At 45.8% G+C, this 144,179-nt stretch overlaps 1 protein-coding gene across 10 annotated transcripts; it reads left to right on the top strand.

Annotated features, from left to right (window-relative positions):
- The first annotated feature begins 70,814 nt into the window (after positions 1–70,814).
- LOC133339442 (uncharacterized) lies at positions 70,815–107,536 on the top strand. 10 transcript variants are annotated; one of them, XM_061547602.1, is made up of 3 exons: positions 70,815–71,194; positions 94,158–94,251; positions 101,434–107,536. In XM_061547602.1, exons 1-3 carry the CDS (start codon positions 71,168–71,170, stop codon positions 102,966–102,968), a joined length of 1,656 nt encoding a protein of 551 aa, XP_061403586.1. In that variant the 5' UTR covers positions 70,815–71,167; the 3' UTR covers positions 102,969–107,536. The 10 variants fall into 10 exon arrangements, 9 of the variants coding, with proteins under 9 accessions (XP_061403586.1, XP_061403587.1, XP_061403592.1 ...); XM_061547608.1 differs by lacking the exon at positions 70,815–71,194 and adding an exon at positions 72,929–73,052 and having other exon boundaries at positions 101,434–107,535; XM_061547607.1 differs by lacking the exon at positions 70,815–71,194 and adding an exon at positions 76,904–77,000 and having other exon boundaries at positions 101,434–107,535.
- Positions 107,537–144,179: the final 36,643 nt, after the last annotated feature.

Genomic DNA, 144,179 nt, shown 5'->3' with positions numbered 1-144,179 from the left:
TAAGTGACAGAGTTAATTTCGGGTAAAATCAATGAAAATGGGGTATGCCGATAGCATAAAAAATTTACCCATAAAAACAAAGTTTTTCACTATAAATCCTTTATATGCGTGCCAGCCCACATTGGTCTTTGAAACGGGCGGCTAGAGTCCTCTCGTCCTCTGGCTTGAGATGGCTGCCACCTATGGGTCAGATGATTGCCTGCCACCATTAAGCAATTGGTAATTAAATATTTTTTTTCCTAAAATGTTGAAAATTTTGGGGGAAAAATTTTTCACGAACATTAATTGTCACGCACAACGAGTCTGTGTGCAAAATGTCAGCTCGATTGGATCACGGGAAGTGGGTTAAAAAACGACCGAAAGATTTGCACGGTCCTAAGCAAGCAAGCAAGCAAGTGAACTTAATATAAAGGATTTATAAAATGAGATGTGATGGAGCAAATCTGAGATCAGATTTGGAATCGGCACCCTGAAATTAGTCTAGAACAGCTGCAAAAGTCCAGACCAGAAAAACAAGTTTTTTTGTTGACCAGTGTTTTCCGTGTGCGGTTTTTATCCAATTTGTGGATTAAGCACGCGCCTGAGATTTTGACACACGTTAATAACTCGTGGATTGTTTTTCCTTAAGCCCAATGTAATAATATAAAAACAAACTGTTGTACATTGTGAATCTTGGAAATGTTTATTGCAAGTGACGTGCTGAAACCGAACAAACATGTTATTGCCTCTACAGTATAACACAGTAATTGCATATCTTTAAAACAGTGGGGCGGAGTTTGATTGATTTTGATGAGTGTGGCTCTTCTGTCCACTATAGCGGGCCGAGTCTTCTGCGCGTGAGCAGGAAAGTGTTACTACTTGGCACGCGCATTGATCGGTCGATTGTGAGCAATCGTTCTAAATCCAAAGAGTAACAATCGAAATCTTCAGTTGTGCTTCATTTCAAATAAGATATTTTTCAAATAATTGACTGCAGTCCTCCCCGTCATTACCGCAGATAATCGACAGTCCACTGCAGTTTTGGGAGGTTGCATGTCTCGATCCACGTGATCGCGTGTATTTTTAAAATCCTTTATATTAAGTTCACTTGCTTGCTTGCGCGCTTACGACCGTGCAAATCTTTCGGTCGTTTTTTTAACCCACTTCCCGTGATCCAATCGAGCTGACATTTTGCACACAGACTCGTTGTGCGTGACAATTTATTTTCGTGAAAAATGATTTCCATAACTTTACACTTTTTAGGAAATTTGTTTTATATTTAATTACCAATTGCTTAATGGTGGCAGGCAATCATCTGACCCATAGGTGGCAGCCATCTCAAGCCAGAGGACGAGAGGACTCTAGCCGCCACGCATATAAAGGATTTATAGTGAAAAACTTTGTTTTTACGGGCTAATTTTTCTCTGGGTTCTCCAGTGTTTTCTCTCCACGTTTCGAATAGACATGCGTTTTTTAGACTGTTTTGGCTGTTGCTATACATCTCCACACGATGATAAGGTGCCACCACTTCATCGAACTATCATCTGTGATGGCCAGGTTGCTTCTGAACATATTCCTGCGGAGGGAGCTGGTAGGAACGTCGGGTTGCTCGGTCAATGGCCTGCAGGGTCAACGGCGGCGTGGTGTATTCCGCAAATATGCCCGACTGAGGGCGGGCACAAGCCGGCGTGAGTAGGTTAAATGTTGAGTTTTATAAGGGCACCACGGGGTGACCAGCCCCTCCCCACCCAGCCCCACCTCTCCCAGCCCCTCCCTCCCCACCCAGCCCTCCCTGCACGACGGACGGACACAATAATCCCCTGTGGGCTGGTGTAACCAGTGGGTTCCTACCAGTAAAATAGCTATACAGCAGCTCAGTGGGGCTTTGCCTGGTAAAATAAAATACAAGTACAGGCATTCATCGACTTACGAACGCCCTGTTATGAACACCTGTACATACGAACCAGCTTCCATAAAAAAACATTTTTGCAAAAAACATCCATTTAAAACGCAAACTCGCACTTGAAAACTGAACCGCGGAACTATTTTGTTCAGAGGAGCGATCCTCGGCGAGATGTTAATGAGTTTAACGATGCTTCCCTTTTTGTTGATCCATAACACGTTTCATAACACTGGCCATGTGGGCATTCGAATGCAGTGCATTGTTTTGTTCCGACTTACGAACCGTTCGACTTACGAACGGGTCTCAGGAACGAATTCGGTTTGTAAGCCAAGGACTGCCCCGTACTGCATTGTATTGAGTGAGTGACTATACGACCATTCCTAGGCCTGCCTGATCCCTATTTGCCTCGTGACTAGAACTAGTACTATCCCATCCATAATCACATCGTGATTAGTACTATCCACTCCATAATCACCTCGTGATTAGTACTAGTACTATCCAATCCATAATCGCCTCGTGACTATTACTAGTACTATCCAATCCATTGTCACTTAGTGACTTTCTAGATTTCAAGCTTTCGTGACTGCAAGGATTCATACTCTTAGGTTTTTTTTGGGTAAAGTCACGTAGGTAAAAAATAAAATTAAAAATTAATAATGGAAATAAAATAATAAATCACGACGTTTCGGAGGCAACACAAGTCTCTCATCAGGTGGGACCGTCACAGCTAAAATGACTGCATCTTGATGCAGTAATGCCTCCGAAACGTCGTAATTTATTATTTATTTCCATTATTAACTTTTAATTGTATTTTTTACCTACGTGACTTTACCGAAAAAACCTAAGAGTACCTAGTGACTATAACTATACCTACCCCATCCATATTAACTAGTGATTAGTACTTTGTCGGGGCACTGCTGAGCCCCCAGAATGCCTTAGCCCTGGGCTCAAATTGGGAGTGCTGCTGAGACCGGATTTTCTTGGTCTCCTCATCTCGGTCACCGTTGAATGTATACACACGGATCGTATTAAAATGCGTTGTGGCTCTGCGACTCTGCGTGTTTGGGTTGTGCCGCTGCCTCGTGGTGTTTCCGCGGCGATGTCCCACTTTCGCTGCGCCTGCTGTCGAAGCTTTGTCGGGTCTCTGGGCTGCTGCTGCTGCTGTTGTTGTTGTGAGCTGTGCGGACACGGACAGAGCAGTTGGAGAGTGGAGAGGGAAAGACAGTAGACAGACAACAGAGACACAGACGGACAGCAGACACGGTCATAGACACGAACAGAGACACGGATGCGGGCACTGACACGGATAGAGTAGACACACGGACAAGGACAAACAGAGAAAGGCAATGAACAGGACAGAGCAAACGGAGAGACAGAGAGACGTGTCCCCGTTGATGTGCCTAGCACCGCTAAGTGAAGGAGAGATTTCTGTGATCCACCCTATCGACCATGAACTCTATCTGTGTGTTGCTTGAGTAGCGAAAATGAGTGGTGAATTCTGACATTTAGCCCCGGGAAGTTTTCTCAACGTCTCTACGCAAGGAAAGAAAGGGGCGGTGGGTTGGCTGTGGGATTGGAACACCGGGCAGGGAAAATGAATGCATCGACTCGTGTAGGCTGATGGGTGCATCACTACCCAACACCTTACACTCCACCTACATGAAGTTAATGAGCAGAGGGACATCACTACGCTTTTGTGGTCCTGTGTACAGCCAGTGGTGCTTGCTTTATCTTTGTGTACAGAATCAAACCCTGGCTTATAATCAGCCTCATTTAGCCAGACGGGGTTGGCCGTTTTTAAAAGAGTCGATTACGGCATTTTTAAATGGCAAAAAAATTAACCCGTAAAAACAAAGTTTTTCACTATAAATCCTTTATATGCGTGGCGGCTAGAGTCCTCTCGTCCTTTGGCTTGAGATGGCTGCCACCATTAAGCAATTGGTAATTAAATATAATTTATTTTTTCCTAAAAAGTGTAAAATTTAGGGAAATTTTTTTCACGAAAATAACTTGTCACGCACAACGAGTCTGTGTGCAAAATGTCAGCTCGATTGGATCACGGGAAGTGGGTTAAAAAACGGCCGAAAGATTTGCACGGTCCTAAGCAAGCAAGTGAACTTAATATAAAGGATTTAAAAAAGGATAAATGTCGGGAGTAATTTACTTAAACTAAAAACTTTATTTTTATTTTACCAGTCAAGGCCCACTGAGCTACGTAGCTCTTTCAGAAGCGACCTGACCACAAACGATGGCTCAACGAAGTTGCTTATTGCATGGAAAGTTGTTAGCAGCAGCAGCAGCAGCTGCCAAATACTCTAAACGCCCACTGATTCTAAATGTGGAGGGAATAAGTAATATTAAAAAAAACACTTTTTTTAAAACACGCTTTAATGAAATGGACCCGACGTGGTGGTGGTGGTGGTGAGCGGTGTGACGTGGTGGTGGTGGTGAGCGGTGTGACGTGGTGGTGGTGAGTGGTGTGACGAGGTGATGGTGAGTGGTGTGACGTGGTGGTGGTGAGTGGTGTGACGAGGTGGTGGTGAGTGGTGTGACGAGGTGATGGTGAGTGGTGTGACGTGGTGGTGGTGAGTGGTGTGACGAGGTGGTGGTGAGCGGTGTGACGAGGTGGTGGTGAGCGGTGTGACGAGATGGTGGTGAGTGGTGTGACGAGGTGGTGGTGGTGAGCGGTGTGACGAGGTGGTGGTGAGTGGTGTGACGAGGTGGTGGTGGTGAGCGGTGTGACGAGGTGGTGGTGAGTGGTGTGACGTGGTGGTGAGTGGTGGTGAAGAGCGTGACAAGGCGGTGTCCCCTGCCCGCCCCCCAGGTGCTGGTGTGGAGCCCCGCGGTGCTGTTTGTCCGCCCGCACTGGCTGCTCGAAAGCCTCCGGCGCGGGTCCCTGGCCCCGCCGCAGCCGTTCGCCATCGCGCCCTAGCGGGGCGGGGGGGGCGGGGGGCCTGAGCCCCAGACAGAAATATCAACAGAGACACAGACTCTAACGGTGGCACCCACATCCCCGTGGACCCCGAGACCCACCGTGGACCCCGAGTGGACCACAAGTTCCTCCTTGAACCACAAGTTCCCCGTGTGAACCCCGAGACCCACCGTGGACCCCGGTGTGACGATGTGTTCCCCGTGGCACCACGAGTCTCCTGTAGACCCCGTCTCTGGACGCAACCTTCCAGGACCGTGCTCACCTCCCCTCGCCTTCCTCCCTCAAGCTTTCACCAAACCGGCATTCGCCGCCTTCACCAAGCTGTGCCGACCGGCACGGTGACGTATGGTCCGATAACACCCCCCTTTCACCACCACCACCACAGTCCAAATTGTGTTGTTGGGTGGGTGTGGGCCCTCATCCAGCAGTGGAGTGACATTGGGGGGAGGGGGGTTTGTGTGCGTTGTTACATTGGAGCCTCTTTGCACCGCACAGGTAATAGCAGCAGCCGCTACCATTGTAGGTGCCCGCAACCGAGATTTGTTTTGCTGGTTCAGTCGCATAAATATAAATGTGTCGTTAAACCCACCGCCACCACCACCCCGATACCACAGCCCGATCAGTTTGTCACGTAAACACAAAGTGCCAATTATTTACTTAGTTCAGCACTAACCAGTTTCATCTTCTTGGTTCTTTCGGTAAAGTCACGTAGAATGGAAATAATAAAATAATACAAATAAAACATAATAAAATAATTCTCACGACGTTTCGGCCACAACGCAATTTATTTTATTTTATACCTACGTGACTTTACCGAAAGAACCAAGAAGATTAATCCCTGCAGTCACGAAAGCTTTAAATCGAAAACTAACCAGTTTGTGTGTGTTGGAGAGTAAACCCACTGCAACATTTACAATTCGATTTCGATTTAAAGCTTTCGTGACTGCAGGGATTCATCTTCTTGGTTATTTCGGTAAAGTCACGTAGAAGGGAAGTAATAAAATAATAAAAATAAACATAATAAAATAAAAATATAAAAATAAAACATAATAAAATATTTTTATTTTATTATGTTTTATTTTATTATAAAATATTTTATTTTATTATGTTTTATTTTTAAATCCTTTATATTAAGTTCGCTTGCTTGCGTGCTTGCTTGCTTGCTTACGACCGTGCAATCTTTCAGTCGTTTTTTAACCCACTTCCCGTGATCCAATCGAGCGGACATTTTGCACACAGACTCGTTGTGCGAGACAATTAATGTTCGTGAAATTTTTTTCCAAAATGTTACACTGTTTAGGAAAAACTAATTAAATATTAATTACCAATTGCTTAATACTGCAGACAATCATCTGACCCATAGGTGGCAGCCATCTCAAGCCAGAGGACGAGAGGACTCTAACCGCCACGCATATAAAGGATTTATAGTGAAAAACTTTGTTTTTTACGGGTTATACTTATTATTATTTTATTACTTCCCTTCTACGTCACTTTACCGAAAGAACCAAGAAGATTTACAATTCGAGTTAACGAGACATTTTGCTGGTAATTACAACTGACCTGATCAGGTGACGGCCAGAATTGTTGATAAATCCTCCTCCTGGTTTGGTCTTAAATAGAGGCGGGATAAATGTGATGTCAGCCTGATGAGGCTGGTTGTAATGACATCACGGTACACGAATTGCAAACGCTGTGGGTTTACTCTCCAACACACACCAGTTAACAATAGCGGTTGTTTGGGTTAGATCGCGTTAATATATAAAAGTGTCGTTAAAACCCGCCCACCACACGACACAGCCAACTAGTAAGGGTTGTCACGTAAACAGAACGTGCCAATTCGTCACTAGTGCAGCACTCACCGGTGTGTTGGAGAGCCAAGCCACAACATTACAATCTGAGTACGACGTTTCGCCAGTAATTACAACCAGCTTCATCAGGTACTCGTCACTGGTGTTAGACACATTTACGCCTCTGTATAATTCTAGCTTTGAAGCTTTCGTGACTGCAAGGATTCATACCCTTAGGTGTTTTCGGTAAAGTCACGTAGGTTAAACATAAAAATTAATAAAAGTAAAATAAAATAAAATCACGACGTTTCGGAGGCAACACAAGTCTCCGTCATCAGGTGGGACCGTCACAGCCAGATTTGCTGCATCACTTGATGCACGTGGCTTATCACGTTGATACAGCTATCGTGGCTGTGACGGTCCACCTGATGACGGAGACTTGTGTTGCCTCCGAAACGTCCGTGATTTTTATTTTATTTTATTTTATTAATTTTAATGTTTTACCTACGTGACCTTTACCGAAAAAACCTAAGAGTATGCTTCTGTATAAGGAACGAAACAGACTTCTCCACACTTTATATATTTACGCGATCTTACTCAAATAACCTCTTATGGATGATATGATCGTGAAAGTCTACGTCTTAAACACAAGCAGTTAGTGCTGAACTGGTCACGAATTGGCCACGAGATTAAACCCAAAAAAAACCTCTCGATAATATTGTTCACGAAAGGCCCTGCTACTACTACTACTACGCGTTAAACTATAGGTTCCAGTCACCCTCACAGCGAGCCACTTCAACTGGCACGTGGCTGATCAAGTTGACGTGGAGCAGCAGCTGTAAATGTCACATTGAGGGTGGTCGAGAAGCCAGATGCATGGCCTGTCCCCCGATTCTCCGCGTACCTTTTAGGAACCGCTCAGCGCCAGAAGAATTGCATCAGGAGTTGAGCGGGGAGCTGGTGCATCTAATTCATCATCGCCGCTGCTGTGATGATGCTGATGCCTTCTTTTGCTTTGTGATAATCGGCGGCCTTCTAAGTTGACGTCACCCCACTCACACACGGTTCTGTTTCCCGGGGTGGTGACTCGTCATCGCCACACCCAGAGAGTGTTTACATTTTTCCCTGTGTCGTGTGTAGTTGTGTAGTGGTTAGCGCACTGCACTACGAAACCCACCGTCCAGAATTCGGTTCCCGCTCATGCCCAACACCAGTGACGAATATCTGAACGTGTCCTGGGCCTCCCCTAGGTCGCCTCAAATGAGTACCTGGTGCGGTGTGTAAACATCGCAACTGGGGAGACGGAGGCGGTCGGGCCGTGGTGCTGGCCACCTACCCCCTCGCGTGCCGTTCGGCCTTAATAGGTGCTCGCTAACAGCACTTGCCCCAACAGCCTGTTAAGGCTACACGGGGGGATGTTTTCCTTGGTTTTGTGTGTCCATCCCAAACATTTGGCGTAAGCTTCTCTCCCGTCACGTTCCTTTTTCGACGGACGCGGTTGGAGAGGAGTTGAGGCCCAACGAGATCGGAGGCAGGGGTCTCGCACTTGCGTCACGCCGCGTGTTCATGGGGCCACTCAAGGCACTGGTATTTTGCCACAATGTAGCTTATTGCTCACCCCAGATGGGCCCCGCCTGCCTCACAAAGGGGTTATAATGCAGGAGGTTGCTGGGTTCGATCCTGAAACCCTGACGCATGTATACCAGTAGACTCGATAACAATGGTTAGCACACTTTTTCTGGCATAAGGTATTCCAACGGTTTTAAGGTAATTTGGGGTGCTGTTTCCAAATCTGGCATCAGTTTTTGTCTATCACATCAGGTTTTTTCAGATATCAAATATTGCATTTTCAATAAAACTGCTAAATATTTTTTTTTATAAATGTGGATATCTACATAAAATGATATTATAAACACACTACCCTAAAAACACAGCACCATATTTTAACACTAAAGCAGTCACTGACTCGCAACAACTTGCAATCTAAGTGACAGAGTTAATTTCGGGTAAAATCAATGAAATGGGGCTATGCCGATAGCATAAAAAATTTACCATAAAAACAAAGTTTTTCACTATAAATCCTTTATATGCGTGCCAGCCCACATTGGTCTTTGAAACGGGCGGCTAGAGTCCTCTCGTCCTCTGGCTTGAGATGGCTGCAACCTATGGGTCAGATGATTGCCTGCCACCATAAGCAATTGGTAATTAAATATTTTTTATTTCCTAAAATGTTGAAATTTTGGGGGGAAAAATTTTTCACGAACATTAATTGTCACGCACAACGAGTCTGTGTGAAAATGTCAGCTCGATTGGATCACGGGAAGTGGGTTAAAAAACGACCGAAAGATTTGCACGGTCCTAAGCAAGCAAGTGAACTTAATATAAAGGATTTATAAAATGAGATGTGATGGAAGCAAATCTGAGATCAGATTTGGAATCGGCACCCTGAAATTAGTCTAGAACAGCTGCAAAAGTCCAGACCAGAAAAACAAGTTTTTTTTGTTGACCAGTGTTTTCCGTGTGCGGTTTTTATCCAATTTGTGGAATTAAGCACGCGCCTGAGATTTTGACACACGTTAATAACTCGTGGATTGTTTTCCTTAAGCCCAATGTAATAATATAAAAACAAACTGTTGTACATTGTGAATCTGGAATGTTTATTGCAAGTGACGTGCTGAAACCGAACAAACATGTTATTGCCTCTACAGTATAACACAGTAATTGCATATCTTTAAAACAGTGGGTGGCGGAGTTTGATTGATTTGATGAGGTGTGCTCTTCTGTCCACTATAGCGGGCCGAGTCTTCTGCGCGTGAGCAGGAAAGTGTTACTACTGGCACGCGCATTGATCGGTCGATTGTGAGCAATCGTTCTAAATCCAAAGAGTAACAATCGAAATCTTCCGGTTGTGCTTCATTCAAATAAGATATTTTTTCAAATAATTGACTGCAGTCCTCCCCGTTCATTACCGCAGATAATCGACAGTTCCACTGCAGTTTTGGGAGTTGCATGTCTCGATCACGTGATGGCGTGGGATTTTTAAAATCCTTTATATTAAGTCACTTGCTGCTGCTTGCGCGCTTACGACCGTGCAAATCTTTCGGTCGTTTTTTTAACCCCACTTCCGTGATCCAATCGAGCTGACATTTTGCACACAGGACTCGTTTGTGCGTGACAATTTATTTTCGTGAAAAATTATTTCCATAACTTTACACTTTTAAGGAAATTTTTATTATATTTAATTACCAATTGCTTAATGGTGGCAGGCAATCATCTGACCCATAGGTGGCAGCCATCTCAAGCCAGAGGACGAGAGGACTCTAGCCGCCACGCATATAAAGGATTTATAGTGAAAAACTTTGTTTTTACGGGCTAATTTTTCTCTGGGTTCTCCAGTGTTTTCTCTCCACGTTTCGAATAGACATGCGTTTTTTAGACTGTTTTGGCTGTTGCTATACATCTCCACACGATGATAAGGTGCCACCACTTCATCGAACTATCATCTGTGATGGCCAGGTTGCTTCTGAACATATTCCTGCGGAGGGAGCTGGTAGGAACGTCGGGTTGCTCGGTCAATGGCCTGCAGGGTCAACGGCGGCGTGGTGTATTCCGCAAATATGCCCGACTGAGGGCGGGCACAAGCCGGCGTGAGTAGGTTAAATGTTGAGTTTTATAAGGGCACCACGGGGTGACCAGCCCCTCCCCACCCAGCCCCACCTCTCCCAGCCCCTCCCTCCCCACCCAGCCCCTCCCTGCACGACGGACGGACACAATAATCCCCTGTGGGCTGGTGTAACCAGTGGGTTCCTACCAGTAAAATAGCTATACAGCAGCTCAGTGGGGCTTTGCCTGGTAAAATAAAATACAAGTACAGGCATTCATCGACTTACGAACGCCCTGTTATGAACACCTGTACATACGAACCAGCTTCCATAAAAAAATTTTGCAAAAAACATCCATTTAAAACGCAAACTCGCACTTGAAAACTGAACCGCGGAACTATTTTGTTCAGAGGAGCGATCCTCGGCGAGATGTTAATGAGTTTAACGATGCTTCCCTTTTTGTTGATCCATAACACGTTTCATAACACTGGCCATGTGGGCATTCGAATGCAGTGCATTGTTTTGTTCCGACTTACGAACCGTTCGACTTACGAACGGGTCTCAGGAACGAATTCGGTTTGTAAGCCAAGGACTGCCCCGTACTGCATTGTATTGAGTGAGTGACTATACGACCATTCCTAGGCCTGCCTGATCCCTATTTGCCTCGTGACTAGAACTAGTACTATCCCATCCATAATCACATCGTGATTAGTACTATCCACTCCATAATCACCTCGTGATTAGTACTAGTACTATCCAATCCATAATCGCCTCGTGACTATTACTAGTACTATCCAATCCATTGTCACTTAGTGACTTTCTAGATTTCAAGCTTTCGTGACTGCAAGGATTCATACTCTTAGGTTTTTTTGGGTAAAGTCACGTAGGTAAAAAATAAAATTAAAAATTAATAATGGAAATAAAATAATAAATCACGACGTTTCGGAGGCACAAGTCTCTCATCAGGTGGGACCGTCACAGCTAAAATGACTGCATCTTGATGCAGTAATGCCTCCGAAACGTCGTAATTTATTATTTTATTTCCATTATTAACTTTTAATTGTATTTTTTACCTACGTGACTTTACCGAAAAAACCTAAGAGTACCTAGTGACTATAACTATACCTACCCCATCCATATTAACTAGTGATTAGTACTTTGTCGGGGCACTGCTGAGCCCCCAGAATGCCTTAGCCCTGGGCTCAAATTGGGAGTGCTGCTGAGACCGGATTTTCTTGGTCTCCTCATCTCGGTCACCGTTGAATGTATACACACGGATCGTATTAAAATGCGTTGTGGCTCTGCGACTCTGCGTGTTTGGGTTGTGCCGCTGCCTCGTGGTGTTTCCGCGGCGATGTCCCACTTTCGCTGCGCCTGCTGTCGAAGCTTTGTCGGGTCTCTGGGCTGCTGCTGCTGCTGTTGTTGTTGTGAGCTGTGCGGACACGGACAGAGCAGTTGGAGAGTGGAGAGGGAAAGACAGTAGACAGACAACAGAGACACAGACGGACAGCAGACACGGTCATAGACACGAACAGAGACACGGATGCGGGCACTGACACGGATAGAGTAGACACACGGACAAGGAAACAGAGAAAGGCAATGAACAGGACAGAGCAAACGGAGAGACAGAGAGACGTGTCCCCGTTGATGTGCCTAGCACCGCTAAGTGAAGGAGAGATTTCTGTGATCCACCCTATCGACCATGAACTCTATCTGTGTGTTGCTTGAGTAGCGAAAATGAGTGGTGAATTCTGACATTTAGCCCCGGGAAGTTTTCTCAACGTCTCTACGCAAGGAAAGAAAGGGGCGGTGGGTTGGCTGTGGGATTGGAACACGGGCAGGGAAAATGAATGCATCGACTCGTGTAGGCTGATGGGTGCATCACTACCCAACACCTTACACTCCACCTACATGAAGTTAATGAGCAGAGGGACATCACTACGCTTTTGTGGTCCTGTGTACAGCCAGTGGTGCTTGCTTTATCTTTGTGTACAGAATCAAACCCTGGCTTATAATCAGCCTCATTTAGCCAGACGGGGTTGGCCGTTTTTAAAAGAGTCGATTACGGCATTTTTAAATGGCAAAAAAATTAACCCGTAAAAACAAAGTTTTTCACTATAAATCCTTTATATGCGTGGCGGCTAGAGTCCTCTCGTCCTTTGGCTTGAGATGGCTGCCACCATTAAGCAATTGGTAATTAAATATAATTTTTTTTTCCTAAAAGTGTAAAATTTAGGGAAATTTTTTTCACGAAAATAACTTGTCACGCACAACGAGTCTGTGTGCAAAATGTCAGCTCGATTGGATCACGGGAAGTGGGTTAAAAAACGGCCGAAAGATTTGCACGGTCCTAAGCAAGCAAGTGAACTTAATATAAAGGATTTAAAAAGGATAAATGTCGGGAGTAATTTACTTAAACTAAAAACTTTTATTTTTATTTTACCAGTCAAGGCCCACTGAGCTACGTAGCTCTTTCAGAAGCGACCTGACCACAAACGATGGCTCAACGAAGTTGCTTATTGCATGGAAAGTTGTTAGCAGCAGCAGCAGCAGCTGCCAAATACTCTAAACGCCCACTGATTCTAAATGTGGAGGGAATAAGTAATATTAAAAAAAACACTTTTTTAAAAACACGCTTTAATGAAATGGACCCGAACAGTGGTGGTGGTGGTGGTGAGAGAGGTGTGAAGTGACGTGGTGGTGGTGGGAGCGTGTGTGACGTGGTGGTGGTGAGTGGTGTGACGAGGTGATGGTGAGTGGTGATGGTGGTGGTGTGTGAAGTGGTGTGTGTGACGAGGGTGGTGGTGGTGAGTGGTCGTTGTTGTGACGAGGGGATGGTGAGTGGTGTGTGTGGAGTGGTGGTGGTGAGTGGTGTGACGAGGGGTGGGAGCGGTGTGGTGTGACGAGGTGGTGGTGAGTGGTTGTGACGAGGGGTGGTGAGTGGTGTGACGAGGTGGTGGTGAGTGGTGTGACGAGGTGGTGGTGAGTGGTGTGACGAGGTGGTGGTGGGGAGTGTGTGTGACGAGGTGGTGGTGAGTGGTGTGACGAGGTGGTGGTGAGTGGTGTGACGAGGTGGTGGTGAGTGGTGTGACGAGGTGGTGGTGAGTGGTGTGTGACGAGGTGGTGGTGAGTGGTGTGACGAGGTGGTGGTGAGCGGGTGACGAGGTGGTGGTGAGCGGTGTGACGAGGTGGTGGTGAGTGGTGTGACGAGTGGTGGTGGTGGAGAGGTCGGTGGTGTGGTGAGAGTGGTGTGACGAGGTGGTGGTGGTGAGCGGTGTGACTTGTGTGACGAGGTGGTGGTGAGTGGTGTGACGAGGTGGTGGTGGTGGGTGTGACGAGGTGGTGGTGGTGAGCGGTGTGTGTGACGAGGTGGTGGTGAGTGTGTGACGAGGTGGTGGTGGTGTGAGCGAGGTGGTTGTGATTGTGACGAGGTGGTGGTGAGCGGTGGTGTGACGAGGGTGGTGGTGAGCGGGTAGTGTGTGTGACGAGGTGGTGGTGGTGAGCGGTGTGAGGGTGGTGGTGCGGTGAGCGGTGTGTGTGTGAGCGGGTGGTGGTGGTGGTGAGCGGTGTGACGTGGTGGTGGTGGTGAGCGGGGGTGAGTGGTGGTGGTGGTGAGCGGTGTGACGAGGGGTGGGGTGGTGAGCGGTGTGACGTGGTGGTGGTGAGTGTGGTGAGTGACGTGGTGAAGAGTGTGACAAGGCGGTGTCCCCTGCCCGCCCCCAGGTGCTGGTGTGGAGCCCCGCGGTGCTGTTTGTCCGCCCGCGCTGGCTGCTCGAAAGCCTCCGGCGCGGGTCCCTGGCCCCGCCGCAGCCGTTCGCCATCGCGCCCTAGCGGGGCGGGGGGGGGGGGGCCTGAGCCCCAGACAGAAATATCAACAGAGACACAGACTCTAACGGTGGCACCCACATCCCCGTGGACCCCGAGACCCACCGTGGACCCCGAGTGGACCACAAGTTCCTCCTTGAACCACAAGTTCCCCGTGTGAACCCCGAGACCCACCGTGGACCCCGGGTGGACGATGTGTTCCCGTGGCACCACGAGTCTCCTGTAGACCCCGTCTCTGGACGCAACCTTCCAGGACCGTGCTCACCTCCCCTCGCCTTCCTCCCTCAAGCTTTCACCAAACCGGCATTCGCCGCCTTCACCAAGCTGTGCCGACCGGCACGGTGACGTATGGTCCGATAACACCCCCCTTTCACCACCACCACCACAGTCCAAATTGTGTTGTTGGGGTGGGTGTGGGCCCTCATCCAGCAGTGGAGTGACATTGGGGGGAGGGGGGTTTGTGTGCGTTGTTACATTGGAGCCTCTTTGCACCGCACAGGTAATAGCAGCAGCCGCTACCATTGTAGGTGCCCGCAACCGAGATTTTGTTTTGCTGGTTCAGTCGCATAAATATAAATGTGTCGTTAAACCCACCGCCACCACCACCCCGATACCACAGCCCGATCAGTTTGTCACGTAAACACAAAGTGCCAATTATTTACTTAGTTCAGCACTAACCAGTTTCATCTTCTTGGTTCTTTCGGTAAAGTCACGTAGAATGGAAATAATAAAATAATACAAATAAAACATAATAAAATAATTCTCACGACGTTTCGGCCACAACGCAATTTATTTTATTTTATACCTACGTGACTTTACCGAAAGAACCAAGAAGATTAATCCCTGCAGTCACGAAAGCTTTAAATCGAAAACTAACCAGTTTGTGTGTGTTGGAGAGTAAACCCACTGCAACATTTACAATTCGATTTCGATTTAAAGCTTTCGTGACTGCAGGGATTCATCTTCTTGGTTATTTCGGTAAAGTCACGTAGAAGGGAAGTAATAAAATAATAAAAATAAACATAATAAAATAAAAATATAAAAATAAAACATAATAAAATATTTTTATTTTATTATGTTTTATTTTATTATAAAATATTTTTATTTTATTATGTTTTATTTTTAAATCCTTTATATTAAGTTCGGCTTGCGTGCTTGCTTGCTTACGACCGTGCAAATCTTTCAGTCGTTTTTTAACCCACTTCCCGTGATCCAATCGAGCGGACATTTTGCACACAGACTCGTTGTGCGAGACAATTAATGTTCGTGAAAATTTTTTCCAAAATGTTACACTGTTTAGGAAAAACAAATTAAATATTTAATTACCAATTGCTTAATACTGCAGACAATCATCTGACCCATAGGTGGCAGCCATCTCAAGCCAGAGGACGAGAGGACTCTAACCGCCACGCATATAAAGGATTTATAGTGAAAAACTTTGTTTTTACGGGTTATACTTATTATTATTTTATTACTTCCCTTCTACGTCACTTTACCGAAAGAACCAAGAAGATTTACAATTCGAGTTAACGAGACATTTTGCTGGTAATTACAACTGACCTGATCAGGTGACGGCCAGAATTGTTGATAAATCCTCCTCCTGGTTTGGTCTTAAATAGAGGCGGGATAAATGTGATGTCAGCCTGATGAGGCTGGTTGTAATGACATCACGGTACACGAATTGCAAACGCTGTGGGTTTACTCTCCAACACACAACCAGTTAACAATAGCGGTTGTTTGGGTTAGATCGCGTTAATATATAAAAGTGTCGTTAAAACCCGCCACCACACGACACAGCCAACTAGTAAGGGTTGTCACGTAAACAGAACGTGCCAATTCGTCACTAGTGCAGCACTCACCGGTGTGTTGGAGAGCCAAGCCACAACATTTACAATCTGAGTACGACGTTTCGCCAGTAATTACAACCAGCTTCATCAGGTAATCGTCACTGGTGTTAGACACATTTACGCCTCTGTATAATTCTAGCTTTGAAGCTTTCGTGACTGCAAGGATTCATACCCTTAGGTGTTTTCGGTAAAGTCACGTAGGTTAAAATAAAAATTAATAAAAGTAAAATAAAATAAAAATCACGACGTTTCGGAGGCAACACAAGTCTCCGTCATCAGGTGGGACCGTCACAGCCAGATTTGCTGCATCACTTGATGCACGTGGCTTATCACGTTGATACAGCTATCGTGGCTGTGACGGTCCCACCTGATGACGGAGACTTGTGTTGCCTCCGAAACGTCGTGATTTTATTTATTTATTTTTATTAATTTTAATGTTTTACCTACGTGACTTTACCGAAAAAACCTAAGAGTATGCTTCTGTATAAGGAACGAAACAGACTTCTCCACACTTTTATATATTTACGCGATCTTACTCAAATAACCTCTTATGGATGATATTGATCGTGAAAGTCTACGTCTTAAACACAAGCAGTTAGTGCTGAACTGGTCACGAATTGGCCACGAGATTAAACCCAAAAAAACCTCTCGATAATATTGTTCACGAAAGCCCTGCTACTACTACTACTACGCGTTAAACTATAGGTTCCAGTCACCCTCACAGCGAGCCACTTCAACTGGCACGTGGCTGATCAAGTTGACGTGGAGCAGCAGCTGTAAATGTCACATTGAGGGTGGTCGAGAAGCCAGATGCATGGCCTGTCCCCCGATTCTCCGCGTACCTTTTAGGAACCGCTCAGCGCCAGAAGAATTGCATCAGGAGTTGAGCGGGGAGCTGGTGCATCATCATCATCATCGCCGCTGCTGTGATGATGATGATGCCTTCTTTTGCTTTTGTGAAATCGGGGCCTTCTAAGTTGACGTCACACCACTCACCACACGGTTCTGTTTCCCGGGGTGGTGACTCGTCATCGCCACACCCAGAGAGTGTTTACATTTTTCCCTGTGTCTGTGTGTAGTTGTGTAGTGGTTAGCGCACTGCACTACGAACCCACCGTCCAGAATTCGGTTCCCGCTCATGCCCAACACCAGTGACGAATATCTGAACGTGTCCTGGGCCTCCCCTAGGTCGCCTCAAATGAGTACCTGGTGCGGTGTGTAAACATCGCCACTGGGGAGACGGAGGCGGTCGGGCGTGGTGCTGGCCACCTACCCCCTCGCGTGCCGTTCCGGCCTTCATAGGTGCTCGCTAACAGCACTTGCCCCAACAGCCTGTTAAGGCTACACGGGGGGATGTTTTCCTTGGTTTTGTGTGTCCATCCCAAACATTTGGCGTAAGCTTCTCTCCCGTCACGTTCTTTTTCGACGGACGCGGTTGGAGAGGAGTTTGAGGCCCAACGAGATCGGAGGCAGGGGTCTCGCACTTGCGTCACGCCGCGTGTTCATGGGGCCACTCAAGGCACTGGTATTTTGCCACAATGTAGCTTATTGCTCACCCAGATGGGCCGCCTGCCTCACAAAGGGGTTATAATGCAGGAGGTTGCTGGGTTCGATCCTGAAACCCTGACGCTGTATACAGTAGACTCGATAACACTGGTTAGCACACTTTTTCTGGCATAAGGTATTCCAACGGTTTTAAGGTAATTTGGGGTGCTGTTTCCAAATCTGGCATCAGTTTTGTCTATCACATCAGGTTTTCAGATATCAAATATTGCATTTTCAATAAAAACTGCTAAATATTTTTTTTTATAAATGTGGATATCTACATAAAATGATATTATAAACACACTACCCTAAAAACACAGCACCATATTTTAACACTAAAGCAGTCACTGACTCGCAACAACTTGCAATCATAAGTGACAGAGTTAATTTCGGGTAAAATCAATGAAAATGGGGTATGCCGATAGCATAAAAATTTACCCATAAAAACAAGTTTTTCACTATAAATCCTTTATATGCGTGCCAGCCCACATGGTCTTTGAAACGGGCGGCTAGAGTCCTCTCGTCCTCTGGCTTGAGATGGCTGCCACCTATGGGTCAGATGATTGCCTGCCACCATTAAGCAATTGGTAATTAATATTTTTTATTTCCTAAAATGTTGAAAATTTTGGGGGAAAAATTTTTCACGAACATTAATTGTCACGCACAACGAGTCTGTGTGCAAAATGTCAGCTCGATTGGATCACGGGAAGTGGGTTAAAAACGACCGAAAGATTTGCACGGTCGTAAGCAGCAAGCAGCAAGTGAACTTAATATAAAGGATTTATAAAATGAGATGTGATGGAGCAAATCTGAGATCAGATTGGAATCGGCACCCTGAAATTAGTCTAGAACAGCTGCAAAAGTCCAGACCAGAAAAACAAGTTTTTTTTGTTGACCAGTGTTTTCCGTGTGCGTTTTTATCCAATTGTGGATTAAGCACGCGCCTGAGATTTTGACACACGTTAATAATCGTGGATTGTTTTTTTCCTTAAGCCCAATGTAATAATATAAAACAAACTGTTGTACATTGTGAATCTTGGAAATGTTTATTGCAAGTGACGTGCTGAAACCGAACAAACATGTTATTGCCTCTACAGTATAACACAGTAATTGCATATCTTTAAAACAGTGGGGCGGAGTTTGATTGATTTTGATGAGTGTGGCTCTTCTGTCCACTATAGCGGGCCGAGTCTTCTGCGCGTGAGCAGGAAAGTGTTACTACTTGGCACGCGCATTGATCGGTCGATTGTGAGCAATCGTTCTAAATCCAAAGAGTAACAATCGAAATCTTCAGTTGTGCTTCATTTCAAATAGATATTTTCAAATATTGACTGCAGTCCTCCCCGTCATTACCGCAGATAATCGACAGTCCACTGCAGTTTTGGAGGTTGCATGTCTCGATCCACGTGATCGCGTGTATTTTTAAAATCCTTATATTAAGTTCACTTGCTTGCTGCGCGCTTACGACCGTGCAAATCTTTCGGTCGTTTTTTAACCCACTTCCCGTGATCCAATCGAGCTGACATTTTGCACACAGACTCGTTGTGCGTGACAATTTATTTTCGTGAAAAATTATTTCCATAACTTTACACTTTTAAGGAAATTTTTTTATATTTAATTACCAATTGCTTAATGGTGGCAGGCAATCATCTGACCATAGGTGGCAGCCATCTCAAGCCAGAGGACAGAGGACTCTAGCCGCCACGCATATAAAGGATTTATAAGTGAACACTTTGCTTTTAACGGGCTAATTTTTCTCTGGTTCTCCGTTTTTTCTCTCCACGTTTCGAATAGACATGCGTTTTTTAGACTGTTTGGGCTGGTGCTATACATCTCCACACGATGATAAGGTGCCACCACTTCATCGAACTATCATCTGTGATGGCCAGGTTGCTTCTGAACATATTCCTGCGGAGGGAGCTGGTAGGAACGTCCGGGTGCTCGGTCAATGGCCTGCAGGGTCACGCGGCGTGGTGTATTCCGCAAATATGCCCGACTGAGGGCGGCACAGCCGGCGTGAGTAGGGAAACGTTGAGTTTTATAAGGGCACCACGGTGGTGACCAGCCCTCCCCACCCAGCCCCACCTCTCCCAGCCCCTCCCTCCCCACCCAGCCCCTCCCTGCACGACGGACGGACACAATAATCCCCTGTGGGCTGGTGTAACCAGTGGGTTCCTACCAGTAAAATAGCTATACAGCAGCTCAGTGGGGCTTTGCCTGGTAAAATAAAATACAAGTACAGGCATTCATCGACTTACGAACGCCCTGTTATGAACACCTGTACATACGAACCACTTCCATAAAAAAAACATTTTTGCAAAAAACATCCATTTAAAAAACGCAAACTCGCACTTGAAAACTGAACCGCGGAACTATTTGTTCAGAGGAGTCGATCCTCGCGAGATGTTAATGAGTTTAACGATGCTGCCCTTTTTGTTGATCCATAACACGTTTCATAACACTGCCATGTGGGCATTCGAATGCAGTGCATTGTTTTGTTCCGACTTACGAACCGTTCGACTTACGAACGGTCTCAGGAACGAATTCGGTTTGTAAGCCAAGGACTGCCCCGTACTGCATTGTATTGAGTGAGTGACTATAACGACCATTCCTAGGCCTGCCTGATCCCTATTTGCCTCGTGACTAGAACTAGTACTATCCCATCCATAATCACAATCGTGATTAGTACTATCCACTCCATAATCACCTCGTGATTAGTACTAGTACTATCCAATCCATAATCGCCTCGTGACTATTACTAGTACTATCCAATCCATTGTCACTTAGTGACTTCTAGATTTCAAGCTTTCGTGACTGCAAGGATTCATACTCTTAGGTTTTTTGGGTAAAGTCACGTAGGTAAAAAATAAAATTAAAAATTATAATGGAAATAAAATAATAAATCACGACGTTTCGGAGGCAACACAAATCTCTCATCAGGGTGGGGACGTCACAGCTAAAATGACTGCATCTTGATGCAGTAATGCCTCCGAAACGTCGTAATTAATTATTTTATTTCCATTATTAACTTTAAGTGTATTTTTTACCTACTGACTTTACCGAAAAACCTAAGAGTACCTAGTGACTATAACTATACTACCCCATCCATATTAACTAGTGATTAGTACTTTGTCGGGGCACTGCTGAGCCCCCAGAATGCCTTAGCCCTGGGCTCAAATTGGGAGTGCTGCTGAGACCGGATTTTCTTGGTCTCCTCATCTCGGTCACCGTGAATGTATACACACGGATCGTATAAAATGCGTTGTGGCTCTGCGACTCTGCGTGTTTGGGTTGTGCCGCTGCCATCGTGGTTGTTTCCGCGGCGATGTCCCACTTTCGCTGCGCCTGCTGTCGAAGCTTTGTCGGGTCTCTGGGCTGCTGCTGCTGCTGTTGTTGTTGTGAGCTGTGCGGACACGGACAGAAGCAGTGGAGAGTGGAGAGGGAAAGACAGTAGACAGACAACAGAGACACAGACGGACAGCAGACACGGTCATAGACACGAACAGAGACACGGATGCGGGCACTGACACGGATAGAGTAGACACACGGACAAGGACAAACAGAGAAAGGCAATGAACAGGACAGAGCAAACGGAGAGACAGAGAGACGTGTCCCCGTTGATGTGCCTAGCACCGCTAAGTGAAGGAGAGATTTCTGTGATCCACCCCTATCGACCATGAACTCTATCTGTGTGTTGCTTGAGTAGCGAAAATGAGTGGTGAATTCTGACATTTAGCCCGGGAAGTTTCTCAACGTCTCTACGCAAGGAAAGAAAGGGGCGGTGGGTTGGCTGTGGGATTGGAACACCGGGCAGGGAAAATGATGCATCGACTCGTGTAGGCTGATGGGTGCATCACTACCCAACACCTTACACTCCACCTACATGAAGTTAATGAGCAGAGGGGACATCACTACGCTTTTGTGGTCCTGTGTACAGCCAGTGGTGCTTGCTTTATCTTTGTGTACAGAATCAAACCCTGGCTTATAATCAGCCTCATTTAGCCAGACGGGTTTGGCCGTTTTTAAAAGAGTCGATTACGGCATTTTTAAATGGCAAAAAAAATTAACCCGTAAAAACAAAGTTTTCACTATAAATCCTTTATATGCGTGGCGGCTAGAGTCCTCTCGTCCTTTGGCTTGAGATGGCTGCCACCATTAAGCAATTGGTAATTAAATATAATTTATTTTTTCCTAAAAAGTGGTAAAATTTAGGGAAATTTTTTTCACGAAAATAACTTGTCACGCACAACGAGTCTGTGTGCAAAATGTCAGCTCGATTGGATCACGGGAAGTGGGTTAAAAAACGACCGAAAGATTTGCACGGTCCTAAGCAAGCAAGTGAAACTTAATATAAAGGATTTAAAAAAGGATAAATGTCGGGAGTAATTTACTTAAACTAAAAAACTTTTATTTTTATTTTACCAGTCAAGGCCCACTGAGCTACGTAGCTCTTTCAGAAGCGACCTGACCACAAACGATGGCTCAACGAAGTTGCTTATTGCATGGAAGTTGTTAGCAGCAGCAGCAGCAGCTGCCAAATACTCTAAACGCCCACTGATTCTAAATGTGGAGGGAATAAGTAATATTAAAAAAAACACTTTTTTTAAAACACGCTTTAATGAAATGGACCCGACTCGTAAGGGCAGAACTCCACGACTCCAGGAAGTGACCCGCAAAACTTGCCATAACGTCAGTGACCGTGGTGGTTTACAGCCAACGTCAGTTAGACCCAAGCCGAAACATAACATATAAAAAATGAATGGTTTTTTTAATAGAATAGAGCAGGGGTCGGGAACCTTTTTGACTGGGAGAGCCATAAAACCCAAATATTTCTAAATATATTGCATTGAGAGCCATATAGTATTTTTAACCTATAATAAATTAAATATGTCTTACTTTTAATGCGACTTCTGGTGCTGCATGGTGTTGCTGATGGCCTTGTAGTCTGGTTCATACAACGTGGTGAGGTTGAGCTTCATGCAGGCGTGACCCGTGACATTTATCTTCAAAACAAATTTCTGTTTACTTTAAAATGACACAGTATTATTAAGCATTTCACAGATTTTAAAATCAGTTCCAAACTGATTTTTTTTCAACTCAAATTGTCTGGGAGCCATATGCGTCACTAGAAAGAGCCATATATGGCTCGCGAGCCATAGGTTCCTGACCGCTGGAATATAGTATTGTCATCAGTATGACATACGTATACCAAGTTTGCAGTCGATATCACATTGGGAAGTGGGTAAAATTTAGTTACAAGATTTTAGGATATGACAATAACAACAGTGAGTTCATAGAAAGCGTGTAAAAAGATAGTTTAAAAATTTTATTTTTTTGATAGAATATGGTATTGTCATCACGAGAACTTCAAATCTAGATTCATACATTTGTAGAGGTGTTACGGAGGGCAAATAAACACACTGGGAGTGGTTATGCCCGTACGCCAAGAGGTGCTTACATCCACGTCCGCACCGTTCAGCCTGGGGGGGGCTAACAACGGCGCTGGGATCCCCCACGGCCCCACCCCTCAGTGGGGGAGTTGCTATATAAGGCGGTGAGCCGGAGGGCTCGGGTTCAGTGTTCAGCTTTAACCAGTGAAGCAAGAAGACCGGCGAGATAGGCCCTGGGACTCCCCTGGATCGCTGTCCTTCTCAGGGCCGACCAGGGCGAGCCAGCGGCATGGCCCGAGAGCCCAGAGCCGATGCTCTTGTAAGAGCCAGGTCTGGGGACTCAGGGTGCCGTAATCCTAGCTTACCAGAGCTGGGTAAGCTAGCCTCCCCTACCCGGTAGTGGAGGACCTAGGAGTAGGCTAGCCGTGACATAGATTGTGGGATCTCCCTGTTAGACGGGTGAAGGGCCGGTCTGGGGACTCAGGGTGCTGTAATCCCAGCTTAACCAGGGCTGGGTTAGCTAGCCTCCCCTAGCCCTGTAGTGGAGGACCTAGGAGTAGGCTAGCTGTGACCTAGAGAGTTGATCTCCCTGTTAGACGGGTGAAGGGGCCGATACCCTTTCGAGTGTTGTACATCTCGGCCTGTTATGTACATTGTGCTTAATAAATAAGTGTGCCTCCAACTACGTCGTCCAAGTCTCCTGGAACCTACTACACATTTATTTCCTCACAACCATATTGGGTCAGACAAGGGGGGGGGGGGTGTTACTCGTTTGAAACGGAATGCAGCAAGGGGAGGGGGTATACAGCCGAAGCCAAAAATAAATGCCGAGAACAACTCGCTGTCGTAGACTCTTCTCCACCCAACAGCCGATAAAACGCCACCGTGAATCAACGGCGCCAAATCTAATCCCGCTTCAGCAGCACCTCTCCCCTCTTAGGGGCCGTCCATAAATGACGTCACGCGATTTTGGACGATTTTTGACCCCCCCCCTTCGTCACTCGGCGTCACAAAAAGTCAGACCCCCCCCCTTCAAATAGACGTCACAAAGCTCTGCCCCCCACTCAAGAAGAATAAAACATGATTCAAATTGCTTTCAACTATTGGTCATTGTAGTGTATATTTAATGTGGAGTGCACTCTGATGTTGTAGGAGAAAACATTTAGTAAAAAGTCTATTTAATTAAGTAGAACGTATTCTTGGTTCTTTCGGTAAAGTCACGTAGAGTGGAATAATAAAATAATACAAATAAAACATAATAAATAATTCTCACGACGTTTCGGCCACAACGCAATTTATTTTATTTTATACCTACGTGACTTTACCGAAAGAACCAAGAAGATTAATCCCTGCAGTCACGAAAGCTTTAAATCGAAAACTAACCAGTTTGTGTGTGTTGGAGAGTAAACCCACTGCAACATTTACAATTCGATTTCGATTTAAAGCTTTCGTGACTGCAGGGATTCATCTTCTTGGTTATTTCGGTAAAGTCACGTAGAAGGGAAGTAATAAAATAATAAAAATAAACATAATAAAATAAAATATAAAAATAAAACATAATAAAATATTTTTATTTTATTATGTTTTATTTTTATTATAAAATATTTTTATTTTATTATGTTTTTATTTTTAAATCCTTTATATTAAGTTCGCTTGCTTGCGTGCTTGCTTGCTTGCTTACGACCGTGCAAATCTTTCAGTCGTTTTTTAACCCACTTCCCGTGATCCAATCGAGCGGACATTTTGCACACAGACTCGTTGTGCGAGACAATTAATGTTCGTGAAAATTTTTTCCAAAATGTTACACTGTTTAGGAAAAACAAATTAAATATTTAATTACCAATTGCTTAATACTGCAGACAATCATCTGACCCATAGGTGGCAGCCATCTCAAGCCAGAGGACGAGAGGACTCTAACCGCCACGCATATAAAGGATTTATAGTGAAAAACTTTGTTTTTACGGGTTATACTTATTATTATTTTATTACTTCCCTTCTACGTCACTTTACCGAAAGAACCAAGAAGATTTACAATTCGAGTTAACGAGACATTTTGCTGGTAATTACAACTGACCTGATCAGGTGACGGCCAGAATTGTTGATAAATCCTCCTCCTGGTTTGGTCTTAAATAGAGGCGGGATAAATGTGATGTCAGCCTGATGAGGCTGGTTGTAATGACATCACGGTACACGAATTGCAAACGCTGTGGGTTTACTCTCCAACACACAACCAGTTAACAATAGCGGTTGTTTGGGTTAGATCGCGTTAATATATAAAAGTGTCGTTAAAACCCGCCACCACACGACACAGCCAACTAGTAAGGGTTGTCACGTAAACAGAACGTGCCAATTCGTCACTAGTGCAGCACTCACCGGTGTGTTGGAGAGCCAAGCCACAACATTTACAATCTGAGTACGACGTTTCGCCAGTAATTACAACCAGCTTCATCAGGTAATCGTCACTGGTGTTAGACACATTTACGCCTCTGTATAATTCTAGCTTTGAAGCTTTCGTGACTGCAAGGATTCATACCCTTAGGTGTTTTCGGTAAAGTCACGTAGGTTAAACATAAAAATTAATAAAAGTAAAATAAAATAAAAATCACGACGTTTCGGAGGCAACACAAGTCTCCGTCATCAGGTGGGACCGTCACAGCCAGATTTGCTGCATCACTTGATGCACGTGGCTTATCACGTTGATACAGCTATCGTGGCTGTGACGGTCCCACCTGATGACGGAGACTTGTGTTGCCTCCGAAACGTCGTGATTTTTATTTTATTTTTATTAATTTTAATGTTTTACCTACGTGACTTTACCGAAAAAACCTAAGAGTATGCTTCTGTATAAGGAACGAAACAGACTTCTCCACACTTTTATATATTTACGCGATCTTACTCAAATAACCTCTTATGGATGATATTGATCGTGAAAGTCTACGTCTTAAACACAAGCAGTTAGTGCTGAACTGGTCACGAATTGGCCACGAGATTAAACCCAAAAAAACCTCTCGATAATATTGTTCACGAAAGCCCTGCTACTACTACTACTACGCGTTAAACTATAGGTTCCAGTCACCCTCACAGCGAGCCACTTCAACTGGCACGTGGCTGATCAAGTTGACGTGGAGCAGCAGCTGTAAATGTCACATTGAGGGTGGTCGAGAAGCCAGATGCATGGCCTGTCCCCCGATTCTCCGCGTACCTTTTAGGAACCGCTCAGCGCCAGAAGAATTGCATCAGGAGTTGAGCGGGGAGCTGGTGCATCATCATCATCATCGCCGCTGCTGTGATGATGATGATGCCTTCTTTTGCTTTTGTGAAATCGGGGCCTTCTAAGTTGACGTCACACCACTCACCACACGGTTCTGTTCCCGGGGTGGTGACTCGTCATCGCCACACCCAGAGAGTGTTTACATTTTTCCCTGTGTCTGTGTGTAGTTGTGTAGTGGTTAGCGCACTGCACTACGAACCCACCGTCCAGAATTCGGTTCCCGCTCATGCCCAACACCAGTGACGAATATCTGAACGTGTCCTGGGCCTCCCCTAGGTCGCCTCAAATGAGTACCTGGTGCGGTGTGTAAACATCGCCACTGGGGAGACGGAGGCGGTCGGGCGTGGTGCTGGCCACCTACCCCCTCGCGTGCCGTTCCGGCCTTCATAGGTGCTCGCTAACAGCACTTGCCCCAACAGCCTGTTAAGGCTACACGGGGGGATGTTTTCCTTGGTTTTGTGTGTCCATCCCAAACATTTGGCGTAAGCTTCTCTCCCGTCACGTTCTTTTCGACGGACGCGGTTGGAGAGGAGTTTGAGGCCCAACGAGATCGGAGGCAGGGGTCTCGCACTTGCGTCACGCCGCGTGTTCATGGGGCCACTCAAGGCACTGGTATTTTGCCACAATGTAGCTTATTGCTCACCCCAGATGGGCCGCCTGCCTCACAAAGGGGTTATAATGCAGGAGGTTGCTGGGTTCGATCCTGAAACCCTGACGCCTGTATACAGTAGACTCGATAACACTGGTTAGCACACTTTTTCTGGCATAAGGTATTCCAACGGTTTTAAGGTAATTTTGGGGTGCTGTTTCCAAATCTGGCATCAGTTTTTGTCTATCACATCAGGTTTTTCAGATATCAAATATTGCATTTTCAATAAAAACTGCTAAATATTTTTTTTTTATAAATGTGGATATCTACATAAAATGATATTATAAACACACTACCCTAAAAACACAGCACCATATTTTAACACTAAAGCAGTCACTGACTCGCAACAACTTGCAATCATAAGTGACAGAGTTAATTTCGGGTAAAATCAATGAAAATGGGGTATGCCGATAGCATAAAAAATTTACCCATAAAAACAAAGTTTTTCACTATAAATCCTTTATATGCGTGCCAGCCCACATTGGTCTTTGAAACGGGCGGCTAGAGTCCTCTCGTCCTCTGGCTTGAGATGGCTGCCACCTATGGGTCAGATGATTGCCTGCCACCATTAAGCAATTGGTAATTAAATATTTTTTTTCCTAAAATGTTGAAAATTTTGGGGGGAAAAATTTTTCACGAACATTAATTGTCACGCACAACGAGTCTGTGTGCAAAATGTCAGCTCGATTGGATCACGGGAAGTGGGTTAAAAAACGACCGAAAGATTTGCACGGTCCTAAGCAAGCAAGCAAGCAAGTGAACTTAATATAAAGGATTTATAAAATGAGATGTGATGGAGCAAATCTGAGATCAGATTTGGAATCGGCACCCTGAAATTAGTCTAGAACAGCTGCAAAAGTCCAGACCAGAAAAACAAGTTTTTTTGTTGACCAGTGTTTTCCGTGTGCGGTTTTTATCCAATTTGTGGATTAAGCACGCGCCTGAGATTTTGACACACGTTAATAACTCGTGGATTGTTTTTCCTTAAGCCCAATGTAATAATATAAAAACAAACTGTTGTACATTGTGAATCTTGGAAATGTTTATTGCAAGTGACGTGCTGAAACCGAACAAACATGTTATTGCCTCTACAGTATAACACAGTAATTGCATATCTTTAAAACAGTGGGGCGGAGTTTGATTGATTTTGATGAGTGTGGCTCTTCTGTCCACTATAGCGGGCCGAGTCTTCTGCGCGTGAGCAGGAAAGTGTTACTACTTGGCACGCGCATTGATCGGTCGATTGTGAGCAATCGTTCTAAATCCAAAGAGTAACAATCGAAATCTTCAGTTGTGCTTCATTTCAAATAAGATATTTTTCAAATAATTGACTGCAGTCCTCCCCGTCATTACCGCAGATAATCGACAGTCCACTGCAGTTTTGGGAGGTTGCATGTCTCGATCCACGTGATCGCGTGTATTTTTAAAATCCTTTATATTAAGTTCACTTGCTTGCTTGCGCGCTTACGACCGTGCAAATCTTTCGGTCGTTTTTTTAACCCACTTCCCGTGATCCAATCGAGCTGACATTTTGCACACAGACTCGTTGTGCGTGACAATTTATTTTCGTGAAAAATGATTTCCATAACTTTACACTTTTTAGGAAATTTGTTTTTATATTTAATTACCAATTGCTTAATGGTGGCAGGCAATCATCTGACCCATAGGTGGCAGCCATCTCAAGCCAGAGGACGAGAGGACTCTAGCCGCCACGCATATAAAGGATTTATAGTGAAAAACTTTGTTTTTACGGGCTAATTTTTCTCTGGGTTCTCCAGTGTTTTCTCTCCACGTTTCGAATAGACATGCGTTTTTTAGACTGTTTTGGCTGTTGCTATACATCTCCACACGATGATAAGGTGCCACCACTTCATCGAACTATCATCTGTGATGGCCAGGTTGCTTCTGAACATATTCCTGCGGAGGGAGCTGGTAGGAACGTCGGGTTGCTCGGTCAATGGCCTGCAGGGTCAACGGCGGCGTGGTGTATTCCGCAAATATGCCCGACTGAGGGCGGGCACAAGCCGGCGTGAGTAGGTTAAATGTTGAGTTTTATAAGGGCACCACGGGGTGACCAGCCCCTCCCCACCCAGCCCCACCTCTCCCAGCCCCTCCCTCCCCACCCAGCCCCTCCCTGCACGACGGACGGACACAATAATCCCCTGTGGGCTGGTGTAACCAGTGGGTTCCTACCAGTAAAATAGCTATACAGCAGCTCAGTGGGGCTTTGCCTGGTAAAATAAAATACAAGTACAGGCATTCATCGACTTACGAACGCCCTGTTATGAACACCTGTACATACGAACCAGCTTCCATAAAAAAACATTTTTGCAAAAAACATCCATTTAAAACGCAAACTCGCACTTGAAAACTGAACCGCGGAACTATTTTGTTCAGAGGAGCGATCCTCGGCGAGATGTTAATGAGTTTAACGATGCTTCCCTTTTTGTTGATCCATAACACGTTTCATAACACTGGCCATGTGGGCATTCGAATGCAGTGCATTGTTTTGTTCCGACTTACGAACCGTTCGACTTACGAACGGGTCTCAGGAACGAATTCGGTTTGTAAGCCAAGGACTGCCCCGTACTGCATTGTATTGAGTGAGTGACTATACGACCATTCCTAGGCCTGCCTGATCCCTATTTGCCTCGTGACTAGAACTAGTACTATCCCATCCATAATCACATCGTGATTAGTACTATCCACTCCATAATCACCTCGTGATTAGTACTAGTACTATCCAATCCATAATCGCCTCGTGACTATTACTAGTACTATCCAATCCATTGTCACTTAGTGACTTTCTAGATTTCAAGCTTTCGTGACTGCAAGGATTCATACTCTTAGGTTTTTTTTGGGTAAAGTCACGTAGGTAAAAAATAAAATTAAAAATTAATAATGGAAATAAAATAATAAATCACGACGTTTCGGAGGCAACACAAGTCTCTCATCAGGTGGGACCGTCACAGCTAAAATGACTGCATCTTGATGCAGTAATGCCTCCGAAACGTCGTAATTTATTATTTTATTTCCATTATTAACTTTTAATTGTATTTTTTACCTACGTGACTTTACCGAAAAAACCTAAGAGTACCTAGTGACTATAACTATACCTACCCCATCCATATTAACTAGTGATTAGTACTTTGTCGGGGCACTGCTGAGCCCCCAGAATGCCTTAGCCCTGGGCTCAAATTGGGAGTGCTGCTGAGACCGGATTTTCTTGGTCTCCTCATCTCGGTCACCGTTGAATGTATACACACGGATCGTATTAAAATGCGTTGTGGCTCTGCGACTCTGCGTGTTTGGGTTGTGCCGCTGCCTCGTGGTGTTTCCGCGGCGATGTCCCACTTTCGCTGCGCCTGCTGTCGAAGCTTTGTCGGGTCTCTGGGCTGCTGCTGCTGCTGTTGTTGTTGTGAGCTGTGCGGACACGGACAGAGCAGTTGGAGAGTGGAGAGGGAAAGACAGTAGACAGACAACAGAGACACAGACGGACAGCAGACACGGTCATAGACACGAACAGAGACACGGATGCGGGCACTGACACGGATAGAGTAGACACACGGACAAGGACAAACAGAGAAAGGCAATGAACAGGACAGAGCAAACGGAGAGACAGAGAGACGTGTCCCCGTTGATGTGCCTAGCACCGCTAAGTGAAGGAGAGATTTCTGTGATCCACCCTATCGACCATGAACTCTATCTGTGTGTTGCTTGAGTAGCGAAAATGAGTGGTGAATTCTGACATTTAGCCCCGGGAAGTTTTCTCAACGTCTCTACGCAAGGAAAGAAAGGGGCGGTGGGTTGGCTGTGGGATTGGAACACCGGGCAGGGAAAATGAATGCATCGACTCGTGTAGGCTGATGGGTGCATCACTACCCAACACCTTACACTCCACCTACATGAAGTTAATGAGCAGAGGGACATCACTACGCTTTTGTGGTCCTGTGTACAGCCAGTGGTGCTTGCTTTATCTTTGTGTACAGAATCAAACCCTGGCTTATAATCAGCCTCATTTAGCCAGACGGGGTTGGCCGTTTTTAAAAGAGTCGATTACGGCATTTTTAAATGGCAAAAAAATTAACCCGTAAAAACAAAGTTTTTCACTATAAATCCTTTATATGCGTGGCGGCTAGAGTCCTCTCGTCCTTTGGCTTGAGATGGCTGCCACCATTAAGCAATTGGTAATTAAATATAATTTATTTTTTCCTAAAAAGTGTAAAATTTAGGGAAATTTTTTTCACGAAAATAACTTGTCACGCACAACGAGTCTGTGTGCAAAATGTCAGCTCGATTGGATCACGGGAAGTGGGTTAAAAAACGGCCGAAAGATTTGCACGGTCCTAAGCAAGCAAGTGAACTTAATATAAAGGATTTAAAAAAGGATAAATGTCGGGAGTAATTTACTTAAACTAAAAACTTTTATTTTTATTTTACCAGTCAAGGCCCACTGAGCTACGTAGCTCTTTCAGAAGCGACCTGACCACAAACGATGGCTCAACGAAGTTGCTTATTGCATGGAAAGTTGTTAGCAGCAGCAGCAGCAGCTGCCAAATACTCTAAACGCCCACTGATTCTAAATGTGGAGGGAATAAGTAATATTAAAAAAAACACTTTTTTTAAAACACGCTTTAATGAAATGGACCCGACGTGGTGGTGGTGGTGGTGAGCGGTGTGACGTGGTGGTGGTGGTGAGCGGTGTGACGTGGTGGTGGTGAGTGGTGTGACGAGGTGATGGTGAGTGGTGTGACGTGGTGGTGGTGAGTGGTGTGACGAGGTGGTGGTGAGTGGTGTGACGAGGTGATGGTGAGTGGTGTGACTGGTGGTGGTGAGTGGTGTGACGAGGTGGTGGTGAGCGGTGTGACGAGGTGGTGGTGAGCGGTGTGACGAGATGGTGGTGAGTGGTGTGACGAGGTGGTGGTGGTGAGCGGTGTGACGAGGTGGTGGTGAGTGGTGTGACGAGGTGGTGGTGGTGAGCGGTGTGACGAGGTGGTGGTGAGTGGTGTGACGTGGTGGTGAGTGGTGGTGAAGAGCGTGACAAGGCGGTGTCCCCTGCCCGCCCCCCAGGTGCTGGTGTGGAGCCCCGCGGTGCTGTTTGTCCGCCCGCACTGGCTGCTCGAAAGCCTCCGGCGCGGGTCCCTGGCCCCGCCGCAGCCGTTCGCCATCGCGCCCTAGCGGGGCGGGGGGGGCGGGGGGCCTGAGCCCCAGACAGAAATATCAACAGAGACACAGACTCTAACGGTGGCACCCACATCCCCGTGGACCCCGAGACCCACCGTGGACCCCGAGTGGACCACAAGTTCCTCCTTGAACCACAAGTTCCCCGTGTGAACCCCGAGACCCACCGTGGACCCCGGGTGGACGATGTGTTCCCCGTGGCACCACGAGTCTCCTGTAGACCCCGTCTCTGGACGCAACCTTCCAGGACCGTGCTCACCTCCCCTCGCCTTCCTCCCTCAAGCTTTCACCAAACCGGCATTCGCCGCCTTCACCAAGCTGTGCCGACCGGCACGGTGACGTATGGTCCGATAACACCCCCCTTTCACCACCACCACCACAGTCCAAATTGTGTTGTTGGGGTGGGTGTGGGCCCTCATCCAGCAGTGGAGTGACATTGGGGGGAGGGGGGTTTGTGTGCGTTGTTACATTGGAGCCTCTTTGCACCGCACAGGTAATAGCAGCAGCCGCTACCATTGTAGGTGCCCGCAACCGAGATTTTGTTTTGCTGGTTCAGTCGCATAAATATAAATGTGTCGTTAAACCCACCGCCACCACCACCCCGATACCACAGCCCGATCAGTTTGTCACGTAAACACAAAGTGCCAATTATTTACTTAGTTCAGCACTAACCAGTTTCATCTTCTTGGTTCTTTCGGTAAAGTCACGTAGAATGGAAATAATAAAATAATACAAATAAAACATAATAAAATAATTCTCACGACGTTTCGGCCACAACGCAATTTATTTTATTTTATACCTACGTGACTTTACCGAAAGAACCAAGAAGATTAATCCCTGCAGTCACGAAAGCTTTAAATCGAAAACTAACCAGTTTGTGTGTGTTGGAGAGTAAACCCACTGCAACATTTACAATTCGATTTCGATTTAAAGCTTTCGTGACTGCAGGGATTCATCTTCTTGGTTATTTCGGTAAAGTCACGTAGAAGGGAAGTAATAAAATAATAAAAATAAACATAATAAAATAAAAATATAAAAATAAAACATAATAAAATATTTTTATTTATTATGTTTTATTTTTATTATAAAATATTTTTATTTTATTATGTTTTATTTTTAAATCCTTTATATTAAGTTCGCTTGCTTGCGTGCTTGCTTGCTTGCTTACGACCGTGCAAATCTTTCAGTCGTTTTTTAACCCACTTCCCGTGATCCAATCGAGCGGACATTTTGCACACAGACTCGTTGTGCGAGACAATTAATGTTCGTGAAATTTTTTTCCAAAATGTTACACTGTTTAGGAAAAACTAATTAAATATTTAATTACCAATTGCTTAATACTGCAGACAATCATCTGACCCATAGGTGGCAGCCATCTCAAGCCAGAGGACGAGAGGACTCTAACCGCCACGCATATAAAGGATTTATAGTGAAAAACTTTGTTTTTACGGGTTATACTTATTATTATTTTATTACTTCCCTTCTACGTCACTTTACCGAAAGAACCAAGAAGATTTACAATTCGAGTTAACGAGACATTTTGCTGGTAATTACAACTGACCTGATCAGGTGACGGCCAGAATTGTTGATAAATCCTCCTCCTGGTTTGGTCTTAAATAGAGGCGGGATAAATGTGATGTCAGCCTGATGAGGCTGGTTGTAATGACATCACGGTACACGAATTGCAAACGCTGTGGGTTTACTCTCCAACACACAACCAGTTAACAATAGCGGTTGTTTGGGTTAGATCGCGTTAATATATAAAAGTGTCGTTAAAACCCGCCACCACACGACACAGCCAACTAGTAAGGGTTGTCACGTAAACAGAACGTGCCAATTCGTCACTAGTGCAGCACTCACCGGTGTGTTGGAGAGCCAAGCCACAACATTTACAATCTGAGTACGACGTTTCGCCAGTAATTACAACCAGCTTCATCAGGTAATCGTCACTGGTGTTAGACACATTTACGCCTCTGTATAATTCTAGCTTTGAAGCTTTCGTGACTGCAAGGATTCATACCCTTAGGTGTTTTCGGTAAAGTCACGTAGGTTAAACATAAAAATTAATAAAAGTAAAATAAAATAAAAATCACGACGTTTCGGAGGCAACACAAGTCTCCGTCATCAGGTGGGACCGTCACAGCCAGATTTGCTGCATCACTTGATGCACGTGGCTTATCACGTTGATACAGCTATCGTGGCTGTGACGGTCCCACCTGATGACGGAGACTTGTGTTGCCTCCGAAACGTCGTGATTTTTATTTTATTTTATTTTTATTAATTTTAATGTTTTACCTACGTGACTTTACCGAAAAAACCTAAGAGTATGCTTCTGTATAAGGAACGAAACAGACTTCTCCACACTTTTATATATTTACGCGATCTTACTCAAATAACCTCTTATGGATGATATTGATCGTGAAAGTCTACGTCTTAAACACAAGCAGTTAGTGCTGAACTGGTCACGAATTGGCCACGAGATTAAACCCAAAAAAACCTCTCGATAATATTGTTCACGAAAGCCCTGCTACTACTACTACTACGCGTTAAACTATAGGTTCCAGTCACCCTCACAGCGAGCCACTTCAACTGGCACGTGGCTGATCAAGTTGACGTGGAGCAGCAGCTGTAAATGTCACATTGAGGGTGGTCGAGAAGCCAGATGCATGGCCTGTCCCCCGATTCTCCGCGTACCTTTTAGGAACCGCTCAGCGCCAGAAGAATTGCATCAGGAGTTGAGCGGGGAGCTGGTGCATCATCATCATCATCGCCGCTGCTGTGATGATGATGATGCCTTCTTTTGCTTTTGTGAAATCGGGGCCTTCTAAGTTGACGTCACACCACTCACCACACGGTTCTGTTTCCCGGGGTGGTGACTCGTCATCGCCACACCCAGAGAGTGTTTACATTTTTCCCTGTGTCTGTGTGTAGTTGTGTAGTGGTTAGCGCACTGCACTACGAACCCACCGTCCAGAATTCGGTTCCCGCTCATGCCCAACACCAGTGACGAATATCTGAACGTGTCCTGGGCCTCCCCTAGGTCGCCTCAAATGAGTACCTGGTGCGGTGTGTAAACATCGCCACTGGGGAGACGGAGGCGGTCGGGCGTGGTGCTGGCCACCTACCCCCTCGCGTGCCGTTCCGGCCTTCATAGGTGCTCGCTAACAGCACTTGCCCCAACAGCCTGTTAAGGCTACACGGGGGGATGTTTTCCTTGGTTTTGTGTGTCCATCCCAAACATTTGGCGTAAGCTTCTCTCCCGTCACGTTCTTTTTCGACGGACGCGGTTGGAGAGGAGTTTGAGGCCCAACGAGATCGGAGGCAGGGGTCTCGCACTTGCGTCACGCCGCGTGTTCATGGGGCCACTCAAGGCACTGGTATTTTGCCACAATGTAGCTTATTGCTCACCCCAGATGGGCCGCCTGCCTCACAAAGGGGTTATAATGCAGGAGGTTGCTGGGTTCGATCCTGAAACCCTGACGCATGTATACAGTAGACTCGATAACACTGGTTAGCACACTTTTTCTGGCATAAGGTATTCCAACGGTTTTAAGGTAATTTTGGGGTGCTGTTTCCAAATCTGGCATCAGTTTTTGTCTATCACATCAGGTTTTTCAGATATCAAATATTGCATTTTCAATAAAAACTGCTAAATATTTTTTTTTATAAATGTGGATATCTACATAAAATGATATTATAAACACACTACCCTAAAAACACAGCACCATATTTTAACACTAAAGCAGTCACTGACTCGCAACAACTTGCAATCATAAGTGACAGAGTTAATTTCGGGTAAAATCAATGAAAATGGGGTATGCCGATAGCATAAAAAATTTACCCATAAAAACAAAGTTTTTCACTATAAATCCTTTATATGCGTGCCAGCCCACATTGGTCTTTGAAACGGGCGGCTAGAGTCCTCTCGTCCTCTGGCTTGAGATGGCTGCCACCTATGGGTCAGATGATTGCCTGCCACCATTAAGCAATTGGTAATTAAATATTTTTTATTTCCTAAAATGTTGAAAATTTTGGGGGAAAAATTTTTCACGAACATTAATTGTCACGCACAACGAGTCTGTGTGCAAAATGTCAGCTCGATTGGATCACGGGAAGTGGGTTAAAAAACGACCGAAAGATTTGCACGGTCCTAAGCAAGCAAGTGAACTTAATATAAAGGATTTATAAAATGAGATGTGATGGAGCAAATCTGAGATCAGATTTGGAATCGGCACCCTGAAATTAGTCTAGAACAGCTGCAAAAGTCCAGACCAGAAAAACAAGTTTTTTTGTTGACCAGTGTTTTCCGTGTGCGGTTTTTATCCAATTTGTGGATTAAGCACGCGCCTGAGATTTTGACACACGTTAATAACTCGTGGATTGTTTTTCCTTAAGCCCAATGTAATAATATAAAAACAAACTGTTGTACATTGTGAATCTTGGAAATGTTTATTGCAAGTGACGTGCTGAAACCGAACAAACATGTTATTGCCTCTACAGTATAACACAGTAATTGCATATCTTTAAAACAGTGGGGCGGAGTTTGATTGATTTTGATGAGTGTGGCTCTTCTGTCCACTATAGCGGGCCGAGTCTTCTGCGCGTGAGCAGGAAAGTGTTACTACTTGGCACGCGCATTGATCGGTCGATTGTGAGCAATCGTTCTAAATCCAAAGAGTAACAATCGAAATCTTCAGTTGTGCTTCATTTCAAATAAGATATTTTTCAAATAATTGACTGCAGTCCTCCCCGTCATTACCGCAGATAATCGACAGTCCACTGCAGTTTTGGGAGGTTGCATGTCTCGATCCACGTGATGGCGTGGATTTTTAAAATCCTTTATATTAAGTTCACTTGCTTGCTTGCTTGCGCGCTTACGACCGTGCAAATCTTTCGGTCGTTTTTTAACCCACTTCCCGTGATCCAATCGAGCTGACATTTTGCACACAGACTCGTTGTGCGTGACAATTTATTTTCGTGAAAAATTATTTCCATAACTTTACACTTTTAAGGAAATTTTTTATTATATTTAATTACCAATTGCTTAATGGTGGCAGGCAATCATCTGACCCATAGGTGGCAGCCATCTCAAGCCAGAGGACGAGAGGACTCTAGCCGCCACGCATATAAAGGATTTATAGTGAAAAACTTTGTTTTTACGGGCTAATTTTTCTCTGGGTTCTCCAGTGTTTTCTCTCCACGTTTCGAATAGACATGCGTTTTTTAGACTGTTTTGGCTGTTGCTATACATCTCCACACGATGATAAGGTGCCACCACTTCATCGAACTATCATCTGTGATGGCCAGGTTGCTTCTGAACATATTCCTGCGGAGGGAGCTGGTAGGAACGTCGGGTTGCTCGGTCAATGGCCTGCAGGGTCAACGGCGGCGTGGTGTATTCCGCAAATATGCCCGACTGAGGGCGGGCACAAGCCGGCGTGAGTAGGTTAAATGTTGAGTTTTATAAGGGCACCACGGGGTGACCAGCCCCTCCCCACCCAGCCCCACCTCTCCCAGCCCCTCCCTCCCCACCCAGCCCCTCCCTGCACGACGGACGGACACAATAATCCCCTGTGGGCTGGTGTAACCAGTGGGTTCCTACCAGTAAAATAGCTATACAGCAGCTCAGTGGGGCTTTGCCTGGTAAAATAAAATACAAGTACAGGCATTCATCGACTTACGAACGCCCTGTTATGAACACCTGTACATACGAACCAGCTTCCATAAAAAAACATTTTTGCAAAAAACATCCATTTAAAACGCAAACTCGCACTTGAAAACTGAACCGCGGAACTATTTTGTTCAGAGGAGCGATCCTCGGCGAGATGTTAATGAGTTTAACGATGCTTCCCTTTTTGTTGATCCATAACACGTTTCATAACACTGGCCATGTGGGCATTCGAATGCAGTGCATTGTTTTGTTCCGACTTACGAACCGTTCGACTTACGAACGGGTCTCAGGAACGAATTCGGTTTGTAAGCCAAGGACTGCCCCGTACTGCATTGTATTGAGTGAGTGACTATACGACCATTCCTAGGCCTGCCTGATCCCTATTTGCCTCGTGACTAGAACTAGTACTATCCCATCCATAATCACATCGTGATTAGTACTATCCACTCCATAATCACCTCGTGATTAGTACTAGTACTATCCAATCCATAATCGCCTCGTGACTATTACTAGTACTATCCAATCCATTGTCACTTAGTGACTTTCTAGATTTCAAGCTTTCGTGACTGCAAGGATTCATACTCTTAGGTTTTTTTTGGGTAAAGTCACGTAGGTAAAAAATAAAATTAAAAATTAATAATGGAAATAAAATAATAAATCACGACGTTTCGGAGGCAACACAAGTCTCTCATCAGGTGGGACCGTCACAGCTAAAATGACTGCATCTTGATGCAGTAATGCCTCCGAAACGTCGTAATTTATTATTTTATTTCCATTATTAACTTTTAATTGTATTTTTTACCTACGTGACTTTACCGAAAAAACCTAAGAGTACCTAGTGACTATAACTATACCTACCCCATCCATATTAACTAGTGATTAGTACTTTGTCGGGGCACTGCTGAGCCCCAGAATGCCTTAGCCCTGGGCTCAAATTGGGAGTGCTGCTGAGACCGGATTTTCTTGGTCTCCTCATCTCGGTCACCGTTGAATGTATACACACGGATCGTATTAAAATGCGTTGTGGCTCTGCGACTCTGCGTGTTTGGGTTGTGCCGCTGCCTCGTGGTGTTTCCGCGGCGATGTCCCACTTTCGCTGCGCCTGCTGTCGAAGCTTTGTCGGGTCTCTGGGCTGCTGCTGCTGCTGTTGTTGTTGTGAGCTGTGCGGACACGGACAGAGCAGTTGGAGAGTGGAGAGGGAAAGACAGTAGACAGACAACAGAGACACAGACGGACAGCAGACACGGTCATAGACACGAACAGAGACACGGATGCGGGCACTGACACGGATAGAGTAGACACACGGACAAGGACAAACAGAGAAAGGCAATGAACAGGACAGAGCAAACGGAGAGACAGAGAGACGTGTCCCCGTTGATGTGCCTAGCACCGCTAAGTGAAGGAGAGATTTCTGTGATCCACCCTATCGACCATGAACTCTATCTGTGTGTTGCTTGAGTAGCGAAAATGAGTGGTGAATTCTGACATTTAGCCCCGGGAAGTTTTCTCAACGTCTCTACGCAAGGAAAGAAAGGGGCGGTGGGTTGGCTGTGGGATTGGAACACCGGGCAGGGAAAATGAATGCATCGACTCGTGTAGGCTGATGGGTGCATCACTACCCAACACCTTACACTCCACCTACATGAAGTTAATGAGCAGAGGGACATCACTACGCTTTTGTGGTCCTGTGTACAGCCAGTGGTGCTTGCTTTATCTTTGTGTACAGAATCAAACCCTGGCTTATAATCAGCCTCATTTAGCCAGACGGGGTTGGCCGTTTTTAAAAGAGTCGATTACGGCATTTTTAAATGGCAAAAAAATTAACCCGTAAAAACAAAGTTTTTCACTATAAATCCTTTATATGCGTGGCGGCTAGAGTCCTCTCGTCCTTTGGCTTGAGATGGCTGCCACCATTAAGCAATTGGTAATTAAATATAATTTATTTTTTCCTAAAAAGTGTAAAATTTAGGGAAATTTTTTTCACGAAAATAACTTGTCACGCACAACGAGTCTGTGTGCAAAATGTCAGTTCGATTGGATCACGGGAAGTGGGTTAAAAAACGGCCGAAAGATTTGCACGGTCCTAAGCAAGCAAGTGAACTTAATATAAAGGATTTAAAAAAGGATAAATGTCGGGAGTAATTTACTTAAACTAAAAACTTTTATTTTTATTTTACCAGTCAAGGCCCACTGAGCTACGTAGCTCTTTCAGAAGCGACCTGACCACAAACGATGGCTCAACGAAGTTGCTTATTGCATGGAAAGTTGTTAGCAGCAGCAGCAGCAGCTGCCAAATACTCTAAACGCCCACTGATTCTAAATGTGGAGGGAATAAGTAATATTAAAAAAAACACTTTTTTTAAAACACGCTTTAATGAAATGGACCCGACGTGGTGGTGGTGGTGGTGAGCGGTGTGACGTGGTGGTGGTGGTGAGCGGTGTGACGTGGTGGTGGTGAGTGGTGTGACGAGGTGATGGTGAGTGGTGTGACGTGGTGGTGGTGAGTGGTGTGACGAGGTGGTGGTGAGTGGTGTGACGAGGTGATGGTGAGTGGTGTGACGTGGTGGTGGTGAGTGGTGTGACGAGGTGGTGGTGAGCGGTGTGACGAGGTGGTGGTGAGCGGTGTGACGAGGTGGTGGTGAGTGGTGTGACGAGGTGGTGGTGAGTGGTGTGACGAGGTGGTGGTGAGTGGTGTGACGAGGTGGTGGTGAATGGTGTGACGAGGTGGTGGTGAGTGGTGTGACGAGGTGGTGGTGAGTGGTGTGACGAGGTGGTGGTGAGTGGTGTGACGAGGTGGTGGTGAGTGGTGTGACGAGGTGGTGGTGAGTGGTGTGACGAGGTGGTGGTGAGCGGTGTGACGAGGTGGTGGTGAGCGGTGTGACGAGGTGGTGGTGAGTGGTGTGACGAGGTGGTGGTGAGTGGTGTGACGAGGTGGTGGTGAGCGGTGTGACGAGGTGGTGGTGGTGAGCGGTGTGACGAGGTGGTGGTGAGTGGTGTGACGAGGTGGTGGTGGTGAGCGGTGTGACGAGGTGGTGGTGAGTGGTGTGACGAGGTGGTGGTGGTGAGCGGTGTGACGAGGTGGTGGTGAGCGGTGTGACGAGGTGGTGGTGAGCGGTGTGACGAGGTGGTGGTGGTGAGCGGTGTGACGAGGTGGTGGTGGTGAGCGGTGTGACGTGGTGGTGGTGGTGAGCGGTGTGACGTGGTGGTGGTGGTGAGCGGTGTGACGTGGTGGTGGTGGTGAGCGGTGTGACGAGGTGGTGGTGAGCGGTGTGACGTGGTGGTGGTGAGTGTTGGTGACGACGTGGTGAAGAGTGTGACAAGGCGGTGTCCCCTGCCCGCCCCCCAGGTGCTGGTGTGGAGCCCCGCGGTGCTGTTTGTCCGCCCGCGCTGGCTGCTCGAAAGCCTCCGGCGCGGGTCCCTGGCCCCGCCGCAGCCGTTCGCCATCGCGCCCTAGCGGGGCGGAGGGGGCGGGGGGCCTGAGCCCCAGACAGAAATATCAACAGAGACACAGACTCTAACGGTGGCACCCACATCCCCGTGGACCCCGAGACCCACCGTGGACCCCGAGTGGACCACAAGTTCCTCCTTGAACCACAAGTTCCCCGTGTGAACCCCGAGACCCACCGTGGACCCCGGGTGGACGATGTGTTCCCCGTGGCACCACGAGTCTCCTGTAGACCCCGTCTCTGGACGCAACCTTCCAGGACCGTGCTCACCTCCCCTCGCCTTCCTCCCTCAAGCTTTCACCAAACCGGCATTCGCCGCCTTCACCAAGCTGTGCCGACCGGCACGGTGACGTATGGTCCGATAACACCCCCCTTTCACCACCACCACCACAGTCCAAATTGTGTTGTTGGGGTGGGTGTGGGCCCTCATCCAGCAGTGGAGTGACATTGGGGGGAGGGGGGTTTGTGTGCGTTGTTACATTGGAGCCTCTTTGCACCGCACAGGTAATAGCAGCAGCCGCTACCATTGTAGGTGCCCGCAACCGAGATTTTGTTTTGCTGGTTCAGTCGCATAAATATAAATGTGTCGTTAAACCCACCGCCACCACCACCCCGATACCACAGCCCGATCAGTTTGTCACGTAAACACAAAGTGCCAATTATTTACTTAGTTCAGCACTAACCAGTTTCATCTTCTTGGTTCTTTCGGTAAAGTCACGTAGAATGGAAATAATAAAATAATACAAATAAAACATAATAAAATAATTCTCACGACGTTTCGGCCACAACGCAATTTATTTTATTTTATACCTACGTGACTTTACCGAAAGAACCAAGAAGATTAATCCCTGCAGTCACGAAAGCTTTAAATCGAAAACTAACCAGTTTGTGTGTGTTGGAGAGTAAACCCACTGCAACATTTACAATTCGATTTCGATTTAAAGCTTTCGTGACTGCAGGGATTCATCTTCTTGGTTATTTCGGTAAAGTCACGTAGAAGGGAAGTAATAAAATAATAAAAATAAACATAATAAAATAAAAATATAAAAATAAAACATAATAAAATATTTTTATTTTATTATGTTTTATTTTTATTATAAAATATTTTTATTTTATTATGTTTTATTTTTAAATCCTTTATATTAAGTTCGCTTGCTTGCGTGCTTGCTTGCTTACGACCGTGCAAATCTTTCAGTCGTTTTTTAACCCACTTCCCGTGATCCAATCGAGCGGACATTTTGCACACAGACTCGTTGTGCGAGACAATTAATGTTCGTGAAAATTTTTTCCAAAATGTTACACTGTTTAGGAAAAACAAATTAAATATTTAATTACCAATTGCTTAATACTGCAGACAATCATCTGACCCATAGGTGGCAGCCATCTCAAGCCAGAGGACGAGAGGACTCTAACCGCCACGCATATAAAGGATTTATAGTGAAAAACTTTGTTTTTACGGGTTATACTTATTATTATTTTATTACTTCCCTTCTACGTCACTTTACCGAAAGAACCAAGAAGATTTACAATTCGAGTTAACGAGACATTTTGCTGGTAATTACAACTGACCTGATCAGGTGACGGCCAGAATTGTTGATAAATCCTCCTCCTGGTTTGGTCTTAAATAGAGGCGGGATAAATGTGATGTCAGCCTGATGAGGCTGGTTGTAATGACATCACGGTACACGAATTGCAAACGCTGTGGGTTTACTCTCCAACACACAACCAGTTAACAATAGCGGTTGTTTGGGTTAGATCGCGTTAATATATAAAAGTGTCGTTAAAACCCGCCACCACACGACACAGCCAACTAGTAAGGGTTGTCACGTAAACAGAACGTGCCAATTCGTCACTAGTGCAGCACTCACCGGTGTGTTGGAGAGCCAAGCCACAACATTTACAATCTGAGTACGACGTTTCGCCAGTAATTACAACCAGCTTCATCAGGTAATCGTCACTGGTGTTAGACACATTTACGCCTCTGTATAATTCTAGCTTTGAAGCTTTCGTGACTGCAAGGATTCATACCCTTAGGTGTTTTCGGTAAAGTCACGTAGGTTAAACATAAAAATTAATAAAAGTAAAATAAAATAAAAATCACGACGTTTCGGAGGCAACACAAGTCTCCGTCATCAGGTGGGACCGTCACAGCCAGATTTGCTGCATCACTTGATGCACGTGGCTTATCACGTTGATACAGCTATCGTGGCTGTGACGGTCCCACCTGATGACGGAGACTTGTGTTGCCTCCGAAACGTCGTGATTTTTATTTTATTTTATTTTTATTAATTTTAATGTTTTACCTACGTGACTTTACCGAAAAAACCTAAGAGTATGCTTCTGTATAAGGAACGAAACAGACTTCTCCACACTTTTATATATTTACGCGATCTTACTCAAATAACCTCTTATGGATGATATTGATCGTGAAAGTCTACGTCTTAAACACAAGCAGTTAGTGCTGAACTGGTCACGAATTGGCCACGAGATTAAACCCAAAAAAACCTCTCGATAATATTGTTCACGAAAGCCCTGCTACTACTACTACTACGCGTTAAACTATAGGTTCCAGTCACCCTCACAGCGAGCCACTTCAACTGGCACGTGGCTGATCAAGTTGACGTGGAGCAGCAGCTGTAAATGTCACATTGAGGGTGGTCGAGAAGCCAGATGCATGGCCTGTCCCCCGATTCTCCGCGTACCTTTTAGGAACCGCTCAGCGCCAGAAGAATTGCATCAGGAGTTGAGCGGGGAGCTGGTGCATCATCATCATCATCGCCGCTGCTGTGATGATGATGATGCCTTCTTTTGCTTTTGTGAAATCGGGGCCTTCTAAGTTGACGTCACACCACTCACCACACGGTTCTGTTTCCCGGGGTGGTGACTCGTCATCGCCACACCCAGAGAGTGTTTACATTTTTCCCTGTGTCTGTGTGTAGTTGTGTAGTGGTTAGCGCACTGCACTACGAACCCACCGTCCAGAATTCGGTTCCCGCTCATGCCCAACACCAGTGACGAATATCTGAACGTGTCCTGGGCCTCCCCTAGGTCGCCTCAAATGAGTACCTGGTGCGGTGTGTAAACATCGCCACTGGGGAGACGGAGGCGGTCGGGCGTGGTGCTGGCCACCTACCCCCTCGCGTGCCGTTCCGGCCTTCATAGGTGCTCGCTAACAGCACTTGCCCCAACAGCCTGTTAAGGCTACACGGGGGGATGTTTTCCTTGGTTTTGTGTGTCCATCCCAAACATTTGGCGTAAGCTTCTCTCCCGTCACGTTCTTTTTCGACGGACGCGGTTGGAGAGGAGTTTGAGGCCCAACGAGATCGGAGGCAGGGGTCTCGCACTTGCGTCACGCCGCGTGTTCATGGGGCCACTCAAGGCACTGGTATTTTGCCACAATGTAGCTTATTGCTCACCCCAGATGGGCCGCCTGCCTCACAAAGGGGTTATAATGCAGGAGGTTGCTGGGTTCGATCCTGAAACCCTGACGCCTGTATACAGTAGACTCGATAACACTGGTTAGCACACTTTTTCTGGCATAAGGTATTCCAACGGTTTTAAGGTAATTTTGGGGTGCTGTTTCCAAATCTGGCATCAGTTTTTGTCTATCACATCAGGTTTTTCAGATATCAAATATTGCATTTTCAATAAAAACTGCTAAATATTTTTTTTTTATAAATGTGGATATCTACATAAAATGATATTATAAACACACTACCCTAAAAACACAGCACCATATTTTAACACTAAAGCAGTCACTGACTCGCAACAACTTGCAATCATAAGTGACAGAGTTAATTTCGGGTAAAATCAATGAAAATGGGGTATGCCGATAGCATAAAAAATTTACCCATAAAAACAAAGTTTTTCACTATAAATCCTTTATATGCGTGCCAGCCCACATTGGTCTTTGAAACGGGCGGCTAGAGTCCTCTCGTCCTCTGGCTTGAGATGGCTGCCACCTATGGGTCAGATGATTGCCTGCCACCATTAAGCAATTGGTAATTAAATATTTTTTATTTCCTAAAATGTTGAAAATTTTGGGGGAAAAATTTTTCACGAACATTAATTGTCACGCACAACGAGTCTGTGTGCAAAATGTCAGCTCGATTGGATCACGGGAAGTGGGTTAAAACACGACCGAAAGATTTGCACGGTCCTAAGCAAGCAAGCAAGCAAGTGAACTTAATATAAAGGATTTATAAAATGAGATGTGATGGAGCAAATCTGAGATCAGATTTGGAATCGGCACCCTGAAATTAGTCTAGAACAGCTGCAAAAGTCCAGACCAGAAAAACAAGTTTTTTTGTTGACCAGTGTTTTCCGTGTGCGGTTTTTATCCAATTTGTGGATTAAGCACGCGCCTGAGATTTTGACACACGTTAATAACTCGTGGATTGTTTTTCCTTAAGCCCAATGTAATAATATAAAAACAAACTGTTGTACATTGTGAATCTTGGAAATGTTTATTGCAAGTGACGTGCTGAAACCGAACAAACATGTTATTGCCTCTACAGTATAACACAGTAATTGCATATCTTTAAAACAGTGGGGCGGAGTTTGATTGATTTTGATGAGTGTGGCTCTTCTGTCCACTATAGCGGGCCGAGTCTTCTGCGCGTGAGCAGGAAAGTGTTACTACTTGGCACGCGCATTGATCGGTCGATTGTGAGCAATCGTTCTAAATCCAAAGAGTAACAATCGAAATCTTCAGTTGTGCTTCATTTCAAATAAGATATTTTTCAAATAATTGACTGCAGTCCTCCCCGTCATTACCGCAGATAATCGACAGTCCACTGCAGTTTTGGGAGGTTGCATGTCTCGATCCACGTGATGGCGTGGATTTTTAAAATCCTTTATATTAAGTTCACTTGCTTGCTTGCTTGCGCGCTTACGACCGTGCAAATCTTTCGGTCGTTTTTTAACCCACTTCCCGTGATCCAATCGAGCTGACATTTTGCACACAGACTCGTTGTGCGTGACAATTTATTTTCGTGAAAAATTATTTCCATAACTTTACACTTTTAAGGAAATTTTTTATTATATTTAATTACCAATTGCTTAATGGTGGCAGGCAATCATCTGACCCATAGGTGGCAGCCATCTCAAGCCAGAGGACGAGAGGACTCTAGCCGCCACGCATATAAAGGATTTATAGTGAAAAACTTTGTTTTTACGGGCTAATTTTTCTCTGGGTTCTCCAGTGTTTTCTCTCCACGTTTCGAATAGACATGCGTTTTTTAGACTGTTTTGGCTGTTGCTATACATCTCCACACGATGATAAGGTGCCACCACTTCATCGAACTATCATCTGTGATGGCCAGGTTGCTTCTGAACATATTCCTGCGGAGGGAGCTGGTAGGAACGTCGGGTTGCTCGGTCAATGGCCTGCAGGGTCAACGGCGGCGTGGTGTATTCCGCAAATATGCCCGACTGAGGGCGGGCACAAGCCGGCGTGAGTAGGTTAAATGTTGAGTTTTATAAGGGCACCACGGGGTGACCAGCCCCTCCCCACCCAGCCCCACCTCTCCCAGCCCCTCCCTCCCCACCCAGCCCCTCCCTGCACGACGGACGGACACAATAATCCCCTGTGGGCTGGTGTAACCAGTGGGTTCCTACCAGTAAAATAGCTATACAGCAGCTCAGTGGGGCTTTGCCTGGTAAAATAAAATACAAGTACAGGCATTCATCGACTTACGAACGCCCTGTTATGAACACCTGTACATACGAACCAGCTTCCATAAAAAAACATTTTTGCAAAAAACATCCATTTAAAACGCAAACTCGCACTTGAAAACTGAACCGCGGAACTATTTTGTTCAGAGGAGCGATCCTCGGCGAGATGTTAATGAGTTTAACGATGCTTCCCTTTTTGTTGATCCATAACACGTTTCATAACACTGGCCATGTGGGCATTCGAATGCAGTGCATTGTTTTGTTCCGACTTACGAACCGTTCGACTTACGAACGGGTCTCAGGAACGAATTCGGTTTGTAAGCCAAGGACTGCCCCGTACTGCATTGTATTGAGTGAGTGACTATACGACCATTCCTAGGCCTGCCTGATCCCTATTTGCCTCGTGACTAGAACTAGTACTATCCCATCCATAATCACATCGTGATTAGTACTATCCACTCCATAATCACCTCGTGATTAGTACTAGTACTATCCAATCCATAATCGCCTCGTGACTATTACTAGTACTATCCAATCCATTGTCACTTAGTGACTTTCTAGATTTCAAGCTTTCGTGACTGCAAGGATTCATACTCTTAGGTTTTTTTTGGGTAAAGTCACGTAGGTAAAAAATAAAATTAAAAATTAATAATGGAAATAAAATAATAAATCACGACGTTTCGGAGGCAACACAAGTCTCTCATCAGGTGGGACCGTCACAGCTAAAATGACTGCATCTTGATGCAGTAATGCCTCCGAAACGTCGTAATTTATTATTTTATTTCCATTATTAACTTTTAATTGTATTTTTTACCTACGTGACTTTACCGAAAAAACCTAAGAGTACCTAGTGACTATAACTATACCTACCCCATCCATATTAACTAGTGATTAGTACTTTGTCGGGGCACTGCTGAGCCCCCAGAATGCCTTAGCCCTGGGCTCAAATTGGGAGTGCTGCTGAGACCGGATTTTCTTGGTCTCCTCATCTCGGTCACCGTTGAATGTATACACACGGATCGTATTAAAATGCGTTGTGGCTCTGCGACTCTGCGTGTTTGGGTTGTGCCGCTGCCTCGTGGTGTTTCCGCGGCGATGTCCCACTTTCGCTGCGCCTGCTGTCGAAGCTTTGTCGGGTCTCTGGGCTGCTGCTGCTGCTGCTGTTGTTGTTGTGAGCTGTGCGGACACGGACAGAGCAGTTGGAGAGTGGAGAGGGAAAGACAGTAGACAGACAACAGAGACACAGACGGACAGCAGACACGGTCATAGACACGAACAGAGACACGGATGCGGGCACTGACACGGATAGAGTAGACACACGGACAAGGACAAACAGAGAAAGGCAATGAACAGGACAGAGCAAACGGAGAGACAGAGAGACGTGTCCCCGTTGATGTGCCTAGCACCGCTAAGTGAAGGAGAGATTTCTGTGATCCACCCTATCGACCATGAACTCTATCTGTGTGTTGCTTGAGTAGCGAAAATGAGTGGTGAATTCTGACATTTAGCCCCGGGAAGTTTTCTCAACGTCTCTACGCAAGGAAAGAAAGGGGCGGTGGGTTGGCTGTGGGATTGGAACACCGGGCAGGGAAAATGAATGCATCGACTCGTGTAGGCTGATGGGTGCATCACTACCCAACACCTTACACTCCACCTACATGAAGTTAATGAGCAGAGGGACATCACTACGCTTTTGTGGTCCTGTGTACAGCCAGTGGTGCTTGCTTTATCTTTGTGTACAGAATCAAACCCTGGCTTATAATCAGCCTCATTTAGCCAGACGGGGTTGGCCGTTTTTAAAAGAGTCGATTACGGCATTTTTAAATGGCAAAAAAATTAACCCGTAAAAACAAAGTTTTTCACTATAAATCCTTTATATGCGTGGCGGCTAGAGTCCTCTCGTCCTTTGGCTTGAGATGGCTGCCACCATTAAGCAATTGGTAATTAAATATAATTTATTTTTTCCTAAAAAGTGTAAAATTTAGGGAAATTTTTTTCACGAAAATAACTTGTCACGCACAACGAGTCTGTGTGCAAAATGTCAGCTCGATTGGATCACGGGAAGTGGGTTAAAAAACGGCCGAAAGATTTGCACGGTCCTAAGCAAGCAAGTGAACTTAATATAAAGGATTTAAAAAAGGATAAATGTCGGGAGTAATTTACTTAAACTAAAAACTTTTATTTTTATTTTACCAGTCAAGGCCCACTGAGCTACGTAGCTCTTTCAGAAGCGACCTGACCACAAACGATGGCTCAACGAAGTTGCTTATTGCATGGAAAGTTGTTAGCAGCAGCAGCAGCAGCTGCCAAATACTCTAAACGCCCACTGATTCTAAATGTGGAGGGAATAAGTAATATTAAAAAAAACACTTTTTTTAAAACACGCTTTAATGAAATGGACCCGACGTGGTGGTGGTGGTGGTGAGCGGTGTGACGTGGTGGTGGTGGTGAGCGGTGTGACGTGGTGGTGGTGAGTGGTGTGACGAGGTGATGGTGAGTGGTGTGACGTGGTGGTGGTGAGTGGTGTGACGAGGTGGTGGTGAGTGGTGTGACGAGGTGATGGTGAGTGGTGTGACGTGGTGGTGGTGAGTGGTGTGACGAGGTGGTGGTGAGCGGTGTGACGAGGTGGTGGTGAGCGGTGTGACGAGGTGGTGGTGAGTGGTGTGACGAGGTGGTGGTGAGTGGTGTGACGAGGTGGTGGTGAGTGGTGTGACGAGGTGGTGGTGAATGGTGTGACGAGGTGGTGGTGAGTGGTGTGACGAGGTGGTGGTGAGTGGTGTGACGAGGTGGTGGTGAGTGGTGTGACGAGGTGGTGGTGAGTGGTGTGACGAGGTGGTGGTGAGTGGTGTGACGAGGTGGTGGTGAGCGGTGTGACGAGGTGGTGGTGAGCGGTGTGACGAGGTGGTGGGTGAGTGGTGGTGTGACGAGGGTGGTGGAGTGGTGTGACAGGTGGGTGGTGAGCGGTGTGACGAGGTGGTGGTGGTGGAGGCGTGTGACGAGGTGGTGGTGAGTGGTGTGACGAGGTGGTGGTGGTGAGCGGTGTGACGAGGTGGTGGTGAGTGGTGTGACGAGGTGGTGGTGGTGAGTGGTGTGACGAGGTGGTGGTGAGTGGTGTGACGAGGTGGTGGTGAGTGGTGTGAACGAGGTGGTGGTGAGGTGGTGTGACGAGGTGGTGGTGAGCGGTGTGACGAGGTGGTGGTGAGCGGTGTGACGAGGTGGTGGTGAGTGGTGTGACGAGGTGGTGGTGAGTGGTGTGACGAGGTGGTGGTGAGCGGTGTGACGAGGTGGTGGTGGTGAGCGGTGTGACGAGGTGGTGGTGAGTGGTGTGACGAGTGGTGGTGGTGAGGCGGTGTGACGAGGTGGGGTGAGGGGTGTGACGAGGTGGTGGTGGTGAGGCGGTGTGACGAGGTGTTGGTGAGCGGTGTGACGAGGTGGTGGTGAGCGGTGTGACGAGGTGGTGGTGGTGAGCGGTGTGACGAGGTGGTGGTGAGTGGTGTGACGAGGTGGTGGTGGTGAGCGGTGTGACGAGGTGGTGGTGAGTGGTGTGACGTGGTGGTGAGTGGTGGTGAAGAGCGTGACAAGGCGGTGTCCCCTGCCCGCCCCCCAGGTGCTGGTGTGGAGCCCCGCGGTGCTGTTTGTCCGCCCGCGCTGGCTGCTCGAAAGCCTCCGGCGCGGGTCCCTGGCCCCGCCGCAGCCGTTCGCCATCGCGCCCTAGCGGGGCGGGGGGGGCGGGGGGCCTGAGCCCCAGACAGAAATATCAACAGAGACACAGACTCTAACGGTGGCACCCACATCCCCGTGGACCCCGAGACCCACCGTGGACCCCGAGTGGACCACAAGTTCCTCCTTGAACCACAAGTTCCCCCTGTGAACCCCGAGACCCACCGTGGACCCCGGGTGGACGATGTGTTCCCCGTGGCACCACGAGTCTCCTGTAGACCCCGTCTCTGGACGCAACCTTCCAGGACCGTGCTCACCTCCCCTCGCCTTCCTCCCTCAAGCTTTCACCAAACCGGCATTCGCCGCCTTCACCAAGCTGTGCCGACCGGCACGGTGACGTATGGTCCGATAACACCCCCCTTTCACCACCACCACCACAGTCCAAATTGTGTTGTTGGGGTGGGTGTGGGCCCTCATCCAGCAGTGGAGTGACATTGGGGGGAGGGGGGTTTGTGTGCGTTGTTACATTGGAGCCTCTTTGCACCGCACAGGTAATAGCAGCAGCCGCTACCATTGTAGGTGCCCGCAACCGAGATTTTGTTTTGCTGGTTCAGTCGCATAAATATAAATGTGTCGTTAAACCCACCGCCACCACCACCCCGATACCACAGCCCGATCAGTTTGTCACGTAAACACAAAGTGCCAATTATTTAGTTAGTTCAGCACTAACCAGTTTCATCTTCTTGGTTCTTTCGGTAAAGTCACGTAGAATGGAAATAATAAAATAATACAAATAAAACATAATAAAATAATTCTCACGACGTTTCGGCCACAACGCAATTTATTTTATTTTATACCTACGTGACTTTACCGAAAGAACCAAGAAGATTAATCCCTGCAGTCACGAAAGCTTTAAATCGAAAACTAACCAGTTTGTGTGTGTTGGAGAGTAAACCCACTGCAACATTTACAATTCGATTTCGATTTAAAGCTTTCGTGACTGCAGGGATTCATCTTCTTGGTTATTTCGGTAAAGTCACGTAGAAGGGAAGTAATAAAATAATAAAAATAAACATAATAAAATAAAAATATAAAAATAAAACATAATAAAATATTTTTATTTTATTATGTTTTATTTTTATTATAAAATATTTTTATTTTATTATGTTTTATTTTTAATCCTTTATATTAAGTTCGCTTGCTTGCGTGCTTGCTTGCTTACGACCGTGCAAATCTTTCAGTCGTTTTTTAACCCACTTCCCGTGATCCAATCGAGCGGACATTTTGCACACAGACTCGTTGTGCGAGACAATTAATGTTCGTGAAAATTTTTTCCAAAATGTTACACTGTTTAGGAAAAACAAATTAAATATTTAATTACCAATTGCTTAATACTGCAGACAATCATCTGACCCATAGGTGGCAGCCATCTCAAGCCAGAGGACGAGAGGACTCTAACCGCCACGCATATAAAGGATTTATAGTGAAAAACTTTGTTTTTACGGGTTATACTTATTATTATTTTATTACTTCCCTTCTACGTCACTTTACCGAAAGAACCAAGAAGATTTACAATTCGAGTTAACGAGACATTTTGCTGGTAATTACAACTGACCTGATCAGGTGACGGCCAGAATTGTTGATAAATCCTCCTCCTGGTTTGGTCTTAAATAGAGGCGGGATAAATGTGATGTCAGCCTGATGAGGCTGGTTGTAATGACATCACGGTACACGAATTGCAAACGCTGTGGGTTTACTCTCCAACACACAACCAGTTAACAATAGCGGTTGTTTGGGTTAGATCGCGTTAATATATAAAAGTGTCGTTAAAACCCGCCACCACACGACACAGCCAACTAGTAAGGGTTGTCACGTAAACAGAACGTGCCAATTCGTCACTAGTGCAGCACTCACCGGTGTGTTGGAGAGCCAAGCCACAACATTTACAATCTGAGTACGACGTTTCGCCAGTAATTACAACCAGCTTCATCAGGTAATCGTCACTGGTGTTAGACACATTTACGCCTCTGTATAATTCTAGCTTTGAAGCTTTCGTGACTGCAAGGATTCATACCCTTAGGTGTTTTCGGTAAAGTCACGTAGGTTAAACATAAAAATTAATAAAAGTAAAATAAAATAAAAATCACGACGTTTCGGAGGCAACACAAGTCTCCGTCATCAGGTGGGACCGTCACAGCCAGATTTGCTGCATCACTTGATGCACGTGGCTTATCACGTTGATACAGCTATCGTGGCTGTGACGGTCCCACCTGATGACGGAGACTTGTGTTGCCTCCGAAACGTCGTGATTTTTATTTTATTTTATTAATTTTAATGTTTTACCTACGTGACTTTACCGAAAAAACCTAAGAGTATGCTTCTGTATAAGGAACGAAACAGACTTCTCCACACTTTTATATATTTACGCGATCTTACTCAAATAACCTCTTATGGATGATATTGATCGTGAAAGTCTACGTCTTAAACACAAGCAGTTAGTGCTGAACTGGTCACGAATTGGCCACGAGATTAAACCCAAAAAAACCTCTCGATAATATTGTTCACGAAAGCCCTGCTACTACTACTACTACGCGTTAAACTATAGGTTCCAGTCACCCTCACAGCGAGCCACTTCAACTGGCACGTGGCTGATCAAGTTGACGTGGAGCAGCAGCTGTAAATGTCACATTGAGGGTGGTCGAGAAGCCAGATGCATGGCCTGTCCCCCGATTCTCCGCGTACCTTTTAGGAACCGCTCAGCGCCAGAAGAATTGCATCAGGAGTTGAGCGGGGAGCTGGTGCATCATCATCATCGCCGCTGCTGTGATGATGATGATGCCTTCTTTTGCTTTTGTGAAATCGGGGCCTTCTAAGTTGACGTCACACCACTCACCACACGGTTCTGTTTCCCGGGGTGGTGACTCGTCATCGCCACACCCAGAGAGTGTTTACATTTTTCCCTGTGTCTGTGTGTAGTTGTGTAGTGGTTAGCGCACTGCACTACGAACCCACCGTCCAGAATTCGGTTCCCGCTCATGCCCAACACCAGTGACGAATATCTGAACGTGTCCTGGGCCTCCCCTAGGTCGCCTCAAATGAGTACCTGGTGCGGTGTGTAAACATCGCCACTGGGGAGACGGAGGCGGTCGGGCGTGGTGCTGGCCACCTACCCCCTCGCGTGCCGTTCCGGCCTTCATAGGTGCTCGCTAACAGCACTTGCCCCAACAGCCTGTTAAGGCTACACGGGGGGATGTTTTCCTTGGTTTTGTGTGTCCATCCCAAACATTTGGCGTAAGCTTCTCTCCCGTCACGTTCTTTTTCGACGGACGCGGTTGGAGAGGAGTTTGAGGCCCAACGAGATCGGAGGCAGGGGTCTCGCACTTGCGTCACGCCGCGTGTTCATGGGGCCACTCAAGGCACTGGTATTTTGCCACAATGTAGCTTATTGCTCACCCCAGATGGGCCGCCTGCCTCACAAAGGGGTTATAATGCAGGAGGTTGCTGGGTTCGATCCTGAAACCCTGACGCCTGTATACAGTAGACTCGATAACACTGGTTAGCACACTTTTTCTGGCATAAGGTATTCCAACGGTTTTAAGGTAATTTTGGGGTGCTGTTTCCAAATCTGGCATCAGTTTTTGTCTATCACATCAGGTTTTTCAGATATCAAATATTGCATTTTCAATAAAAACTGCTAAATATTTTTTTTTTATAAATGTGGATATCTACATAAAATGATATTATAAACACACTACCCTAAAAACACAGCACCATATTTTAACACTAAAGCAGTCACTGACTCGCAACAACTTGCAATCATAAGTGACAGAGTTAATTTCGGGTAAAATCAATGAAAATGGGGTATGCCGATAGCATAAAAAATTTACCCATAAAAACAAAGTTTTTCACTATAAATCCTTTATATGCGTGCCAGCCCACATTGGTCTTTGAAACGGGCGGCTAGAGTCCTCTCGTCCTCTGGCTTGAGATGGCTGCCACCTATGGGTCAGATGATTGCCTGCCACCATTAAGCAATTGGTAATTAAATATTTTTTATTTCCTAAAATGTTGAAAATTTTGGGGGAAAAATTTTTCACGAACATTAATTGTCACGCACAACGAGTCTGTGTGCAAAATGTCAGCTTGATTGGATCAAGGGAAGTGGCTTAAAAAACGACCGAAAGATTTGCACGGTCCTAAGCAAGCAAGCAAGCAAGTGAACTTAATATAAAGGATTTATAAAATGAGATGTGATGGAGCAAATCTGAGATCAGATTTGGAATCGGCACCCTGAAATTAGTCTAGAACAGCTGCAAAAGTCCAGACCAGAAAAACAAGTTTTTTTGTTGACCAGTGTTTTCCGTGTGCGGTTTTTATCCAATTTGTGGATTAAGCACGCGCCTGAGATTTTGACACACGTTAATAACTCGTGGATTGTTTTTCCTTAAGCCCAATGTAATAATATAAAAACAAACTGTTGTACATTGTGAATCTTGGAAATGTTTATTGCAAGTGACGTGCTGAAACCGAACAAACATGTTATTGCCTCTACAGTATAACACAGTAATTGCATATCTTTAAAACAGTGGGGCGGAGTTTGATTGATTTTGATGAGTGTGGCTCTTCTGTCCACTATAGCGGGCCGAGTCTTCTGCGCGTGAGCAGGAAAGTGTTACTACTTGGCACGCGCATTGATCGGTCGATTGTGAGCAATCGTTCTAAATCCAAAGAGTAACAATCGAAATCTTCAGTTGTGCTTCATTTCAAATAAGATATTTTTCAAATAATTGACTGCAGTCCTCCCCGTCATTACCGCAGATAATCGACAGTCCACTGCAGTTTTGGGAGGTTGCATGTCTCGATCCACGTGATCGCGTGTATTTTTAAAATCCTTTATATTAAGTTCACTTGCTTGCTTGCGCGCTTACGACCGTGCAAATCTTTCGGTCGTTTTTTAACCCACTTCCCGTGATCCAATCGAGCTGACATTTTGCACACAGACTCGTTGTGCGTGACAATTTATTTTCGTGAAAAATTATTTCCATAACTTTACACTTTTAAGGAAAATTTTTATTATATTTAATTACCAATTGCTTAATGGTGGCAGGCAATCATCTGACCCATAGGTGGCAGCCATCTCAAGCCAGAGGACGAGAGGACTCTAGCCGCCACGCATATAAAGGATTTATAGTGAACAACTTTGTTTTTACGGGCTAATTTTTCTCTGGGTTCTCCAGTGTTTTCTCTCCACGTTTCGAATAGACATGCGTTTTTTAGACTGTTTTGGCTGTTGCTATACATCTCCACACGATGATAAGGTGCCACCACTTCATCGAACTATCATCTGTGATGGCCAGGTTGCTTCTGAACATATTCCTGCGGAGGGAGCTGGTAGGAACGTCGGGTTGCTCGGTCAATGGCCTGCAGGGTCAACGGCGGCGTGGTGTATTCCGCAAATATGCCCGACTGAGGGCGGGCACAAGCCGGCGTGAGTAGGTGAAACGTTGAGTTTTATAAGGGCACCACGGGGTGACCAGCCCCTCCCCACCCAGCCCCACCTCTCCCAGCCCCTCCCTCCCCACCCAGCCCCTCCCTGCACGACGGACGGACACAATAATCCCCTGTGGGCTGGTGTAACCAGTGGGTTCCTACCAGTAAAATAGCTATACAGCAGCTCAGTGGGGCTTTGCCTGGTAAAATAAAATACAAGTACAGGCATTCATCGACTTACGAACGCCCTGTTATGAACACCTGTACATACGAACCAGCTTCCATAAAAAAACATTTTTGCAAAAAACATCCATTTAAAACGCAAACTCGCACTTGAAAACTGAACCGCGGAACTATTTTGTTCAGAGGAGCGATCCTCGGCGAGATGTTAATGAGTTTAACGATGCTTCCCTTTTTGTTGATCCATAACACGTTTCATAACACTGGCCATGTGGGCATTCGAATGCAGTGCATTGTTTTGTTCCGACTTACGAACCGTTCGACTTACGAACGGGTCTCAGGAACGAATTCGGTTTGTAAGCCAAGGACTGCCCCGTACTGCATTGTATTGAGTGAGTGACTATACGACCATTCCTAGGCCTGCCTGATCCCTATTTGCCTCGTGACTAGAACTAGTACTATCCCATCCATAATCACATCGTGATTAGTACTATCCACTCCATAATCACCTCGTGATTAGTACTAGTACTATCCAATCCATAATCGCCTCGTGACTATTACTAGTACTATCCAATCCATTGTCACTTAGTGACTTTCTAGATTTCAAGCTTTCGTGACTGCAAGGATTCATACTCTTAGGTTTTTTTTGGGTAAAGTCACGTAGGTAAAAAATAAAATTAAAAATTAATAATGGAAATAAAATAATAAATCACGACGTTTCGGAGGCAACACAAATCTCTCATCAGGTGGGACCGTCACAGCTAAAATGACTGCATCTTGATGCAGTAATGCCTCCGAAACGTCGTAATTTATTATTTTATTTCCATTATTAACTTTTAATTGTATTTTTTACCTACGTGACTTTACCGAAAAAACCTAAGAGTACCTAGTGACTATAACTATACCTACCCCATCCATATTAACTAGTGATTAGTACTTTGTCGGGGCACTGCTGAGCCCCCAGAATGCCTTAGCCCTGGGCTCAAATTGGGAGTGCTGCTGAGACCGGATTTTCTTGGTCTCCTCATCTCGGTCACCGTTGAATGTATACACACGGATCGTATTAAAATGCGTTGTGGCTCTGCGACTCTGCGTGTTTGGGTTGTGCCGCTGCCTCGTGGTGTTTCCGCGGCGATGTCCCACTTTCGCTGCGCCTGCTGTCGAAGCTTTGTCGGGTCTCTGGGCTGCTGCTGCTGCTGTTGTTGTTGTGAGCTGTGCGGACACGGACAGAGCAGTTGGAGAGTGGAGAGGGAAAGACAGTAGACAGACAACAGAGACACAGACGGACAGCAGACACGGTCATAGACACGAACAGAGACACGGATGCGGGCACTGACACGGATAGAGTAGACACACGGACAAGGACAAACAGAGAAAGGCAATGAACAGGACAGAGCAAACGGAGAGACAGAGAGACGTGTCCCCGTTGATGTGCCTAGCACCGCTAAGTGAAGGAGAGATTTCTGTGATCCACCCTATCGACCATGAACTCTATCTGTGTGTTGCTTGAGTAGCGAAAATGAGTGGTGAATTCTGACATTTAGCCCCGGGAAGTTTTCTCAACGTCTCTACGCAAGGAAAGAAAGGGGCGGTGGGTTGGCTGTGGGATTGGAACACCGGGCAGGGAAAATGAATGCATCGACTCGTGTAGGCTGATGGGTGCATCACTACCCAACACCTTACACTCCACCTACATGAAGTTAATGAGCAGAGGGACATCACTACGCTTTTGTGGTCCTGTGTACAGCCAGTGGTGCTTGCTTTATCTTTGTGTACAGAATCAAACCCTGGCTTATAATCAGCCTCATTTAGCCAGACGGGGTTGGCCGTTTTTAAAAGAGTCGATTACGGCATTTTTAAATGGCAAAAAAATTAACCCGTAAAAACAAAGTTTTTCACTATAAATCCTTTATATGCGTGGCGGCTAGAGTCCTCTCGTCCTTTGGCTTGAGATGGCTGCCACCATTAAGCAATTGGTAATTAAATATAATTTATTTTTTCCTAAAAAGTGTAAAATTTAGGGAAATTTTTTTCACGAAAATAACTTGTCACGCACAACGAGTCTGTGTGCAAAATGTCAGCTCGATTGGATCACGGGAAGTGGGTTAAAAAACGACCGAAAGATTTGCACGGTCCTAAGCAAGCAAGTGAACTTAATATAAAGGATTTAAAAAAGGATAAATGTCGGGAGTAATTTACTTAAACTAAAAACTTTTATTTTTATTTTACCAGTCAAGGCCCACTGAGCTACGTAGCTCTTTCAGAAGCGACCTGACCACAAACGATGGCTCAACGAAGTTGCTTATTGCATGGAAAGTTGTTAGCAGCAGCAGCAGCAGCTGCCAAATACTCTAAACGCCCACTGATTCTAAATGTGGAGGGAATAAGTAATATTAAAAAAAACACTTTTTTTAAAACACGCTTTAATGAAATGGACCCGACTCGTAAGGGCAGAACTCCACGACTCCAGGAAGTGACCGCAAAACTTGCCATAACGTCAGTGACCGTGGTGGTTTACAGCCAACGTCAGTTAGACCCAAGCCGAAACATAACATATAAAAATGAATGGTTTTTTTAATAGAATAGAGCAGGGGTCGGGAACCTTTTTGACTGGGAGAGCCATAAAACCCAAATATTTCTAAATATATTGCATTGAGAGCCATATAGTATTTTTAACGTATAATAAATTAAATATGTCTTACTTTTAATGCGACTTCTGGTGCTGCATGGTGTTGCTGATGGCCTTGTAGTCTGGTTCATACAACGTGGTGAGGTTGAGCTTCATGCAGGCGTGACCCGTGACATTTATCTTCAAAACAAATTTCTGTTTACTTTAAAATGACACAGTATTATTAAGCAATTTCACAAGTATTTTAAAATCAGTTCCAAACTGATTTTTTTTCAACTCAAAATTGTCTGGGAGCCATATGCCGTCACTAGAAGAGCCATATATGGCTCGCGAGCCATAGGTTCCTGACCGCTGGAATATAGTATTGTCATCAGTATGACATACGTATACCAAGTTTGCAGTCGATATCACATTGGGAAGTGGGTAAAATTTAGTTACAAGATTTTAGGATATGACAATAACAACAGTGAGTTCATAGAAAGCGTGTAAAAAGATAGTTTTAAAATTTTATTTTTTGATAGAATATGGTATTGTCATCACGAGAACTTCAAATCTAGATTCATACATTTGTAGAGGTGTTACGGAGGGCAAATAAACACACTGGGAGTGGTTATGCCCGTACGCCAAGAGGTGCTTACATCCACGTCCGCACCGTTCAGCCTGGGGGGGGCTAACAACGGCGCTGGGATCCCCCACGGCCCCACCCCTCAGTGGGGGAGTTGCTATATAAGGCGGTGAGCCGGAGGGCTCGGGGTTCAGTGTTCAGCTTTAACCAGTGAAGCAAGAAGACCGGCGAGATAGGCCCTGGGACTCCCCTGGATCGCTGTCCTTCTCAGGGCCGACCAGGGCGAGCCAGCGGCATGGCCCCGAGAGCCCAGAGCCGATGCTCTTGTAAGAGCCGGTCTGGGGACTCAGGGTGCCGTAATCCTAGCTTAACCAGAGCTGGGTCAGCTAGCCTCCCCTACCCGGTAGTGGAGGACCTAGGAGTAGGCTAGCCGTGACATAGATTGTGGGATCTCCCTGTTAGACGGGTGAAGGGGCCGGTCTGGGGACTCAGGGTGCTGTAATCCCAGCTTAACCAGGGCTGGGTTAGCTAGCCTCCCCTAGCCCTGTAGTGGAGGACCTAGGAGTAGGCTAGCTGTGACCTAGAGAGTTGATCTCCCTGTTAGACGGGTGAAGGGGCCGATACCCTTTCGAGTGTTGTACATCTCGGCCTGTTATGTACATTGTGCTTAATAAATAAGTGTGCCTCCAACTACGTCGTCCAAGTCTCCTGGAACCTACTACACATTTATTTCCTCACAACCATATTGGGTCAGACAAGGGGGGGGGGGGTGTTACTCGTTTGAAACGGAATGCAGCAAGGGGAGGGGGTATACAGCCGAAGCCAAAAATAAATGCCGAGAACAACTCGCTGTCGTAGACTCTTCTCCACCCAACAGCCGATAAAACGCCACCGTGAATCAACGGCGCCAAATCTAATCCCGCTTCAGCAGCACCTCTCCCCTCTTAGGGGCCGTCCATAAATGACGTCACGCGATTTTGGACGATTTTTGACCCCCCCCCCCCCCCCCTTCGTCACTCGGCGTCACAAAAAGTCAGACCCCCCCCCTTCAAATAGACGTCACAAAGCTCTGCCCCCCACTCAAGAAGAATAAAACATGATTCAAATTGCTTTCAACTATTGTCATTGTAGTGTATATTTAATGTGGAGTGCACTCTGATGTTGTAGGAGAAAACATTTAGTAAAAAGTCTATTTAATTAAGTAGAACGTATTCTTGGTTCTTTCGGTAAAGTCACGTAGAAGGGAAATAATAAAATAATATTTATATAAAACTATATTTTTTACATTAATATTGTTTTATATTAATATTATTTTATTATTTCCATTCTACGTGACTTTGCCGAAAGAAACAAGAATATGAATCCCTGCAGTTAGTATAACGTGTTGTCTATATTTATTTAAGTTTGCGCATTTTGATGTGACGTCACATTTCTCACCCCCCCTCCCATCGTCACAAATATCTGACCCCTCCCCCCCCCCAGGTGTGTAAATATTGGTCCCGGTGGATTGTGGACCAATCGAGCAGATATCCATTTTAGTTCGACCAACTCACACTGCACGGATAGCTTTCTCTACACTTGATCGACCTCCTAAATATGCAACCCATCATGTTACAAATGTAGAAACCCTTTAAGCTTCAAACAACCTTCCATAAGCAGCATAGCCGAATTATCAGCTTAATGGAGGACCTACATTTCAATACCCTCCCCAAAATACTTATCCCTGCCCACACGGTAAGTCGCATTACATATGTAGTGACATAAGAAGGGAGGGGCTGCTGGGGGCTCTGGGATCCCAGGCGAGTCCAGACGCTTAAGCCTCTGGGCGCCAGGCGTTGAGTTCCCAGGCGCTTAATCCCCTGGGCGCCGCCAACGGGGGGGGGGGGGGGGGGGCTGTGTGTGCTCTGTGGGATGTCTGGTGGCGCACACGGCCCCACGCCTCGTTGGACCAGACATAAAAGGAGAGCTCCCTGGACGATCGGGGCCCAGTTGTAACTCAAGACCCAAGACCCACGACCAGCCATCTGAAGACCCTGGGATGCTGTGAGAGCCAGCGCTGGGACTCTGGAACTCCCGACTCTACGACCTTGTGAGGATGAGCATAGCCAGAGTAGAGTATCTAGAGTATCTAGGCTGTGTAGCTAGGCTGTGTACCTAGGCTGTAACAGAGTATCAGGACTGTTGGAGTGTTGTATTGTAATAAAGAAGTTACATCTACAAGTGTCTCCGGAACCCGTTACATTTGGCGTCAGAAGTGGCTATGGAGACAAGAAGTAAGCCACGTACCTTCAGTCCTGACGGCGATGAAGACGAGCAGGCAGCGACGGGGCGGCCAACGCCGGCCGACAGCGACGCTGCACCGCCGGCCGACAACAACGCCGCACCGCCGGCTGAGCAGCTGTCTGCTCCGCCGACCGTCCCCTTTCCAGCGTCGGGAGCAGAGATGGAGGAGGCGCTGCTTCGCCTCGCAGAGCTGCTCTGCGCCACCGCCTCCCTCCTGGGCGAGCTGCGGTGCTCGTGGCTGATGGCGGGAGGAAGAGAGGAGGTGCGGCGCTCGCCCGAGCCCGCCGCCGCCATTCCCCCCACGGATGTGAGGGATACTTCCAGAAATGACATCACTTCCACCAGAGGAGCAGTGACCGCTGGGAGCGACGTCACTTCCGGGCCCAGCGTGGGCCAACCCGACGACACCGCGTCATCAGCGCTGCGTCCCTCACCGCCGGGTGACAGCTGTTGGCAACCTAGCATAGCGCGTCATCAGCGCTGCGACCGGACAGTGAGGGCGCCATTCTTACTGTAACCAGCGCCGGGGCCGGCACATGGACCGACACGCAGGTCGCCGCCTTTGCTGCTCTGGCCAAAGGTTGGAGGTCGGGAGACCAGGCCCCTCACACTTCGTACATTTACGCGCTCCAGATTAATGATTTTTTTGTTGACATTTTCTTCGTTGTCGTCGGGGAGTCGTGACTGTTGTTGGGTAAACTGTGTGGAGCTTCGCTCGTGAGTGTTGTCAATGTGTGTGCGAAACTTTGCTTGTGATTGTTAACAATGTATGGTTTGTATTGAGCTTTGTTCGTGATTGTTAATGTATAGCTTGTGCTGTCATTGTTAACGATGTATATACTGTATGGGGCATTTATCTTCAGATGGTGACAATGGCCCAGCGGGTGTTGCGTGTCTAACACGAGAGTTGTGGTCCCGTCATGCTATGGCTGACGGCTTGACCTGACAGCCCGGAGATAGAGACACTCCGTGGCATGTCTAGCCTAGTGGGCTGTGTGCTCACATGGCTCGGAGAGTGTGGTCCCGTCATGCTATGGCTGACGGCTTGACCTGACAGCCCGGAGATTGAAACACTCCGTGGCATGTCTAGCCTAGTGGGCTGTACGCTCACAGGGCTCGGAGAGTGTGGTCCCGTCATGGAATAGCTGACGGCTTGACCTGACGGCCCGGAGGTTGAGACCCTCCGTGGTACGTCTGGAGCAGTAGGCTTGCCCTGACGGCTCGGAGATTGAAACACTCCGAGGCGCGTTGAAACAGTGGGCTGGAGATTCGTGGTGTTCAGGTGTAGTTGTCCCGTTACGTTGGGACTGTATCCCTCCGTTGTTAGGGTGCATGTTGTGCAGGGAGTGAACAATGGGTCGTCTCGGATCGGTCTGTACAGCTATATGCTGCGATGCGAGTCTTGGAGAGAGGTTGGGTCTCAGATCGGTCGGTACAGCTATATGCTGCGATACGAGTCTTGGAGAGAGATTGGGTCTCAGATCGGTCGGTACAGCTATATGCTGCGATGCGAGTCTTGGAGAGAGACTGGGTTGAAGTCCCCCCCGATATGGCCGACGTGCGCGGTTTTAGGATGGAGACGCCACGTTGGAAAGGCGGGGGGTGCAAACGGTTGACATGTAATGTCGGTGGTGGTCCTCATTGAGGGCTGCTGGGACGCAAGCACGGGATGCCTTGGAGATGCGGTTCGCGCGTGCGGCCACCATTTATGGACAGGAGCAGGCAGATTTATTTTGGTTGTGTCATGTAAATTTTATATATATATTTAAAAATGTAGATACTGGAGCAGCCCTGAAGTGCGACTTCTTTGCCCAGTACATGGGTCGGCCCTGAAGTACGACTTCTCGACCCGGGACGTAGACAGACGTCTGGATAAGTGTGTGTAGAGGGATGCTCGACATGTTGGTCTTCGCCTTCTCTCCACCTGACTGATGGGAGGCTGGCAGAGTGGTGTGGATCCCTGCCATCTATGCGGTGGTTGTGTGATTTCGGTTCGATTACCGATGTTGGTTGTGCATCCAACGCGTCGGAATCTGTATATTTGTTGTTGTCAATTCCCCGTTTTCTATGCGGATCCCGAGGAGGGCTAGGTGTGCCGCGGGTCGTTTGTTCACGTGTCATTGCTTCACCTTTTTGTTGATTGATGCTTGTATATAGTGTAGAGTTGTACAGGTTGGTTATGGTTATTATGGTTGCTTTCTTGTTCTCTTTTCTTTTCCTGTTGAGGCTCGCATATTTTTTTTCTCTCTCTCCCTTTCGTTAATTTAAACTTTCTAATTATTGACAGCCGGGATGGCTGGAGGCTACATAGAGGGGGGTAATGTAGTGACATAAGAAGGGAGGGGCTGCTGGGGGCTCTGGGATCCCAGGCGAGTCCAGACGCTTAAGCCTCTGGGCGCCAGGCGCTGGGTTCCCAGGGGGTCCAGACGCTTAAGCCTCTGGGCGCCAGGCGTTGAGTTCCCAGGCGCTTAATCCCCTGGGCGCCGCCAACGGGGGGGGGGGGCTGTGTGTGCTCTGTGGGATGTCTGGTGGCGCACACGGCCCCACCCCTCGTTGGACCAGGCATAAAAGGAGAGCTCCCTGGACGATCGGGGCCCAGTTGTAACTCAAGACCCAAGACCCACGACCAGCCATCTGAAGACCCTGGGATGCTGTGAGAGCCAGTGGTGGGACTCTGGAACTCCCGACTCTACGACCTTGTGAGGATGAGCGTAGCCAGAGTAGAGTATCTAGAGTATCTAGGCTGTGTAGCTAGGCTGTGTACCTAGGCTGTAACAGAGTATCAGGACTGTTGGAGTGTTGTATTGTAATAAAGAAGTTACAAGTGTCTCCGGAACCCGTTACACATACCAAAATAAAATAAATTAAAGCACTATACCTAGCCATCTCAGCCACTCCTGACTGAACAGTGGGTATTAGAGTAGGCGATTCTGGTATGAGTGAGCACAGTCATGAATTACGCACTAGAACGTGCCACCTCTGTAACACCCACACACACTCGTGACCTTTTCACAGAAACTATGTCTGTGAAGATGTTCAATGATGGACCGCCAGAGGCCACAAACGGGTTTTGATTCCTTACCCGTACCCGGCCGCACCAGGGTCGCAAACGGGTACCCGTACCCGTCCGTACCCGTACCCTACCCGTACCCGGCTGGGTACGGGTAGGGTACGGGTATCGGGTACCCGATTGCGACCTCTGGGATGAAGCCACGTTGCAGGCGCGGGTGGGTTAATTCTGGGAACTTGAATTGTGAGAAGAGACAAGACGTTGGGAAATGAGTGACAAACAGTGACACACCAGTGACTCACGGCCTACCCGTACCCGTACCCGGCCGCACCAGAGTCGCAAACAGGTACCCGTACCCGGCCGGGTACGGGTAGCCGGGTATCGGGTAGGATACGGGTATCGGGTACCCGGTTGCGATCTCTGTGGTCCGCGCCCTTGGAGTAGTGAGTTTTCCCACTCCACAGATTTCACTTGTCGACGGCAAACACATACGGCGAGTTATTTCTGAAGCAGTGTCGAGGCCGTCCAAAGTTCGGTCATCAAGCGGTACTGAGTGGCACTATCAATAGCTCGTGAGAGTTTGGCATTCCTCCAACGGTGCGGTCGGGCAAAAGAGCAAGCCCCCCCACCCCCCCCCCCCCCCCCCGCAAATTACCAGCTGTGTCAGCAAGGGTTGGCAAGCGCTGTGAGCTTGCCGAAACTCGTGTACCAACGTTTTTGTCATTGTGTGCAATTGTGAACAGTAGCCATATAAGACATGCATTAATACTGGTAGGAACGAAGTGAACCAGCCTACAATAGATTATATCGTCCGTCCGTCCGATGTCTGATGTCCGATTAGGTGTAGCAACATCGCCCCCTACTGCAAACACTTGGCAGGACCCTACAAAAACCTTTACACTCAGTGAGGCTTTCCTGGCTAAACAAGTGTAATAATACATGATGTTTATATTCCTTGGTTATTAGTTCCTACCAGCCCACCCCGCAGGGACCTGTTATTGGTTCACTGCAGCTCAAAGACTCATTCCCTACAAGGTGTGTGGTGAAGTTAGGAAGATGTCCATGCGTGCTCGATATTTGAAGGCTTGAAGACCAGAATCGGTGATTTCGCCGACAGGGAGGTAGTTCCATATCCGGTCAGCAGTGTGAAGAATGGAGCTTCTGGCGACTTTGAGGGGGGGGGGGGGGGGGGCAAGGGATGAACACAGAGAGGTGTTCATACTTACTCTTTGGTTAATTGTTTTTATATCCTTTATATTAAGTTTGCTTGCTTGCTTGCGTGCTTGCGTGCTTGCTTGCTTGCTTACGACCGTGCAAATCTTTCGGTCGTTTTTTAACCCACTTCCCGTGATCTAATCGAGCTGACATTTTGCACACAGACTCGTTGTGCGTGACAATGCATTTTCGTGAAAAAACTTTTTCCGAAATTTTACACTGTTTAGGGAATTTTTTAAATATTTAATTACCAATGGTTTAATGCTGCCAGACAATCATCTGACCCATAGGTGGCAGTCATCTCAAGCCAGAGGATGAGAGGACTCTAGCCGCCCCGATGCCACGCATATAAAGGATTTATAGTGAAAAACTTAGTTTTTACGGGTTAATTTTTTTACCCTTTTATCTGGCAACAAAACTGACACCTTTTTCATAAGGAGTCATCTTTGCATTGACCAGAATACCTGCAGTGGGAATGCAAACAAAAAACATAACTCCGAGAATTATTTTATTATGTTTTATTTTTATTATTTTATTATTTCCATTCTACGTGACTTTACCGAAAGAACCAAGAAGATGAATCCCTGCAGTCACGAAAGCTTTACATCGAAATATAACTCCGATAATATATGCATTGTCCTTGAAATTGATGTAAATGCTTACCCCGAGCTCTCATACTCTGATGGTGCATTGTCTTTGAGTTGTGCGCCTTTTGGCGTCATCTGGTCCAACACCATGTGAGACGAGGCTCTAAGGAAAGCTGTCTCGGGTGTGGACCAATCAATTTCAAGGACAATGCACATACATTATCAGAGTTATGTTTTTTGTTTACATTCCGACTGCAGGTATTGTGGTCAATGCAAACATGACTCCTTGTAAAAAAAGGTGTCAGTTTGGTTGCCAGATAAAAGGGTAAAAAACAAGTATCATATTTTGCTACTGGCAAATGAGGTTCCAATGGTGTACTCTTTGGTTCTTTCGGTAAAGTGACGTAGGTATAAAATCAATTAAATTAAATCACTATACCTACGTGACTTTACTGAAAGAACCAAAGAGTATGGATCCCTGCGGTCACGAAAACTTCTAATCTAGAGTGTTCATACCTGTCAACCCCTTATTAGTACTTACCCTATTACAGACCAATTCCGACCTTATTACATTGGTCAACAAAAAAAAACATGTTTTTCTGGCCTGGACTTTTGCAGCTGTTTTAGACTAATTTCAGGGTGCTAATTCCAAATCTGATCCCAGATTTGCTCTATCACATCTCATTTTATGCTATCGGCATTCCCCATTTTCATTGATTTTACCCGAAATTAATGCTGTCACTTATGATTGCAAGTTGTTGCGAGTCAGTGACTGCTTTAGTGTTAAAATACGGTGCTGTATTTTTAGGATAGTGTGTTTATAATATCATTTTATGTAGATATCCACATTTATTTAATATTTTTCTTCTGCAGTTTTTATTGAAAATTCAATATTTGATATCTCAAAAACCTGATGTGATAGACAAAAACTGATGCCAGATTTGGAATCAGCACCCCAAAATTACATTACTGCCGTTGGAATACCTTATGCCAGAAAAAGTGTGTTGACCAGTGTTATTCTTGGGTCGTTCGGTAAAGTCACGAAAGTTTTAAGTCAATTCCGACCTTATTGATCACCCCGTACCCTTATAAATATCAAAGTTCATCCTGCAAAGTCCCATCACAAGGGGCACACACACAAGAAATGGAAAGCGACTCAAAATACTTTAGTACAATAACAAGGGCGGTGATCTTATATAATTAGTTAAACAAAGAGTAGAGGGGGTGATCAATACGGACGAAAAAACGCTACCCTATTCTACTAGTAAGGTATATTATTTGTCAAACGCAGTTTTTGTCCAACGTAGCATTTTCCAGGAATAACAAGTATAACCCGTAAAAACAAAGTTTTTCACTATAAATCCTTTATATGCGTGGCGGCTAGAGTCCTCTCGTCCTCTGGCTTGAGATGGCTGCCACCTATGGGTCAGATGATTGCATTGCACCATTAAGCAATTGGTAATTAAATATAATATTTTGTCCTAAAAAGTGTAAAATTTTGGAAAAAAAATTCACGAACATTAATTGCCACGCACAACGAGTCTGTGTGGAAAATGTCAGATCGATTGGATCACGGGAAGTGGGTTAAAAAACGACCGAAAGATTTGCACAGTCGTAAGCAAGCAAGCATGCAAGTGAACTTAATATAAAGGATTTAAAAACTCTCGTAGTCCGGCGAGATCTGCCTGTACAAATACAAATATCCCCCATATAGCCTTAAGACTGTTGGGACAGGTGTTGTTAGCGAGCACCTATGAAGGCCGGCATGGCACATGAAGGGGTGGGTGGCAAGCACCACGCTCTGCTACCTTTATCTCCCCAGTTGCAATGTTTACACACTGCATCAGGTACTAATTTGAGGCTAAGTCGACCTAGAGAAGGCCCAGGGCCAGTTCAGATTATCATCACTAGTGTTGGCCGTGAGTGGGAATCAAACTTGGGTTCGTAGCGCAGCGTGCTAACCACTACACTACCTCTGCCTGTACACGACGTACACACACACACAAGAAAAGGAACGCTCCACGAATTTGCGTGTCATCCTTGCACAGGGGCCATGGAGAGTGACTATGCATCCTTCGTTAGAGGAAGTTGCAGAATTGTTGTGAAAGCGAGCGTGACCAGATACTTCCATCCCGGTTTCACAAGTTCAGGAAGTGGTCAGTGTTCCCCTTGGCTAAGCCTCGTAATGACTCTGACCAAAGATCTGCGGAGAACGAGTTGGAGTGGAGAGGACGGGGCTATTGCCAGAGTTGGTGGGGTAATCAGTTAGAGCGACGCATGGATCTGAGACAGAGCCAACCCAGACCCCCCCCCCCCGCGATTCGATTATCAAGTTTTGTGGTCGCAATTACATTTTGAAACAAAGCGTATATATTCCTTCTATAATTGAAGCTTTCGTGACTGCAAGGATTCATATTCTTGGGTTTTTTCAGTAAAGTCACGTAGGTAAAAAAATAAAATTAATAAAAGTAAAATAAAAGAAAATAATATAATAATAAAAATGTTTTTACTTTTATTATTTTAATTTTTTTACCTACGTGACTTTACCGAAAAAACCCAAGAATTTAAAACGTATAAAGGTGTACAAGGAAGTCATCGACTTATGAACACCCAGCGTACGGACACCTGGACTTACGAACGAGCTTCCATGAAATAAAAAACAAAACATTGACACATAAAACGCGAAACTATTTTGTTCAGAAGAGCTATCCTTCGCGAGATGTCATCAGTCGGCATCGCGCTGGGAGTGAGGGTTCATGTGTGTGAGCGCGTGCCTGGGTATTTCGTGCTATAAAACACTCCACACCCACAATTCCCAATTGATGATGGGGCAGTTGTGCAGAGAGTGGAAAGTTTTACATACCTGAGCAGTGTGCTCATGACTGTCTGCGGTTTGACAGCATCGGTCTCACTCCGAATCAGTCGAGCGGCATCGGTTGCGTAACGCTGTGGAAGTTACCTGGTCTGTCGCTTCACACAAAGCTTCGGGTCTTCTCGGCCACAGTCATGCACTTTCTTTTCTATGCTTGCAAAACATGGACCCCCCCCCTAATGGAACATCTTGGCTGTTTAGAAACATTCAGGTCTGGGCCTGCCTACGATGCATTCTCTGGGATTAACCAGGCTGGATTGTGTCAGGAGCTCACAAATCCTTGAAATAGCTGAACAAAGTCCCATCGGTGAGCTCCTCCGGCAGGCAAGGCTGCATTGTCTGGATGAGGGGGTAGGGGGTAGAGGCGAGGAATGGGGGGGGGGTCAAAAAGTACTCAACGGTGGAGGATGGGTATTCTTAGGTTTTTTTCGGTAAAGTCACGTAGGTAAACAATTTAATAAAAGTAAAATAAAAAATAAAATAAAATTCACGACACTTGATACAGCTTTCGTGCTGCGACGGTTCCACCTGAAGACGGAAGCTTGTGTTGCCTCCGAAACGTCGTGATTTTTATTTTATTTTACTTTTATTAATTTTAATTGTTTACCTACGTGACTTTACCGAAAAAACCTAAGAATATGAATCCTTGCAGTCACGAAAGCTTCAAATCTAGAAGGAAGGAGGATGGGGTCCACTCACTATATCTGGACTCTGTTCCAGGAAAAACCGACAGCCGTCATCGGTGCTGGATTTGTTTTACTGGTAGGAACGAAGTGAACCAGCCTACAATAGATTATATCGTCCGTCCGTCCGTCCGTGTAGCAACATCGCCCCCTACTGCAAACACTTGGCAGGACCCTACAAAAACCTTTACACTCAGTGAGGCTTTCCTAGATTTGAAGCTTTCGTGACTGCAAGGATTCATATTCTTAGGTTTTTTCGGTAAAGTCACGTAGGTAAAACATTAAAATTAATAAAAGTAAAATAAAAATAAAATAAAAATCACGACGTTTCGGAAGCTTGTGTTGCTTCCGAAACGTCGTGATTTTTATTTTATTTTACTTTTATTAATTTTAATGTTTTACCTACGTGACTTTACCGAAAAAACCTAAGAATATGAGGCTTTCCTGGCTAAACAAGTGTAATAATACATTATGTTTATATTCTTTGGTTATTCGTTCCTACCAGCCCATTAATTCTAGATTTTAAGCTTTCGTGACTGCAAGGATTCATATTCTTAGGTTTTTTCGGTAAAGTCACGTAGGTAAAACATCAAAATTAATGAAAATAAAATAAAATAAAAATCACGACGTTGCCTCCGAAACGTCGTGATTTTTATTTTATTTTATTTTCATTCATTTTGATGTTTTACCTACACGGTGACTTTACCGAAAAAACCTAAGAATAATAATCTCCCAGTTTCGTTCCGTCAGTCAGCCAGCCCCTCCCGCTCCGCCTGCTGGTCCGTGGCCAAATCAATCCGTGGTGGGGCGCTGCTCGCAGTTTCATCTAAAATCGAGCGTCAAAAGCTCCCAATCCTCTTCATCCTCCTCTTCTCATTCTGCTTCTTCCGTACGGCGGCTGACGATGTAGACGCAGAGACAACGCGACTACGAGTGTCACGCATTCTATCGTTGAGGGGGTCTCGGCACAGAAGCAACCGCGTCAGGCGCAAGCGGAGTTTCTATATTCGCCGCGGGTGTTCTTCTCCTCCTGCTGCTGCTGCTTTCGTATTTGTGGATCCCTTGAGCATCATTGCTTCGTGATAGACATACAGTAGGTTGTGCTCTCTCTCTCTCTCTTCTGGATGAGCGCAGTCAGTACACTGCTGCTGCTGCTGAGTTTAATAAGATCCCACTTGTGCTCTGGGTATGCGCATAATGAGTTAAGCTCCAGCAATGAATTAAGACAAAAACAACAACTGCAGCTACAACTACAACTATTACAACAGCAGCAGCAGCAGCGCGGATGAATGGCGAGCCTCGCCACGAGAACTCCGGTAAGAGTCCCGCATCACTCCGGGAGTGGACACTGCGCCGGATTTGGTGGTGGTCGATTTGGACAGAGTTTTAAAAAAATCTAAACTTTTTTTCTTGGTTCTTTCGGTAAAGTCAAGGAGATAGAAAACTAAAAATAGATAATGAAATTTAAATTAAACAATGAAAAAATAATAAATTGAAAATAATAGAAGCAAAAAACCACGATAAAAAAATAGTAAAATAAAATGTTACATAAATTGAAAATAATAAAAGCAAAAAAAACCCCACGACGTTTCGATCGCAACACAAGCGGTTTTCATAAGGATTTTATTATTTTCAATTATTTATTTTACTATTTTTATCGTGTTTTTTCGCTTTTATTATTTTCAATGTATAATTTTTATTTTTTAAATGATAATAAAAAATTGTAATTTCATTATTTATATATATTTTTCTTTTTTTTCTTTTCTATCTACGTGACTTTACCGAAAGAACCAAGAATATGAATTCCTGCAGTTACGAAAGTTTTAAGTCAAATTTTTTTTATCTAAACCAGTCGTAAGGGCCCGATTCATCTGTATAGCTCTTTTGTTCAGCAACGACCTGGCTATCAGAAATGAAAACTCAAATTGAAGTGGCTGAACCAGCATCATGCTGACATGTCAAGCAACAGTACTATCCTGGTAAACGCGTGACGTTGATTCTAAATGTGGAGGGGAAAAAACCGCAGGGCCCCCCAGAGAAATCTCCACGTGACCACGGGGAGCGAGCGAGAGAGAGAAACACCACTAACTCCAACCCATACAGTCGGCGTCAGGGTTTCGGATAGATTATTCTTTGTTTTTTTTCGGTAAAGTCACGTATAAAGAAAAAATAATAAATTAAATACTAGCATACGACGTTTCGATTGTAACACAAGCAATCATCATCAGCTATAATGAAATAGCGACATAGAATCTAACCAAAAAACTATAGACAGACATATAAGCAGACAGATATCACCAAGATACACAGAGAGAGCAACACAGGTACAGAGAGAGTTGATCGTCTCTGTGGGGTGGCCTTAAATAGACAGAGGGGGGCAGAGGCAGAGAGAGGGAGGGAGTTAGAGAAAACATGTACATGTCAATGAGTACGAAGGGACGCGTAGTGAAGTACGCAGGCTTAGAGGGAGACAGAACACACGAAATTAAATAACCTCGCAAAGATTCGAAATGTTAGAACCCACGACCTCCTGTATAGCAGGCGAGGTAGTTAACATCTCCTAGCGGAGCCGCAGCTATAAGGGGCCGTCCATAAATGACGTCACGCATCTAGGGTGGGGGGGGGGGGTCAGACATTTGTGACGATGTGTGACGAGGGGGGGAGGGTTGAGAAATGTGAGATCACATCAAAATGCGCAACTTTAAATGAATATAGACAACACGTTCTACTTGATTAAAATAGACTTCTTAATAAATGTTTATCCTACAACATCAGAGTGCAGCGCCACATTCAATACGCACTACAAGCGATTTGAAGCATGTTTTATATTTTTGGGGGGGTGGGGGCAGAGCTTTGTGACGTCATATTTGAGAGGGGGGGGTCTGACGTTTTGTGACGCCGTGTGACGATGGGGGGGGGGGGGGGGTAAGAAATGGTCCAAAATCACGTGACGTCATTTATGGACGGCCCCTAAGAGCTTAGCACAGCCTGGGCGAACCACAGCTTATATCTCGTGCGCTCAAGAGGCACTCAAAAGAGTTCTCATAATTGACGCACTCAAACTCAGCACAAGAGTAGAATGCGACTATTAAAGGTCCACCAGACTTCACCACACGGGTCAGCGTGCAGCGATTGGTAGTCGGATATCCAGCAACTGCAGCCAGCAGCGTCCTGGTACGTGCAGTTTGTGTGTTTTATATATTTACGCGATCTAACCCAAAACACCTCGATTATGGGTGTGTGTGTGTTGATGTTCTTTCGCACCATACGTGGATAGCCACGATAATCGGAGGTGCAGGAGGGAGAACAACAAACTGTGGGTCTTTGTGTGAGTCTATGGGTATCTGTGTGAGTCTATGGGTATCTGTGTGAGTCTATGGGTATCTGTGTGAGTCTATGGGTATCTGTGTGAGTCTATGGGTATCTGTGTGAGTCTGTGGGTCTCTGTGTGAGTCTATGGGTATCTGTGTGAGTCTATGGGTATATGTGTGAGTCTATGGGTGTCTGTGTGAGTCTATGGGTATCTGTGTGAGTCTGTGGGTCTCTGTGTGAGTCTATGGGTATCTGTGTGAGTCTATGGGTATATGTGTGAGTCTATGGGTGTCTGTGTGAGTCTATGGGTATCTGTGTGAGTCTATGGGTCTCTGTGTGAGTCTATGGGTATCTGTGTGAGTCTATGGGTCTCTGTGTGAGTCTATGGGTCTCTGTGTAAGTATATCGGTGTCTGTGTGAGTCTATGGATATATGTGTGAGTCTATGGGTATCTGTGTGAGTCTATGGGTCTCTGTGTGAGTCTATGGGTCTCTGTGTAAGTATATCGGTGTCTGTGTGAGTCTATGGGTATCTGTGTGAGTCTATGGGTATCTGTGTGAGTCTATGGGTATCTGTGTGAGTCTATGAGTCTCTGTGTGAGTCTATGGGTATATGTGTGAGTCTATGGGTATCTGTGTGAGTCTATGGGTCTCTGTGTGAGTCTATGGGTCTCTGTGTAAGTATATCGGTGTCTGTGTGAGTCTATGGGTATCTGTGTGAGTCTATGGGTCTCTGTGTGAGTCTATGGGTATCTGTGTGAGTCTATGGGTATCTGTGTGAGTTTGTGGGTCTCTGTGTGAGTCTGTGGGTCTCTGTGAGTCTATGGGTATCTGTGTGAGTCTATGGGTCTCTGTGTGAGTCTATGGGTATCTGTGTGAGTCTATGGGTATCTGTGTGAATCTATGAGTCTCTGTGAGTCTATGGGTATCTGTGTGTGAGTCTATGAGTCACTGTGAGTCTATGATCCACTGTGTGAGTCTATGGGTCTTTGTGTGAGTTTATGGATCTCTGTGTGAGTCTATGGATCTCTGTGTGAGTCTATGAGTCACTGTGTGAATCTATCGGTCTCTGTGTGAGTCTATGGGTCTTTGTGTGAGTTTATGGATCTCTGTGTGAGTCTATGGATCTCTGTGTGAGTCTATGAGTCACTGTGTGAGTCTATGGGTCTCTGTGTGAGTCTATGGGTCTCTGTGAGTCTATGAGTCACTGTGCGAGTATATGGGTCTGTGTGAGTATATGGACTCTGTGTGAGTCTATGGGTCACTGTGTGAATCTATCGGTCTCTGTGTGAGTCTATGGGTATCTGTGTGAGTCTATGGGTCTCTGTGTGAGTCTATGGGTCTGTGTGAGTCTATGATTCACTGTGTGAGTCTGTGGGTCTCTGTGCGAGTCTATGGGTCTCTGTGAGTCTATGAGTCACTGTGCGAGTATATGGATCTCTGTGTGAGTATATTGACTGTGTGAGTCTATGGGTCTCTGTGCGAGTCTATGGGTCTCTGTGTGAGTCTATGGGTCTCTGTGCGAGTCTATGGGTCTCTGTGTGAGTCTATGATTCACTGTGTGAATCTATCGGTCTCTGTGTGAGTCTATGGGTATCTGTGTGAGTCTTTGGTTCTCTATGTGAGTCTATGATTCACTGTGTGAGTCTGTGGGTCTCTGTGCGAGTCTATGGGTCTCTGTGTAAGTGTATGGTTCTCTGTGTGAATATATCGGTCTCTGTGTGAGTCTATGGGTATCTGTGGGAGTCTATGATTCATTGTATGAGTCTGTGGGTCTCTGTGTGAGTCTATGGGTATCTGTGCGAGTCTATGGATATCTGTGTGAGTCTATGGGTCTCTGTGAGTCTATGAGTCACTGTATGAGTCTGTGTGTCTCTGTGTGAATTTATCGGTCTCTGTATGAGTCTACGTATGTATGCTGAAATTATTTCGCACCGTACGTAGCCAACCGTGCTAATCTTTGATGCGTGGGAAGGATTATCGGGTTTGACTGTTTCCAAGTCACAAATACAGTAACAGAGTGGTCGTGATGTCCTCTGCACAATCAATACACGAGAAAGAGACATGCGCGCGCACACACGGCACGCCGCTCGCCAACAGCACTGTGTAGGGCCTTATCAGAAAGACAAATCCCCGTCAACCCCTTAACAATGCCTACCTTATTACAGACAAATTCAGTCCCTATTGGTCACCCCGTGCTCTTATAAATATCAACGTTCATCCGTGAAAATCCCATCACAAGGCAGAAACACAAATAGACAAAAACGTGTTTTTTTCTGCCCGTACTGAAACGGCTGTACACCGTACGGACCTGAAAACTCAATTTCCATGAACAAGAATACGGGGTAAACCGTATGCGCTGACAGGTAAGATAATAGCACCCGTGTGGGGGGTGGGGGGGGACTATCGGATAGAGATGGGGTTGTGTACCGCAGGCTTATTCACACCGGGAATGGCACTGCCCTCATCCATAATAAATACATAGACGCAGAGATGATGTATCATCCATTATGCGGCACCGGATTTTGAAAAACGCCGGATAATCACTCATCATCATTATTTCGAATAGCTTATTTTTGCACGTTCTTGCAACATGTGTTTTTTTTAAATGTGTGTATGTGCTTTTTTAGGTGTTGTGAATGTGTTTTGTTGCCGTATTTTTACATTGGTTTACTATGTTAAATTGTCATAAATAGCCACACAAAGACAAACAAAATATCCTCGTGTAAAAATACTAAGTTACTGTATTTTTAAATCCTTTATATTAAGTTCACTTGCTTGCTTGCTTACGACCGTGCAAATCTTTCGGTCGTTTTTTAACCCACTTCCCGTGATCCAATCGAGCTCACATTTTGCACACAGACTCGTTGTGCGTGACAATTAATGTTCGTGAATTTTTTTCCCGTAACTTTACACTTTTTAGGGAAAATAAATAAATATTTAATTACCAATTGTTTAACGGTGGCAGGCAATCATCTGACCCATAGGTGGCAGCCATCTCAAGCCAGAGGACGAGAGGACTCTAGCCGCCACGCATATAAAGAATTTATAGTGAAAAACTTTGTTTTTACGGGTTAATTTTTCTGTACAGTACTGATCACCCCAATCTCGAAGACTGCATCATGGGGCGACGTTTCACGTGCCGACTACTCAGCTCTTGTTTTAACACAACATCTGCATGTGTTTGACGATCGCTAGCGCCGATAATATACACACAACGCTAACTATCGCCTAATCGCACGGTGCATATTTTCCCCTTATCATGGCGGGATTGTTTTTTTTATACATAAAATACGTGCAATATTTTCCATTAAGTTGCGCGTAGTGTATAAAGTACCGCAATATCATTTTTTTAATATTTTAAAAATATCATATTTTAAATATTTTAAATATGATATTGCGGTAATTTGAAATCGAGAATTTCTTACGTTTTTTTTTTTGTGTCACGGATATGGTGCCGATCGCCAAACTGGTTTAAAGCCTTGGGAGCGGTCTTGCCGGTTTCGCCGGATCTCGCCCGGAACCGACGGATGATATTGTTGAAAGCCGGATAGTCGATGATCGACTGACTGTACTCTCAAGCCGTCAATCTCGTGTTGGAATATATTTTAAAAAATTTGACCAAGTAAGACCACACTGAGAGATGTAGCTCTTTTGTTCACAAATGATGGCTCAACGAAGTTACGTGTCGTCACGTGGACATTGATCGCTGCATCCACATCCTCCCGAAGCGCCTTTTCTAAATGTGGAGGGAAAGAAACGGGAGGACGCTGCCGAAAAACGCACGCCTACCACGGGAAAGTAAGCGAAGGTGAGAGAGACACGCAGACTCCAGATTATACAGCGGGCGTCAGGGTCGGGATCGAAGCCACGTGCTCAGTGTACCGGGCGAAGGAGTTAACATCTCCTGGCCACAACGGAGCCCCAGCCTAACTGGTGCATTTTAATGCCCGTAAAAGACGGAAGCTTGTGTTGCCTCCGAAACGTCGTGATTTTAATTTTATTTTACTTTTATTAATTTTAATGTTTTACCTACGTGACTTTACCGAAAAAACCTAAGAATATGAATCATTACAGTCACGAAAGCTTCAAATCTAGAATTACACAGGAGAGATGGAGCAATTACAAAAAAACATTTTACGCAGGGGAGATGGAGCAATTACAAAAGAAAATTGCCGGTCTGATTGCCGCAACAATTAGTGAGCGCTGTATACCATGAAGAAGGCCGCATGCGAATGGGGTGGGTTGGTTGGCCAGCAGACACACCCGGCCGCCTTTGTCTTCCAAGTGTTAATGTTTTGGCGTCATCTGGTCCAACACCAATGGAGACTATGCTCTAAGAAAAGCTGTCTCGGGTGTGGACCAATCAACTTCAAGGACAGTGCATATCATTATCATCATCAGAGTTGTTTCTTTTAGTTTGCATTTTGACTGCTTGTGTTGTGGTTATTGCAAACATGATGCCTTGTATAAAGGTGTCAGTTTTTGTACCAGTTGAAAGGGTAAAAACCTATTACTACAGTGCTAATGTTGTTTACACAGACCGATCCCCATACCCGCTATTGGCTACGAAGTGACGGTGCCAGGCCAGGTGCACTTCGAGGCCCACGTGAAGCGTCGAAGGCTCCGCTGGAAGGAAGGTCACGGGACAGACCCAGCAGATGCCATGGGTTGGGCAGACTGAGATGACTGGCACATTGACCACCTGTACCGCCTACTGTTTACACACCAACACCACCAGCCACGCATTATTTAAGGCTGAGTTTAACCTAGGTTGGGATGCGGGAAGGAGGGGAGCCTGGCGCCAGGACCGGTTCAAATATTCGCTGCCACTATGATTAATTTGGTCGCAAGCTGTAAATTTAACTTGGGCGTTCTGCCGTGGGGTTCGTGGCTAACCGCAGCGCCACCACTCCCCATCAGACCCCCCCCCCCCCCCCCATATGGCGCAAAGAGACCTTTGAGGCAAGAGCTGTTCGCGAAACCGGAACGGCACAAAAGGAAGTGGGGGTGGGTGGGTGGGTGACCGACAAAGCCCCAGACCTGCGGCGACATTTACACATTTGAGGCCGAATCAACCTAGGGGAGGGGGCCCATCAGCACCGTTTCAGATAATCGTCACCACCGATGTTTGGCGGTGGTGGCGGTGGCCGTGAACGGGGCTAGAACTCGTGTCGCCAGGGGTTTGCTGTGGGGCAGATGCGTGACCACTTAAAGACCCCGGGGCGGGGGTGGGGTGCAAGCGAGCAGCGTCAGAAGGTCTCCGATGCACGCGAGCGGATTGTGACCTGGAGTGGGTTTTAACGTTGTGTGTACATTTTGTACTTCCGAAGAACAGGATGGAAAAAAAGAGCCAAAGCGTGCCAGCAAACAGCTCCTGTTACCGCGACCAGCTGCGCTAATCAACGTCTGCAGTGTAAACACGACAACAATAGCAGCCGCCGTTGGCGATTCACATCACCACGGCGCCAGTGCCAGGCTAGGTGCACCTTGAGGCCGCCCGAAGTGTCGAAGGCTCGCTGCTGGCAGGGCAGGCCCGGGTGCAATATGGTTTGACTGCTGTGCCAGGCTAGGTGCAGGAGGAGATGACGGGACATACCCAGGTGCTATATGGGTTGGCTGTTGTGCCAGGCGAGGTGCAGGAGGAGATTACAGGACATACCAGGTGCAATATGGTTTGACTGCTGTGCCAGGCTAGGTGCAGGAGGAGATCACAGGACATACCCAGGCGCTATATGGGTTGGCTGTTGTGCCAGGCGAGGTGCAGGAGGAGATTACAGGACATACCCAGGTGCAATATGGTTTGACTGCTGTGCCAGGCTAGGTGCAGGAGGAGATCACAGGACATACCCAGGTGCTATATGGGTTGACTTGTGCCAGGCTAGGTGCAGGAGGAGCTCAGTGACAGACTCAAGTGGTATCGATTGACTGAGATGACCGGCAGATGCACCACCTGTGTCCCCTACTGTGCCAACTCACTGCGTTGTATCGGCCCAGCGCCCCGCTTGTTGTTGTGAGCGTCGCTGTTGCCACGTTGGAGGTCGACTGCCTTACAACTTGCCCAGTAGCCTCCTCAACGTGCACTTAGCCTGGCACTATCCAACAGCGGCCTTTACGAGCTTCCCCCATAGACACACAGAACGCCATCACCCCCCCCATCTCCCATCATCATCATCATCGGTTGACTCCTCTCCGAGAGTGTGTGTCGGGGGAGTGTGAGCGGGAATCGAACTCGGGTAGATTCCTACTCACGGCCACCAAAAACAACGACAAAAACAACCACTCATCTTCTTGGTTCTTTCGGTAAAGTCATCACGTAGAAGGGAAATAATAAAATAATAAAAATAAAACATAATAAAATAAAATTCTCACGACGTTTCGGCCACAACGCAAGCAGCCGTCCTCAGGTTAAGAACAGGGCTGTCGGAAAGACAGCGTCCGAATGAATACCACCAAGCTTGGCAGCGTATATTTAAGCTGTGTTAGAGGAGAAGGGAGCCTTGACAAAGGAAGTTACATACCAACAGAGGAATTGAGCATGTTTATGGAAAATGCAGATATGGGATTAGTCACTACTTGTGGAATGTGTAGGTGGTGGGGGGGGTCTCAAAGTCATATTATGCTCGTGTATTATGTAGGATTAGCAGTAATAAAGGGAGGAAGTAGGATTAGCAGTAATAAAGGGAGGGAAATTTTAATAGTAAGGAGCTGCAGCAGCCAAACCACCACGTAAAAAACGAAAATATAAACCACATCAATATCATCAATATACTCAATATACTCTCCAATAAGCTGAGCTACTAACAATAAGTCATACATTACACTTCTATGTCGCAAAAAATATAATATGCCTCCAGCTAAACTTTTTTATTACATCACACTATACACTGCCATAGACAAACCCAACATTAATTATACACTGCGTTACTATACACCACCCCTATACCTTAGACCAGGGGTCGGCAACCTACGGCTCCGGAGCCGCATGCGGCTCTTTACAGGCTGCTTCTTGACGATGAGTACGTATGTACTCAGATGCATTGCGGCTCTTGAAATACTGAATTTTGTACCGAATTGGAAAGAAATGGCTCTTCTTGTTATTTTGGTTGCCGACCCCTGCCTTAGACTATACATTGTAATATTACACTATGTATTATTCTACACACCCTACTGTATACCACACTGCTGTATATTCACTATACAATTACGATACTATATATTACCTTATACATTATATTAAACATTACACTTTTATACTATTTATTATTATACAATCTGCTATACACTATATCATTGACCATCGCGTGAAAGGCACTAAGAGGAAGCAACGAAATATGTCAATGGGAGAGTGGTGAAAGTAGACTTGCAGTGGAGCAAAACCAGTCCCAGGCCACACCAAGACAACGCACAGCTCAAAATTGTGCACTAAAAAAATGTCGCCCTCTACATAACCTTCCCAATTCCTCGTGGAACCTTCCAGAAGGTCCCTCGAATCTCCCTCCTCTCTTTTCCAACTCTGTCCTTGGGTCTCTTTTGCCGCCTCCCACGCTCCCCATCCCCTCTCCTCTTTCCTGTCAAATCTCTCCAAGCCCTCAGCCGATCCCAATGCTTCCTACCCGCTTGGATGTACCTCAGCTGTCGTTCATTAATGATTTACTTACTTACTCTTTGGTTCTTTCAGTGTACTTACATGGCTTTTCTATTACTCTAACATGACCCTTGCCTGCATAATTAACACATATACTAAATTAACAAACTGTATTGCAATCCTTACACATGCGATGACCAAAGGCGCCTTCTTGATTTCCGATGGTTCGACTTCGTTAGAAATGTCACCTTACGAATATGCGACCGGTCACCTAGCAACCCAGCTGCTCCATTTGAAATGGAGATGGCTGCGGTGTCAATCTGTGAACGCATCTCACCCCTGTCTCGATACGTAAGTTCCTGCAGCAAGTGGCGTTTGCTTCAGTTTGTGGTCGACGTTCGAAGTGCGGACTGTGACCCTCAGAGGAATTGCAACTCCCCCCCCCCACCCCATGTTGCTTACATTGCTTTGAAAGTGGCTTTTACATCGATCGGCTATGGTCTGCCTTGAGAGGTATAGGGGTCCCTGGCATCCTGCTGATCCTTGTGAAAGATCTGCATGCAGGCACAAGCCCAAGGGTTCGTATCGGGTCTGGACTTTCGCCACGATTTGGGTCCGCATTTTGAGTACGTCAAGGATGCATTCTCACACCGGCGCTCTTCTGTCGGGCGATCGACTGGATCTTTGAGTCAGGATTGGCCGGCACTACTTCCCTGACTTGGACTATGCTGATGATGCAGCCTTGTTTGTTGAGAAGCCTGAAAAATTCACACCAGTCCAACATTTCTCTAACAATGTGAGAAAAAAAATGGGACGAAATGTTTCATGGCAGAAAACAAAAGTCTAGAACTTGGGCTCCGGACCTCCAGACGCACCCTGCGTAAAATCAACGGCAATGCTGTCAAAGCAGTGGTGTCATTTCTCTCCCTGGGATCTGTATCAACCACTGATGGATGATGTAAGCCTGATGTCATGCACTGGATCAGGCTGGCCTCAGGAATAATTAATGGTCTCAACCACATTTGGGCCCAGAAACGTTTAATTCTGGGCACAAAATTGAGAGTCTACCAGTGCTGTGTTTTGTCAGTTTTGTTGTCACTGTTGCATCTGCGGCCGGTCTCCGAGTGATCAAGCTGCTCAATTCGAGGAGACATGACTGTGGTGTCACTCTGTGGACGAGTTGCCCCCGTCTCGATGCGGCAAGTCGCCCTCGCTTTGTTTGGCGGTCGACGTTCGAAGTGAGGACCGCGACCATCAAAGGAATATCACCACCCTCTCTGTGGTCGCAACCCCCACTGCCCCACCGTGATCTGTGGATTAAACAAATCACTAGAGACACCGGGGATTGGCAGCAAGAGCTGTCCATGCGAATGCTGTCGCAAAAGGTCACACGTAATGAAAAATAATAATGATCGGTCTAGATTTGAAGTTTTCGTGACTGCAGCTATCCATACTCTTTGGTTCTTTTGGTAAAGTCACGTAGGTATAAAACAAATTAAATCACGACGTTTCGGGCGCAACACAAGCGTCCGTCATCAGGTGGGACAACCACAGCAAGAAACAATTGCTGAAGTGGCCAAAAGGGGCTGCTGCAACAAGAGGCCATGTAGGCAAGGGAAGGGGGGAGCCAGAGAGGAGAGACAGGGAGGGTGGGGGTGTGGGGTAGGGGGAGTGGAGGTTGCAAGTAAGCAACAAGCACGGCAAAAAAAATTTAAACACGAGTTGTATTAAGATATTCAAACACCAAATAGATACCCTTTTTCAATGCATCAAATATGCATTAACCACGTACTTGTCGCAATACATGCAAACAAACACACTCTGATAATAATCTATGCATTGCCTTTTAAACTGATTGGCCTACACCAGAGGCAGCCTTCTTTATGGACTTGTCTCACCAGTGTCAGAGCACAGAACGGCCAAAGGCGAACAACACAACAACAATGCAAGTGTAGTGTCAGCGCAGCGGGAGACAAGGTATTTCAGGAGCACCTTCTGTATTAGCACCTTCAGGTTCACAGGTTAGCCCTCGCACATCTCCTTAGTCGTCTAGCCTCGCCTCAACACAACCCTGACCGTGTAACACCGACGGCACCGACCGAGACAGCCAACAATTATCCGGCCGCGCAATATCTCGCGAAGACATCGGCGATGAAGGCGGCGAAGACGGCAGTGACGACGAGATGAGTCCATTTCCCACAACCGGCAGCCACGAGCTCTCGCTTTCAGCTGCTTTTATGCTACCCGGCGCGGCCTGGCCCCGCCTTGGCCGTGCCTCCCTTCCAGAACCCACTAGCGGGTTCCAGGGGCTTCCAGATGGGGTCTTCCATGACCCTTGCCCCAGTTCCGTCGCCCTGCCGACACACACAGCCGTGTATACGCTCACCGGCGTGTGTTCTGCTCGTCCACCACAGTTGCCGTTGCTGGACAATAGTCGGCACTATTACACTACGCAAATGTCGTGCCTCAACTCGGAGACAGTAATACTTGGAGGCACTTTTTTTAATTAACAAACACCATCGGGGTAACACACACCCTACATGGGTGCACACTTATTATTAAGACCATCTATTGTCGGCAGCACTACTTAGAACAGTTGGTAGGCTGTCTGACGAACAGCGCCCCAGGATGGTGAAGACGGAGACGAGGAGATGGTGATGATGACGAGATGGTGATGTCATCTTCTTGGTTCTTTCGGTAAAGTCACGTAGAATGGAAATAATAAAATAATAAAAATAAAACATAATAAAATAATTCTCACGACGTTTCGGCCACAACGCAAGCAGCCGTCCTCAGGTGGAGAACAGGTCTGTCGATAAGACAGAGTCTGAATGACACGTCCTGGGCTCGGAGCGTCTATATAAGCTGGGAGGGAGGAGGAAGAGCGCCTTGACAAAAGAATTTGCATATCAAGAGGATTTTTTGCATATTTATGATGGTGATGATGATGCACTTGAGCAGAATGTGGGGATCCCACCTCCAGCAACATCCCAGAGCTCCTGCTCAGGGCTCCCTCTTATACGCCCAGCGTAGCCTTGCTCCGTCTCGGCCACGCCCCCTTTCTAGAACCGACTAGCGGGTTCCCGGGGCTCCCCGATGGGCCCCTTCTGTGACCTTTCCCCTAGATGTCCCTGCCTCATATATATCGTGGCCTGCTGATGCGAGTACTGCCGTACCCTGCAGTTTCCCGTTTCTGCCAGCAGCCAACACTATACCACTACACAAGCATCAGAGCATTTATACGTCGGGTCGAGCACTTATTTCTATTAGTTCGAAAAATCCAGTGGATGGCTTCATGAGACAGTTAATGTTTAATCCACGTGGTATTCGTAAATGATTAACACAGTGGCATGAGTTCACTAAGCGATTGACGGGTTGTTTTGATAATCTGCAGCCACATGTTCAGAGATTCTTCAAACTTCCATTTAAGGAATACTTGCCCCCTATTGTATGTGAGCGGTCAGCACTCTTTTCACTGCAGAGATTTGATTTGTGTGGTAGGGAGGTCCCTGGTGGACATCTGTTAAAAAAGCGTTATAGCTCATCAGATTCCTCCAGTATAAATACATATTCTGCTTATGATATGTTAGAAGTGTGGTGACCTCAACGGTGGAGGTTTGAATGCAAAATACTTAAAACTGCAAGGCAGCCAGAGAGACTGTCGTGGGTTCCATATTCACATGCAGCTGTGATCCGCATTGCATAATTAAGCTGGATGTCAACGATGTCTGGTGTGACGCTGGGTGTATGTTCGCACGTTGAACCTTCTTTCACACCATACATAGCCAAACGTGCTAATCGGAGGTGCGGGGGGAAGGACAACAAACTAAACACTCCAAAAACTGTTATAAAGAAATTATTTAAAAGTGCACAGCTTCCAACGGCTTCCTAATACACCCATCCCAGACAAAGCAACGCCGTGGAGTGTATAAGTCGATACAAGTGGCTACACACAGTGTCTCGGTATCCACCGCCACCTTCCCACAATGAGGTCCCAGAGTGTGTGGACCCTTGTTTCCGGTTGATCCGTTTTTTGGATATTGTCCTGAAGGCCTCGAAGGTTTTAAGGTTTTGGCAACAGACCACAGTGTTGTCTGGCGTATATGCATATACTGTATGTTGAACTTCTTTCGCACCTTACGTAACCAACCGTGCTAATCGGAGGTACAGGGAAGGAGAACAAACTATGGTTCTTTGTGTGAGTCTATACTGGATTTCTGTGTGAGTCTATGTCGAGTGTTATTCATGGAGGTACACACTTGACTTGGAGGTAACACGTTTATTACACAGCCCCAACAGGGCTAGCCACATAATGTACACACGCTACTAGACCCTAACAGGGTAACTACATAACCGGGTCAGCCAGTAACATCCTGACTCCCGCACGATGCCGAGCAGAGACCAAAGCTTGGAGAGATGTAGCACAGAGGGTTGATTCCAGAGAACAGCCCCAGAATGCTTCCAGGACTGCCCCTTCATGCTTCTGAGCGTGGCCTCGCTCCGCCTTCCGCAACGCCCCCTTCGAGACCTTTCCCGAAGGATCTCGACTGAGCATCACGTGTCCCTCAAGCCCTTTCACTACCCGGTCCCGGTCACGTGCCCTTTCGGGTTCACCCAGACTACCATATCCTGACTTGCCCTCTCTCAGGCCTTCACCAGGACTATGCCCCCTAGGGCCTATTCGCATGCCATACTCACTCTGGCCCCAGGGAGAGATTCTAGACTAGAGGCCGACCGAAACTGAATTTCTGGTTTCGGCTGAAACTGAAATCAGACCGAAAGGAAAAAAAATACTTTCGGCCAAAACAGAAAATTCAACTACACTTTTGGCCGATACCGAAGCCTAAACCGAAAGTTTAACTACACTTTCGACCGAGACCGAAACAGAAAGGTATATAACCGAAGTTACCGAACACAAGATTTATGAAATATGTCATGATGCAATGCTACTTTAATTTAATCTTATATATAAAAGTCTCCGTGTGAGGTTTATGTGGAAACATAGTTGCCAGGCAGCACGCCCTAAGCCCCGCGGTGGGCATAGGCTATTCCGTTTCCCCATCTGTAAACTTTAAAGTAGTTAAATGTACAATTTAGTGCTATTTTGCGTTATTTAGTTATTTCCCTGCCCCGTCCAAGTTGCATTCGTTCAAAATGCAACAAAAAATACACATAACCCTGACGGTAAATTAATCAGTGTCATGTCCTCTTCTCTCCCCCCCACCCCAATGTGTGCACTTACTACTAATATTATACCGCTTAGATAGTATTATTGCAGCATGGGTGGGGGGATGGTGGGGGGGGGGGTAGCGGCCCAGCCCCCAGCCTGGCAATCTAGGCGAGGACGCGGTCTCTACACAGAACTAGGCCTCACCACGACAATGTAAAGTACAATTTTATTTAATCTTTCGCTAAGAACTCTGCTTCATTGTTTACTATTATGAAACAAATAAGTTGGCAAATATTACAATAATAATGTTTGTGTGCAGAAAACTCAGGTTCATTGTTTACTATTATGAAACAAATAAGTTGGTAAAGATTACAATAATAATGTTTGTGTGCAGAAAACTTCTTTTTCATTATTATATTGCTAAATATTCCGTTTTTGCTTTCTTATTTAACGCTGCTACGGTCTACTGCCAGTCTGCCATGTGGCCTGCTGCCTGCTCATTAATTAACGTCAGTGCACTGGCACTCTATTATCTACACTGATAATTTGGCTTTTGGCCATTGAGTGTCTGCCAGTCTATAATCTGTTGCCTGCTTCTTTACCTCACTCAGTGTACTGCCAGCCTTTCATGTCGACTGTATCCTGCTTTTTCAGCTGCTGACGTATTGCCAGCTTTTAATGTCGATTGTACCAATGCTTATGTCATTGAGTCGACGTACTGCCAGTCTATCATCTAGACTGCAGCCTGCTTCTCAACTTACCTGTGCGTACTGCTGCTCTTTAATTTACACTTATTTCAGATTCTATGCATTTCCATTGTTTCGATTTCTCACGTCACGCTATTTACTGATACGTACTACTGCGATGCTGATAGCTGTGCCATCATCGGGGATTGCCGTGCACGTCGATGTGTGTGTGTCCGAGTCCACGTGTGTGCGTGTAGGTCCATGCGTGTGTTTAAGTCCTTGTGTGTGTCTGTATTTTTCGAACGGAAAACGCCCCAAGTGTGTGTGTACGTCGATGTGTATGTGTGTGTCAGTCTATATGTGTGTGTGTGTGTTAGTCCACATGTGTGTGTAAGTACATACATGTGTGCGTGTCACTCTGTGTGTGTGTAAGTCAATGCGTGTGTGTGAGTCGATATGTGTGTGTTAATCCATGTTTGTGTATCTAAAGTACATGTCTGTGTGTGAGAGTCCATATGTGTATGTGTGTGTTGGGCAATGTGTGTGTCAGTCTATGTATGTGTGAGTCTATGTGTGTGTGTAATCCATGTGTGTGTGTCTTAGTCGATATGTGTGCAAGTACATATGTGTGTAGGGCAATGTGTGTGTGTGAGTCCACGTATGTCTGTGTGTGAGTCGGTGTGTGTGTGAGTCAAAGTGTCTGTGTAACTCCATGTGTGTGTGTGTGTTTAAAGTCGATGTCTGTCTGTGTGAGTCCATATGTGTGTGTGTGCGTCTAAGTCGATGTGTTTCTATGTGTGTGGGTCGATGTCTGTGTCTAAGTCAATGTGTGTGTCTGTCTCCGTCGCCCGGGCAACGCCGGGTACTCACCGCTGGTCTTACCTAAACAAATGATTTGTCTGTCTGTCTGTGTACGCGCGCTTGCAAGGGATTTGACTCTAGGACCGTCGGGTTTAAGTCGAAAAGAATTTGCCAGGCAGTACGCCCTAAGCCCCACGGTGGGAATAGGCTATTCCGTTTTCCCATCCGTCACCTTTAAAGTAGTTAAATTAACAAATTAGTGATACATTTTGATTTAAAGCTTTCATCACTGCAGGAATTCATCTTCTTGGTTCTTTCGGTAAAGTCACGTAGAAGGGAAATAATAAAATAACACAAGTATTAAACAATAAACATTTTCACGACGTTTCGACTGCAACACAAGCAATCATCATCAGGTGTGAAATCCACAGAAAGAAAATTTAAAATAAAAATAAAATAATAAAAATATAAAACAATAAAAATTCTCACGACGTTTCGACTGCAACACAAGCAATCGTCATCAAGTGTGAAATCCACAGAAAGAAAATTTCAAATAAAAATAAAATAATAAAAATATAAAACAATAAAAATTCTCACGACGTTTCGACTGCAACACAAGCAATCATCATCAGGTGTGAAATCCACAGAAAGAAAATTTCAAATAAAAATAAAATAATAAAAATATAAAACAATAAAATTCTCACGACGTTTCGACTGCAACACAAGCAATCGTTATCAGGTGTGAAATCCACAGAAAGAAAATTTCAAATAAAAATAAAATAATAAAAATATAAAACAATAAAAATTCTCACGACGTTTCGACTGCAACACAAGCAATCATCATCAGGTGTGAAATCCACAGAAAGAAAATTTCAAATAAAAATAAAATAATAAAATATAAAACAATAAAATTCTCACGACGTTTCGACTGCAACACAAGCAATCGTTATCAGGTGTGAAATCCACAGAAAGAAAATTTCAAATAAAAATAAAATAATAAAAATATAAAACAATAAAAATTCTCACGACGTTTCGACTGCAACACAAGCAGCAATCATCATCAGCTGCGTGAAATCCACAGAAAGAAAATTTCAAATAAAAATAAAATAATAAAAATATAAAACAATAAAAATTCTCACGACGTTTCGACTGCAACACAAGCAATCGTCATCAGGTGTGAAATCCACAGAAAAAAATTTCAAATAAAAATAAAATAATAAAAATATAAAACAATAAAATTCTCACGACGTTTCGACTGCAACACAAGCAATCGTCATCAGGTGTGAAATCCACAGAAAGAAAATTTTCAATAAAAAAAATTATAAAAATATAAAACAATAAAAATTCTCACGACGTTTCGACTGCAACACAAGCAATCATCATCAGGTGTGCTGTCGCTCAGCGCGCGACAGCACACGTTTGCGCATGCGCGGAACGCTGACTGGGGGGTTGCCCTTAGCAACGCCCACACGCGCGCCGTCAGTTGAGGGTGAGTCACGCATATTAACAGCTCCGTTAAAACATAAAAAAATATTATTTTTTACTAATTTGTATTACTCTTAATTATTAGGTAAGATGATAGAGGTTGAGCAATGTTTGATGATCGTACGATGTAACACGATTTTTTCCCTCTGGGTAGTAAGTGTTATTTTTTATTTGCTTAAAGCCGACTAATTATAGAAAATGCCTTATTGCTTCTGTGAGCAGGACTTTACGTGAAGGAATGACACAAATGCACACCGCGTTTTATCATTGCAAATAGCTACGTTTCGATTTAAAGCTTTCGTGAATGCAGGGATTCATGAATAGCAACATTTCTAAATATCACTGTCCTTGTCACAAAAGTGAAGTTTGAGGGGAATTATAGCTTTTTTTGTACTTGAAAAGGCATAAGCATATAAAAAGTAACACTACCCAGGGACTAAAAAAAATCATCACTTTTTTGTTACACAGTGTTTATTAACTGTACAAAATGTGATATTTGTAGACTTTATTATTATTAAAATAATAAATAAATATCTTCATGTTTTCGTTCCAACTTAGTCGCACTTTCCTCTGTGCGTTGGTTGGTCAGTGCGATTATATTCTTGGTTCTTTCGGTAAAGTCACGTAGAAGGGAAATAATAAAATTATAAAAAATTAATACAAATATTATTCCCCTTCTACGTGACTTTACCGAAAGAACCAAAAATATGAATCCCTGCAGTCACGAAAGCTTTAAATCAAAATTTCAGTGAGATGTTTATTCGGGTTAATTTGTGTGCATCTGTACATAGTTACATGTGTAACGTAAGTTTATTTATTTTTCCAAGTTTATTTTTATTTTAAACTTTCGCTCGCGGCAAATAAAAACACCAAAATTGTGGTACAGTACATTCTTATCCTACTTATTTTATTATTTAATAACACGTGGCTTTTATTTATTTATAAAAAAAGGCAGACACACACATGGACTTGCACACAGACATTGACCCACACACACACATATAGAAACACATCGACTTAGACGCACACACATATATGGTTAAACCCAGGATGGATCATTAGCCGACTAACCTAAATGTTTCTAATCGGCGAAGATGTTCCATCACGTTTGGCAAGCGTAGAGTCACTAAATTTCAATTTAAAGCTTTTGTGACTGCAGGGATTCATCTTCTTGGTTCTTTCGGTAAAGTCATGTAGAAGGGAAATAATAAAATAATAAAAATAAAACATTTTATTAAAGTCACGTAGAATGGAAATAATAAATTAATAAAAATAAAACATAATATTTTATTAAAGTCACGTGGAATGGAAATAATAAAATAATACAAATAAAACATAATAAAATAATTCTCACGACGTTTCGGCCACAACTGTTCTTCACCTGAGGACGGCTGCTTGCGTTGTGGCCGAAACGTCGTGAGAATTACTTTGTTTTATTTTTATCTTTTTATTATTTCCATTCTACGTGACTTTACCGAAAGAACCAATAAGACGTAGAGTCACTGTCCCTTCGTCAAGTGATACATGCCGCTACGGACAGACCTGGGTGCCCTCATGATTATATCTGAACCGGTCCTGGGCCCCCCCTAGGTCGACTCAGCCCCAAATGAGTACCTGTGTTAACATGGCCACTGGGGAGACAAAGGCGGTCGGGCGTGGTGCTGTGACGCACCCCCTCGTGTGCCACAGTGCCGGCCTTGGCCAACAGTCTGTGAAAGGCTACAGGGAGGGTGTTTATTTCTAGATTTGAAGCTTTCGTGACTGCAATGATTCATATTCTTAGGTTTTTTTTTCGGTAAAGTCACGTAGGTAAAAAATTAAAATTAATAAAAATCAAATAAAAATCACGACGTTTCGGAGACAACACTAGCTTCCGTCTTCAGGTGGAACAGTCACAGCACGATTGCTGCTGTATCAAGAGGGTGTTTATCTTTGTACTGTATGTACGTGCATTCACTTATCTCTGTGTCTGTAAACTGTGCTCATTGCAATGTCTGTGCTCTGACTCCCGTCTTGTCTTCTACGATATTCTCTGCACCTTCCCCCCTCTATGGGCCTCTATCGATCTCTTAGAATTCTCCCTTCTCTCTCCCCTTCACTGAACCAACTCCCACTTGCAGCACACGGATTAACCATCTTCATTCAAACAACAACAACAATAACAACAACCTGCAGCTTCTTGGTTCTTTCGGTAAAGTCATCACGTAGAAGGGAAGTAATAAAATAATAAAAATAAAACATAAAATAATTCTCACGACGTTTCGGCCACAATGCAAGCAGCCGTCCTCAGGTGAAGAACAGGTCTGTCGAGTCTGAATGACACCTCCTAGGCTTGGAACGTTTTATTTTTATTATTTTATTACTTCCCTTCTACGTGACTTTACCGAAAGAACCAAGAAGATGAATCCCTGCAGTCACGAAAGCTTTAAATCGAAATTTAACAACCTGCAGCTTCTGGTTATCCCTTAACACAGGGGTCGGGAACCTTTTTGACTGGGAGAGCCATAAAAGCCAAATATTTCTAAATATATTTCATTGAGAGCCATATAGTATTTTGAACGTATAGTAAATTAAATATGTCTTACTTTTAATGCGAATTCTGGTGCTGCGTGGTTTTGCTGATGGCCTTGTAGTCTGGTTCATACGTGGTGACGTTGAGCTTCGTGCAGGCGTGACCCGTGAAATTTATCTTCAAAACTAATTTCTGTTTACTTTAAAATGACACAGTATTATTAAACAATATCACAAGTATTTTAAAATCAGTTCCAAACTGATTTTTAATTTTTTTTTTTCAACTCAAAATTGTCTGGGAGCCATATGCCGTCACTGGAAGAGCCATATATGGCTCACGAGCCATAGGTTCCCGACCGCTGCCTTAACACAACCCCCATCTATCTGCTGATATACAGGAGGGCATGACTTCGATCACTGACCCTGACGTCTGCTGTATACTGTACAGGGTGCTTTAAAAACATGTTCACACTTCCGAGAATTTTAAACGATACCACCAGAAATGTGCCTCCAGGCTCTGGAGAACACCTGGAGAAGATTCCAGGCACATGTTGACAATGATGGCGAACAAGCGGAGACTCGTTTAAGCTATTAACATACATTTGTTGTCATGTTATGGTGTATTATCCGTTCTTTTTCCATTAAAAACGACAGTCCCATATAAGTGTTGAAACATTTTCTTGGTTCTTTCGGTAAAGTCACGTAGAAGGGAAATAATAAAATAAAAATAACACGTAATAAAATACAATTCTCACGACGTTTCGGCCACAACGCAAGCAGCCGTCCTCAGGTGAAGAACAGGTCTGTCGGAAAGACAGCGTCCGACAGACCTGTTCTTCACCTGATGACGGCTGCTTGCGTTGTGGCCGAAACGTCGTGAGAATTGTATTTTATTGTTTTATTTTTATTATTTCCCTTCTACGTGACTTTACCGAAAGAACCAAAAAGATGAATCCCTGCAGTCACGAAAGCTTTTTATCGAAATGTTGAAACATTTTTGAAGCACTCTGTATTTGTCGCTCTCCGGTCACTGCGGGTTTTCCCCACCACATTTATAATCAACATGTGCTGAGAGTATTTGGCTGACTTCCACACGATACGCTACTTCGTTGAGCTATACATTGTGGCTAAGTTGCTTCTGAAAAAGAGTTATATAACTATCTGTCTACAAACTAAGTTGTGTCTGCGGCCAGCAGTTACATCGGGGAAACGAAACGACATGTCTCGGACCGTGTTCGCGAACACAAGGCAGATTTGAAACACGGCAGAACCAATCCCTCTGCCGTGGCTGATCACTGTTTTAACGCGGTGGGTTCACACGATATTGTTTTTATAAATCCTTTATATTAAGTTCGCTTGCTTGCTTAGGACCGTGCAAATCTTTCGGTCGTTTTTTAACCCACTTCCCGTGATCCAATCGAGCTGACATTTTCCACACAGACTCGTTGTGCGTGACAATTAATGTTCGTGAAAATGTTTTTTCCAAAATGTTACACTTTTTAGGACAAAAATATTATATTTAAGTACCAATTGCTTAATGGTGCAATGCAATCATCTGACCCATAGGTGGCAGTCACCTCAAGCCAGAGGACAAGAGGACTCTAGCCGCCACGCATATAAAGGATTTATAGTGAAAAACTTAGTTTTTACGGGTTATACTTATTCCGAGACTAAGGTACTCTGCAAACCTTCGGGCTACCATCAAAGATTTATCCATGAAGCCATCCAGATATATAAACACAGACACAATTTCAACCGAGAAGATAGGTACAAACTCAGCAATCATTGGAAGGACGTTATTCACGGGTTTAGGTTATAACTGGCTATGATGCCCCCCTTTCTGCCTGCCAATGTTAGCAGCTACTGTATTCTCGACTCTCTGAGTCATATTCACTAACGCAGCTTCTCTCTCCCCCTGCCACCGATTATATTTCTATGCCCCAACCCTCTCTCTCCCCCTGCCGCCGGTCTCCCCTTGTCACACACGCAGCCCCTTTCTTATCTATGCCCCACCAATGACGACACCACCACGTTTAATAACCCCACTGTTTATTTAAACCACTGTCATCGTATGTACATTTTCATAATTGTTGTAAAGCGCCTTAGATTAAAGGCACTATTTAAGTATATAAGGTCATTTATGTTGATCTCTGGGTGTCTTGGTTATTGTTTTACTTTGACGTTTGTGTGTCGTTGTGTTTGTTATTGATGTTATTTAATTGTCCGTGTGTCTCTTGATCTATTCAAACATTTCGTGCTACGTATGTTGAACTTCTTTCGCGCCGTACGAAGCCAACCGTGCTAATCAGAGGCGCTAGGAAAGGACAGCAAACTAAACACAAAAAACTGTTCTGCAGAAATTAGTTTTCAATCTAGATTATTTAAAAGCGCATAGCTCCGAGTGGCTTCCTAATATCGGAAGGAAAGAGTGTTCCAGACGGCCGCTAGATGCGGTGATCACCATCATTGTTCGATGGCTAGCAGGCGAAAGTCACTGCTGCTTCTGCGAGGATGACTGGAATTCACGTGGTTTATTCACCTTGAGATCAGCAGTGAGGTATTGTGGTTCTCTGGTACTCTGTGTGCCGCATACTCTACACCACTTGGGAAAAAACGGGGTTAGAATCAGAATCAGAATATGCATTTACACTGGAGGAACCGATTAGCTATGAAGCTCTTTTCACAGATGTCTGATCTTGGGCCTATCTTTTTTTTGTCCCTCTCAAGGTGAACGTGGAAGCATTGGACACAATCACTGCTGCACAGTTTGATGCCAAGTCACCGACCATCGCTACAAAGCAGATGTGGAAGTTGTTGAATGGCAAGGAACAATTTGCGTTTCTCCTGCTCGAGTGGCGTCTTTTTTGTTGCTGCAAATAAAATGGAAAGTGAACGCAATGAGATAGAGAGATGAACAGCCACGAAGCAAAACATGTGGGGGTGAGCGTGGTGTTCCAGAATAAGCCTGGGCAGAATTTCACACAACTGACAAGTTGGGGGTGATTACGTTCTTCCTGAGAATGCTAAATTTGAGAGAGAGATAAAACACAGAACCAGAGACATTGAGACAGACATATAAGCAGAGACAGATATCACAGAGATACATAGAGAATTAGACGTACACGTAATCAACCAGGTTGGGTGTTGACTGTTATGTTATCCGACTCTCTGTTGTATTACATTACATTTCTAAGTATACTAGATTTGTGTTTCTATTTCATTTATGTGTGTGTCTCTATGTATCTCTGTGATATCTGTCTCTGCTTATGTGTCTGTCTGTATGTCTCTGGTTCTGTGTTATGTCTCTCTCTCAAATGTAGCATTCTCAGGAAGAACGTAATCAACCAGGTAGGGTGTTGACTGTTGTGTTATCCGACTCTCTGTTGTATTACATTACATTTCTAAGTATACTAGATTTGTGTTTCTATTTCATTTATGTGTGTGTCTCTATGTATCTCTGTGATATCTGTCTCTGCTTATGTGTCTGTCTGTATGTCTCTGGTTCTGTGTTACGTCTCTCTCTCAAATGTAGCATTCTCAGGAAGAACGTAATCAACCAGGTAGGGTGTTGACTGTTGTGTTATCCGACTCTCTGTTGTATTACATTACATTTCTAAGTATACTAGATTTGTGTTTCTATTTCATTTATACCTGATGACGATTGCTTGTGTTGCAATCGAAACGTCGTATGCTAGTATTTAATTTATTATTTTCTCTTTATCCGTGACTTTACCGAAAGAACCAAAGAGTCATTCCTGCAGTCACGAAAGCTACAAATTAAGTAAGTTGTGGGTGCTGCGCATAGCTTTTACAATTGCCAGTGCACATTATACGGACGCTATTTGCATTTGCTATACTCTACTGTTACAGTGACCACGGATAGCGTCTCTAATTCGAGTCTTAATCACGTGCAGCATTCCCCACGTGAGATTAATTTGGCTTTACACCACCTCCTACCGTTGGCACAGCTCACAGCTCTCGATGGGACGTTTTCAGTGAGTTTTTTTGGTGGCTTTTCTGGCTTCAAAATTTGGCTTAGCTGAGTCAGGGCGTGATCTGTGAAATACTGGATATCTGTGGAAACGAGATTCGTAGCTCATCGGATTCCTCCAGTATAAATAAATATCCTGCTTCTGATTCTGTCATGAGGTTGGGCTGTGTATGTGTGATTCAGAAATTATTCATTTGTGATTCGCGTGGCAGGTTGCGTAAGTCGTGGGTTCCATCCCAACCCTGACGCCGGGTGTATTTTTGGAGTTTGCCGCGTCTCTCTCTCTCTCTCCCCGTGGTCGTGTGGATTTTTCTCCGGGTCCTCTGGTTTTTTCCTCCACATTTAGAATCAACGTCACGCGCTTAGAGTATTTGGCTGCAGCTATAAATGTCCATGCGATAAGCCACTTCGTTTAGCTATCATTTCTGAACAGAGAGCCATACAGTAGTCCCTCGGTTAACAGTGACATAGGTTTTTTCTAGATTTCAAGCTTTCGTGGCTGCAAGGATTCATATTCTTAGGTTTTTTTCGGTAAAGTCACGTAGGTAAAAAATTTAAATGAATAAAAGCAAAATAAAATAAATAAAATCACGACGTTTCGGAAGCAACACAAGCTTCCGTCTTCAGGTGGAACAGACGGAAGCTTGTGTTGCTTCCGAAACGTCGTGATTTTTATTTTTATTTTACTTTTATTAATTTACATTTTTTACCTACGTGACTTTACCGAAAAACCCCAAGAATAGTGACATAGGTTAACAGTTTTTGCGGTTCACGTTTCGCCTCTCATAGGACCCTATGGTTTCAACTAATGTTAACATTGTAACTAACGATACGTTTACATTATGCACGCGGGCGCCAATTTTCCATCAATCCGAGCGCCCGTTAAGTCGGCTGAGCCATGCCCTCAGCCAATCGGCAACGCCCATTTATGAGCGCTGAGATCTCAACTGGCGTTGTTCACATTACAGTGGCAACAGCTCTCTCGGTAATTTTTACTTATTAAATCCTTTATATTAAGTTCACATGCTTGCTTGCTTGCGTGCTTGCTTGCTTACGACCGTGCAAATCTTTCGGTCGTTTTTTAACCCACTTCCCGTGATCCAATCGAGCTGACATTTTCCACGCAGACTCGTTGTGCCAGACAATTATTGTTCGGGAAAAAAATTCCCAAAATGTTACACTTTTTAGGCAAAAAAATATTATTTTACATATGTTCAAATAGAACTCATTCTTGGCTTTGGTTGAACGTCACAGTGTAAGAGCCCAGAGCGTAACCCCTCCACAGGCCGTGGCGGAGTAGCGCAGTTGGTAGCGCCCTCGCTTCCCATGCCAAAGGTCGCGGGATCGATCCCCGCGTCCTCCACAGGCGTATATATTTTTAAATCCTTTATATTAAGTTCGCTGCCACGCATATAAAGGATTTATAGTGAAAAACTTAGTTTTTACGGGTTATACTTATTTTCCAACTTAGAAGTGCATTCGATTAACAGTTATATTTCGGTTAACAGTGCTTTTCGTGGAACGGATTAAAAACATTAATCGAGGGCCTACTGTATAGTGGGGCCTTACCTGGTAAAAAAAATTGTAGCTAGTTTTAAGTAAAGTATGTGTCATACACCCTCCTACACCCGACACAGCCGTTGAATAAAGTTGTCATGTGATGAACAAACGTAGCCACCTTCTTATACTGCTGCAGCAGCAGCAGCACGGTTGGAGTTGTTGTAGAGCGATTCACGCGCGTTTTAACAATAGGGAAAGTTCGACATTTCACCTGTAGCTACAGACACCATCGTCAATCGGGCAGTTGCAATGATTGGGGAAAATGTTATCCAGTGTCTTACCTGCCAACCCATATGGGTTACCCGTGTTATTGTTACAGGGAAATTGAGTTTTCAGGTCCATACGGCATACAGCCGTTTCAATACGGGCCAAAAAAATGTCTATTTGTGATGGGACTTTGTAGAGAGAACGTTGATATTTCAATTGTTTCGATTTAAAGCTTTCGTGACTGCAGGGATTCATCTTCTTGGTTCTTTCGGTAAAGTCACGTAGAAGGGAAGTAATAAAACAATAAAAAATAAAACATAATAAAACAATTCTCACGACGTTTCGGCCACAACGCAAGCAGCCGTCCTCAGGTGAAAACCAGGTCCGTCGAGGCGACAGAGTCTGAATGAAACAGCACACGAGCTTGAGCATATATATAAGCTGGGCGCATTGACAAAGGAATTTGCATATCAAGAGGAATTTAGCATATTTATGGGAAATGCAAGAATGTGATTAGTACTGCATATGCATGTGCATTATGCAGGATTAACAGCATCAAAGGGAGCTACAGTTGCTGCTGCTGCTGCAGTTGCTGCTGCTGCTGCAGTTGCTGCTGCTGCTGCAGTTGCTGCTGCTGCTGCTGCAGTTGCTGCTGCTGCTGCAGTTGCTGCTGCTGCTGCAGTTGCTGCTGCTGCTGCAGTTACTGTCTGAAATCCTACGGCCTTTCACTGGAAAAACCACCTCTGCGGTACTAAACTCTACTGACCTGGTATCGACAATCAAGGGGATTGCCCTGTCCCCAGACGACCTGCTTGTCAGTTTTGATGTGGTTTCCTTATTCACCAAGGTTCCTGTACCTGACACCATCGCAATCATTGAAGACTTGGTTCATCAAGGACTGAATGCTGGGGTACCCCCCCTGGTGAGACACTGCTTAACCAATACATACTTCACCTGGAATGGAACTTTCTACAAGCAAACTGAGGGCACCCCAATGGGCTCCCCCCTATCTCCGGTTGTAGCCAACATCTTCATGGAGAAATTTGAGACGGACGCCATCCAGACTGCCACTCTACGCCCGACCTTATGGAAGAGGTACGTAGATGACACTTGTGTCATCTGGCCACATGGCCGGCCTGCTCTAGACCAATTTCTCGACCACATCAATTCCATACACCCAGCCATCAGATTCACCATGGAAGTCGAAAAAGATGGCAAGCTACCCTTTTTGGATGTCCTAATCAAAAGGAGACCTGATGGTTCAATGAGCCACTCTGTCTACAGGAAAACCACCCATACGGATGCTTACCTAAAACCGGATTCCCACCACCATCCATCCCAGAAGAATTCCCTCATCAAGACTCTATATCATAGAGCCCAATGCATCTCCGACCAGGAACACATTTCCAGTGAACTCAAACACGTACGCCAAGCTCTTAAGGCTAATGGTTACTCCGACTACACAATCCGCAAAGCCATCACTCCAACCATCAAGAAGGATCCTGTTGAGGAGCCTTTCAAGACCATCACCTTACCCTACATTGCTGGGGTCACAAAAAAGATCTCCAAAATCCTGATTAAACACAAGATCCAGGTCCGATTCAACACAGTACATAAAATCCGTGATCTGGTACCGTCTGTAAAAGATGTGGTTCCAGACATACAGTACCCTGGCGTCTACAAACTAAGTTGCCTCTGTGGTAGCAGTTACATTGGGGAAACCAAACGACATGTCTCGGACCGCATCCGTGAACATAAAGCAGACCTGAAACACGGTAGGACAAACACCTCAGCCGTGGCAGATCACTGTTACAACTCAGTGGGCTCACATGACATTGACTTCTCCAAGACAGAGGTTCTCTGCAAGCCATCTGGCTATCATGAGAGATTCGTTCATGAGGCGATCCACATATACAAACACAGAGACAATTTTAACCGAGAAGATGGATTCTGGCTTAGCAATCATTGGAAGGACGTAATAAACCATTTCGGATCTTAACTGATTGTGTTCACGTTTACGGTGACTTTCAGACCGCGTTCCACTCACTGGCATGGTGCAGTGTGCAGAGTAATGTATGGTGTCGTAATTGTATAGTAAATATATAGCAGTGTGATACACATTAGGGTGGGTAGAATAATACATAGTGTTATATTCAAATGGATAAGGCAGCAACTGCAGCAGCAGCAGCAGCAGCAACTGCAGCAGCAGCAGCAACTACAGCAGTAGCAGTAACTGCAGCAGCAGCAGCAACTGCAGCAGCAGCAACTGCAGCAGCAGCAGCAACTGCAGCAGCAGCAGCAACTGCAGCAGCAACTGCAGCAGCAGCAGCAACTGTAGCTCCCTTTGATGCTGTTAATCCTGCATAATGCACATGCATATGCAGTACTAATCACATTCCTGCATTTCCCATAAATATGCTAAATTCCTCTTGATATGCAAATTCCTTTGTCAATGCGCCCAGCTTATATATATGCTCAAGCTCGTGTGCTGTTTCATTCAGACTCTGTCGCCTCGACGGACCTGGTTTTCACCTGAGGACGGCTGCTTGCGTTGTGGCCAAAACGTGAGAATTGTTTTATTATGTTTTATTTTTTATTACTTCCCTTCTACGTGACTTTACCGAAAGAACCAAGAAGATTTCAATTGTTCTGTAATAAGGTAGGCACTGATAAGGGGTTGACTGGTATGTCCAGTGTGAGCCTTAAATAGGTGGTGGGATGTCATCAATAATATTTCTTATGAGTAGAAGTTTGATGTGCCCCATGTATTTCAATACGGCAAGTCCTCTATTTACATCAAGAGAACCGTTCTTAGATGTATGGCAGCATGTTTGAATGTCTTAACACCTCCTGTATTATTGCCGGAAAGGATAATGCCTATTATTTTTTATTCTTCTGTTTATTCTTGAATTAAAGCTTTCGTGACTGCAGGAATTCATATTCTTTGGGTCTTTCGGTGAAGCCACATTGACAACAATATCACAAGGTTTCGATCGCAACACAAGCAATCGTCATTAGGTGAAAAAAGAGGGTGAAAGCTGCTTAAGCAGGCTGTTTATAAAGGATTAGAGATGGGCAGGGCAGCTAATATTAACGTAGGAGAGGTCTCCGTAACCTGCAGTAGGTCTACACCAATCAAAGCTGTTTCTCAAAGGTTAAGAGATGCTTGTAAATGTAAGCTCGGAGAGAGCTAGGAAAGAGCCATCACTACAAGGAGGTGGAAAATGATGGCAAGCCGCCATTTACTAACACAGCTAACGATGGCTTAAGGGAAAATCCATGAGCTATCAAGGTGTGTTAAAATCTCAGGTGCGCTGGGGGGGATTCATGAGTCAACATACCTCTTCTTGGTTCTTTCGGTAAAGTCACGTAGAATGGAAATAATAAAATAATAAAAATAAAACATAATAAAATCATTCTCACGACGTTTCGGCCACAACACAAGCAGCCGTCCTCAGGTGAAGAACAGGTTTGTCGAGAAGATATAAAAAATAATAACTATCACCTGAGGACGGCTGCTTGAGTTGTGGCCGAAACGTCGTGAGAATTATTTTATTATGTTTTATTTTTATTATTTTATTACTTTGACTTTACCGAAAGAACCAAGAAGATGAATCCCTGCAGTCACGAAAGCTTTAAATCGAAAAATCTTCGCATCAGTTTTATTTCCAGAAAGGGTAAAACACCTATTCTTAAATGTTGTTAGTTACTAGTTCAACACACACTAGTATGTTGGAGAGTACACACACAACATTTACAATTTGAGTACCTTGACATTACAACCAACCTGGTCAGGCAATAGCCAGAGAAATGCTCCTCCTGTTTGAGGTGGCAGAAGAAAGCTGCCACCTCGTGGTCAGAATGAGTACCGTTCAGCCGGCAGGACTGACTAAACGCCTCACCTTCAGGATAATACGTAGTTTAAAATAATATAGAAGGTGTTAAAATGTTCAAACACCAAATAGACACACCTATTACAAGGCATCGAGTCTGCATTAACCACACGTGCTTCTGGTAAAAAATTCAAACAAACATGCTCTGATAATGTTTGCATTGACTTTGAAACTGATTGGCCTACACTAGAGACAGACTTTTTTATGGCCTTGTCTCACCAGTGTTAGACCCAGAGAATACCCCTATTAGCCCTATAAAATATATCTACACTTTGTATTTATATGAAGGCATTATGGTGACGATGATGAGAATTGCAGTAATTGCTGTGTTGTCTTTTGCGAAACACAACAGACGGCAGTCCCGCAAACCGCCGCCCGATGCAACGCACTGCGAGAAAACTAAAACTCGGGATCGCAATGACCAAGCTGGTCACCATGCGCGTGCTGCACGGCCACAAGAGGATGCTGTTCCCCGTATTGCTGCTTCTTTTGGCCATGGCCGTCCTGGTGGTGCTCATCCTCGGCTCCGCCCCCCCACTGATTCTGCCCCGCCCCCTCATGGCCTCCTTGACCCCGCCACCCCGTGGCCTCCTCAGCCCTGCCCCCATGGGGCGGCACGCTCGAGCTGACGTGCGGCTGCACAAGGTGGGCACGTCGCGCGTCCTCGCCTTCTCGGCGTATCTGGACACGCGCGGCGATGGGCAGCCCCTCCTCCGTGTCTTCGCCCTCGCTCCCCGTGGCCCGCCGTGGCTGTGGCCATGGCAGTGGTCGTGGCCATGGCGGTGGCCGCGGTGGCGGTGGTGGTCATTTGGGAAGGCGAGCTGCAGGATGTTCTACGGTGATGCCGAGCCCAGGCGCGCCATCTCTGTGGCCGCCACACCAAAAATGCCGAGCAACCATTACAACTTTGAGTTCGCAGTCTTCAACTTCCTGTGCCGCGTGCCCAAGGGGGAGGCCCTCCCGAGCCACGTGGCGTTGGTGATGGACGAGGAAGGTGGCGCCTCATCAACTTCCTCCATCTTCTCCTCGGTGCTGATGCCGGTGCAGAACCGGGAGCCCTCCCCACCTCGGCACCACTTCGGGGTCTGCCTCCCCACCCTCTTCGGCGGCTTCAGCGACGCGCTGCTCCTCGTGCAGAGTATGGAGTTGTACCGCCTGTTGGGCGCCGGCTTCGTCACCGTCTACAACACGAGCGTGAGCCCACAGGTGGACGCGCTGCTGCGCCACTACGCACGCTCGGGCTTCATGGACGTGCAGCAGTGGCCAATCACCGACTTCCTGAATCCGTCCACTGGCTGGGACATCAATGTGAACCCGGGTGACCTGCACTACTATGGGCAGATCGCCACCCTGAACGACTGCCTGTACAGGAACATGTACCGGGCGCGGTACTTGGCCATGCATGACCTGGATGAGATCATCATCCCCAGGGAGTGGCCCAACTGGCCCAAAATGATGGAGGCCCTGTCGAAGCATGGCGCGTCTGCCTACTACTTCCGCATGCACAACTTCCCGGTGGCAGAGACTGCGACGCGGGTCTCGAGCTCGGGCCTCCGGGTGCATGGCACCGACATCTTGGGCCACGTGGACAAGGTGACGTACCCACCCGGCGACGTGGCCTCCAAGGTGCTGCTGCAGCCCCGTGGCATCGAGTTCCACGACGTGCACCGCGTGCTGGCGCTAAGGCCGGGCCACGGTCTCAGGCGGGTGCCGGACTCGCAGGCGACAGTGCAGCACTACAAGCGCTGGCGGAAGGATTGGAACTTCCCAAGCCATGCTGAGCTTACGCGTGACATGAACCTGCTCAGATACGCGGGGGACATCGAGCGTGCCGTGAAGCGCACCCTCGATGCCATCGGTGATGACATCTCTACTGAGCTGAGCTGAGAGAAGTTCCCCCCCCCCCCCAACTCCATGGGCCCTGCCTGCGGCCTGTATCGGGGGACCTGCGTGGTGGTGTTCGTGATGCTGTTGAGACGCAGGTGGGGCGGGGAACTTCTGTGCTGAGGTTCGAATTGGACTCGTAAACACCCTTTTGGTGCGTGCCAAAGAGTTGTCACTAAACCGTACATGACTGCACTAGTTTGGGTACGAGAGGGGGATCTTTACAGAGAGCACTCGGGGCACCTTTGCCACTTGCAAGGGCATCTTTATTCACACCGTTGCCGCTCCCGTCTCTTGCCCTGTTTGTTCCCAATCTTCTCTGTCTCTCAATTCTATTTGTAGTCATTCTCCCTCCTTGGACCGCTCCACTTGAATAAACTTCCCCTGTACATTCAGCAGAGACCCCATTGTTAACCCCCTTCCGTTCCTCTCTTATAGGCTCTTCGCTTCTCCATCGCTCATTCTCTTCATCTTCTTCACTCCCCACGCCCCTCCACTCCTTTCCATCCCTCCCCTATACCCATTTTGTGATCCCCAAGTACCCCTCTGTCGCTGTCGCTCATTCCTCAATCCTTGTAGCACGCCCACTGTCAAATACATCATTCCATTCTGTAATTGACTTGTAAACTACAGTAGTTCCTCGGTTAATGGTTTTTCGGCTAACGTTTCGCCTCCCATTAGACCCCCATGGTTTCCACTAACGTTACAAATTTTGATGTAATGGTATGTTTACGTTTTGCACGCGTGCACCAATTTTGGCCAACCCGAGCGCTCGCAAGTGTGATTGAGCCGTGCTCTCAGCCAATCAGTGACACCCATTTATGAGCGTTTAGACCTCGACTGGCTTTGTTCACATTACGTTCTCTGTTTTGGCAGTGGAAACAGCTCTAGCAGACGCAGTGATTTTTTCTTCTTCTATTTTTCAGCTCATAAGTTAATTCGATTAACGGTTATTCCGTTAACAGTAGTTTTCGTGGAACAGATTGAGAACGTTAACCCGAGAGAAGACTGTATATCAACGCTTTGAGTGAAGGCGCTCGATGTAAATATAAATTCGGTTCGGTGAATGAATGTGAATATAAAAAATTAACCCGTAAAAACAAAGTATTTCACTATAAATCCTTTATATGCGTGGCATCGGTTTTATTTTATCATTCATTTCTGTTTTTCTTGAGTAAGAGTTTCATTTTTATCACATTGGTATTTCAAATAAAATATAAAAAAAAAAAAATTTCCTAAAAAGTGGAAAATTTTGGAAAAAAATTTTCACGAAAAGAAATTGTCACGCACAACGAGTCTGTGTGCAAAATGTCAGCTCGATTTGATCACGGGAAGTGGGTTAAAAAACGACCGAAAGATTTGCACGGTCGTAAGCGCGCAAGCAAGTGAACTTAATATAAAGGATTTAAAAAAACCCGGGTTTGGCTCACAGCGAGTGGGAACAGAGACCTGGAACACTCGTGCAGATGGAAGGTTGTTGCCTGTGGTCGTGGAAACATTGAGCCATTACGCCTGCCAGTGACATTGTCGTATGGACGTTTGTCGAAGACTCAACCTGACACAAATCGCCAGGCGGTCCAAACCGACTTTGCAGTGACAACAGCAGCAGTAGCATTATTGTTGTGTTCATTCAATCTAACGATGCAGAGTAAACATCAAGGGAACTTTGCATGGGTAACTCTGTTGGGTCGCGGCATGCTTGGAAAGTTACACTGTTAGTTATGTTGGGTTGGTAAGCAGTCTCATGCAGACTTTGTGAGATTGAGATCATCTCCGCCAAGTCACTGATGCCAACCGCACCTCGTTATTGCTTCCTAGTGCAAGACATGGTGGTGAGATGCGCGTGGATTTTTCCACGGGCGCTCCGTTTCTTCCCCTCCACAATTAGAAACGCGCGTTTAGATTATTTGGCTGCCATAAATTCCCACGTGATGATAAGTGACTTCGTTGCGCCATCACTTGTGATAGCTAGGCCGCTTTTGAAAATTAGTTATATAGCTCAGTGGGCCGTAGCTGGTAAAATATAGATATTATTTTAAGGAGTTTATTGTGATAAATTTTTTATTGTGTGTGCTTTTTCGTTTTTTTACCATTTCTTAATTTATTTATTTTTAGATTTTGCTTGATAGTACGTAGTAGGGTTTTAATTTGCTCAGTATGTTGGGTTTGTTTTCACGCAGTACGTAGGTAATATCAAGCAGTTGGTGAGATTAACTACCCTCACCTGGTATGCAGGAGGTCGTGGGTTCAATCCCACTCATAACGCCTGCTGTATATTTGGATTGTAAATGTTGTCCCCGTGGTCGTGTGGATTGTTCTCTGGGTCCTCCGATTTTTGGCCTCCAAATTTTAATCAATCAAACTCCACCCGCGGTTGTAAAGATATGCAACTACTGTATTAAAGAGGCGATCACGTGGATTTCGGATTAACCGGGGCACTTATTTACTCGGTTCAAGCACATGACTTGTAATTAACAAGAAGAACAATGTATAACTGTCTTTAGATGATTAAATTTGGCTTAAGGGACAATTCATGCGTTATTAATTTATGTCAAAATCTCTACTGTCTATATATCGTTCCATGTTATTACCATACGTTTAGCCAGGTAGGAACTCACGAGACCAGGATCGAGTCTCAAGGTCCACCTGAAAGGAACCTCACTGCAGAAATATAGACTGAGGGCATCACTAACACCCGGATTGCGAGCACATCAGCTCCAACCTCGTCTCCCACCTCTGCATTGCAGGAGTATAGTAGAATGAACTCAAGAGTACAGTACACAATACCGATGTTATTATACATTTTGTTTTTATATCTGTGAAACAATGTTTACCATCTGTATTATTATCATCGTCACTATTACCTATACCCCAATGAAACCCTCATATTTTGAATCTAGATTTGAAGTTTTCGTGACTGCAGGGATCCATACTCTTTGGTTCTTTTAGTAAAGTCATGTAGGTATAAAATAAATTAAATTAAATCACGACGTTTCGGGCGCAACACAAGCGTCTGTCGTCAGGTGGGACAACCACAGCAAGAACAATTGCTGAAGTGGGCAAAAGCGCTGCTGTAACAAGAGGCTATATAGGCAAGAGAGGGGGGGGGGGCAAGGGGGGAGAGATAGAGAGGGGGGTGTGGAGTAGAGGGAGGGGAGTGCTGCGAGAACGTTTAGAGGACGAGCAGAAACAAGTATAACCCGTAAAAACAACGTTTTTCACTAAATCCTTTATATGCGTGGCGGCTAGAGTCCTCTCGTCCTCTGGCTTGAGATGGCTGCCACATATGGGTCAGATGATTGTCTGCCACCATTAAGCAATTGGTAATTAAATATTTAATTTGTTTTCCCTAAACAGTGTAAAATTTTTGCATTTTTTTTTCACGAAAATTAATTGTCACACAAAATGAGTCTGTGTGGAAAATGTCAGCTCGATTGGATCACGGGAAGTGGGTAAAAAACGAGCGAAAGATTTGCACGGTCGTAAGCAAGCAAGCACGCACGCAAGCAAGCAAGCGAACTTAATATAAAGGATTTAAAAAGAGGGATTAAAGAGCAAGCACGGCAAAATGCCGGGGGGGGGGGGGGGGGGAGTGAGCGGGGCTGGGAGTAGGAGGCTAATAACTGTTTATCCTCATATATTGCTCATGAAAGAAATAACGCTGTCGAGAATGCATCCCCATATATACGATGGTACTAGCGCCTAGTGCAGCGGTCGGGAACCTATGGCTCGCGAGCCATATATGCCTCTTCCGGTGACGGCATATGGCTCCCAGACAATTTTGAGTTGAAAAAAAGAATAAAAAAAAAATCAGTTTGGAACTGATTTTAAAATACTTGTGATATTGCTTAATAATACTGTGTCATTTTAAAGTAAACAGAAATTAGTTTTGAAGATAAAATTTCTCGGGTCACGGCACCCGTGACCAGAAGTCACATTAAAAGTAAGGCATTTTTAATTTAGTATACGTTAAAAATACTATATGACTCTCAATGAAATATATTTAGAAATATTTGGCTTTTATGGCTCTCCCAGTCAAAAAGGTTCCCGACCCCTGGCCTAGTCGTTGAGTGCTCACTTCTCCAGGAACAACGCGTTTTGAGTGCTAAGCCGAGAACTGCCTCTATTCGGTACGCGATGGCGGTTATCACCAACAATGTTGCACGCACAGCGACCCTTACAAATGTAAGGATTAACGTCGGATAAGGATAAACAGTTGTAGGTTTGCACAGCTTCCGTGTCTCTTCAGTGAGTAAATGTTTCTTTTTACAGGTTTTGGTGTAATAATTCCATTAATCGATCACGAATTAAAATTGACCGCCATTTTCTGAGGGGAAATGATTCTGTATTAAACACACTTTTGGAAATAAACGTTTTCTCACAAATAAAACACGCTTCGTGATTTCTCCAAAGTTTATTCAATGTATTTATTTACCACAGCAGATCGATGTCTAAGTTTGGCAACATTTTAACGAGCATTAACAACGCATCACTTCGCTCCACAACACTCCTCCAAACCACCAACAACAACCGAACACGGAACCACGCGGGTTTGGACCGAACTTTGTCATCGACAGCACGACGCCTCTGAAAGAAACCTCCACTGAAGCGATCCGTACATTACGGTTGGGGCAAGTGCTGTTAGCAACACCACACCCGACCGCCGTTGTCTCCCCCCCCCCAGGGGTAATGTCCACACACCGCACTGGGTACTCATTTGAGTTTGAGGCCCAGGACCGATTTCGGATAATCGTCACACTGGCGTTGGGCCATGAGCAGGATCGAACTGGGGTGGCTGGGTACCATAAAACAAAACGTAATCAATGAGTTATTTAGTTGAACACTAACCGGTTGTATGTTGGAGAGTAAAACCCACCATGGTTTAAACCTTGGACGAGCTTAACCTCCATTCCCTTCATGCGAGTGTGCCTCACAGCATCGCGCTTAATGTGGCGGCCACCCCCTGTACCTGGTGGGGGGAAGAAAGCCCAAGTGGGAGGGCGAGGCCAGAGATGGGAGCAGTGGCGGCTCCTGCAAAATCTCTCAGGGGGGGCAAATGTCTGGATGATTGATAAGGATAAGGTCCACCCATGCAATGGATAAATTAACAGCTTAAGCATGTAAAGGCAACTTCACTTCTTTAATATTAATGAGAAATAAAGTGACTCTTACAATACATCTTGTTTGTTTCTATACTCACTATTATTACAATCCACTCAGTTTCTTTTATTAAAGATTCCACTAGGTGGCGACAAATAATATTGTTGACTGAAACGTGCTTACGTATGATGACGTAAGCACGTTAGGGCGAGCCCTCCCGGAAGCCGTAGAGAATGCATTGCAGCGCCCCCCGTTCGAAAAAAAACATCTTTGAATGTAAGTCTATGGGAACACTCGGGGCGATTCCTAGCCAGAGTGAAATCTCCCAAAAAGAGGCGGTACTCCACAGAACGTGACATGACGCTGATTGGACTATATCCAGAGGCACAGTGACGGCTAGCGTGACTCTGTGGTTGAATGACATTGGTGGTGCGTCGCCCAATCGCCCTAATGAAGAAACCGCCCCTGGATAGGAGTAGGACAAAGGGATGGAGATGAGGTTATGGAGTAAAATGGGAAACTTGTGATAATGTTTTATGCGTGGAGGTGGAGGGGCATGTTAAGGGAGAGGATACGGGAGAGGGTTAGGGGGCACCGCGGTGGCGATGAGATGTTAATTATCTCGCCTGGTATGCAGGAGGTCGTGGGTTCGATCCTCGACCCCGATGGCTGCTGTATATTTGGAGTCTGCGTCTCTCTTCTCTCATCATCACAGTGGCGATGAGATGTTAACTATCTCGCCTGGTATGCAGGAGGTCGTGGGTTCGATCCTCGACCCCGATGGCTGCTGTATATTTGGAGTCTGCGTCTCTCTTCTCTCATCATCACAGTGGCGATGAGATGTTAACTATCTCGCCTGGTATGCAGGAGGTCGTGGGTTCGATCCTCGACCCCGATGGCTGCTGTATATTTGGAGTCTGCGTCTCTCTTCTCTCATCATCACAGTGGCGATGAGATGTTAACTATCTCGCCTGGTATGCAGGAGGTCGTGGGTTCGATCCTCGACCCCGATGGCTGCTGTATATTTGGAGTCTGCGTCTCTCTTCTCTCATCATCACAGTGGCGATGAGATGTTAACTATCTCGCCTGGTATGCAGGAGGTCGTGGGTTCGATCCTCGACCCCGATGGCTGCTGTATATTTGGAGTCTGCGTCTCTCTTCTCTCATCATCACAGTGGCGATGAGATGTTAACTATCTCGCCTGGTATGCAGGAGGTCGTGGGTTCGATCCTCGACCCCGATGGCTGCTGTATATTTGGAGTCTGCGTCTCTCTTCTCTCATCATCACAGTGGCGATGAGATGTTAACTATCTCGCCTGGTATGCAGGAGGTCGTGGGTTCGATCCTCGACCCCGATGGCTGCTGTATATTTGGAGTCTGCGTCTCTCTTCTCTCATCATCACAGTGGCGATGAGATGTTAACTATCTCGCCTGGTATGCAGGAGGTCGTGGGTTCGATCCTCGACCCCGATGGCTGCTGTATATTTGGAGTCTGCGTCTCTCTTCTCTCATCATCACAGTGGCGATGAGATGTTAACTATCTCGCCTGGTATGCAGGAGGTCGTGGGTTCGATCCTCGACCCCGATGGCTGCTGTATATTTGGAGTCTGCGTCTCTCTTCTCTCATCATCACAGTGGCGATGAGATGTTAACTATCTCGCCTGGTATGCAGGAGGTCGTGGGTTCGATCCTCGACCCCGATGGCTGCTGTATATTTGGAGTCTGCGTCTCTCTTCTCTCATCATCACAGTGGCGATGAGATGTTAACTATCTCGCCTGGTATGCAGGAGGTCGTGGGTTCGATCCTCGACCCCGATGGCTGCTGTATATTTGGAGTCTGCGTCTCTCTTCTCTCATCATCACAGTGGCGATGAGATGTTAACTATCTCGCCTGGTATGCAGGAGGTCGTGGGTTCGATCCTCGACCCCGATGGCTGCTGTATATTTGGAGTCTGCGTCTCTCTTCTCTCATCATCACAGTGGCGATGAGATGTTAACTATCTCGCCTGGTATGCAGGAGGTCGTGGGTTCGATCCTCGACCCCGATGGCTGCTGTATATTTGGAGTCTGCGTCTCTCTTCTCTCATCATCACAGTGGCGATGAGATGTTAACTATCTCGCCTGGTATGCAGGAGGTCGTGGGTTCGATCCTCGACCCCGATGGCTGCTGTATATTTGGAGTCTGCGTCTCTCTTCTCTCATCATCACAGTGGCGATGAGATGTTAACTATCTCGCCTGGTATGCAGGAGGTCGTGGGTTCGATCCTCGACCCCGATGGCTGCTGTATATTTGGAGTCTGCGTCTCTCTTCTCTCATCATCACAGTGGCGATGAGATGTTAACTATCTCGCCTGGTATGCAGGAGGTCGTGGGTTCGATCCTCGACCCCGATGGCTGCTGTATATTTGGAGTCTGCGTCTCTCTTCTCTCATCATCACAGTGGCGATGAGATGTTAACTATCTCGCCTGGTATGCAGGAGGTCGTGGGTTCGATCCTCGACCCCGATGGCTGCTGTATATTTGGAGTCTGCGTCTCTCTTCTCTCATCATCACAGTGGCGATGAGATGTTAACTATCTCGCCTGGTATGCAGGAGGTCGTGGGTTCGATCCTCGACCCCGATGGCTGCTGTATATTTGGAGTCTGCGTCTCTCTTCTCTCATCATCACAGTGGCGATGAGATGTTAACTATCTCGCCTGGTATGCAGGAGGTCGTGGGTTCGATCCTCGACCCCGATGGCTGCTGTATATTTGGAGTCTGCGTCTCTCTTCTCTCATCATCACAGTGGCGATGAGATGTTAACTATCTCGCCTGGTATGCAGGAGGTCGTGGGTTCGATCCTCGACCCCGATGGCTGCTGTATATTTGGAGTCTGCGTCTCTCTTCTCTCATCATCACAGTGGCGATGAGATGTTAACTATCTCGCCTGGTATGCAGGAGGTCGTGGGTTCGATCCTCGACCCCGATGGCTGCTGTATATTTGGAGTCTGCGTCTCTCTTCTCTCATCATCACAGTGGCGATGAGATGTTAACTATCTCGCCTGGTATGCAGGAGGTCGTGGGTTCGATCCTCGACCCCGATGGCTGCTGTATATTTGGAGTCTGCGTCTCTCTTCTCTCATCATCACAGTGGCGATGAGATGTTAACTATCTCGCCTGGTATGCAGGAGGTCGTGGGTTCGATCCTCGACCCCGATGGCTGCTGTATATTTGGAGTCTGCGTCTCTCTTCTCTCATCATCACAGTGGCGATGAGATGTTAACTATCTCGCCTGGTATGCAGGAGGTCGTGGGTTCGATCCTCGACCCCGATGGCTGCTGTATATTTGGAGTCTGCGTCTCTCTTCTCTCATCATCACAGTGGCGATGAGATGTTAACTATCTCGCCTGGTATGCAGGAGGTCGTGGGTTCGATCCTCGACCCCGATGGCTGCTGTATATTTGGAGTCTGCGTCTCTCTTCTCTCATCATCACAGTGGCGATGAGATGTTAACTATCTCGCCTGGTATGCAGGAGGTCGTGGGTTCGATCCTCGACCCCGATGGCTGCTGTATATTTGGAGTCTGCGTCTCTCTTCTCTCATCATCACAGTGGCGATGAGATGTTAACTATCTCGCCTGGTATGCAGGAGGTCGTGGGTTCGATCCTCGACCCCGATGGCTGCTGTATATTTGGAGTCTGCGTCTCTCTTCTCTCATCATCACAGTGGCGATGAGATGTTAACTATCTCGCCTGGTATGCAGGAGGTCGTGGGTTCGATCCTCGACCCCGATGGCTGCTGTATATTTGGAGTCTGCGTCTCTCTTCTCTCATCATCACAGTGGCGATGAGATGTTAACTATCTCGCCTGGTATGCAGGAGGTCGTGGGTTCGATCCTCGACCCCGATGGCTGCTGTATATTTGGAGTCTGCGTCTCTCTTCTCTCATCATCACAGTGGCGATGAGATGTTAACTATCTCGCCTGGTATGCAGGAGGTCGTGGGTTCGATCCTCGACCCCGATGGCTGCTGTATATTTGGAGTCTGCGTCTCTCTTCTCTCATCATCACAGTGGCGATGAGATGTTAACTATCTCGCCTGGTATGCAGGAGGTCGTGGGTTCGATCCTCGACCCCGATGGCTGCTGTATATTTGGAGTCTGCGTCTCTCTTCTCTCATCATCACAGTGGCGATGAGATGTTAACTATCTCGCCTGGTATGCAGGAGGTCGTGGGTTCGATCCTCGACCCCGATGGCTGCTGTATATTTGGAGTCTGCGTCTCTCTTCTCTCATCATCACAGTGGCGATGAGATGTTAACTATCTCGCCTGGTATGCAGGAGGTCGTGGGTTCGATCCTCGACCCCGATGGCTGCTGTATATTTGGAGTCTGCGTCTCTCTTCTCTCATCATCACAGTGGCGATGAGATGTTAACTATCTCGCCTGGTATGCAGGAGGTCGTGGGTTCGATCCTCGACCCCGATGGCTGCTGTATATTTGGAGTCTGCGTCTCTCTTCTCTCATCATCACAGTGGCGATGAGATGTTAACTATCTCGCCTGGTATGCAGGAGGTCGTGGGTTCGATCCTCGACCCCGATGGCTGCTGTATATTTGGAGTCTGCGTCTCTCTTCTCTCATCATCACAGTGGCGATGAGATGTTAACTATCTCGCCTGGTATGCAGGAGGTCGTGGGTTCGATCCTCGACCCCGATGGCTGCTGTATATTTGGAGTCTGCGTCTCTCTTCTCTCATCATCACAGTGGCGATGAGATGTTAACTATCTCGCCTGGTATGCAGGAGGTCGTGGGTTCGATCCTCGACCCCGATGGCTGCTGTATATTTGGAGTCTGCGTCTCTCTTCTCTCATCATCACAGTGGCGATGAGATGTTAACTATCTCGCCTGGTATGCAGGAGGTCGTGGGTTCGATCCTCGACCCCGATGGCTGCTGTATATTTGGAGTCTGCGTCTCTCTTCTCTCATCATCACAGTGGCGATGAGATGTTAACTATCTCGCCTGGTATGCAGGAGGTCGTGGGTTCGATCCTCGACCCCGATGGCTGCTGTATATTTGGAGTCTGCGTCTCTCTTCTCTCATCATCACAGTGGCGATGAGATGTTAACTATCTCGCCTGGTATGCAGGAGGTCGTGGGTTCGATCCTCGACCCCGATGGCTGCTGTATATTTGGAGTCTGCGTCTCTCTTCTCTCATCATCACAGTGGCGATGAGATGTTAACTATCTCGCCTGGTATGCAGGAGGTCGTGGGTTCGATCCTCGACCCCGATGGCTGCTGTATATTTGGAGTCTGCGTCTCTCTTCTCTCATCATCACAGTGGCGATGAGATGTTAACTATCTCGCCTGGTATGCAGGAGGTCGTGGGTTCGATCCTCGACCCCGATGGCTGCTGTATATTTGGAGTCTGCGTCTCTCTTCTCTCATCATCACAGTGGCGATGAGATGTTAACTATCTCGCCTGGTATGCAGGAGGTCGTGGGTTCGATCCTCGACCCCGATGGCTGCTGTATATTTGGAGTCTGCGTCTCTCTTCTCTCATCATCACAGTGGCGATGAGATGTTAACTATCTCGCCTGGTATGCAGGAGGTCGTGGGTTCGATCCTCGACCCCGATGGCTGCTGTATATTTGGAGTCTGCGTCTCTCTTCTCTCATCATCACAGTGGCGATGAGATGTTAACTATCTCGCCTGGTATGCAGGAGGTCGTGGGTTCGATCCTCGACCCCGATGGCTGCTGTATATTTGGAGTCTGCGTCTCTCTTCTCTCATCATCACAGTGGCGATGAGATGTTAACTATCTCGCCTGGTATGCAGGAGGTCGTGGGTTCGATCCTCGACCCCGATGGCTGCTGTATATTTGGAGTCTGCGTCTCTCTTCTCTCATCATCACAGTGGCGATGAGATGTTAACTATCTCGCCTGGTATGCAGGAGGTCGTGGGTTCGATCCTCGACCCCGATGGCTGCTGTATATTTGGAGTCTGCGTCTCTCTTCTCTCATCATCACAGTGGCGATGAGATGTTAACTATCTCGCCTGGTATGCAGGAGGTCGTGGGTTCGATCCTCGACCCCGATGGCTGCTGTATATTTGGAGTCTGCGTCTCTCTTCTCTCATCATCACAGTGGCGATGAGATGTTAACTATCTCGCCTGGTATGCAGGAGGTCGTGGGTTCGATCCTCGACCCCGATGGCTGCTGTATATTTGGAGTCTGCGTCTCTCTTCTCTCATCATCACAGTGGCGATGAGATGTTAACTATCTCGCCTGGTATGCAGGAGGTCGTGGGTTCGATCCTCGACCCCGATGGCTGCTGTATATTTGGAGTCTGCGTCTCTCTTCTCTCATCATCACAGTGGCGATGAGATGTTAACTATCTCGCCTGGTATGCAGGAGGTCGTGGGTTCGATCCTCGACCCCGATGGCTGCTGTATATTTGGAGTCTGCGTCTCTCTTCTCTCATCATCACAGTGGCGATGAGATGTTAACTATCTCGCCTGGTATGCAGGAGGTCGTGGGTTCGATCCTCGACCCCGATGGCTGCTGTATATTTGGAGTCTGCGTCTCTCTTCTCTCATCATCACAGTGGCGATGAGATGTTAACTATCTCGCCTGGTATGCAGGAGGTCGTGGGTTCGATCCTCGACCCCGATGGCTGCTGTATATTTGGAGTCTGCGTCTCTCTTCTCTCATCATCACAGTGGCGATGAGATGTTAACTATCTCGCCTGGTATGCAGGAGGTCGTGGGTTCGATCCTCGACCCCGATGGCTGCTGTATATTTGGAGTCTGCGTCTCTCTTCTCTCATCATCACAGTGGCGATGAGATGTTAACTATCTCGCCTGGTATGCAGGAGGTCGTGGGTTCGATCCTCGACCCCGATGGCTGCTGTATATTTGGAGTCTGCGTCTCTCTTCTCTCATCATCACAGTGGCGATGAGATGTTAACTATCTCGCCTGGTATGCAGGAGGTCGTGGGTTCGATCCTCGACCCCGATGGCTGCTGTATATTTGGAGTCTGCGTCTCTCTTCTCTCATCATCACAGTGGCGATGAGATGTTAACTATCTCGCCTGGTATGCAGGAGGTCGTGGGTTCGATCCTCGACCCCGATGGCTGCTGTATATTTGGAGTCTGCGTCTCTCTTCTCTCATCATCACAGTGGCGATGAGATGTTAACTATCTCGCCTGGTATGCAGGAGGTCGTGGGTTCGATCCTCGACCCCGATGGCTGCTGTATATTTGGAGTCTGCGTCTCTCTTCTCTCATCATCACAGTGGCGATGAGATGTTAACTATCTCGCCTGGTATGCAGGAGGTCGTGGGTTCGATCCTCGACCCCGATGGCTGCTGTATATTTGGAGTCTGCGTCTCTCTTCTCTCATCATCACAGTGGCGATGAGATGTTAACTATCTCGCCTGGTATGCAGGAGGTCGTGGGTTCGATCCTCGACCCCGATGGCTGCTGTATATTTGGAGTCTGCGTCTCTCTTCTCTCATCATCACAGTGGCGATGAGATGTTAACTATCTCGCCTGGTATGCAGGAGGTCGTGGGTTCGATCCTCGACCCCGATGGCTGCTGTATATTTGGAGTCTGCGTCTCTCTTCTCTCATCATCACAGTGGCGATGAGATGTTAACTATCTCGCCTGGTATGCAGGAGGTCGTGGGTTCGATCCTCGACCCCGATGGCTGCTGTATATTTGGAGTCTGCGTCTCTCTTCTCTCATCATCACAGTGGCGATGAGATGTTAACTATCTCGCCTGGTATGCAGGAGGTCGTGGGTTCGATCCTCGACCCCGATGGCTGCTGTATATTTGGAGTCTGCGTCTCTCTTCTCTCATCATCACAGTGGCGATGAGATGTTAACTATCTCGCCTGGTATGCAGGAGGTCGTGGGTTCGATCCTCGACCCCGATGGCTGCTGTATATTTGGAGTCTGCGTCTCTCTTCTCTCATCATCACAGTGGCGATGAGATGTTAACTATCTCGCCTGGTATGCAGGAGGTCGTGGGTTCGATCCTCGACCCCGATGGCTGCTGTATATTTGGAGTCTGCGTCTCTCTTCTCTCATCATCACAGTGGCGATGAGATGTTAACTATCTCGCCTGGTATGCAGGAGGTCGTGGGTTCGATCCTCGACCCCGATGGCTGCTGTATATTTGGAGTCTGCGTCTCTCTTCTCTCATCATCACAGTGGCGATGAGATGTTAACTATCTCGCCTGGTATGCAGGAGGTCGTGGGTTCGATCCTCGACCCCGATGGCTGCTGTATATTTGGAGTCTGCGTCTCTCTTCTCTCATCATCACAGTGGCGATGAGATGTTAACTATCTCGCCTGGTATGCAGGAGGTCGTGGGTTCGATCCTCGACCCCGATGGCTGCTGTATATTTGGAGTCTGCGTCTCTCTTCTCTCATCATCACAGTGGCGATGAGATGTTAACTATCTCGCCTGGTATGCAGGAGGTCGTGGGTTCGATCCTCGACCCCGATGGCTGCTGTATATTTGGAGTCTGCGTCTCTCTTCTCTCATCATCACAGTGGCGATGAGATGTTAACTATCTCGCCTGGTATGCAGGAGGTCGTGGGTTCGATCCTCGACCCCGATGGCTGCTGTATATTTGGAGTCTGCGTCTCTCTTCTCTCATCATCACAGTGGCGATGAGATGTTAACTATCTCGCCTGGTATGCAGGAGGTCGTGGGTTCGATCCTCGACCCCGATGGCTGCTGTATATTTGGAGTCTGCGTCTCTCTTCTCTCATCATCACAGTGGCGATGAGATGTTAACTATCTCGCCTGGTATGCAGGAGGTCGTGGGTTCGATCCTCGACCCCGATGGCTGCTGTATATTTGGAGTCTGCGTCTCTCTTCTCTCATCATCACAGTGGCGATGAGATGTTAACTATCTCGCCTGGTATGCAGGAGGTCGTGGGTTCGATCCTCGACCCCGATGGCTGCTGTATATTTGGAGTCTGCGTCTCTCTTCTCTCATCATCACAGTGGCGATGAGATGTTAACTATCTCGCCTGGTATGCAGGAGGTCGTGGGTTCGATCCTCGACCCCGATGGCTGCTGTATATTTGGAGTCTGCGTCTCTCTTCTCTCATCATCACAGTGGCGATGAGATGTTAACTATCTCGCCTGGTATGCAGGAGGTCGTGGGTTCGATCCTCGACCCCGATGGCTGCTGTATATTTGGAGTCTGCGTCTCTCTTCTCTCATCATCACAGTGGCGATGAGATGTTAACTATCTCGCCTGGTATGCAGGAGGTCGTGGGTTCGATCCTCGACCCCGATGGCTGCTGTATATTTGGAGTCTGCGTCTCTCTTCTCTCATCATCACAGTGGCGATGAGATGTTAACTATCTCGCCTGGTATGCAGGAGGTCGTGGGTTCGATCCTCGACCCCGATGGCTGCTGTATATTTGGAGTCTGCGTCTCTCTTCTCTCATCATCACAGTGGCGATGAGATGTTAACTATCTCGCCTGGTATGCAGGAGGTCGTGGGTTCGATCCTCGACCCCGATGGCTGCTGTATATTTGGAGTCTGCGTCTCTCTTCTCTCATCATCACAGTGGCGATGAGATGTTAACTATCTCGCCTGGTATGCAGGAGGTCGTGGGTTCGATCCTCGACCCCGATGGCTGCTGTATATTTGGAGTCTGCGTCTCTCTTCTCTCATCATCACAGTGGCGATGAGATGTTAACTATCTCGCCTGGTATGCAGGAGGTCGTGGGTTCGATCCTCGACCCCGATGGCTGCTGTATATTTGGAGTCTGCGTCTCTCTTCTCTCATCATCACAGTGGCGATGAGATGTTAACTATCTCGCCTGGTATGCAGGAGGTCGTGGGTTCGATCCTCGACCCCGATGGCTGCTGTATATTTGGAGTCTGCGTCTCTCTTCTCTCATCATCACAGTGGCGATGAGATGTTAACTATCTCGCCTGGTATGCAGGAGGTCGTGGGTTCGATCCTCGACCCCGATGGCTGCTGTATATTTGGAGTCTGCGTCTCTCTTCTCTCATCATCACAGTGGCGATGAGATGTTAACTATCTCGCCTGGTATGCAGGAGGTCGTGGGTTCGATCCTCGACCCCGATGGCTGCTGTATATTTGGAGTCTGCGTCTCTCTTCTCTCATCATCACAGTGGCGATGAGATGTTAACTATCTCGCCTGGTATGCAGGAGGTCGTGGGTTCGATCCTCGACCCCGATGGCTGCTGTATATTTGGAGTCTGCGTCTCTCTTCTCTCATCATCACAGTGGCGATGAGATGTTAACTATCTCGCCTGGTATGCAGGAGGTCGTGGGTTCGATCCTCGACCCCGATGGCTGCTGTATATTTGGAGTCTGCGTCTCTCTTCTCTCATCATCACAGTGGCGATGAGATGTTAACTATCTCGCCTGGTATGCAGGAGGTCGTGGGTTCGATCCTCGACCCCGATGGCTGCTGTATATTTGGAGTCTGCGTCTCTCTTCTCTCATCATCACAGTGGCGATGAGATGTTAACTATCTCGCCTGGTATGCAGGAGGTCGTGGGTTCGATCCTCGACCCCGATGGCTGCTGTATATTTGGAGTCTGCGTCTCTCTTCTCTCATCATCACAGTGGCGATGAGATGTTAACTATCTCGCCTGGTATGCAGGAGGTCGTGGGTTCGATCCTCGACCCCGATGGCTGCTGTATATTTGGAGTCTGCGTCTCTCTTCTCTCATCATCACAGTGGCGATGAGATGTTAACTATCTCGCCTGGTATGCAGGAGGTCGTGGGTTCGATCCTCGACCCCGATGGCTGCTGTATATTTGGAGTCTGCGTCTCTCTTCTCTCATCATCACAGTGGCGATGAGATGTTAACTATCTCGCCTGGTATGCAGGAGGTCGTGGGTTCGATCCTCGACCCCGATGGCTGCTGTATATTTGGAGTCTGCGTCTCTCTTCTCTCATCATCACAGTGGCGATGAGATGTTGACTACCTCGCCTGGCATTGCAGGAGGTCGTGGGTTCGATCCTCGACCCCGATGGCTGCTGTATATTTGGAGTCTGCGTCTCTCTTCTCTCATCATCACAGTGGCGATGAGATGTTAACTATCTCGCCTGGTATGCAGGAGGTCGTGGGTTCGATCCTCGACCCCGATGGCTGCTGTATATTTGGAGTCTGCGTCTCTCTTCTCTCATCATCACAGTGGCGATGAGATGTTAACTATCTCGCCTGGTATGCAGGAGGTCGTGGGTTCGATCCTCGACCCCGATGGCTGCTGTATATTTGTAGTTTGCGTCTCTCTTCTCTCATCATCACAGTGGCGATGAGATGTTAACTATCTCGCCTGGCATTGCAGGAGGTCGTGAGTTCGATCCTCGACCCCGATGGCTGCTGTATATTTGGAGTCTGCGTCTCTCTTCTCTCATCATCACAGTGGCGATGAGATGTTGAATACCTCGCCTGGTATTGCAGGAGGTCGTGGGTTCGATCCCGACCCTGACCCCGACTCCTGCTGTATATTTGGAGTTTGCTTGTCTCTCGCCAAGGTCGCGTGGATTTCTCTCGGGACCCTCTGGGTTTTCCCTCCACGTGTAGAATCAACGTGACACGTTTAGAGTATTTGGCTGCTATCAATGTCCACGTGACGAGACGCCACTTCGTTGAGCTATCATTTGTGATGGCCAGGTCACTTCTGAAAAAGTAGCTAATAGCTCAGTAGGCCTTAGCTGGTAATATAAAATGATAAAGTTAAATTCGATTTTTTTACACATTCTTGGTTCTTTCGGTAAAGTCACGTAGATAGAAAAGAAAAATAAATGTTAAAATAAATTAAAAATAAAAGCAAAAAAAAATCCACGACGTTTCGATCGCAACACAAGTGGTCTTCATCAGGCGGAGAGAAAAGAGGGGGCAAGCCTCCAAATGCAACTGCTTCTAAGGGCTTTCAGAGTGAGCAAAGCTGTGCGGTGTAAACAGCATGAGCGGGGCAGCCAGCGCCAATGTAGGAGCAAAGCACCACAAGAACATGGAGTGCGTTAGACAATGGGGGGAGGGAGGGGACACAGACAGGTAGAGAGAGAGGGGGGGTAGAGATAGAGGTGGAGCTGAAGGCGAGGGCACAGTCCAAGTGTGTTAGACAATGGGGGGAGGAAGAGGGTAGAGATAGGGGGTAGAGATAGGGGGAGAGAGGGGGGTAGAGATGGGGGGGCATTGCACCTCGCTACACCCATCCACACTGCTGACGGTAGAGGTTGACAAGAAAACACAAATCAAGTCATGACCCAAAGTGGTTTATGACATCTTTCCAATGATTGTTGTGTTTAACACCATCGTCTCAGTTGAAATTGTGTCTGTGTCTGTATATATGGATGGCTTCGTGAACGAATATTTGTTGATAGCCAGTCGGCTTGCAAAGGTCCATCGTCTTTTAGAAATCAATTTCATGTGAGCCAGCCACATTACAATAATAATCAGCCACGGCAGAAGTATTGGTCCTGCTGTGTTTCAGATCTGCCTTATGTTCACGAACACGGTCCGATATATGTCGTTTAGTTTCCCCAATGTAACTGCTGCCGCAGATACAGCTTAGTTTGTAGACCCCGGGATATTGCATGTCAGGAATCTTGTCCTTCACAGATGGGATCAGATCACGAATGTTGTGCACTGTGTTAAATCGGACCTGGATCTTGTGTTTGTTCAAGATTTTGGAAATCTTTTTGGTTATCCCTGCTATGTATGGTGTCGGCCCTTCCGTGTTTTAGGTCTGCTTTGTGCTCACGGATGCGGTCAGTAGTTTAGCTGTTACAGCTCCTTACTATTAAAATTCCTTCCATTTATTACTGCTAACCCTACTCCCTCCCTTTGATGCCGCTGATCCTGCATAATGCACGGGCATAATATGACTTTGAACCCCCCCCCTCCACCTCCTACGCATTCCACAAGTAGTGACTAATCCCATATCTGTATTTCCCATAAATATGCAAAATTCCTCTTGATATGCAAATTCCTTTGTCAAGGCGCCCTTCCCCCTCCAACCCAGCAGCTTAAATATACGCTGCCAAACGTGGTGGTGTTCATTCAGATGCTGTCTTTCCGACAGACCTGTTCTTCACCTGAGGACGGCTGCTTGCGTTGTGGCCGAAACGTCGTGAGAATTATTTAATGTTTTATTTTTATTATTTTATTATTTCCCTTCTACGTGACTTTACCGAAAGAACCAAGAAGATAGATAGGGGAAGTTGTTTAACAAAGTGACCGTATAGACAGAGATAGGAGTGCCTACAACTGGTGCGAGAGAGAGTAATAAAGTGTAAGCAGGTGACTTGGAACAACGTGTCGGACTGAGTGATTCTACACGACACTACATTTATATTTATCCAGACCACATATATGGCTATATAGTGGTCTTTTTTGTATGTGTGCATGTGTTTGAGGTGCATCTGCCGTTAATCTGAGCCAGTCAGCCCTTGGCACCTGGGTCTGTTCTGTGACTTGCTGCCAGTGGGCCTTCGACACTTCGCGTGAATTCAAAGTGCACCTAGCATGGCATAAGTGATGTGGTAATGTCACAGCCACTTACTAAACAGCGGTTGTTGTTGAATACCAGGGCTGCACTTTTATTGGGGGCGCCGGAGGTGTTATCACTGCTCCTCTGGGCCCACTCTCACTGACCTGCGATTGGGATCGATTCGTTACTCTGGTCAATCTGATGTGGCCATGAATTTCATTTTGCATCATATTTGTCCAAAATGAACAGGAAATGTCCAAACTAACAGCAAAATATTACTGGCTAAGGCAACAGAAAGACATAAGCTGCTGTAATAAAGGCGGGTCTAGATAATACGGGACACTGAATGGATTGTATTTGGGTAAAAGGTCAGGTGAGCGGACTCGTAACTGTAGTCATGGTTATAGCCATCGCTAGCGGTACAGCGAGATAATGAGTGGCTTGCAATCAGAAAGAGGTGAGTTCAAGTCCTGGATGAGACTTGACTAAGGCTATCATCCCTCCGCCTATTGGTCGTTTCGTCACTATGGTAATTCTGATTATATGTGGCCATATATTTCCTGTATCCACCGTTTAGGAAAATTAAAGATTAAAAAATAACACGAGAAAAGTACACATAGTAGCGTGTGTGTGATAACTCAGGTTTGTACGACCCTATCCTAAAACGCATGAGCATTCACATCACAGTTCCAGCATAACGAACACTTGTGGGGGCCGTGTCCACCCCACCGCCCTCACTGGGCAGGTGGGGCGCGACGTCCACCCCTTCCACTCCCTCCTCCACCGCGTCGATCGGCCCCCTCCGGGCCCCCGCTGACCAGGTGATCAGCCCCCCCGTGTTAGCAACCCCTCTGAATTGCTGGCTCACCGCCGCACGGGGTTATTCCACACACGCACACACACCAACGCTAATGCTACAGCGGTGGCGAGCAGGCGCGCGCCCCTGCCGGCGATCAGATTCTAAGATGCGCCTGCCCCACAGTTAAAACTACAGCGGCGGCGTGAACACGGGTGCGCTTGCGGGCGGATATATTCTAATATGCGCCTGCCCCACAGTTAAAACTACAGCGGCGGCATGAATAAGCGCGCACTTGCGGGCGGCTATATTCTAATATGCGTATGCCCCAGTTAACACTACAGTGGCTGCGCAAACACGCGTGCGCTTGCGGGTGGTTATATCCTAATCTGCGTCCACCCAAAGACTAGCGCTACAGCGGTTGCGCGAACACGCACGCGACGGCGGGTAGTTATACGCTACCCCGCACCTGCACTAAGACTCGATCTAAAACGGCTCCACGTACACTCTAATCACAACACTACACCGATGCTCTGTGCTAACGTTTTATTTCACGGCGCAAAACTCTGCACTGCCCGGAGGGAATATTCCGAGAGCAGAGCCTATCCGATTACTATCCAATTCCCAAAACACTCACACTCCCTATCACGTACCTCGCAGCTGTACTCACTGCATCGCACGGACGCTGTGAGAGTCGGAGGGAGGATGACGAAAAATAAGTATAACCCGTAAAAACAAAGTTTTTCACTCTAAATCCTTTATATGCGTGGCGGCTAGAGTCCTCTCGTCCTCTGGCTTGAGATGGCTGCCACCTATGGGTCAGATGATTGTCTGCAGTATTAAACAATTGGTAATTAAATATTTAATTTGTTTTCCCTAAACAGTGTAAAATTTTGGAAAAAAAATTTCACGAACATTAATTATCTCGCACAACGAGTCTGTGTGCAAAATGTCAGCTCGATTGGATCACGGGAAGTGGGTTAAAAAACGACCGAAAGGTTTGCACGGTCGTAAGCAAGCAAGCAAGCACGCAAGCAAGCAAGCAAGCACGCAAGCAAGCAAACTTAATATAAAGGATTTAAAAAACCTTGCCCATCACTGCCTTGTAGCAGCACGAGCTGGAATCACACGGATGCTGCGAGCGGCTTGAGGAGACACGACAGCAGGGAGTCGGTCTTCGCGGCCGAGAGGTTGGAGAGAACTGTACTGAACCGTTTCGGACTACCCTTTTTATGCCCCTTGATAAAAAAATAACACCCAGGGTTATGTTATCCTGCACAGCCAATTGTGCACTTACCTGTGATTTTCAAACGTTTTTCTGTCCTTACATGGAGCGTTACGTTACGTTATTTTTCGGGCTCATTGTCTCTGCGCTCTTACTCATTAATCCCTGACTCAGCCGGTTTAATCTGGGAGGGCGTACGGCTGGCGAATCCACACCCGGTTAGTGTGTACTTGGTCGGTGGTGCTAGGATCCCCATGCCATCATCGTTTGCTCTGCTAGCTTAATATTTCACCCCAGCCCTCTCCCCGATGTCGTGCGTGACTCATTGTGGCTGGCCCAGTGAACCTTTGTGCGGCCATACACTCATTGACATGCTAATTTCTCTAACCCCTCCCTCTCTCACCGCCCCCGCCCCCCTCTCTCTATTTAAGGCCTCGACACAGAGGCGTGGTTTCTCTGTGTGTCTAAGTTATGTGTCTCTCTCTATGTATGTCTGTGATATCTGTCTCTGCTTATGTCTGTCTATATGTCTCTGGTTCTGTGTTTTATCTCTCTCTCAAATTTAGCATTCTCAGGAAGAACGTAATCAACCAGGTAGGGTGTTGACTGTTATGTTATCCGACTTTCTATTGTATTACATTACATTTCTAAGTATACTAGATTTGTGTTTCTATTTCATTTATACCTGATGATGATTGCTTGTGTTGCAATCGAAACGTCGTATGCTAGTATTTAATTTATTATTTTCTCTTTATACATGACTTTACCGAAAGAACCAAAGAGTCATTCCTGCAGTCACGAAAGCTCCAAATTAAACCTACAATTTTAAGCGAATTTAGGAGCGCCGCAATGTGATTTGTCCTGGGAGGGTCAGCCAATCTCCTGGCACCGGGAAACCGCGGGACATCCCACCTAGGGGCCCTCCAGATGAAAACCCGTTGTGCCAAGCAATCCCCCGCCGGGGCACTACGTGTGTTTGTGTGCTGCGTGTGCTCGGGGGGGGGGGGGGTGGTACGGGGGAATCATGGCACCACAGACTCCCATTACTGGAACACTGATCAACTGTACGTCGTCACCACTCCGATTAGCATGGTTGGCTATGTTCGGTGCAAAATAGGTTCCAATACGTCGCTTCAACCCACACTTACGTCGTTGACAGTATCCATACTTTCTAGCATTCGTCGCCTCAGCCTTCACCCCTACCTACCCTCTACATTCTACAAGAACCACTTTGCGTCGCGCTGTGTTTAAAGTGTACTGTATTTGATTGTACCCTGTATATATTCTTAGGTTTTTTTCGGTAAAGTCACGTAGGTAAAACATTAAAATTAATGAAAGTAAAATAAAATAATATATTATTTTTTAAAATAATATATTATTTTATTTTACTTTCATTAAAATTAATGAACCTAAGAATATATACAGGGCACACTCAAATACAGTACACTTTAAACACAGTGCGACGCTGTGTTTAAAGTGTACTGTTTCATTAATTTTAATGTTTTACCTACGTGACTTTATCGAAAAAACCTAAGAATATTAATCCTTGCAGTCACGAAAGCTTCAAATCTAGAATACCCTGTATATGTTGTGTTCAAGTTTACTGCTGTAAACTCGTACTGAGTAGAGTCACGCGATTTTGGACGATTTTTGACCCCCCCCCCCCTTCGTCACACGGCGTCACAAAAAGTCAGAGACCCCCCCCAAATAAAACATGCTTCAAATCGCTTTAAACTATACATTTATTAAAAAGTATATTTAAGTAGAACGTGTTGTCTATAATTACTGAAAGTTGCGCCTTTTGATGTGACATCACATTTACTCAACCCCCCCCCCCCCCATCGTCACACATCGCCACAAATGTCTGAACCCCCCCAATAGGTGCGTGACGTCATTTATGGACGGCCCCAAAGACTCACAGCAGCGTTCAATCTGCACTCTCTTAAGATTCACTTTGGCTTGTCTTGTCTTGTTTTCGAGTGACGTTGACCTTAACTCCGTGCCTCAGTGTGACCGGTCATGTATGTTTGTGAAATATCGTACGCGTTAGAAATTGCATTTGCATTATGAAACGACACCAAACATCTTGATGGAGAAAAAATATCACACAGCCTCATTAAACCCATTTTGTTTCAACAAATCATCCAACCGATCACATTCCATATTATCAACAGATTTAATGATGAATCATGATTGATTTTTTGGGGATTAGGTCACCTAATGATCTGACTAAATTTGTGTCATTATGAACTCTCACTCCACCACACCCGACATAGCCACAGAAGTTCTGCTGTGCCCGGCCCCCATTTTAGTTCTGCACGAGGTTGGTCATGGCCGCCAGCAGAGGTAGGCTCGTGAGGAGGAGGCGAGTAGCTACTTTAACGCCACTGTTACCGAAGCTGGCTTTGTTGCACAACTCTCCCTTGCAGCAGGAGCTCCTGTATAAGTCAGAGGACACCTCGTAGCACGTATTGAGGCAGCCCAGGCTGACGTAAAGACTATCAACTAAGAAGGGGGTTGAGGGAGGAAAGATAAAGACAATGGTGGGGAGGCAATTATGTATTAATCATAGCAGCAGTAAGTAGCACCGTTAATCTTATGACATTGAGTTATGTAATTTGTTTAGTCTAGATTTTGGTCAGGATGTTGGCGCAGTGGTTACACTGGCGCCTCATAGGAAGGATGTCCTGGGTTTGATTTCCCAGGACGTCCAGACATTTATCAAACGTGCCAATGCTGACATATTACACGCAGATTACCTAATTGAGATTATACAGCGCAATCGACCCCTGCTGTAATACACGCGACAGGACCCTCCTGAATAAGAGTCTTGAGACTATTCTTCTTGAGTCTTGAGACTCAGACAGGCCTTTTTGGGTACACAATTCCAAAAATAATGGAAATAATAAAGATACCCTCTACAGCACAATGACAAAATACTTTTAAATCAAATCTTAGCCACTGGTTTGGATAAATAATCGAATCATTGAGGGATAGAATAGTTGCATTGCTGACGTGTTCATTTTTTAAGTGCCTCCTTTACCCAGAGACTCTCTAAGCGTTTTACACAACAAACGCGACTTCATCACACGTCATCGCAAATACAGATAGCCCCCGAGTTACGATGGTCCGACTTACGATACTGTATTTCGATCTTACGATGGCGATACGACAAAATTGAAAAATATTTTAAATTGCGCGCGGCAGGCAAACGCAGACGACGGACAGAATCTCGGTAAGGTACAATATGATACGTTATGATACGTTCAATTCATGTATGATACGTATCTTTAGCGATTTCATTTTAGGGTTACCACAATACGATACGTTCAATGCATGTTAAAAGTGTTTATAGCAGATAGGATTGTTTCCTGAAAAACTTTCTATTAAATTGCAGTTCATATAGGTAGGCTAAGAATGTACCTTGTTTTTACTTTACATTTTTCTGTGCAATACATTATTGTAATTAATAAATACAGTATATAGTTTATGCAGTATGATACTGTAAAATGCTCTGTTTTCACCATTGGAACCTCATTTGCCAGTAAATAACGCCTTTTGGCGTTATCTGGTCCAACACCATGTGAGACTAGGCTCTAAGGAAAGCTGTCTCGGGTGTGGACCATCAACTTCAAGGACAGTGCATACATTATCAGAGTTATGTTTTTTGTATGCATTATGACTGCAGGTATTGTGGTCTATGCAAACATGATTCCTTGTAAAAAAGGTGTCAGTTTTGTTGCCAGATAAAAGGGTAAAAAAACAATTATCATGCTCTGTTTTGCTAAATTATCACCATTCTTTAAGACTCCTGGGTAGGCTAGGCCATCTTTGACTTACGATATTTTTGACTTACGAGGTTGTCGTCGTAACGCATCTCTATCGTAAGTACAGGACTACCTGTACCTAAAAGAGCAAACACCATTGGCAGCTGTTCCTCTGCGGCACAAGGTTACTCAGTACCCGGCCTGTGATCAGCCATTTTGTGGGCGATGGTTGCTGCTGCGTGTAATTTCCCATTGAGTAATTTGCAGTGTAATAATTCAAAGAGGGCAAATGTTGACCGTGACACTGGCACACAATGGTACGCAATGGTATATTCATTTTGAATAGCATCAGAGCATAATTTTAACATCCACTGTGAAACAGACGGCGCAAATTTTACACTTAATGCACCGACAATATTCAACGGTGCGGCCTAGCAGATGAGCATCGTGGACCTTTGAGAGAAGATGTAAACGGTGCACTTCCGGGTTATGCACACGGCTCTTTCTCCATAGACCAGGGGTCGGGAACCTTTTTGACTGGGAGAGCCATAAAAGCCAAATATTTCTAAATATATTTCATTGAGAGCCATATAGTATTTTTAACGTATAATAAATTAAATGTCTTACTTTTAATGCGACTTCTGGTGCTATATGGTTTTGCTGATGGCCTTGTCTGGTTCATACGTGGTGAGGTTGAGCTTCATGCAGGCGTGACCCGTGAAATTTATCTTCAAAACTAATTTCTGTTTACTTTGAAATGACACCGTAGTATTAAACAATATCACAAGTATTTTTAAATCAGTTCCAAACTGATTTTTTATTTTTTTATTACTATTCTTTTTTTCAACTCAAAATTGTCTGGGAGCCATATGCCGTCACTGGAAGAGCCATATATGGCTCGCGAGCCATAGGTTCCCGACCGCTGCCATAGACCTTACCAGTTTGTTGCACAACCTTGAAGCAGTACGGATCGTTGTAGTTGCAATAGTACTCGATCGGTGTCTGGCAAATATCATCGTGGTATGCACACGTGTAGCACTTGAGTGACGGGGCCTCTTTGTTGCAGCCGTTCACTGAGCAGCAGGCAGTGGTTATTCCTTCTTCTCTTCCTGCTCCACCTCCACCTCCGGAACAGTCCTTCTGGCAGCCTCTCGCTAACACCACGCCTGAATGCAGTCACGGGAACTCATTACGCATACTGGTGGATTGTGTAGAAATCATCATTGTTAATCAATATCTAGCCATTTCGGCTTCATTATTATGCATATTTATCCATGAGAGCCTCACCGTGTCTTGTGATTGTTGTTGAGGAGGATCCTGTCAAGTTTTCGTGTTACGGGGGTAATGTATTACGTGTATATGTCAATTGAGTAATTTGCAGTGTCATCATCATCACGATCTATGGGCAGATAGTCCGTCGGTGTCCACTGCACATTTCGAAATTTGTTTTCACTTTCCTCTGTTTTATGCCAATATGTTCAAGTAGTGTGCATCTTGCTGGCAGCATTCTCTTACGTCAAGCCATTGTGGTGTAATTGTTCCAATTTGTCAAATCTGGACCATGACACCAGAACAACACGGCCAACTGTCCTTGCTAACGACGTCACAGGTTCTTTAACGTACACTGTGAGTGAAGCATATGGTGCTTTTTTCGGTAACGCACACCGCAGTATTAACCAGGGTAGCCTGCTGGGTAGGAACCGTGAACTTCTGCAACAGCCGGTGAACGCTTTTGCAATTTCAGCACAAAATTTGATTCCAAAGTAATATTTCGAGAATAGACTACATCATGATCTGACCAAATCTGTGGAATTATGAACCCTCCACCACCCGACACAAACGAACAAATGAATGGCTACGTGTACAAGTGTTTATCGTGACTGCATCACGTGCTTTGAGATGCGCTTCTGTACCCGTCTGGAATGCTCTTCCTTACGATATCGGAAAGCCAGTGGAGCTTGCACTTTTAAATCTAGATTGAAAACGCATTTCTTTAGAACTGATGTTTGTGTTAAGTTTGTTGTTCTTCCCCCGCAGCTCCGATTAGCACGTTTGACTACATGTGGTGCAAAATAAGAAAAATATCAACATATATTATATATTTTTTTAGCTCACCAGGAAGTTGAAGAATCCACACAACCAAATATAATAATTAGATACGTTTCACTTCAGACTACGTGAAACATCGTCAGGACAAAGATCTCTAAACTGAAAAGCATAGAAGGCGGAGTCATTGTGTTACACTTGCTTTAAGTAGGTTATGTGTTAGGTTAAAATCACCATCGTTGCTTGGATGATGGTTCATTCCTGAGTCAGCCTTCTCTGGTTAAGTGCTGTGAATTTACACCTCGGTGGAGGGCGGAGTAATTCTGACACAGACTCTACTCTCTCCCTACAGAACTGCCCTGGCTGTTGGTTGGCTACACCAATTCCGCACTGAAAATTGAGCCGAGAAGACTTCTACTCAAATTTGCTCAGATTGTCTTTTTGTTAGCAGAAGTTCCAGCACACGGCACTGTTCCACAACAGTGTGAAACCAAGAACAAAGGTCCATGCATTATGATAGACACCGATCCAGAATTTAGCGCAATTAAATAATGTATTACGGCGATTCCCTTGCCAACCGTGAATTTACCAAACGCGAGATTTGAGTATGCGTGGATCTACTTCTGTATACATGTGTAGTGAGCGACTCCCGAGACAAGTCTAGTAGAAGGCTTCTTATTAAGAGCACACTGGGCGATACATTGTGTAACGCAGCTACACATAAGCGATCCTAACACGTAGCCCCATCTCTGGCTTTGCTACGCTAGCTGTCCGACTAGCGCAGCGACGACAGATAGGGTCTTGCAAAAGATCAGCCACGTGGTTGGAAATTAAGAGATGACGACCAGCAGCAACGCAGCCAGGACCCAGGACCCGCAACAGCAACGAACCTCTGGTTCGGTCCTCCTCATATCTGCTCCGGCGCGGCCAAGCTCCACTTCTGGCCACACATCCTTTCCAGAACCCTTGAGCCGGTTCCTGGAGCTTCTCGACTGACTCCGCCTTTCAGCTTTACCCCAGATACGCCTCCCTTATAATAAGACATTATGTAATGCACCCATAACCGCAATTACCACTCCAGGCCGACAGGTGTCACCCTGTCATTACACGTATAGGTGGACTGTGATGAGAAATTGTTAAAAGTGTATATGTTGGGATAATTTTAAGACATCTGTTACAGATGGGGTGGAGGGCACTGTCCAATTAGCGGCAGGGCCGAGAGGGTATATATGGTACTTCAACAAAATGTTAACTTCTGAGAATATGCAACAATAACATGAGAAATGTGGTTCTGGAGACCGCCGGAAGAAGATTCCGGCACGTGCTGACAGTGATGGCGAACAAGTGGAGACGCTTTGACTTTTTGAAGATGTTAACATTACATTTGTTATCATGTTACAGTGTATTATCCGTTCTTTTCCCATTAAAAATGATAGTCCCATATAAGTAAAAAATTCGAAGCACCCTGTATAAACGGAGCGCGCAGTCGGGACACTTGCCCGGGGACCAACAAGCTACAAGGTGGATACCATCGTGGCTGACTGATCACGGAGCTGTATCTACACTATTGTTCAGAAAATAAAGCAGTGCTCACAAGTGATCCCATTACATCTACCCCTATATTTAAGGAACGAAACAGGAGGATTTATCCACAAAATCTGGCTGTCGCCTGATGAAGCTGATAGTTGTAATTTCTGGCGAAACGTCGTACTCAGATTGTAAATGTCGTGGCTTTGCTCTCCAACACACTGATGTGCTGTACTAGTAGCGAATTGGCAAGTTCTGTTTACGTGAAAAACCTTACTAATTGGCTGTGTCGGGTGGTGGCGGGCCTAACAACACATTTATATATTTACGCGATCCAACCCAAAAAAAAACCTTTCTTATGGAGAAAATAAAGATTTCAACCTTTTTCTAATGGACGTCTCCAGTGAGATTCTTTACACCTGTTTACCAACCGCGAGCATCTCGGTTCGAGTCATCGCGAATTCGCCGAGTCGTGATATCAAAATTGGACATCCATCAAATTGTCTCGCAGACTCCCGCGAGACGCGAGGCAACCACTGGGATCTGCAAGCTACCCAACAGAGCATCTCGCTTCACGTTGCTTTACCTCCGCGATCGGTCAGATCTGTGCTCCGCCTCACGACGAAATAATTGGCACGGTGTTCACGGATGTGAGCAACGGTCTCAAGGAAATCACGTGACGTGTGTTTTTACGTCATTTTATTACAGCACATCATTGTAATTTCGTGACGTCATTGTTACAAATGTCGCAGGGCCGTGGCGCTGCTTAGCTTAATCAGCTTCCCGTTTGTATTGTTGTACATTCGCATACCTGTCAACATCTAATTATATTACACTGGTCAACACACTTTTTCTGGCATAAGGTATTCCAACGGTTTTAAGGTAATTTTGGGGTGCTAATTCCAAATCTGGCATCAGTTTTTGTCTATCACATCAGGTTTTTGAGATATCAAATATTGCATTTTCAATAAAAACTGCAGAAGAAAAATATTAAATAAATCTGGATATCTTATACAATGATATTATAAACACATTATTCTAAAAATACAGCACCATATTTTAACACTAAAGCAGTCACTGACTCGCAACAACTTGCAATCATAAGTGACAGAGTTAATTTCGGGTAAAATCAATGAAAATGGGGTATGCCGATAGCATAAAAATGAGATGTGATAGATCTGAGATCAGATTTGGAATCAGCACCCTGAAATTTGTCTAAAACAGTTGCAAAAGTCCAGGCCAGAATTTTTTTTTTGACCAGTGTTATCAGTGCCTCCCTTATTATAGACCAGTTCGGATATTATTGGTCACCCCGTGCCCTTATAAATATCAACGTTCATCCAACAAAATCTCATCACAAGGGATAAGCACAGACAAATTATGTTACTTTAACAAAAGCTGTTTAATCACGCGCCTGCCTGTGATCTTGCATGCATGATGCTGCTTGCTTGATATGTGGATGCACACATTCATGTTGTAAATGCACAACAATAAACGGAGATCGCTACTCTCCAGAGTAAAAAAAAGCTGTCCCACGACTTTGTTTTATTTGGCCGTATAATTTGTGTGCCCGTATTAAAACGGCTGTATGCCATATGGACCTGAAAACTGTTTTTCCCTGTACAAGCATACGGGGTGTCTCGTATGGGTTGACACCGTTGACAGCTATACATACTGTACATAACAGTTCACATACATTTTGCCCTTAATCGTAGACCCGAAGCGAGTGGTGAAGGTGAGAGTGTATTGCCCTTTCCCCATCATCTCATTGTCATCGGCACCATCGTCGTGACTATTCAAGGCATGTAAAAGTTAATGTAATGTTTATTTATGTTTTATCATGTTATTGTGTAATGTACTGTATTTTATTAGGTACTGTGGCCGCAGTTCACCTAATCCCCTATTTCCCATAGGCCCCTGTACTTTACCAACCGCGGATTTTGGAACCCCGAGGGTTTTCAGGAACCTAACCCTCACGGTTGGCAAGGGGTTACAGTATTAACATTAACATCACGGCATGTTAAATTCCGTAGTGCTGGTCCGTGCACTAGTTTGCATGTTTTGGCCAACACTAGTTACGTACAAACCCACATAGATAGGTGCCAATCCGGAATCAAAACTCGGCGCGTCTTGCTTTGAGACAAGTGGTACCGTGGCACGATGCATCTACCCTTAGTCGAGACTCTGGAATACATCGGCATATGAGCAAATTGAGCTTGGTAAGACAGAACCTTGTTTTATTGTGTCTTTCACATGTAATGTACTTACTTTTATTTGTGATCGTCATGTAGCACGCTTTAAACCCAGTGCCACAGTCGCTAAGATTTGATAGTTGTTTGCACGCCTCAACAGTGGCACACTTGTGGCACTGCAAGGCTTGGCCTAAAGAAAACAAACATCGTTACATTCACCGCGAGCTCGTATTATAACAGGTGACCTTTTCTTCCAAAGAAGTATTTTATTCAAGATTGAAATACACATCACAATTTACGGGCACAATCAGAGAAATATGCAAATACAAAAAAAACATTAATTCAAATTGGGTCCTCAGTTTAAATGTAAGATAAAAATAGAGGTTGCGTGTGTACGTGTGGTTGGTATTTGTGTGATAATGGCAGCAGGATCATTGTAAATTATATGAATAAAATTGAGCAAATTGATGAAAGAAAAATTGCATCTGGTTCTCCTCTTAATACAGCCATGTTGAGAGAGGCAGTGAAAATTCCTTCACGGATATTATTTAACAGCTCACTGACTAAATTAAATGTATCTGCAACGGCTAACTGTCCGGGATGACCTCTGGATGCACTGCAGGCATACAAACAAGTGTCCGCTTATTATTTGGACACATAAGTCCAAGCCTAAGACGTGTCATTTAGACTCTGTCTTATCGACAGACATGTTCTTCACCTGAGGACGGCTGCTTGCGTTGTGGCCGAAACGTCGTGAGAATTATTTTATTATGTTTTATTTTTATTATTTTATTACTTCCCTTCTACGTGACTTTACCGAAAGAACCAAGAAGATGAATTCCTGCAGTCACGAAAGCTTTAAATCGAAATTTAAGCATGGCTGTATTAAGAGTTTTGAGGGGATTTTTCCACATCTCTTCTGTCCCTTCATCTGCTGGAGAATGCTTTAAGAAGGAGAACCAGATGTGCTCAGTCTTCTTCTGAGGGGTAACGATTAATGCTAACAGATGTTGATTAATATCAGATAATATGTTATGTAAAGGTGGACAGAGTTGCCACTTAATAATAATGTTAGGATGAGGGGAGATATAAGGCACTTTTTGATGGTTCTAAGCTAAGAAAATCTCATAAATTAGGAGGTAGGGAGCCAAAATCTGAGTTTAAATTTGCAGGTCTATAATGATGTAAATATTTTTTCCCGCCAATCTGGCCAGGAAAGTGGTTTGGATTTAAGCCAAATGCCTCTATGAACATCGCCTCCGTCTTCCAACCTGAACAGCAGCCAAGGGAGACGAACACATTACATGTCAACTTCTATGGAACACCACCCCCAGTACCTAGGAGTTACTCTTGACCCGACGCTTACAGATCGCCACCACCTCGAACAAGCCGAAAGGAAAACAAAAACACGAGTGAACATTCAGAAACTTGATTCAAGCTCTCGTCCACTTCACCACAGAGCAATACTTAACTAAAACTAGTTTTCTTTTAATTATTTTACCAGGTAAGGCCAACTGAGCTATATAGCTCCTTTTCAGAATCAACTGGGCACAAATGGTAGGTCAACGAAGTGGCTTATCTCGTACAAATTTATAGCAACCAATATTCTAAATGCATGTTTGTAAATGTGGAGGGGAAAACCGGAGGACCCAGAGAAAAATACACACGACCACGGTGAGATAAAGACATGCAAACTCCAAATATACTACAGACGTCAGGGTCGGGATCCAACCCACGACCTTCTGTATACTGTACCAGGCGAGGTAGTTGATATCTAGCAATCTTGGCGCATTCCAGTGTGGAGCACCAGCTAACACACAAACCTGGTCGATCCTGGACCTACTCCACGCCCGTGGCTTCCTGTGCTGGCGAACGTTTGCACCAGATAACATCCGATGGGACGCCACGATGGCCCGGAAGTTCCGCAATATTATGCCCAAATTCAACAAGACATAAAATAACCCACATGCCATAGGTTTAAATCCAGGAATACTTTTCAATAGTGCCACCGCTCTAGCAGATCAAACATAAAAACATTGGCACTCACTGGATGGAGTCATGGGTGACTATGGATGTGGCAATAAAAACGAACCTCATTGAGGACCCAACTGTGGAAGCACCGGGCTTCTCTCTCCCACGCAACAACCTTGAAACTCGTTAAACCACGCTCTAAAGCAACATGGGAGATGCTTGGGCACCTTAACACAAATTAAATAATCGTCCAGCTGCAACTTTCGTGAAGTCCAAACCATCAGATTTGAAGCTTTCGTGACTGCAAGGATTCATACTCTAAGAGTATCCAAACCATCAAACAAATCGCCAACGAATGCACCATCCAGCACATCCTGGGGGTGTCGCTGCAGTCCACGCAGCATCAACTTCCTCCTTAGATCGGTTGAAAAAACTCAGCATTCAACTGTAACATGTTTCAAAACAGTAGCTTTTTCCCCCCTAAACCAATATACGAAAAAGATAGTGGTTTATTATCTATCAGAAGAGATGGGGTACCCCATAATGAGGATGATAGACACAGCCTTGGAAAAGGTGGGCACACTCACATTTGCCCGGCCAAATGTTGGTGATTGGAGAAAGATGCTCAATGCCAGTGGCGATTTCTGGATTCAAAATCCAGTACGGTGATTATTGCACCACTAGCGGCAGCATGAGTTCATCAGAATGTAATGTTCAGGGTGCCATTTATCAATATGGCTGTGGGAAAAGTGTGTTCACACCCTCTCAATTTGTCACGTAATTTTGTAAAAGTCATCTGGCGAACATCTCATTCTAATCTCTTCATATTTACAAGTCGCTAAGGACCCCTTCTCGTCTTCTCTGCGTGGAGACACGCTGAGGTTATCTTGGGGGACACGAGACCACACCCAATGTGATGTACGGGTCACTCGAGGAACGCGGGAACATAGACAAGAGAAATAAATAGTGGCGGTAACGAACCTGTAAAAAATGAAATAGGGGATTGGAGGAACCCCGAAAGGGGAAGATTTGGTGGAAAAGAAATAGAAGGGGGTTGGGGGGTGAGATAAACTTCTTGGCAGTCCGTGAGAGTTCGTGGAGAGAAGGCTTACCGTGGGAGTGCATGTGTCGTGGTTTACGTGGATGTGAATGAGAGAATAAAAGCCTTGCCAGAGGCCTTGAGTCGTTTTGGCTCCCTCTCATTACGACTTTCAACTAACCTTCTATTTACCTCCTCTTCTTATCTGCGTCTGACTTTTATGTCCATTGACTGTGATCCACAACTCAACTGCGTCGAGCAGCCGGTAAAGACTTAAGTGTTGTATTACTTCTAAAGTCATGGTGGCTTCAGCTTAACAGGTAAACGATTACAACCAGGAATGACCTTCACCCTCATTATTGATTATTACGCGATGTTGAATTTGTATGTTAAACAGCATCTATTAAATGCAATAGCTGGAATGTGAATATATTCTCAAAATAAAACTCTGTTCTCGGTAAATTTGAATTCCCGCGTTGGAGTTGTGGACAACAGTTCAGTAAACAAAATGTGTACACAGCTTGAGAGGTTTGGTTTTCACTGTTACGGGGCACAGCATTTTCTAAACAAGTCACCTATGTAACTGAGCTGAAATCTGGAAAAAAAAACGGAGGAACCCGAGAAAAATCCACACGACCACGGAGAGAACATGCAAACTCCACATATACAGCAGTCGTCAGGGTCGAGATCGAACCCATGTCCTCCTGTATACCAGGCTAGCTAGTTAACATCTCGCCATCGCCGCGCCCAATTTGAAGAGAGCAAATAGGGTAGTGTTCTCTGAGTAAATTGTTATTGAAAGCATCTGCCACGGCAATATTGATCATCATCTAACATGCAACAACAGAACCCACGTAATTTCATGGCACTAGATAAGATCTTGGTGGCGAGATGTTATTTCCCTCGCCTGGTATGCAGAAGGTCGTGTGTTCAATCCCGACCTTGAGGCTTGTATATTTAAAATTTGAATGTTCTCTCCGGGTCTCTCCACATTTAGAAACACGCGTTTAAATATGGTTGCAATAAATTGTCACATGATAAGCCACGACTTTGAGCTATCATTTGTGGCCAGGTCGCTTCTGAAAAAGTGCTGATAGCTCAATGGTCCTAGTCTGGTAAATACAATATTTTGGTTAGTTTATTTCCAGAATCCAAGCACAGGCAATGAAGGTGAGATGCGTGAACCACTTCAAATCACATGAAGGAAGGTGAAAAAGTTACAGAGCTTCCAGTCTCTCCAGCAAACATTCAAACAGCTTATGTCACAAAGAACAATCCAAATCCACCTGGATCCCAAACCTCAATTTTGTCTATGCAATGTACTAGGTTACGAAGATCATATCATATGAATGGCTTGAGAAAGTGCACACCACTGAGAATGTGGATGATGTTCTAAGTATATCGTAGTCAGCTCACCATGCATGTTAAACTATATGCCAGAAATGTTAATTCAGCATCGTATCAATGTTGCCTTTCTTCCGAAATAAGGCACGTCCTTTTGTCACCATAAAGCACGTTTTGGATAAACTCAGAGACACGGCGGCATTTATGAATCCAGGACGAACACCTACATTTTTTGCCGACCAGCGAATCTATGCACAAGCCAATTATATCCAGTGGCATTGGCCTCAGTGCTATGGTGATGACAAGTTTGTCCTAATGTGTGGAATATTACATATGGAGATGGCTGCACTGCAGTCAATTGGAACTCTGGTTCAAGACAGTGTATGGACAAGTGTCCTTTTTGAGACAGTAGTAGCTTCATCTTCTTGTTTTTTTCGGTAAAGTCACGTAGAAGGGAAGTAATAAAATAATAAAAATAAAACATAATAAAATAATTCTCACGACGTTTCGGCCACGTGAGAATTATTTTATTATGTTTTATTTTTATTTTTTATTACTTCCCTTCTACGTGACTTTACCGAAAAAACCAAGAAGATGAATCCCTGCAGGCACGAAAGCTTTAAATCGAAATTTAGTAGTAGCTTCATTTGGTACTGAAGAATCCTTCCTGTCAGCTTCAAGCATCACAGGAACACGCCAAGCTCATCAAATAACAGGATGCAGTCTCCCGTCGTGCTGGCCATTCACCCCCTCATGCGCCGTGCCGACCTTCATAGGTGCTTGCTAACAACACTTGCCTCCACAGTTTGGTGAAGGCTGTATGCAATATATTTGTCCGTGTATATGTGTGATTTTCTACGTGTCCGTTTGACTCTGAATGAAATAAATATACCTCATACACACCTTGAGTGACAAAGGATGCCACCAGACAGCTGAGGATGAGCAGGTGAGCTGCGACCTCCATTACATAGATGGAGAGAGGTAATGATGTGAAGGAGAAGGGAGAGGATGAGTGAGGAAAAGCGATGAGGAGGGGAGATGTAGACCAGAGTTTCAGAAAATCCGTTGGCGTCCGTGAATCCCGGGAGACCATATATATAGTGTCTCCTAGAACAAAGGTCTGCTCGGTGTCAGGTGTAACCTGATATCGGTGCTTATCTACTCGACTTTTACCACTTACAGTGAGTTACGTGGCCGTAACTTTAGTATTGCAAACTATATTGTCAAGGTTTGTTTTCGTTCAGACTGTAGAGGAAATGTCAGAGGTATCAGTAATAAATTATTGCATGTGACCAATTCATCAAGCTTCTAGCGAGTTTGGTGGTAGCATCTGCCGGACTGGTCATTTTTGCTGCTTTTGGCATTTTTGCTGCATTGATCACCATGTCCGCCTGTCGACATATTTGAAAAGAGTGGTGGTGAAACCGAATGTGACTGATGGCTGTGCCGATATTAGCATAACGAGGAGAATCAGGAATTAAGTTGGACATAACACAATGATTATTAGCGAGAGTGCCAGAGACGACGGACTGAGGACCAGATGCAACATGGTTGAAGGGCTTCTAAGTGCAAGGTTGGTCATTGCAAAGAACCGACTTGGAAACCAGCGTCACAGTCTTGTCACGGCCCGACCCATGGTGGACACAAATGTGCCTGGGCGAGGATGTCAAGGTGCTGACATAAAATCTGTACATTGCCATCTAAGCGTTGGAAAACAGAGCGCAAACCCAGCATGGTGATACGAGGAAGGTAGATGACGGACTCGACAGGCTACCCAGGGCACCCTACAGTGGCAGCAGGAGGCCTATAAGGGCGGTGGGATTCCAGTGGTGGTATTGATGGTGTGATGCTAGTGATTCTAGTCATTGTAGTGATGCTAGTGTTGGAAGTGATGTTGGTGATACTAGTGATGGTAATGATGGTAGAGATCCTAGTGATGGTAGTGATTTTAAAGATGGTAGAGATGGAGGTGGTCGAGAGGCCAGCTAGTCAGTAGGGAAAACGAGTCAACGGCTGGGTGGGCACAGGACCAGGCAACACGCGCATCAGAGTACACACAAACGGTAAATGGAAACAGAAAGGAAAGCAAACATCAATAAATCAAGCTTTTAAAGACCAGAAAATATGAAAGGCAAGATAGATACAAATAAAAGTTAATTATATAGATACATAAAATATGATTGCTGTAAGGTAGAAGCGGCAAAACGTCAGCATTCCCTGCCGATACCATTTACACTGGGTGTGTGATTTAGCTATGGGATCAAACTAGAGAACCCGTAAGAAAGCTCTCGCAGACCAGGGGAAGATCATACAAACTCCACTCACTCACTCTACAGAACAAGGGGAGAACATACAAACTCCACTTAATCTCACCCTACAGAGCAGGAGGAGAATATACAAACGCCATTCACTTTCACTCTACAGAAAAGGGGGAGAAAATAAAACTCCACTCACTTAACAGAACAGGGAGAGAACATAAAACTCGACTCAATCTGCAGAACAGGGGGAGATCATACAAACTCCTCTCATTCACTCTCACTATACAGATCAGGGAGAAGATCATACAAATTCCACCCACTCTCACTCGACAGAACAAGTGGAGAACATCCTAACACACCAGGATGGTTCTCATATTCAACAGTGATTATCATTCATATGGAGTCGAAAAAACGACTACCATATTGTGGATAAGCCAACCATAGGAATGTGGAATTTTCACCACTTTCTCTGTAGGGTTGTAAACAGAATATAAGCACCGATGTCTCAACTCTATTTTAAGCAGGAAACCACCTTTGACTTGTCTTGTTAATTATTCAGTTTGACTTTAGTCATAGCGGCTATCACAAATCTGTCTTATCTATACCAATATACCGCTCAGAGTTGAATGGCCAGCTATCATGTGTTTTTTGTGGTCCAGAATGCTCCTTTGATAGAGAACGCCTAGTGAGTTGGTGTCAAGATAAGGGCTGCTGCTATGGGCTGCAGGGTGAGAGCAACAGTGACAGTAAACAGCTTAGTCTCTGAATGCCTCGTTTTGGACTCCCAGTCCGGAGACTTTATTCTGGGAGAAATTGTAATCCTAATTATTGGGCTTCTTTGACCAGGAAAGTCCCAACAAGTCTCGAGATTCGTTTTCAGGATGCAACGTTGCTGTTTGTGAGAGCAATAAGCCCGGAAAATCATCAAAGCACTGCCAATGAAAACCTCTCCTTGATATATTTCCGAACACGCTACTAAAGGCTTGCAAAAGGAACTGTCCATTATGACCTAGATTTGAAGCTTCCGTGACTGCAGGAATCCATACTCTCTGGTTCTTTCTTTATTTCATTTTATACCTACGTGACTTTACCGAAAGAACCAGAGAGTATGTCCATTATGACCTCACACCTGTCGAACCTATCTTTCAGGTCCTTACACTTTGCGATCCATTCGGAAGAAGTGCCAGATCACTTCACCTTTTTAATGGAAACGTCTACTCAGTGTCAGGATCAATATAACGCCTCCGTGGGACCTGATAGTGGTGCTTATCTACCCCGCCTATACCACCCACAGTGAGTTATGTGGCCGTAACTTTAGTTTTGCATATTGTATGCACAAGGGCTGTTTTCCCGAAGACCGAAGAGGAAATGTCTGAGGCATCAGTAATATATTGTTGCCTATAATCAATTAAAGATAAGTAGGCTGCTGTAACTTAGGTGGGTATAGATACAATTTTGCATTGAATGGATTTTTTATCAGGTAAAGGTTGCTGACTGTAGTGACTGTTGCACACTCGAAATGAAGGACGTGGGCAGGTGCTCCAAATCGAGGGCAAACACATTTAATGTGGTAATCTGTAAAATGCAACAGCACGTATGTCACACACAGCAATTTTCAATCGAGTCGCCATTAACCACGTGACTGGGGTGCTGGTCAGGTTACTCAATAACTTTTTACCTTAAACTCAATTCCACTACTGATAAACCATCTTTGTCTTTGATCATAACCTTTACACTTCACTATTCGAATATTACTTTAATCCTAACCTGTATGTCTACCTATACCATCCACTTATATTGATATCTTACACCCATTATCTGTACTGTATATGTAATGTATACGTATTGTACTTGTCACCATTGTATATCTTACTACTGTACAGGTGTTCTATTTTTAATAGCATTGTAATAAAAGGACTCAGACGCTTCTCGCTGACTCCGTGTCCTTTATTTGGGGTTCGCGTTCTCCTTCCCACACGGCACTCCTCCTGAGACTCTCTCCCTGGCAGCCCCACATCTGCCTTCGCTCCCGTAGCCTTCCACGCTCCTGCAGCTCCGCTGCAGGCTCTTGGTACAGCCCTCTGGCTGCTCCCCCAGCAGCTCCATCTCTGCTCCCTGTTCCTCCGTGCGTGGCGATCTCGCCACCTCCCAATGTCAGCCCTTCGTGGCCTCTATGGCTATCTCGCCATTTCCTACCTCAATCCTCCACTCTCTCTTCCACCCCGCTGGCTGGCGCCGTCATGAGCCCCTCAGCCACCAGGCTGAGGCACGGCGACCACCCAACGTGTTCACCACCCTTCACTCCCCCGACTGACCCAGATAGCTTCCTGTCTCCCCGCTATAACTTCTCCCCCACGTCACCCTGACTCCTCCCTCTCGGATCGTCATATCCGCCCCGCCCATTTACGCCCGCATTACACTACCCTCCCCCGTAGAGAAAATCCCAGCCGTCCTCGGCTGAACAGAACAAAATAATGCGGGCGAAGGCATCACAATCAGGAGTCCCCCAGACACAACGGAGATTATAACAACAACAACACAAGCAACGAAAGGGGAGGTATCAGGAACTGGAACAGAACACCGGCCTGTCCTCCGCGCAACAACAACAAGAATAAGAATGGCACAATGAACAACAACGGCAACTGACACGCAAGAACGGCCAACGCGCACAACCCAGAATGTGATGTTTTAGTGCGTGTCCATGTTGCAGTTCCATCCGCTCGGCTCAAGTCCAACGTCAAAGAGCAAGTGGTAGAGCAGAATGACGAACGGCGCTCAATTGCTCCTTCAAGTCCTCATCCAGCTAGCACACCAGGTAACACCCAGTGCGACGGGAGCTGAAGAATCTGTGACGAGAAGGAGAATCCAATCCCCTGAGGCACAGCACAACAACGCACATCCGCATGTCGTACACGACAGCCACCCGGCCTCAGGGTAGTGGAGATGATGTAAATCCAGCCCGCTTAAAAAAAACTCCCCATAAATACCCAAAATAACGCAATGGATGCCCCATTATTTACATTTTAACAACAATATTATTTACACGTCAACAACAACAACAAAATTTTCTGCTCTTACCCACCAGCAATCCTCCCTTGAGGACCAGCACAGACATCGCACGTACACAGCATGTACCCACGGTCACTCTCAGCAACCCAACAAAACGCCTAATCGCACACCCTCGCGTGGAGAGAGCCACGCTCCCCAGCGGTAACGTTTAACTCGCCCTAACCCCCACCGTGGTCGTCAACCCACAGCAACATCCACTGACCATACTCTCAGCTAGTGCAATTTCGGGGATGAGCAGCAACTCGGCCACGCTCCTCCCTTACTATCCCATCAGAGATGGACACACACCAGCCTCGTATAGTCCGATGCTTTATAGCCCAGGGAAGGTTCATCCCCCAGCAATGCCAGACCCCCTGTACTCCCCCCACGGGGCAATGTTCTCTTATAGAGACAATAACACCCTAACCCAGATCCCGTGAGCCCCCGGCACACCAGGTTCAGTCTGCCACCGCACAACTGAACCATGACTCCCCGAGCCATATGAGCACATGGCCCATTAGTTTAAGACATACCACGGAGGTTTCGCCTCCGGGCTGTCAGGTCAGCCATCAGCCATAGGCCGATGTGACCACAACTCGTGCAGCACCCAATCAACAATGGCAGGCATAACAGATGGAATATTTGCCCCACCCCAGTTTTTCCCGCGCGCTCAAAAATGGCGTCCCCCTTCGCCCAGCGCGTTCGCGCAATATCTCGCGCGCACTCAAAATGGCGGCCCTTTCCGCAAAGCGCATCGTCGCCATACCCCGCGTGCGCGCAAAATGGCGGCCCAACGTGCGAACACGTGGCCAGTTTTCTCCATTCGTGCACCCCAGCTTCCCTTAGCTGGGGGTCACAAGACGCATCTCCCGTCACATTATAACAACCCCACCAACGATAGACGCACAGCCCCAGCTTGCTGCGCACAGCTGTCATATCGTGGAATTTTTAACCAATATTTTACCAACCACATTAGTTACACAACTCAACTCGCCAAGCAACTCGTGGCTGCATGCGATCAACCGAATACGCGACGCCACTTGGCGCCAATTTACGGTCCCATTAGCATTAACCTTTGAGACACCCACAACGGCGTCATCACGCACCCTCAAAGCGCGCTCTCTCTCAAAAAGCGCAATTACCCATAATATACACGAAATCTCGTGTGCACAACACCCATACAACCAAATTTTTGGGTCCCCCTCGAATTTGTTACCAATTTCCAACAGGTACGCACAATATAATAACAATCCCAATTCCAATAATCAACCACTGCATCGCACCCCATAACCATACAGAACGGTATAACAGCACATACAATCAGCATATTGCGATCACACGCGTACATTTAAACACAATAGCAAGCAGATCTGCAGGCAACCAACACACCATTAATCCTGTCGTAACTTTGCAGCA

The sequence above is a fragment of the Lethenteron reissneri genome, unplaced genomic scaffold (genome assembly GCF_015708825.2).
Source record: "Lethenteron reissneri isolate LAM-NWPU_2019-01 unplaced genomic scaffold, ASM1570882v1 scaffold_1864, whole genome shotgun sequence".
NCBI classification, from domain to species: Eukaryota; Metazoa; Chordata; class Hyperoartia; order Petromyzontiformes; family Petromyzontidae; genus Lethenteron; species Lethenteron reissneri.
The sequence above is the reverse complement of the archived record's forward strand: the minus strand, read 5'-3'. Positions and strand labels throughout refer to the sequence as shown.

What these genes read in the sequence shown, in the direction of transcription:
- LOC133339442 (XM_061547602.1), top strand. Translation starts at nt 71,168, where the DNA reads ATGGCGAGCCTCGCCACGAGAACTCCG. An exon ending in GCCTCGCCACGAGAACTCCG is followed by an intron (nt 71,195 to 94,157) that starts GTAAGAGTCCCG and finishes GTCCCTCTCAAG; the next exon opens with GTGAACGTGGAAGCATTGGA. An exon ending in GATGTGGAAGTTGTTGAATG is followed by an intron (nt 94,252 to 101,433) that starts GCAAGGAACAAT and finishes GAAACACAACAG; the next exon opens with ACGGCAGTCCCGCAAACCGC.